The 144,179-nt window shown below is 34.2% G+C and overlaps 10 protein-coding genes, 1 long non-coding RNA gene and 1 other non-coding gene across 14 annotated transcripts in view; 10 read left to right on the top strand and 2 right to left on the bottom strand.

The window, feature by feature from the left end:
• The window catches only part of LOC133288586 (uncharacterized), a 3,171-nt gene extending 1,760 nt beyond the window's left edge, over nucleotides 1-1,411 (bottom strand). Inside the window, exons 1-2 of the mRNA XM_061486384.1 lie at nucleotides 737-1,411; nucleotides 542-644 (exon numbers count right to left, since the gene is read on the bottom strand). Coding sequence (XP_061342368.1) covers nucleotides 542-644; nucleotides 737-1,329 — 696 coding nt within the window. The 5' untranslated portion in view covers nucleotides 1,330-1,411. The remainder of the gene's footprint in view (nucleotides 1-541; nucleotides 645-736) is intronic.
• Nucleotides 1,412-10,383: 8,972 nt separating this feature from the next.
• Nucleotides 10,384-12,862, top strand: LOC133288583 (isoflavone reductase-like protein). Its single transcript, XM_061486381.1, has 6 exons — nucleotides 10,384-10,702; nucleotides 10,805-10,939; nucleotides 11,080-11,203; nucleotides 11,714-11,827; nucleotides 11,901-12,104; nucleotides 12,488-12,862. Exons 1-6 carry the CDS (start codon nucleotides 10,520-10,522, stop codon nucleotides 12,652-12,654), a joined length of 927 nt encoding a protein of 308 aa, XP_061342365.1. The 5' UTR covers nucleotides 10,384-10,519; the 3' UTR covers nucleotides 12,655-12,862.
• A 24,916-nt stretch (nucleotides 12,863-37,778) lies between these two features.
• LOC133288596 (isoflavone reductase-like protein) lies at nucleotides 37,779-39,708 on the top strand. Its single transcript, XM_061486398.1, has 5 exons — nucleotides 37,779-38,067; nucleotides 38,172-38,306; nucleotides 38,461-38,698; nucleotides 38,805-39,008; nucleotides 39,322-39,708. The coding sequence occupies exons 1-5, from the start codon at nucleotides 37,885-37,887 to the stop codon at nucleotides 39,486-39,488; spliced, it is 927 nt and encodes a 308-aa protein (XP_061342382.1). The 5' UTR covers nucleotides 37,779-37,884; the 3' UTR covers nucleotides 39,489-39,708.
• Nucleotides 39,709-57,009: 17,301 nt separating this feature from the next.
• LOC133288536 (isoflavone reductase) lies at nucleotides 57,010-58,777 on the top strand. The gene is made up of 5 exons (XM_061486317.1): nucleotides 57,010-57,289; nucleotides 57,417-57,551; nucleotides 57,752-57,989; nucleotides 58,088-58,291; nucleotides 58,413-58,777. Exons 1-5 carry the CDS (start codon nucleotides 57,074-57,076, stop codon nucleotides 58,574-58,576), a joined length of 957 nt encoding a protein of 318 aa, XP_061342301.1. The 5' UTR covers nucleotides 57,010-57,073; the 3' UTR covers nucleotides 58,577-58,777.
• An 8,014-nt stretch (nucleotides 58,778-66,791) lies between these two features.
• On the top strand, nucleotides 66,792-83,127 carry LOC133288595 (uncharacterized). 2 transcript variants are annotated; one of them, XR_009748379.1, is made up of 4 exons: nucleotides 66,816-66,873; nucleotides 67,763-67,850; nucleotides 82,209-82,296; nucleotides 82,705-83,127. It is a non-coding gene; the product is annotated as an uncharacterized LOC133288595 (long non-coding RNA). The 2 variants fall into 2 exon arrangements; XR_009748378.1 differs by lacking the exon at nucleotides 67,763-67,850 and having other exon boundaries at nucleotides 66,792-66,873.
• A 3,107-nt stretch (nucleotides 83,128-86,234) lies between these two features.
• Nucleotides 86,235-90,173, top strand: LOC133288537 (uncharacterized). Its single transcript, XM_061486318.1, has 9 exons — nucleotides 86,235-87,479; nucleotides 87,617-87,727; nucleotides 87,960-88,137; nucleotides 88,232-88,413; nucleotides 88,804-88,940; nucleotides 89,027-89,122; nucleotides 89,350-89,419; nucleotides 89,503-89,577; nucleotides 90,153-90,173. Exons 1-9 carry the CDS (start codon nucleotides 86,235-86,237, stop codon nucleotides 90,171-90,173), a joined length of 2,115 nt encoding a protein of 704 aa, XP_061342302.1.
• Nucleotides 90,174-93,293: 3,120 nt separating this feature from the next.
• LOC133288602 (soluble inorganic pyrophosphatase 1-like) lies at nucleotides 93,294-97,013 on the top strand. Its single transcript, XM_061486404.1, has 9 exons — nucleotides 93,294-93,436; nucleotides 93,790-93,921; nucleotides 94,157-94,185; nucleotides 94,405-94,470; nucleotides 95,121-95,228; nucleotides 95,328-95,393; nucleotides 95,945-96,065; nucleotides 96,495-96,576; nucleotides 96,724-97,013. Exons 2-9 carry the CDS (start codon nucleotides 93,795-93,797, stop codon nucleotides 96,764-96,766), a joined length of 642 nt encoding a protein of 213 aa, XP_061342388.1. The 5' UTR covers nucleotides 93,294-93,436; nucleotides 93,790-93,794; the 3' UTR covers nucleotides 96,767-97,013.
• A 3,012-nt stretch (nucleotides 97,014-100,025) lies between these two features.
• On the top strand, nucleotides 100,026-103,256 carry LOC133288559 (gamma carbonic anhydrase 1, mitochondrial-like). Of its 2 annotated transcripts, XM_061486341.1 has the most exons (6): nucleotides 100,026-100,267; nucleotides 100,512-100,655; nucleotides 100,946-100,969; nucleotides 101,949-102,080; nucleotides 102,172-102,323; nucleotides 102,578-103,256. In XM_061486341.1, the coding sequence occupies exons 1-6, from the start codon at nucleotides 100,153-100,155 to the stop codon at nucleotides 102,815-102,817; spliced, it is 807 nt and encodes a 268-aa protein (XP_061342325.1). In that variant the 5' UTR covers nucleotides 100,026-100,152; the 3' UTR covers nucleotides 102,818-103,256. The 2 variants fall into 2 exon arrangements, with proteins under 2 accessions (XP_061342325.1, XP_061342324.1); XM_061486340.1 differs by lacking the exon at nucleotides 100,946-100,969 and having other exon boundaries at nucleotides 101,955-102,080; nucleotides 102,578-103,253.
• Nucleotides 103,257-104,350: 1,094 nt separating this feature from the next.
• Nucleotides 104,351-104,422, bottom strand: TRNAE-UUC (transfer RNA glutamic acid (anticodon UUC)). The gene has a single exon. It is a non-coding gene; the product is annotated as a tRNA-Glu (tRNA).
• A 7,226-nt stretch (nucleotides 104,423-111,648) lies between these two features.
• LOC133288590 (auxilin-like protein 1) lies at nucleotides 111,649-119,592 on the top strand. The gene is made up of 8 exons (XM_061486389.1): nucleotides 111,649-112,025; nucleotides 112,688-116,045; nucleotides 116,121-116,193; nucleotides 116,302-116,396; nucleotides 116,479-116,544; nucleotides 116,635-116,724; nucleotides 117,281-117,457; nucleotides 119,557-119,592. The coding sequence occupies exons 1-8, from the start codon at nucleotides 111,649-111,651 to the stop codon at nucleotides 119,590-119,592; spliced, it is 4,272 nt and encodes a 1,423-aa protein (XP_061342373.1).
• An 8,180-nt stretch (nucleotides 119,593-127,772) lies between these two features.
• LOC133288598 (uncharacterized) lies at nucleotides 127,773-128,280 on the top strand. Its single transcript, XM_061486400.1, has one exon. The coding sequence runs from the start codon at nucleotides 127,858-127,860 to the stop codon at nucleotides 128,221-128,223; it is 366 nt and encodes a 121-aa protein (XP_061342384.1). The 5' UTR covers nucleotides 127,773-127,857; the 3' UTR covers nucleotides 128,224-128,280.
• A 5,904-nt stretch (nucleotides 128,281-134,184) lies between these two features.
• LOC133288578 (uncharacterized) lies at nucleotides 134,185-138,726 on the top strand. Its single transcript, XM_061486376.1, has 5 exons — nucleotides 134,185-134,489; nucleotides 134,620-134,674; nucleotides 135,229-135,939; nucleotides 136,211-136,645; nucleotides 137,856-138,726. Exons 3-5 carry the CDS (start codon nucleotides 135,231-135,233, stop codon nucleotides 138,032-138,034), a joined length of 1,323 nt encoding a protein of 440 aa, XP_061342360.1. The 5' UTR covers nucleotides 134,185-134,489; nucleotides 134,620-134,674; nucleotides 135,229-135,230; the 3' UTR covers nucleotides 138,035-138,726.
• Nucleotides 138,727-144,179: the final 5,453 nt, after the last annotated feature.

Here is a 144,179-nt window from a genome sequence, read left to right as displayed (position 1 = left end):
AATTGTTCTTGACCTATATAATCAGTCCCACAAACTCTATGAGATATAAACCTTATCTTGTAAAGAACCAATTCAACCCAAAAGTTTAAGTTGGGTGAGACAACATCAATGGTTTTATATATATCTAACACGCTTTCTCACAAGAGAGCCCATTGAGCAAATGGGAGGTGAGGATCATCGACCCCGGAACACCGAGGCTCTGTAAAGAACCAATTCAACGCAAAAGCTAAAGCTGTTAGGTGAAAGCTACATTAATGGTTTTATATATCTTAACATATCTAATAAAGAGTTTAAGTCCTATCTAAACCCTCTCTCTCTCTCATTTTCTCGGAAACCCTCTCTATAAAAGCCCCATAGCTACACACTTCTAAAATCCTAACCTCCTTTATTACCACTTACACGCCATATGGCGTCGGTGCTCGTATCCCATATTAATTAGATCCTGTTGGATCGAACACGATAGATACTCCAATTATACACTTGAGGGAGATGAAGAAGAGCAAATAAACAATATTCAGTCAGAATACTTCTAAATCAGAACCTGTGGATTAAAAGGTTCTCCCCCTCCCGAATCAACAATGCATCCTTTAATCTTCTCCATTAGCTCCTGACTACCCAGCATTCTGCCAAGAATGGAACCATAGCTAAAAAAAAAAAGTAAAAGCACTCAACAATATTAGCAACAAAACACGGCGAGGCATTGCGAAAGAGCATAATCATTAACCAATCGACATACATAAACCAACCCGTATTGCTGAAAGTGTGAAAAACCAAACACCGTTCTCTCCCATCATGTTCCTCGCCAGACACCCAGGAAATGAGGTTATCGGCGAACAGAGAGATTCGCCTCTCTAATATCCGCCCAAGGTCAAATCGAAGTAGTTCCTTCATATCAACGACGAACGTGACAGCATGAACGCCCCGCGAATTGTACCACTCCACGTACCTTTTGAGGTGCTTCGTCTTTGCTCCGAGCCACCCCAACAAAACCACCGTCGCAACGCGGCCTTTACCTCCGCAAAACCCCACCTTTGCGTTCTCCGAAACCGGGTTCCAACCGATCTCGCCACCTTGTGAATGAGAAAAAAAAGGGTTAAAATTATTGTGGGGGATCGAAAATTTGAGATTTTGGGAAGAGGTGAGAGAGGAGAAGAACCTGATGGGAACCGAATTCGGAGAAATGGGTGAATGCGAAGAGCGAGTGAGAGTGGAAGAGATAGGTATCCTGGGAGCGAGGCATTGGTGGGAAGGGAAAGGGCGCGTGGTGGTTTTGAGTAGTAGGTGGCGCCCCAAAATGGAAGGGTTGAAGATTCTAAGATGAGCTTCCATGGCAGAATACGATGATACACAAAACGGTCTTCACTTTTCAGATCCAATACACAAGGGTTTGTTTTCTTCGCCAAAAAGCAGAAGAATCTCAAAAGTCAAAAGCTATATTATCTCTGTAACTGCGCTTAATATAAAGCACTTTTAGTAAACCCGATCCGTCAGTGATCTTGTTGAGATACTGGGTTAATGATTATATGGATTCGCCGATTGACGTGGATATATATAAGTAGAAGAAGATTATATTTATAAATTTTTTGTTTATAAATTTTTATAAATTAAACTATTATTATTGGTCATATTTTAATTAAGAATATATGACTGCTCATATTTAATGTAATTTATAAAAAAAAATTATAAACAGATCATTCACATAAAAATATATATAAATATAATCATATAAAATTAGTTAATCAATGTTTACTAAATAAGTTCAAAAATTACCCAATCACATTTTTACAAGTTCGTAAAACACAAATAAATAAAAATGTACGTTATTATTATGTCAATTTAAATTTGTAACTCAGAATCCTACTAAACACACCTCTCAATGATATTTAAATTGTCAGATATTGTGAACTCCTATTTTTTAAATTCATCTATATTGAAATGACATATGTCACATTCTCTTAATTTACAGTTTCGTAAATTGCTTCAGTATTGAAAACTGAAATTTGAAGTCATTGTATAAGAGTATAATACTAGCAAATAAAATTATAATTTTTTTAAAAAAGAGTTCTATTGTATTTTCCGATAAGATGCAATAATTTTGGTTTTTAATTTTTTTTTATTTTTTATAAAAATGCATGAGTTATTATATAAAGTTCTTTATAAAATAACATGTTATTAAGATACATTATTAGGTCAAAGTAAAATTGATAAATACGAATTTAAAACAAAAAATAAAACTGAAAAATAAATATGTGAATTTTAAAAAGCTTATATATATTTATATCTTAAAAAATCTCATTTTGATAGCTTTTAACATTTATTTCTTTACTCATTATAATAAAAAGTTCTTTATTTTTTATTCATTATAACACAAAATTCTTTTTATAATAAAAACTTTCATAAAAATATGTTTGGCTAAACTATTGTTAAAAATAAGATTTCCCAAAAAGACATAAAATGTAAGTATTTTAGTAATTGTAGGTGGGTCCACAAGTTCTAAGGTAAAAATATGGCAAAACAACCCCTCTTATGTAATTAAAAAAAATCATTCATATTAGAGGAGCTTTTGAATATATATATATATATATATATATATATATATATATATATATATAAGTCATTTAATGTAAGGTGATGTTGATAAAGAATTTCCTCCTTAAACTTAGCCATAAGGAAGACAATACAAGGTGAAGTGTGATGACTAAAGTGCTATTCATTTGGTGAAAAATTCTACCTATCACTCATATTAATGTAAGACATCATTAGATTTAGGATATGTTAGAGGAAAAATAGCTTCAACTCGTAAAGGTGAATATAAACATGAATTGGTTAAACATGAGGACGAAGCAACATAGTGTCATCAAGGAAGTTTAAAAACTATTGCTATAGGAAGTCAATGATTGTAATAGGTTGTGTGTTCAATTCCCATCAATGTATAAAAAAAAAAACTATTGCTAAAGTTTTAAGCTAACGGACCCGACGCATTGAAGTTGAAAGAGGAGATTTGTTGAGATGAGTTCATCATTCAATGCTTGGTAGCTGAGCGTGCAAAACATTTATCGTTGCACAACTCAATGTGTGATCTAACACACCAATAAATACAACAATCCCATTAATTGCAATAGATTCTAGAAGGATGTAAAGAGTTTTATCTCATCTATATAATGAGATGAACGTCATTTATAAAAGGTTAAACACTTACAATGTATTCATCTATGATTGAAGCTTGGGAATATAGACGAACTTTGTATATCACCTTTGTTAGATGAAGATGGAGTGTGTACCTCTAATAATTACGGAGAATAACTGTTATAATTCCATTATTCATAGAGTAAAAGATTTTACCGATTTAAGTCCCATAGTTTTTACTCTTATGTATTAGGAAAGGTTTATCACATTAAAATTACTATGTATATTATTTGTTTATTTCCATCTTTCATTTTCTGTATTACGAACATTTTATGAGTCAAATTCTACCCGAAAACAAGATCCTTGTCTAATATTAACACAAGCTTAGGAGTTTTTTTTTATACAAGATTTACTCCTAGTTCTAGTAACATGCTCCGTTGTTTTTCATACACTGGATGCATTATCTCTCTTCTAGTCAGGGGCGGCGCCTCCTTTTGTAAGAACAGTGACTAAAGTGCCACTGTTTTTCATCTTATTTTTTTAAATGCCACATCAACAGTACAATTTACCAATCTGCCACGAGTGCAAGTTCGCCCAGCGAAGTAGCAAACTCTGTGTACTGATGTGTCACGTTCCTGGTGGACATGTAGTTCGCTTGTTATTTTATTGCATCACATGCAGAAGATGAATCAAAGACAAGCAAGAAGAAGCAATAAGGAGAAAGGGAAAGTCAAAAATTATATTCATCAGAAAAGTGAAGTGTACAACTAAGTCTATCTTCATTCACCCTTTATGGTGATGTTATGTCTGAGAGCAAAAGTAAAATAGAATAGTAACTAACTTGGTTACAACTCAACTATACAAACAGAATAGTAACTAACTCAGCTAAGGTTAATAAACCATGGTTAATAAATTGAATCAGAGTATTAATTTATTAACTATAATACTCCCCCTCAAGATGGAGAGTGAATGTCATGAATGCCCATCTTGGATAATAGTGGCAGTAATTTTGTTGATGGTAAAGCTTTAGTGAAAAGATCAGCAAGCTGAGAATGTGTCCTGATAGGAAGCAATTTGACTAAACCAGAGGACACATGATCTCTAACGAAATGACAATCAATCTCGATGTGCTTCGTACGCTCATGAAATGTGGGATTAGATGTTATGTGGACAGCAGCCTGATTATCACAAAATAGGAGGGCATGAGAAGTAAGCTTGCAACCAAAATCTAGCAGCAATTGCTTCAGCCAGCATACTTCTGCAGTGGTGGCAGCCATGGCACGGTACTCTGCCTCTGCAGACGACCTAGAAATGGTGGACTGCTTCTTTGTTTTCCAGGAGATCAAAGACTCACCCAGAAAAACACAGTAGCCAGTGACTGATTTGCGGGAATCAACACAAGTTCCCCAATCTGCATCACTGAATGCCTTGAGTTGAAGAGGAGAAGAAGATACCTTGGCCAGGTTTACCTTTTAAGTACTTGAGCAAATGATAGACAACCTGCAAGTGTGTGGTCCGAGGTTGAGATACAAACTGGCTGAGCTTATGGACAGCAAAAGTAATATCTGGCCTGGAAAGAGTGAGATATAAAAGTCTGCCCACTAAGCGACGGTACTGGAAAACATCCTCCAATGGTTCACCTTCAGTAGCATTTAATTGAATGCGTGGATCCATGGGGGTCTGAACCGGTTTACAAGCAAGGTATCCAGCATCTTCTAGGAGCTGCAATGTGTAATGACGTTGAGATAGACTAATTCCTTTCTAGGATCTAGCTAGTTCAAGGCCTAGGAAATATTTGAGAGTACCTAGATCCTTGAGCTTAAACTGAGTGTGAAGAAAAGATTTCAGGGCATCAATGGCATCAACAGAAGGACCAGTGATGATTATATCATCTACATATACTAACAAGGCAACAAAAGAGGAACCATGACCCTTAGTGAATAAGGAGTAATCAGACTTGGACTGAGTGAAACCTTGTTGTAAAAGGACTGTAGAGAACTTGTTGTACCACTGTCTTGATGCTTGACGTAGCCCATAGATGGCTTTGTGTAATCTGCATACAGGCTTAGTGCCAGGAGCAAATTTCTCCCCCTGAATGGAATAGCCAAGAGGTAGGTCCATGTACACCTCTTCAATTAATTCACCATTTAGAAATGCATTGTTGACATCTAATTGATGGAGATGCCAGTTTTGCATAGAAGCAATTGTAAGAAGAGTCTTAACAGTAGCAAGCTTGGTTACCGGTGAAAATGTATCAATGAAATCTATGCCTTCTCGTTGTGTAAAACCTTTGGCCACAAGACGAGCTTTATGTCTATCAAGTGAACCATCATCCTTGAGTTTCAGCTTGTAGATCCACTTACAGCTGATTGCCTTCTTGCCAGGTGGTAATGCAACTATAGACCATGTCTTGTTGGCTTGCATAGCATTCAGTTCAGCTTCCATAGCTGCACACCATTGAGGAAGCTTGACTGCTTGGTGATAAAAGTGAGGTTCATAGTGAGATGAAACATTCAAAATGAAATTATGGTAATGTGGATATAATTGGTTATATGAAATGACTGAGGACAGAGGATATAATGTCTCTGCTGCATCAGTGGTTGTGTGAGTTAAGAGACTGCAATGATAATCTTGAAGATATTGAGGAGCCCTAGATATCCGAGAAGATATGCGAGTAATTATAGGTGGAGTAGGATTATCAGCTGTGTTATGATGGAGCTGTGCAGGTTCTGTTGGAAATGGAACCTGCTCTTGAGAATCAAGATCCTTGCAAGGCAAAACCAAGTCAAGAAATAAATCAACCTGTGAAGAACCTTGAACAATACCTTGAAAAGGAAAAACTTCTTCATGAAAAACCACATCACGGGATGTGAACAACTGATGAGTGTTCAAATCATACAGGCTATAAGCTTTCATACCTGGTGGATATCCCAAGAAAACACAAGCTCTAGCTCTAGGCTGAAACTTAGTGCGATTAGCAGATAAAGTGGATGCAAATGCAAGACATCCAAAAACTCGTAGAGTAGAGTAATCAACAGGCCTGTCATATAAAAGCTCAAATGGAGATTTGAAGTTAATTACCGAAGAAACAGTACGATTAATGAGAAACACAGTCGTGGACACACATGCTGACCAGAAGCGTAAAGGAACTTTTGATTGAAAAAATATCGAAAACCAGAACAATCAGCAGTGGAGAAGGGTCCTCAGATGTCTAAATGAACAAGGTCAAAGGGATTTGCTGAAATATGTGCTTGAGAAATAAAAGGCAATTTTCGCTGTTTGGCTAATGGACAAATAAAGCATGGCCTTTTATTATTATTGAACTGTGAATCAGAACATTGAATTCTATCTTTCATGTGTACAAGACACCTATAAGATAAATGTCCTAATCTATGATGCCAAGTATGCACAGAAATAGTATTAACAGCAGTATCAAACAAATCAGTACTAACAGAGGTCCTAGTATATAGTACATACAACCCCTCCAACTTGCTACCCTTGCCAATCATCTTGTTGGACTTCTCCTCCTGGATAGCAAATGTATGAGCAGAGAAAGTAATTGTAAGTTGGGAGTCAGTGGATAATGCACTAACAGACATCAAATTGAACTTGAATTGAGGAACATATAGAACATCTCTGAGTACCAACTGTGAATTGAAACGAACATCACCAACCAAGTAAACTGGTATACTAGTGTGATTGAGTAATGTGACAGTGCAACCATGAACTGGCCGAAGAGATAAAAAATGATGAGCATGAGCAGAGATGTGTTTAGAAGCTCCTGAATCAACTATCCAAATATCTTTATCCGAAAATATTGGATTGGTGGAAATGGAAAAACAGGTACCTGTGTTGAAAGCAGTAGCAGGACCAGCAACTGCATCAGAGGTCTTGTTAATGAAGGCCATGTGATTGGAAAGCAAACTCAGGAGTTGACCACAACTATTTGAGTCAATGTTTTGAAGAACATTATTCAGCGGATGAAAGTTTTGTGTGTAATGTGCAGCATCAACATGAGAAGTATGTACTTCAGCCATATTGGAAGAGAATGATGATTTCTTCTGCCTAGGCTTGAAGCCTGGGGGATATCCATGGAGCTTATAACATTTATCCACAATATGTCCATGATATTGACAGTGGGTGCAGAAAGGGCGTTCCTTCTTGAAGCCTTTGTTCTGACCTTCAAGTTTGGCTGCAAAGGTCATTGTGTTGGTGGATTCAACACCAGAACCATGAGGTAAAATTTGACGTTGATGTTCTTCTTGCATCACCAACGAAAACACTTTGTTGATCGGAGGCAGAGGATCATTGAGAAGGATTTGACCTCGGATCTGAGCAAAGGAGTCATTCAATCCCATGAGGAAAGCCATTGTATATTCCATATGAAAATATTCCAGTAGTCGTTGAACACCACCACAGGTGCAAGAGCCACATGTACAGGAAGGGCGAAAGGTACTCAACTCTTCCCAGAGAGCCTTCAAACGAGTGAAATATGCTCCAACAGCCTGTTGTTCTTGACTCAGATTAGCCAAGTCTCGTCGAAGCATGAAGATCTTTGGTCCATTTCGTTGTTGAAAACGATCTTTAAGATCGTTCCAGATCTCCAAAGCCGAATCAGAAAAAAGGATACTAGCAGAAATTTCCTTGGAGACAGAGTTGAGAATCCAGGAAATTACCATATCATTGTTGCGAGTCCAAGATCTGAGAAGAGCAGGATTAGTTCCATCAGGTTTGAGAAGTGTACCATTCACAAACCCTAATTTGTTCTTCACAGATAGAGCTATGGTCATGGCGCGACTCCAGGATGAGTAGTTGTCTTCGGTGAGAGATTGAGAGACCAAAACCAGACCTGGACTATCTGAATGATGGAGAAAGTAAGGGCTGGGGGAATCATCAGCACCGTGAAACGCCATGGAAGACGAGGAACACTATCTGTAGATCTGGAAAAAAAAAATCACGATCTCTATATCGGAGGAGAGAGATCAGAGTGCGGAAATCATAATGCGAAAAAATGCTCTAGATACCATATTGCATCACATGCAGAAGATGAATCAAAGACAAGCAAGAAGAAGCAATAAGGAGAAAGGGAAAGTCAAAAATTCTATTCATCAGAAAAGTGAAGTGTACAACTAAGTCTATCGTCATTCACCCTTTATGGTGATGTTATGTCTGAGAGCAAAAGTAAAACAGAATAGTAACTAACTTGGTTACAACTCAACTATACAAACAGAATAGTAACTAACTCAGCTAAGGTTAATAAACCATGGTTAATAAATTGAATCAGAGTATTAATTTATTAACTATAATATATTTAATTCAATATTATTAATTATTGCATAATCAACAAATTATTAAATACAAAATTAAACAAAATTAATATAAAAATTATCTAACCTACATTTCAACCTATAAATAAATAATGCATTAAAACAATTTATTTAATACATTAATTAAACAATATGGCACTATTAATATTACTAATAATTGCATAATTAAAAAAATTAATTGATAAATTTAACAACATTAATATAAAAAATTTATAACCTAAATTTAAACCCTATAAATAATTTCAAACAATTCATATTATTAAATAAAGCATTATATTAAATAATAAACATAATAACATTAACATGCATATCCTAAGCCATTGTAATAAGGGTAAAACTAGTATCATGTAACATAATCTAAATAATTTTTCCTACTCAAACAAAAATGTATGTGGGTCCCATACATATAATAAAAACAAAAAATAAAAAATGATGGTACGAAAACCAACGGGTGAGTGGATAAAAAACTTTACATCATGTTACATAATATTAGATTTTCCCTTGTAATAATTGTGTCTTCTAACCTAATGTTTCATCATATATATAATAATTAACAACATTTAAATAACACTAAAAAATTGTAAAAAAAATTAACTAAATCATAAATTACTAACCTCAAATGTAGAGAGAGAAAGAAAAATTAGAAAGGGGGAAAGTGAGAGAAAGAAAAATGAGAGAGAGTGAGAGGGGGAGAGATTCAGGTGGGAGAAATGGGGGGAGGGGAGGGGGGTTTATATACGGTGGTGAAAAATAGCCGTTGCACCAAGTTTGCTGCCCACCCCAGCGAACTTGGTGCATGTCAGCCACGTGGCATGCTAGTCGTTACACGTAGTTCGCTGAAGTGGGAAGCAACCTTTGTTGTATGCAAGGCACGTGACTTGGCAGGTGGGAACGTGCAGGGCATTAATTGCTGCAGAGTTCGCTACTAATACAAGCGAACTATGTGTCCGCAGGAACGTGACACATCAGCACACAGAGTTCGCTACTTCGTTGGATGAACTTGCTCTCGTGACATATTGGTAAATTGCATTGTTGGCAGGCATTTAGGAAAATAAGATAACAAACAGTGGCACTTTGATCACTATTCCTTTTTTGTATATGGGGGTTTTCGGCGTGTTTGGCTTTGTTTTTGTGAGGAGTTAATCTGTTTTTTTTTTTTTTTTTGTATTTTACCGAGCTGACACCTTATTGTATTATCATGTACGACGAGGAGATACTTTGACAAGAAAAGTTATGTCAACCGGAACGAATTCTCTTAATATGATCATACCATGTAAAATGATTTTAATCATACAATCATTAAAAAAATAAGAGGAAAAAAATATAAAAATAAAAAATTACAAAATTATTAAAGTTGATTTATTCATTAATAATTAAGATCTTCTCGTATAAAATGATGTGATCACGTTAACTAATTATTTATTTCCCCCCAATAACACATATTTTAATGAAATGCTGATAAGATTTCATTATATCGAGTTATTAACATAAGTCTCTTTATAGAATTTTATGACCGCGCTGCTCACATTAATAGCCGTTAAAACATGCTCTCTTGTATACAACTGCAAAATAACCGTTGCAGAAGATAATTCCATTGACTGAGTTATCAAAAAATTTCAGTGGTACACGGGTTTCCGTTGATTTTGATAATAATAAGAAAACACATGCTGATACTTAAATAGTAATGGACTGATTAAAATTGTTATGACGTAATTTGTTAAAAAAAGAATTGAAGGGAGGTAACAGACAAAGTTCTTTGCGTGCACGGAATTAAGTCAAGACTTAAACAAGGAAAATAAAACACCTCAACGTTGAGTGGCACATTTTCAGTTGTGCCACATTCTCACATGTCAGGATCAGGGTAATAAAGTCGACGAATAATATTAATCTAGTATTAGACTATTGAATTTTGAATTTGGTTCGGAAAGTCAGGCTTATCTCAGAACGGGGGAACTGTCCTACAACTACCACAAGGGAAAATATCCTTTTGCTCTGCAAATTAAGCCACAAAATCAAACACTCACAGCTTGTTTTGATTAGAAAGTTGAAGTTTTGTTCTTAGGACCATGGCAGAGAAGAGCAAAATCCTAATACTTGGAGGCACAGGATACATTGGAAAATTCATAGTTGAGGCAAGCGCAAAAGCAGGACACCCAACGTTTGCCTTGGTTAGGGAGAGCACTGTTTCTCATACTGACAAATCAAAGCTTATTGAGAGCTTCAAGAACTCCGGAATCACCCTCTTTTACGTTTGTGTCTTTCAATCACTATTTTTTATTTTTACTTACAGAACTACTTCAGATTTCAAACCAACTATTCTGACATCTCTCTCTCTCTCTGATTCTCTGTAGGGTGATCTAACTGATTATGGAAGCCTTGTCAAGGCAATCAAGCAAGTTGATGTTGTGATATCTACTCTAGGTTTACAACAGATAGATGACCAATTGAAGCTCATAGCAGCAATAAAAGAAGCTGGAAACATCAAGGTGCATAAGCCTTCTTTTACATAATAATTAACTAACTCGTTGAAAACTGATCTTATTTTTTCCGCTTAGTTAAAATGGTTGAATGCTTGAAATAGCTATATATATATATATATATAAGGTGGTGTTTCTTGTGTCATCAGAGGTTCCTCCCATCTGAGTTTGGGATAGACGTGGACCGTCACAATGCAGTTGAGCCAGCTGCCAGCAGTTTAGAGAAAAAAGCGAAAATCCGAAGGGCAATTGAAGCTGAAGGAATTCCTTACACTTAGGGTGTGTTTGGTACAGGATAAATTTTTTGGTGACCGGGAATCATGATTAATGGAAATTCAGTAGGAATTGAGTTTACTTGGAATCTTACGAAAGATGTGTTTGGTTCACCAAAATATTACCGGGAATATTGGGTAAAAATTACTGATTCCATATTTGGTTTAGAACGAAATATGACTTGTAATATGAGGTTATTTTACAAAAATAACCCCAAACTATTTTTACTTTTGTAATTGATAGATTGGGTCTAGATTTTTATGTGTATTGGGGTATTTTTGTCTCAAAATTTATTGTTGTCCTTTCCCTTTACTTGGTATTCTGATTGGTATTCCGAATTACCATATTATTTTTGGTAATCTGAATAGTGACTTTTCTTTATAAATCAAATTACCGGTAATCCTTGGATATCCGGGAATCGTAATTTATTCCTTCTACCAAACGTGGTAATTACATTTATCAAAGAAGGATTACCGGTAATCCTCTCCAAAAACTTGAACGAAACACCCCCTTATGTATGTTCTAATGCCTTTGCTGGTTACTTCTTATCCACACTCGGACAGCAAAATGTTACGGCTCCACCCCGGGATAAGGTAGTTATTCTTGGAGATGGAAATGCCAAAGGTAATAGATACTAAGCAAGCAGTTATGTTATGTTGCCTCAAGTTGTGCTCTTGAATTAAACCTTTTATTTCAGGAGTTTATGTCACGGAGGAGGACATTGGGACTTATACCATCAAAGCAGTGGATGACCCAAGAACCTTGAACAAAATTCTGTACCTGAGACCCCCTGCCAATGTTTTGACCTTTAACGAGCTCGTCTCCTTGTGGGAGAATAAGATTAAGAGCACCCTTGAGAAAAGTTATGTTCCGGAGGATCAACTTCTAAAGAACATCCAGGGTTAGTATGAACATTCAATTGAGACTTTTCTGGCTACCTTCACAAATTCAACTTAGAAGAATCTTTAGTCCCTGTTAACACTCGACTAGTTTTTAGATGGATGAACTTGTTTGTCTTGGATTCCTTAAACAAAAAACGTGAGGATGAGTTCAATTCACTGATAGAATGCGTAGAACATACCCATCTTTTTTGTTTTTTTTGGTCCTCTGCAAAAACAACTTAATATACAACTAAAAGGTGGAAACCTAAAGTTTAAACTATTTGGTGATGTGCTCATGCAAGAGTTTGGACTTGCACTTGGTATTGGACAATGCACAAACTCCGCTTTTATTGATAGCAGATGTACTATTATTTATGTTTTGATTGTTTTTTCTTCTCTGCAGAGACTCCTTTCCCTGGGAACTTCATGTTGGCGTTATGCCACTCAATGCTGGTAAAGGGGGATTGTACAAACTTTGAGATTGACCCTTCTTTCGGTGTGGAGGCTTCTGAACTTTATCCTGAGGTGAAATACACCACCATCGACAACTCTTTGAATGCGTTTGTCTGAAATCTAAGGAATATGCATCGCTGCCAATATGTAAACTGTCAAAATATGTACTTGTTTTCTTATTAATTGTTGTAAATATTAGGTCTTTTATTATTATTAGTATTTGTTGTATTGGGCCAAGCCCATTAGGTCAAGAATTAGGGTTTTTGGTCTCTATAAATAGAGACCTCTTTGTATCATATTAATTCACAATTCAATAATATTTCAAATACCCTTTTCTTTCAAGTTGGTATCAGAGCTCTCGATCCAGAGGGCTCTGCTTCCGCGCCTACGAAACCTTTCTATTCTTTTTTACGTCTCTCGCTGCCATCAGCCGCCACCGGAAAATTTTTTCCGGGGACCTCTTGGACCGAGAAGACCATTGCTTCACTGTTCCTCTTTCTTTTTCTTGTCTATTACACAACCAGAAACAAACGTTCACAGAATCAACGTACAGAACCACCGTACAGAACCTGTTCATCGCGATTGGAACCTTTTTCCGGTGGATTCTTCACTCCGAACAGCCACAGAAACCATCGCACTCGCCGGACGACCTTCGCCTGAAAAACCCAGCACCATCGGAGGTCAGACGCGCCTCCACGCGCCGCCCTTGTCTCTGCGCGTGAATCCCACGCGCCGCCAGCTTCACCGGCGCGTGACAGCGCGTGATGGTGGTTCTCGGCCGCGGACCACCACGGTTCTGATCGTCTCTCCAAGCCGGTTCTGGATCTGTGCTCTCTACTTTGATCGGACATCGTTTGGTATTTTTTTTCAGAATTTCTTGGCTTCTTGGAGTTTGTTCTTTCACCAATTTCTTGCCTCCGACAAGATCTGACGTTGTTTGGTATTTGTTCCGGTCACTGTGTTACTGTTTCGGCCGCTGTGTTACTGTTCCGGTCAGATCTGACGTTGTTTAGTATTTGTTTGTGATTTTGTGGCTTCTTGGAGCTTTTCTTTGACCATTTGCTGTGCAGTATGACCTCTTCTCAAAGGAGTTCTTTTTCAAAATTTTATGATGGTACCTCTTCTAGACCTAAGAGAAATGATCGATGGTGTTCTTATTGTAAAAGAACATGTCATATAAAGGATTTATGCTTTCGCCTTTATGGAAAGCAAACTGTCTTAGAAAAGATGGCAAGGATGCGTGGTCAAGCGCATTTTACTTCTTCTGAAATAACCCCTGCTCCTAATGAGACCCAATCTGCATTTCGTCCAGATGAGTTGGAACGACTCCGAACCATTCTTGATTATCTGAGTAAGCCATCTGATACTAGTGCTTTGGCTATGACTGGTATGAGCTCCAAAACTCATTCTTTCATTTCTTCATGTAATGATTTTAAACATTCTTGGGTTGTTGATTCTGGTGCTACTGATCATATGGCTTGTTGTGCTGACTCCTTTATTTCTTATCATCCTACCATTGGAACTCATACAATATCCATAGCTGATGGCTCACATACATCAGTTGCGGGTTCTGGTGACATAAACTTACAGCAGTCCTTACATCTTAAGGATGTTCTTCATGTTCCTAAACTCTCCACGAATCTTCTTTCTATTCACAAAATTACAAAAGATTTGAATTGTACTGTAACCTTCTTCCCTACCCATTGTGTTTTTCAGGATCTCGCCACAGGGAAGACGATTGGTAGTGCTAAAGAGCAAGGTGGGCTGTACTATCTGGTGTCACAATCTCCCGCAAATAAAGTAATAGATCACACATTCATGTCTCATGGTCAATCAACTGCTGATTCTTTAATTTGGCTGCATCATAAGCGTTTGGGTCATCCTCCATTTAGTTTACTCAAATCTTTATTCCCGTCATTGTTTTTGTCTAAGTCTGTTGAGTCTTTTCATTGTGATGTTTGTGAATTTGCTAAGCATCATCGTGTGTCTTTTCCTTCTAGTATTACTAAGAGTGTTGAACCTTTTGATCTTATTCATTCTGATGTTTGGGGTCCTTCTAAGGTCCCTCATTCTTCTGGAAATAAATGGTTTGTTTCTTTTATTGATGATTACACTCGTGTCACTTGGGTTTACTTAATGCGTGAAAAGTCTGAGGTACCACAACTGTTCTTTCAATTTTATAAAATGATTGAGACTCAATTTTGTAAAAATATCAAAAGACTAAGGACAGATAATGGTACTGAATATGTCAATCACTCTTTTTCCCAATTTATACAAAATCAAGGTATGATTCATGAACTTACTTGTGTAGACACCCCTCAACAAAATGGGGTTGCTGAAAGAAAAAATCGTCACCTTCTTGAAGTTGCTCGTGCCTTACTGTTTCAAACACATGTACCCAAATGCTATTGGGGAGATGCCATTCTTACTGCAGCGTTCTTGATCAATCGTCTACCCACTCGGGTTCTCGATCATGTAAGTCATATTCACTCCATGACTTCTTTTTTTCCTTCTGTTCCAACTTTGCAAAGTCTTCCTCCTCGAGTGTTTGGGTGTGTTGTCTTTGTTCATATTCATAAACAGCATCGCAGTAAGTTGGATCCTAGGGCTCTTAAATGTGTCTTCCTTGGTTATGCTCCTGATAAGAAGGGCTACAAGTGCTATCACCCTGGAAGTCGGAAATTTTTTGTTTCTATGGATGTTATATTTCAGGAATCTGAGTCTTTTTTCCAAGGTCTTCATCTTTAGGGGGAGAATAATTCACCAGAAGACTCATCACCTTCCTTCTTTGAATCTTCAGTGTCTACTTCTTCACCTGTGTCAGTGTCTCTTCTTCTTGTTCCTGTTCCTAATGTGTCTATGTCTGATCCTCCTGTGACTGATCCTCCTATGACTGATACATCAAATACACCAGAGATACGGAAGATTGTAACACCTGAATTGGTATATCAAAGAAGGAAACAGCCCATATTGCCTCAACAGCAACCTCAATCGTCTGAACCACTGGTAAGTCCTGAATCTCATATTTCTGATCCTGATGTTAATACGTCTGATGACTTACCCATTACTACTGTTTCTGATGACTTACCCATTATTACTGCTTCAGATGATTTACCCATTGCTTTAAGAAAAGGAAAAAGATCTTGTTCCAAGAAAACTTGTTCTTCCTGTCCCTCTTGTACTCAATACCCTATCTCCCATTTTATTTCCTCTGCTAATCTTTCTGTGCAGCACAAAAGCTTTGTTTCAGCACTAGATTCTACTTCAATCCCAAAATCAGTACATGAAGCTTTGAAAGATGGGAATTGGGCTCAAGCCATGCAAGAGGAGATGAATGCGTTGGAGAAAAATAAAACATGAGAGGTTATTGATAGACCCAACGGAAAGAAAGCAGTAGGGTGCAGATGGGTTTATGCCCTGAAATATAATTCTGATGGCACTCTTGAGAGATACAAGGCTCGATTAGTCGCCAAAGGTTACACTCAAACCTATGGCATTGATTATGAAGAAACCTTTGCTCCAGTTGCAAAGATGAATACAGTGAGAATCTTGTTGTCCCTTGCTGCCCATTACATTTGGGATATAAATCAATTTGATGTGAAAAATGCTTTCCTCAATGGTGAGTTAGAAGAAGTCTACATGGAAATCCCGCCTGGTTTTGATTCTGTGAAGGGGAAAAATAAAGTTTGTCGATTAAAAAAGGCCTTGTATGGATTGAAACAGTCACCTCGTGCTTGGTTTGGAAGGTTTACTAAGGTTATGATGACCTTAGGATATAGACAGAGTCAAGGAGATCACACTCTTTTCTTCAAGCACTCCCAAAATGGGAAGCTTACTGTGCTCCTTGTATATGTTGATGATATTATTATCACAGGTGATGATTTTGTGGAGAGACAGATTCTGCAGACACGACTTGCCTCTGAGTTCGAAGTCAAAGACCTTGGGAAACTAAGATATTTCCTAGGGATAGAAGTAGCTCATTCAAGCAAAGGAATTTTTATCAGTCAGAGGAAATATGTTTTGGATCTTCTCAAAGAAGCAGGGAAGCTCGGGTGTAAACCCTCTAATACTCCTATTGAGCAGAATCACTAGATAGGCTTTGAAGAGGAGAGTCCTCCAGTTGATAAAGGACAATATCAACGGCTAGTTGGAAAATTGATATATTTGGCCCATACTAGGCCAGACCTAGCTTATGTTGTTAGTGTTGTCAGTCAGTTTATGCACGATCCAAAGGAGAAACACATGCAGGCAGTAGAGAGAATTCTTCAGTATCTTAAAGCTACTCCTGGTAAAGGATTGTTATTCCGACGTGATGGTAATCTCTCTTTAGAAGTCTACACTGATGCTGATTATGCTGGATCCGTGACTGACCGTCGTTCTACCACTGGTTATTGCATGTTTCTTTGCGGTAACTGGGTGACATGGAGAAGTAAGAAACAAGATGTGGTTGCCAGATCAAGTGCAGAAGCTGAATTTCGAGCTATGGCTCAAGGCATTTGTGAGTTACTGTGGCTGAAAATTGTACTTGATGATCTCAAAATAAAATGTGAGGGACCTATGAAGCTGCTATGTGATAATAAGTCCGCTATTTGTATAGCTCATTATCCAGTTCAACATGATCAGACTAAACATATTGAGGTCGACCGCCATTTCATCAAAGAGAAACTTGATAGCGGGTTGATTACCACTCCATACATTCTCACTGGGCGTCAATTAGCTGATCTATTGACAAAGGGACTTCCTTCAGATAGATTTCAAGAACTTACTAGCAAGCTGGGAATGATAAATATCTATTCCTCAGCTTGAGGGGGAGTGTTGTAAATATTAGGTCTTTTATTATTATTAGTATTTGTTGTATTGGGCCAAGCCCATTAGGTCAAGAATTAGGGTTTTTGATCTCTATAAATAGAGACCTCTTTGTATCATATTAATTCACAATTCAATAATATTTCAAATACCCTTTTCTTTCAAGTTTAATTCTGCACCATAGCAATGGTGTTTAAATACAGAAAAGATGATCCAAAATCAGATCAAAGATACAAAAGATCCTAACAAATTATACAGATTGTTTAAAATCAAAACTAACTCCTATTTTACAGGAGCTATCTACAACTACTAGTAAACAACAACCTTTCAAATAAGTTTAAAATTAAAACTTCTATTTTTAACACTCTCCCTCAAGTTGGTTCATGTATATTTATCATGCCCAACTTGTTGATTGCCTTCTCAAAGGACTTGCCAGAAACAACTTTGGTTAAAACATCAGCAATCTGATCTTCTGACTTTACAAATGGCAGTTGAATAATCTTGTGATCAAGTTTTTCTTTGATAAAGAGTCGATCTACTTCCATATGCTTAGTTCTATCATGTTGAATCGGATTATGAGCAATTTGCACAGCAGCTTTATTATCACAGTACAGTTTCATAGGCTCACAATATTTGATTCCAATGTCTTTCAGAACACTCTTAATCCAAAGTAGTTCACAAATACCATGAGACATACCTCTAAATTCTGCTTCTGCACTTGATCGAGCAACTTCCTTCTATTTTTTACTTTTCCAAGTCACTAAATTTCCTTCTACAAATGTGAAATACCCTGAGGTTGACTGTCGTGTAGTCTTGTCTCCAGCCCAATCTGAATTTGTGTATCCCTCAACTGATGGTTTCTTGTTTTTGGAGAATAAGAGACCATTACCAGGTGTGCCTTTTAAATATCTAAGAATCCTTTGCACTGCCTTCATGTGATCTTCACTTGGAGAGTGCATAAACCTGCTAACCACACTTACTGCATAGGAAATATCAGGTCTTGTATGAGCTAAATAAATTAATTTGCCAACTAACCTTTGGTATTTACCAATATCAGTAGGAGTCTGATCTAGATAAATGCCCAAAGTATAATTCATTTCAATTGGAGTTTCTACGGGCTTACATGCTAACATCCCAGTTTCAGCAAGTAAATCAAGAACATACTTCCTTTGTGACAAACAGATTCCTCGGTCAGATTTGGCAACTTCAATGCCAAGGAAGTATTTCAGCTCCCCCAGGTTCTTCATGTCAAATTCAGTGGATAAATGCTGCTCCAATGCTTTCATTTCACATTCATCATCACCTGTCACAACCATATCTTCCACATAGACTATTAAAATGGTTACTTTTCCTCCTCTATGTTTTATAAACAAAGTATGATCAGAGTTACTTTGCTTATAATCAAAAAAATTCATAGCCAGGGAGAATCTACCAAACCATGCCCTTGGAGATTGTTTCAACCCATATAGGGCCTTTTTTAATTTGCATACTTGGTTCTCTTGTCGCTGTTCAACTCCAGGTGGTATTTCCATATATACCTCTTCCTCTAAATCACCATTAAGGAAGGCATTCTTCACGTCATATTGCTTTAGGCTCTAATTTCTGTTGGAGCAATTGAGATTATAATTCTGACTGTATTAAGCTTTGCAATTGGTGCAAAGGTCTCTTGATAATCAATGTCATATCTTTGTGTGTATCCCTTAGCTACAAGTCTAGCCTTGTATATGTCCAGGCCTCCATCAGCCTTTAGTTTTAGTGTAAATATCCATTTGCATCCTATTGTTTTCTCCCCTTGTGGTAGTGTAACTAATTCCCAAGTTGAGTTCCTTTGAAGAGCCTTCATTTCTACATTCATGGCCTCCTTCCATCTCGGATCTGCAAGAGCATCCTGCACATTTGTTGGAATAACTACACTAGATAACTGATTAGTAGCTAAAGCATATGATTTAGAAAGTTTCTCTGTTGAAACATAATCTCCAATTGGGTATTTAATTTTAGCAGATGGATCAGGTTCATATAATTTTGGAGGAATGCCTTTAGTAATTCTTTGGGATTTTCTGATTTGTGGTTCATGTATAGGTGAGGTATTATTACCTGGAGTACAAGAAGACAGATTCAGAGAAGGCAGATTCGGAGAAGACAGATTCGGATTTACCTCCTCATTATGAACATATGATGGTAAATCAAGGACAGCCACCTCAGTAGGATCTGGTGTAGGTGTTAAGTCTGGTGTGGCAGTCTCAATACTCCTGATAATTGTATCTTGTGCAGTAGTATTCTGAAAATTGTTTTGTGTTGAGATATCCACCAATACTTCTTCTCCATAGTTATGACTATGACTCAACTCCCCCTGAAAAGAAGTAGTGGTTGCTCCCCCTGAGTAAAAAGGTTCGGTTTCCTGAAAAGAAACATTAAGAGATACATGCAACTTGCAGAGAACAGGATCATAGCAACAATACCCCTTTTGTAAATCAGAGTAACCAACAAAAATGCATTTAGAAGCACACGGATCAAGTTTATTTCTCAAATTTTTTGGAACATGAACAAATACCGTACAACCAAATATACGAGGCTCAAGATTAGAGACATGAGGAAGAGAGAAAAAAAGATTCAAGTTTTTGAAGAGGAGTTTGAAAATTAAGTGCACTAGATGGTGTACGGTTGATTAAGTAAGCAGCGGAGATAACTGCCTCTCCCCAAAAATATCTAGGAACATTCATGCCAAATAAAGATGCATGGACAACTTCTAATATATGTCGGTTTTTTCTCTCAGCAAGTCCATTTTGCTGAGGGGTATAAGCACAAGAAGTTTGGTGCTTGATACCATTGGAATTAAGAAAATTAACAAATTCAGACCCTAGATATTCCATACCATTATCCGATTGGAGCACTTGTATAGAGGACTGAAATTGTGTGTGGACCATATGTGAAAAATTTTTGAAGGCAGAAAAAACATCACTTTTGTGTTTTAAGAGAGAAATCCACATCATTCGAGTGCATTCATCAATGAACGTAACATAATAATACGATTTAGAAAGAGAGGGGACTTTGGCAGGTCCCCAAACATCCGAGTGAATAACTTGAAAAGGGGTGGCATTTTTATTAAAACTTGGAAAGTAAGGAACTCGATGACTCTTGGCCAACTTACAAACTGAACAATGAAAACTAGAAATTGAAACTAAAGCAAACAACTGAGGAAATTTTTTTTGCAAATAACTAAAAGACAAATGCCCTAATCTACGATGCCACAACCAGATAGTGTCAGATGCTTGGGAGACCGATAGAGAACAGCAGAGTTGAGTAGAAGATGCGGATGATCCATGTTTGCAGTCGAGAAAGTACAGATCACCATGCTTAACACCATAACCAAGAGTCCTGTTTTGGTGAATGTCCTGAAATTTACAGTAAGTGGGCCAAAAAATAATGAGGCAATTCAAGTCAAATGTAAGTTGAGTGACAGACAACAAATTGGAAGTTAAAGAAGGAACCACCAAAACAGATTTTAGAAACAACGTAGGGGTTAATTGAAGAGAACCCATCCCTGTGATACAAGCCCGTCCCCCATTTGCAGTGGAAATATACGATTCAGAACAAGGTTCAAAAATTTTCAACAGAGATGAATCAGAAACCATATGATTTGAAGCCCCAGTGTCAATTATCCAAGTAGAATTCGAACAATGGGCAGAAAATACAAAAGACTTACCCAAGATACCTGCGTGGGCTATATTTGCCTGAGGAGGACTGTTATCAACATCAGGTTGGGCAGTGAGACCCTTCGCAAGAGACTTCTTCCGAGGACGTTTGGTGAAATCCCACCACTCTGGATACCCAATTAATTCATAGCATCTTTGTTTAGAATGTCCTGATTCCCCACAATGAGAGCATGTAAATGAAGACCCCTTGCTGCTGAAGTTTTCCTTGCGAGGTTTGGAAGAAAAACGAGATTGAGAGACAAAGGCAGCAGCATCAGAATTCGGTTTTTGAGCACCCATGGTGTGGCGTTGATGGTAATCACGACGGACATAGGCATATGTACTTTCAAGGTCAAGTTTGGGGTCCTTCCGAAGAATTTCCCCACGCACTTGATCAAATTCTGAGTCCAGACCAACCAAGAAAATATGAACACGCAGTCGAGAGAAAGCAGAGTGATTAGAGATAATACCTTCAACAGTAGCAGAAGACGATTAGGAACAGTGATCAATCTCTTGAAATAGAGACAAGAGTTCGTTGAAATAGATGGAAAAGGGACGACCAGATTGCTTGGTAGAGAACGAACGTTGATTGAGATCAAACAAGCATGATTCGTCGGAGCCATCGTAGAACGTTCGAGCAGCCGCGTCCCAAATCTCCGATGCGGTGTCAAGCCGAATGAAACGTTGCATCAAACCAGGATTCATAGCATCAATCAACCAGCTCTTGACTCGTTTGTTATCGGTGAGCCAGGCGTCGTACGTTGGATCAGAGGGCGGTGGTTTCTTGGCGGCACCGGTGAGAAATCCGGATTTGTTTCGAGCTCCAATACGCATATCCATTAGCTGTGACCACAAAGGATAATTTGTATCATCAAGAATAACCGTGAGGGGAAGAGAGGAATGATCTTGGTTGATGACAATATTGGGTGACGGTGGGGGGTTCTGAGAAGAGGGTGGGTTTTGTTCAGAATCGGAGAGGGGTGGGGTTTCCATATTGGCAGATGAAGAAGAGGAAAAAAAAAAGGTTAAATTTTGGAGGTGGTGGGTGACGACGTCGTATAAGAAAATAGAAAAGGGATAAAAAAATTTGTTGGACTATGGGAGGAAATACGAAGACGTCGTACAAGGAAATAGAAAAGGAATTAAATTTGGGAAGCGGTGGGTGGGTATATGATGATGGAGAAAAAAAATCAAACCAGCTCTGGTGCCATGTCAAAATATGTACTTGCTTTCTTATTAATTCTGCACCATAGCAACGGTGTTTAAATACAGAAAAGATGATCCAAAATCAGATCAAAGATACAAAAGATCCTAACAAATTATACAGATTATTTAAAATCAAAACTAACTCCTATTTACAGGAGCTATCTACAACTACTAGTAAACAACAACCTTTCAAATAAGTTTAAAATTAAAACTCCTTTTTTTAACATAAACTGCTCCATCAAAGTCATCAAAACCAGAGCATCTTCAGTATGTAAACTGGTCGAGACTTTGTCTTGCAGTAATGAGACCATCCTTCCATTATTTACTCTGCACTGCTGCTCGCTTAGCTTTATATTTTTCGTTTAGAATCTCGCTTTGTGAATTGTGATACAGAAACCGAGCATGTCTTTGTAGTGCTACTTTTACTACTATTATTATTACTAGTTTTGTCAGCATGTCTTTATTTACACCCATTGAAGTAGAGACGGAGAAGTTTTCTACAGGTATATAGCAATGGGCCTGCCAGTTCTTCTATTCATGTTATAAAACTTCTGTCATGTCTATCGACCCGGAAAAATAAATAAATTAAAGACTGTGCTGGCTTCAAAGCTGTCGAGATATGGAAAAGAAAGGTTATTTCGAAGCTTACAAAAGTGAATGCCTTTAACAAGGGGTCAGTGTTTCTTCTCTTGAGATAATTTTATTTTGGGAAAATTGTGTATCCTTTTAAAGGGTACATACTTATATTCTTTTAAGAGAGATAAAGGAACAAACTTAGGAAAGAGAGAGTTGAGGAAAAAATTTATAATTTAAAATTCAAAACAACACACTATATTTATCTAAAAGGACAATCCTTTTAAATGACAAACAATAAACCCTTTTATTTTCTCTTGAGATATAAAAAAGTATCAACTTCATACAATTTTATATATGTATAAAAGGTAAAATTAAACATTAATTTCTTGCATTAGATCAGCAGCTTCTATTCCAAGGTGACTTATACGGATGTCAATTCAAGTTTGCTAAACTTGAGCCAGCCTAGTGCAGGTTGAGCCAAACGCAGGTTAGCCTATAACAAATCGAGTATAATTTAATGAACTAATTCAATTTTGTGCCTATAGTAGACTATTCGAGGTTGATATTTTTTATTTAGTTATATAATTAGAATCCAGAAATATCAATTTTGATTAGTTATTTAATTAATTTGTAATAAAAGATTTAAAATTACTTAAAATAGCTGAATTGAGCTTCTATGCCAACCGCATTTAAGTTAAGCATGTCATTTTCAGATATGGAAATAATCTCCTTTTAAAAATACAAAATTAAAGGTTAGGTACAATTAATTATCACCCTTGTCCTGACAAATTGGGTGATCTTATACTAAGAGATTTTCGCTTTTATCACACAACTCAAAATATTTTATTGAAATATTTACACCGTCCCATTACACTTCCTCAATTTAGACACCCATAGTGACTTGTTGATTAGTGTCTTGAGTTCCTACTTCCTACCACAAAGTATTCCAATAGAAATGTTTGCTCTAAAGAAATTGTATTTTATATTGGATCCGCATGTTGTTTATAAAAGGGAATTACCTCGTAATTTCACTTGGATTGAAAAGATTTCTTCCTCAAATCGCGAGATTGTGATTGTTAATTTAAAAAGATATAAAACTGTTCAAGAAATCTGACCCTTTAGGCGGATTGGGAAAGTAAAAAAATTATATAAATGACAAAGGATCATAGACTTTGAAGAGCTCTAACTCCTTCGTCACGATGCTTTCTTGGTAAAATTGTTGAGTAAAGGTATTGTCAAAAAGATATAATATAAAATTATTGGAAAAAAGAAGTATCATTTTAAATGACACAAGCTTGTGTCATTTTAGGTGATTTACACAAAGTATGGCCGGTCATACTTTGTGTAAATCTGAAAAGTTATTTTTCTTACTTTACACGTCAACGATGTGATTAGGGGGAGAGAAAAAAAATAACTTTTCAGATTTACATAAAGTATGATCGATCATATTTTGTGTAAGTCACTAAAAGGACACAACTTGTATCCTTTTAAATGACACACACTAAACTCAAAATTATTAATAGACCTTCAAATCCAATGAACTCTGTATGAAGAGCTTGTTAAAAAAAATATATATAATATTATTAATAAACCCTCCACTTAATAATTTAAACTTTTGGATATAATCGACACTTTATAATATATTGATTCTTGCATTGAAGTATAGGCTAAAGAGGGTTTAAGATCATAGATCATGGATCATGGATTAGCCGCTGATATATAATAGTATCAAGTGTAATACCCATATATATATATATATATATATGAGGTAGGATTCTTTGACATCAGTGTCAAATTTGAAATTTGACACCTCATATGAGATCCGTTATATAAAAAAAGATCAACGACTCTGGTTTGTAAGCATGTGACACTATTGATCTTTTTTGATCTAACAGCTCTCAGATTAGGTGTCAAATTTTAAATTTAACACTAGTGTTAAAGGATCTTGCCTCTCTTTCTCTCTCTCTCTCTCTCTCTCTCTATATATATATATATATATATATATATATATATATACATATATATATATATATATTGATACATAAAAAAAAGCTAAAAAGCATTAATAAAAAAGAATCAACCATCACTCCTAATTCGAGGAATGACATAGGAATCTGCAAGCAAAAGTAAGAGTAATTTAGGAGGAGGTTTTAAGAAGACAGAATCATCATCCATATCCAGGCGCGGTCTAACAGGAGGTTTGTCAGGTAATCGGCGCAGCAAATGGCCTCCCTCAGTGTATGAATAAAGTGGACTTCCCAGTTACGATTGATCAATTCTCGAATCCGAGTCACCAAAGATGACTCACGAGCTTTCTCACTATGCCTAGTGAGCAACGCGACAGTAGAGCTTGAGTCGCTTTCGATAATTAGTTTCCTGACACCCTTACTCCAAGCTAGCTGGATCCCTTTAAGAACACCCCACAATTATGCATTTCATGTTAAACAAGTACCAATTTTGTAAGAAAAATCACCTCTTCAGTTGCCACTTCAGTCTCGCAGCACCCTACCAGAAGCAGCGACCCCAGGATTACCCTTAGAAGCACCATCTATATTTAATTTAATAAATTCTTCCAGCGGAAGAAGCCAAATAATAGTACGTTGGACCGAAAGAGAAGTGTCTTGTACAAACACATCGCACACTTGATGCGTATTTTCAATCACAACGAGATATGAGTGGATAAAAGGAGGGGCTGGTTGGCCATGTGCAACTAAATTACACCACTGCTATATCATCCAGCAGCCAATAACAAAAAGAGTAGCCCATAGGATCGTACCTGTACTTTCCCCCTTACGACTGTAGTTTCATTGTAGCCACTCAGGTATATAAACCTCGAAGAAGGTTTTCCTTTCAGAAGGAGGCAAAATAGCAACACATATCTTTTTTATGATGGGACAGTCCCTAACAGTATACAGTAAGGTTTCTACCTGTTCATTGCAGATTGGGCTTCAATGATCCACATGGACCAGTAAGCACTCCATGCTTTGGTAGGCAATTTGTTATAAGCTAACTTCCATTGAAAAAATTCCGTGCGCTAAGGACCTTTCCAACCCCACATTTTTCTCTAGAACTCACATGGCAAGTGGGCATCATCTTCCATGGCCCCTAAAAGATATGTATAGCAGTTTTTTACCATGACCTCAGTCGTATTTTCATGTTTTCCAACTCTATGATCTGATCCATCCTCCAAACCAATTGGGAAGCAACTCCGGATTTGTTGTATAGTATTTTCAGGTAGCCAAGTCGATCCGCAGTAGCTCGACTTGCCAATTGTCATTATCATCCACATAATCATACACAAATTTGTGGGCTTCTTTTTCCGAAACCGGATTAATAACTCCGTTCAATCAAGGGTTGAAGTCCCGGTGCTCACTTATCCTTCCAGGAAAAAAAATGAAGTATCATCTCGAATCTCCCAAGTGACCTTGTTTTCCATAAACAGCCAAACCCGATAGAGAGTCAACCATTCCTGAGAACAACCAACCCTCTTAGTGAATGTAGAGACGTCAACCCCAATAAAATAATTTATTCTCTCTTTTCTCTCCCGTTTCTTAGTCAAAAAGGGGATATTATATTCTACAAATTTTGGCTTTTTGACCTATGTAATTCTAAATTATGAACGTTTGACCTATATAATTCTACAACAATACAATTGGCCAAAATGATGCATGGCAACGCGACACCTAAGGAACCGTTTTGAGAGACTGTATGTCAGAGATCAATTTACAAATTGTCACTCTTTCTAACGTGTTTGATTTGAGAAGAAGACGTCATGTACAAGACCGTTTTGATACAGGCTTTTAATATAACATTCAAAACTCATTTACCCCTAAACTCTAAACTTAATATTCACTTTAAAAAGATAACAATGTCACGAGGGTAATACGTAAAAGCTATACAATAAAACTATATAAATGAATCAAATATAGGAGAAAGCAAACTATAAAAAAGCCTGTATCAAAACGGTCCTGTACATGACGTCTTCTTCTAAAATCAAACACGTTAGAAAGAGCGACAATTTGTAAATTGGTCTCTGACATACCGTCTCTCAAAATGGTTCCTTAGGTGTCGTGTTGCCCTGCATCATTTTGGCCAATTGTATTGTTGTAGAATTATATAGGTCAAACATTCATAATTTTGAATTATATAGGTCAAAAAGCCACAAATTTTATACCTGCAACCTTCCCTTCCTTTCACTCTAACGAAAAGTCGAAAATCTTATCCTTCACTATAGTTACTGTTAGGAGAAGATCACCTTTGATCTTATACTTTAGCAACTAAGTCCTAGTTTTTAGCAAGAATAGTTTGTTATTATTCCATGTATAGTTTGTTTAACAGTATACTTTATTCTAGCTGATCCTCCTTGATTCTGTATAACCAACTTGTGTATATATTGGCTATCAGCCATTTCATTAAACATAACAACATATTCAAATCAGCCCCATTTCATTAAACATGTTCCCAAATTACAATGCAACCTCATATCAGTTGCTCAATTACTTGCTAATACAAATTGCATCATTTCTTTTACTCACAATGGCTGTGAATTGCAGGACCCCATAACGAGGATCAAGACTGGACTGGGTAGATTGCAAGCTGGTGTTTATGTGCATGACTCATCCAACAACAAATCCATCTCTACTGCATGTGCGGCTCACACTCAACAGAACGCAGATGTTTGGCACCGTCGATTGGGTCACCCTTCATTTCAGTTTTTAAGCTTTCTTCCTTTTGTTACAGTGAATAAAAATAAGGGTCATTCCCCTTCAATTTGTGACATTTGCCTACGCGCACAACAAACTCGTACTGTATTCCCTATTAGCATTAATAAAACTATTGCATGCTTTGATCTTATTCACTGTGATATCTGGGGTCCATATCAAACTACCTCTCTAACCGGTGCAAGATATTTTTTAACAATTGTGGATGATTATAGCAGAAACGTCTGGGTTTATTTAATGACCACCAAGTCTGAAACGTTCCAATACTTAACTCGATTTCTTCTCATGGTACCTATACCAGTTGGATGTTACGAATGCCTTTCTACACGGAGACCTTACCGAAGAAGTTTACATGCGCGTTCCACAAGGTTTCAATCATCACAAACCACATCAAGTATGTCGCTTACGTAAATCTCTCTACGGTTTGCGGCAGTCCCCTCGCAATTGGTTTGCTAAGTTGCGGTCTTCCATTGAATCATATGGCTTCATCCAATCCAAGGCAGATTACACCCTATTCACCTTACACAAAGATGGCCACTTTGTTGCTCTTCTCATCTACGTTGATGACATTATTCTAACGGGCGATAATGATGCCTTATGCACCGATGTCAAGGTCTTTCTCCAGTCATGCTTTCACATCAAGGATTTGGGGATTCTTAAATATTTTCTTGGCATCGAAATAGCTCACGGTCCATCAGGTCTTTTTCTGAGCCAACGAAAGTACGCTCTCGACATATTGGAAGACGCTGGTCTCCTTGCGTGCAAACCATGTGCCTTCCCTCTCGAAACAAATCATAAGCTTGCAGTTACAGAAAGTCCTCCATTCTCGGATCCCGCACGTTACAGAAGACTCATAGGATGTTTGGTTTACTTGACAATTACTAGATCTGAGTTAAGTTACTCCGTCCATGTTCTTTCCCAGTTCATGCAGAATCCTACTATTGCTCAATATGATGCTGTCATCCGCGTTTTAAGGTACATCAAAACTGATCCTGGCCAAGGTTTACTCCTTCGATCCGACAATGATCTCCTCCTTCGTGGATATTCTGATTCAGATTGGGCTAGCTGTACACTCACCCGTCGATCAGTTACTGGTTATTTTATCATGTTGGGTACTTCTCCTATCTCTTGGAAAACAAAGAAGCAACCCACAGTGTCTCGCTCCTCCGCTGAAGCTGAGTATCGTTCAATGGCAGCAGCTACAGCTGAGTTGTTATGGATCAAATCGTTTCTGGACTCGCTTGATGTTCCACATTCACACCCTATGCAGTTGCACTGTGATAACCAATCTGCCATGCAAATAGCTGCTAATCCAGTTTTCCACGAACGTACCAAACATATAGAGATTGATTGTCATTTTGTACGCGATCATGTTCTCAGCAATACAATCACTACTACCTACGTTCGTACAGATCAGCAACTCGCAGACATATTTACCAAACCGCTTGGCATGAAGCAATTCAGTTTTCTTCGCAGCAAGTTGGGCATTTCGTCACTTCATGCTCCAACTTGAGGGGGCGTGTTAGGAGAAGATCACCTTTGATCTTATCCTTTAGCAACTAAGTCCTAGTTTTTAGCAAGAATAGTTTGTTATTATTCCATGTATAGTTTGTTTAACAGTATACTTTATTCTAGCTGATCCTCCTTGATTCTGTATAACCAACTTGTGTATATATTGGCTATCAGCCATTTCATTAAACATAACAACATATTCAAATCCTCTTAGTTTTCTATAGTTACCATCTCTTTGCACTTTGAGAAGAAAATCTCCAAGACAACATCTTGCCCTCTCCCTCATCTCATATTTTGGTCACCACTTCCCAATCTTCTAATTCCTATGAGCTAAACACAAGACCCACACATTATTCTACTTCCTCGTTATTGTTACATGAAAAGTTCTGCTCGAAATTGCTGCAGAGGAAGAGAATCACGAGTTGGAAGGGGGAAAAGAAGATCAAGGTTGGTGAAGACAACCTCACCAAGTGAGTGTAAAGGAAGGACAAAGCTATGATTTGAATCTTCAACTGGTAAGTACCTAGTTAGAGACACTCCTTCTTTTGTCCCTGGAAAACTCAGTTATTGATGACATTCATAGTGTGTTGAATGGCTAGGTCTGTGGTCTATTTGCTACTTGATAGATTGTAATGTATGATTCTAATTTTTTTTTCTTTCATGTATATGGGTTGTCAGGCCTAGGGATCAAATAGCAAGATTTTCTTTTTATATACTGCAAAACTATTTTTCAGATAAAACAGGACATGCATGGATAGGTTAGAATCACTATGTGACAAGAAAGATTAAAATTTTGGTAATAATCAGTGGCGGAGCCACGTTGTACGTGGGTGTGGTCTCGGTCCGGGCTAAATTTTAACAAATTATATTTATCGTCTATAATTATATAATTAATTATAATTTGGCCCAATCTAAAATTGTAATTTGCCCGAGTTAAAACTTGTAATTTGGCCCTATCAAAAAATTAAAATATATTTGGTAAGAGATTTGGGTAAGGTGTATTAAGTTATGTGTTCCATTTCCATTTATATAAAATAATTAAATTATAGGAAAAACTTCAAAAAAAATCCCTATAACTTTCTTCATAATCATTAACTTCTTTTCCAAAATTTTAAATCATTTACTCCCATGACTTAAAGTCAGGCGAGTAAGTGATAAAAAAATCTAAATAAGGACATAAATGATTGAAAAAATTTGTGAGAGGGTAAGTGATAATTAAGGAAACTAATAGGAATTTTTTGAAGTTTTTCCCAAAATATATTCAATAAAATTTAAAAATATTTAATAAAATTATAATTCTTGTTTATGCTTCTTGCTCAAGTGTTTTGTATTTAATATAATTTAAATATATTATGATATGAACTAACTAAAATTAAGAAAAATAAATACATCTATAATTTTTTGGCCCGGGCTCCGGTTGGAGCTGGCTCCGCCACTAGTAATAATGATTTTTTTTTTTTTTTTTTTTGCATAAAAGAATGCATTTTGTCACCAGGTATTCATATATTCTTCGATGGATATCCAGATATTTGGGCTCAAGTATCCAGATACATGCAGTCTTGTATCCGGAAACCTGGGATGAGATATCCGGATATCAAGGTCCAGATATATGGATATCCTTTGACAGAAGTCCAATTTTTCCCATTTAATTTATATAAGGTAAATGCATGATGATTATATTACTGCTAGCATATGAATAATTGATAGCCTACAACATATTGTATATACATGTGTTCATTATAAAAGAATGACTGGTACACTTGTTTTTTTGTTATTGATTGTACCTCATGATATAGGAGTAGTTTAGTTGACACCCGTACACTGTATTTGAGCTCAAATTACAAACAGGTTAACTAGTGCAACAGAATGCACATACAACAGCTTAGATTTGAAGGCGCAAGGCCATACAGTAGCGTTAGCTTGAGTTCGTAAGACCATACAATAGTATTCTCGATTTCAAGTGGATCCCCTCATTGATATATTTTATGTACATTTTGAATAATGAGAATGTTATGAATTATGTTCGTATCTTTTGCTGACTAACCCTTCTTACAGGTAATTCTTTAAATTCCAAATACCACCTAGGTATTTGGTTGATTTTACTTGGTCTAGAATATGGAATTGTCTCCCTTAGTACTTATTGAGATTCACATCTCATCCATTTTATAAAGTTTATTTCAAGTAAAAAGGATCAAGATAGTGGAGCTGAAAATGTTTGAGTGTACTACCACGGATGCTATTTTATCAATGTTGTGTGATAACCTTGAATTGTATAAGTGTGTTGGATGGTGTAAAAACCATGTATTTAAATTTTAAGATTGTTGGATAGCTCCAAACTTCTTAATTTTATGACATTTAATCTTGTGACAGTAAATGATAGTGATTTGTCTCTTTGGTGCACCAAGTTAATGTAGTGTGTCACTCTTATACGGGGTGTTACATCAAGGACTAAAATACAAACAACAATAGATGAAAGGCTATAGTAAAGAACAAAAACAAAAACTATGATGACTTCCTCGGTATATATTCAAGGGTAATTTAAGATTTGGTACCTTTCATTTATAGGCCTTTCCGAATCACAAGTCATAGCAGATGGAAGGGACTGGTTATTGCGGATACTGCTAGGCTGAGCCTGTATCTTCTGTTTAGGTCAGCTATTTGGGCTATACACCGCTTTCTATAGTTGAAAACAGACAAATAGGGAAAGAACCAATTATTTTTTATTTTACTTTTCTCATAAGTTTAGCCAACATAATTTTATAAAAGTTCTTATTATAAAAGAGTTTTTTTTATAATAAAAAAAATAAAATTTAAAATCTCCCAAGAGAAACATTTTTTAAAATGTATGTCAGCTTCTTTGAATCCTGGTAATTATTTTTCAATTATATTTTTATTCTAAACTTTTATTTATAAATTTATCATTTACTCTTATAATTTACCTTAATAACATATTCTTTCATCTCAATTCCTTCAAAGCCCTAACAATAATTTTATACAATTATCAAACAGTTTTTAGCTTTATTTTTTAAACTCTTTTATTTAGCTTTAATTTAATAGTAACTTTTAGCTTAAAAAAATGTCTCAAATAGGATCTTTAGTTGGAAATATAGATTGACAAAATACCAAGATTTAGGTCACGGTATCAGTTGGAAGGATTTGACTATTTTAATGGAGAGGCTATAATTTAGAAAGTAAGATCTAACATTATAATTATTGATTTATAAATAAATATAAGGGGAGAGGTTATATTTATTACTGAAAATTTTTACAACTCTTACTACTAAATTGATCACCTTTGATTTTCGTCAATCTAACAGTTATAATTTATTGAGAATTAATAATTAATTAATAAGTATATCAGATAAATTATAACTTTCAGATTGACAGAAATGAACGACGATTATTTTAGTAGTAACTAGTAAGAGTTATAAAACATTTCAGCGGTAAGTATAACCGCCCTCTAAAGATAATATATTTTTAGAATTTGTTTTTGGATACCAACCCTAATTACCTCTTTGAGACGAGTAAACTCCCTCAAACATCCTCACAAGCTTCGGCTCTTTGAGCCGATTATGAGACAAATCACAAGTGCGGATCCTACGGGACGAGTCAGTGGTTAAGATGATTATTATAATTTTATTATATATATATATATATATATATATATATATATATATATATATATATATATATAGGAGCAGGATATTCTTACACTGGTATAAGAGTTAGAAGTCTTACCCTCAATCTTGAGCATTGATCCACTTGAATCCAATGGCTCACATTATTAAAAAATTAGAGCCCTTCGATATAATTGGAATCAACGGTCAAGATTAAGAGTGTAATTTACACTGGTGTAAAATGATCCTAACCCATATATATATATATATATATATATATATATATATATATATATATATATATACATGTCTGTATTTTATCATAATCTTAATTATTAATTTTTTAATCAACAATTATAACTCGACATTTATATTCTATACTAATGCTATCTCTTTATAAGAGTCAAATTCTCCCTCGAAGCCAGATCCTTTTCTAATATTGACACTTTAGGAGTTTGTTTTCTGTACTCGGTTTTCTCCTTATTACAGCAAACAACGCACACAGTTGTCCCATACACTATACTTTTGATGCTATGGGCGTTTCCCGTTGTTTGTGACGAATTAGCCTTCTTTTTCTTTCGTATTTTACCAAATGAGCAGACACCTTCTTCCTACTGTATTATCATGTATGGAGAGCATATACTTCAAACTTCAAAGAAGAAAAGTTATGTGCATATTAAAACATTCACAATTTTAATAGCATTGCTCTTCAAATTTCATTTTATGGCCTATTAACTTCACTTTCTTTTGTATACTTCGCTTGTTAGAGAAATAAAAAGATAAAAAATAATTAATATATCATCACCCAAAGGCCAAAGCCTTAAGGTTTTTTTGTTGAATTAATTCTTTTCACGAGCATGTGCAATCAGTTCGATTCTCACTATCCTCCACTTTTAGATAGAATTAAAAAGCACAAGGTAAATCAAACAATGGCCAATAAAGGTGGGAACAGTTTGCTAAGGGTTTGGTCCATACCCCACAAGAGCATGGGTTCAAGCCCCGCTGGCCGATGTGAGGACTTTGTTGATGGGTGATATGTAATGCCTCTTGAAAATTCTCAAAAAGATCGAAGGGATCTTCCCTGACCCTAGTGAGATACTGGTGTGTGTTTAATCTCACTTAACCTTTTATCTACAAAAAAAAAGTGGACTTGTATCATATTCACGCATACAAAATATACAAAATAATTAATATATCATCATCCAAAGCCTTAAGATTTTGGGTTGAATTGATTCTTATCATTAAACTTTTGGGTTAAATTGATTATTTACATCCCTTTTCACATTCATTTTATACAACTTCAAAATTGTTAGAAAAATGATATTAAGATAATTATGAGAGGATAATTTGTGTTAGAGAAATTGCTTTAACAACACATGTAATTTCATAAAATTCACACAATAAATTAAAATATGCAATTACACATAATTAAGTTTACGGTACGAAAATATATAAATGCTATAAGAAAAATCTAAACTTAATGTTAGACACTATGTACTTAAGACAATTTTGTCTTTTCTATGTGCACAAGATTCATTGACGATTATCTCACATGATAAAAAATATTATCTCTATTATTGTGGTTACACTTCCAATTTAAATAACCTTATCAAACTCAGCCTATGTCTAATCAATTATACTAAAGAAAAAGAATGCAAATGTAAAAAATGCTCAAAATCCAATAGGGGAAAAAACTCTAGTATTTAAAAATTTTGATTTTCTATTTACTTTAAAAAAAATATAAAGTCATGATTTAATAACACCAATATATCTGGTCGGGGGTGAAACGAAATATCTTTCCATATCAAACTTCTTATAAAAAATAATAAATTTAAAAATTAATTACAACAAAATTAACCTTTACAGAAGATAACTCAATTGGCTGACATTATTAAGATATCAAAAATTTCCATTTGTGTATAAGTTTACGTTCATTTTGATAATACAAAGAAAAATACTGATACTTATATACTAATGGATTAATTATGTGACGTAATTTACTAGCATGATTTATGAATTATGATATAGTGATTGAACTTTGTTTTTTAAGGGAAATAATAGAAGAAGGTTTTTGCGGGGACCAAATCAAAGTCAAGAACCGCAACTTGAGCCACTTTCGTATAATTAAAAAATTACTTCACAAATATTTAATATTTTAAAATGATCGTATCGTAGATAATTAATTTTAATTTTACTTATAAATCAGTTCCCACTTCGTCAAACATTACCTACTGAAGAGTAAAAGTATATTGATTTTTAAATATTTTATCAAAACTGAGACGACTTAAACAACCGCGACGCGAGCTACTTTCATAAGCTATTTTAAATAATAGATTTAATGTTTGTCATTTTAAATGATATAAGTTATGTCATTTTAAATGATATAAGTTATGTCATTTTAAAAGAAAAATAGACATAGAAAATGAAAATCATGGAAGAAAAAGTAATTGCTTTTTTTAATCTAAATTTTAAATAAAAATATATTATTTTGTGTCTATTTCTCTTTTAAAATAACATAATTTTATATTATTTAAAATGATAAATACTTTTTCATTAAATAATGAAAAAAATGTTTGTCTTTTTAAATGACACAACTTACATCTTTTTATTCTCACAAAGAAGTGGGACCCACACCTTTATTTTTTTTGTCCACTCTCTTTCCTCCTTTATCTATCTCTTTCCTTCACTTAAAATGACATAACTTTACTTCCATTAAAATGATACACACTTTATCCTTAAATAATATAGGAAAAAACTAAAGAAGGCAAGAATGTATCGGGACATGTGGGTGGGAGGTGGGATCAAAGACGCTTTCCATTATAAATTAAATATTGTAGCATCTAAAATAAAATTATATATATGCACGGCCCAATCAATGATTTTAACTTTTAATTCATCAAGTTGATGATAAAATATGCATACATTGCTGGGGATATTATAAACTTATCACGCAACAACCTTTAGAGACGGGCCAACCAAGGAGGACAACGGGTAGGTGGGTGAAACGATCTTTGTAATGCAAAGTAAAGAATAAATATATTCTGTTTTAACATAAATTTCAAAATTAATTAACAGTCTAATATTATTAGTCTCGTAAGGGGTACGCAACCCCGGTCTTGCATTGAGGTGTTGCCAGATTATCACATAATTATTATCAATATTAATTATTTAAATATTAATTATTTTTCTCTTTTCGTGGGAAGAATTCATTTGAATATCAATAATACAGTGAGTCTCATAGTGGTAGGTCTCGTGTAGGATGATGCAAGACTTTCACGAGATTATTATCAATAATAACGATTTGAATATTAATTTTTTATTTTTCTCTTCTATAAATAATACATTCAATATTATTTTAAAAATTAATATTAAAATTGTTTATTAAAATAATAATTAACACCATAGAAAAGAAAAGAAAATCAATCATCAAAATGTCATTATTAATAATAAAATTAAAGTTTCTAATTTTATAAGGATTTTGAAAGATAAATAAAGAATCAAAGTTTGGGTCTTAAATCTTAAAGTTGGTATTAACTCATATTTATTAAAACTCATCAAAAAGTACTTCATTTTATCTATAATTAAATCCTGTGTTGTCAATTAATTTTGATAATATTAAACGAAACCATTGGGGTCTGCCAACATAATTAAGTAAGAGTCACTCAGCGAATCCATGGATCAAATTTAGATAATTAATTTTTAATTTAAATTCTAAATCTAATCTTATTTCCTTAAATTAATACTTCCTAAAGAAAAAAAATATTTAAATTTTTCAAATATTTTATGAAAATTAAGAAGATAAAATGAAAAGGATAAACTTAAACCCAATATTAATTATTGATTCAACTTGTATTTAATAACTCATATTATTAATAAATTAGATCTGCATGTTAGATATATAACGTTAGTCAATGATTGAAATAAGATGTGAGATTCAATATGCTTACATAAGTTGATCCTCCAATCCAAAATATAATGATGCATAGTTTTTTTTAGTTGGTATTTTTTTTTATAAGTGTATCATTCATATTAATTTTATCAACATACAAATAATATATAGCGGAAGATTTCCTCTAATTACACTTTACAATACAGTATAGAATACGCACATTCATAGCTCTAGTGCATGTTTGAAATATTTTATTTTTAACTTATCTTCTCCTTTTAAGTAGAAGTTATATCAAACTCATATTACACTATGTACTTCCCGAAGTACATAATGTAGCCTAATGTACTTCTAGGAGTACATAGTGTAGTTTGTAAATAAAAAGTTTGTAAATATAATCTATCTCATATATATATAGGAAAAAACGTTTGTTCTTTTAAAGTATATAATTATGTGTTATTTTAAATCATAACCGTTGATTTCCGTCAATCAACGGTTAAGATTTATTGGGTCAAACTTATTAATTAGTAATTCGTAATAAAATTCAATAATTCCTAACCGTTGATTGACAAAGTTATATCCTCTAAAAGGACAAACATTATTCCCATAAATATATATACATATATGGACTTATCGTTTCTCAAGTTGTTTGAGACAATGTTATCTCCGGCTACTAAATCATAACTGTACATAGATGGATCAATGGTGATAAAGGAAAATAGAGAAAAAGAAAATCATAATCATTCAAAGGTGAATCAATTAATATAAGGAAATAAATAAACAAAACGACGTAGTTTTAGGATGGCCGGAGATAAATTTATCTCAAGCAACTTGAGAAATATTTTTCCACATATATATGTGGAAAAATATTTCTCAAGTTGCTTGAGACAATGTTATCTCCTGCCACCTCAAAACTACGTCGTTTTGTTTATTTATTTTCTTATATTAATTGATTTACCTTTGAATAGTTATGATTCTCTTTTTCTCTCTCTTTTTTTATCATCATTGATCTATCTTTGTACGGTTATGATTTAGTAGCCGGAGATAACATTGTCTCAAACAGCTTGAGAAATAATAAGCCATGTATGTATGTATAAGCCAACCAATTGAAGGAATTCACATGTCACGATCAAAGTAGTTAAAAGTAATCACTTGTATTAATATAGTATTGATCATAGACTATTGACTTCGATTCGGAAATTTAGGCTCATCTCGGGACGGGAATTGTCCTACAAATACCAGCAAACTTATCCCTTTAATCTGCACACGCACAAAATCAAAAACTCACTGCTTGTTTTGATTTCAACTTTGAAATTTTATTCATTGAATCCATGGCAGAGAAGAGCAAAATCCTAGTCCTCGGAGGCACAGGATACATTGGAAAATTCTTAGTCGAGGCAAGCGCAAAAGCAGGACACCCAACCTTTGCCTTGGTCAGGGAGAGCACTGTTTCTCATCCTGACAAATCAAAGCTTATCGAGAGCTTCAAGAGCTCCGGAGTTACCTTGCTTTATGTATGTCTCTTTCAATCACTATTATTTTATTTTATTTTTTTTAAAATAACTACTTCAGATTTCAGATAAACTATTATGACATCTTTATCTCTTTGATTCTGTAGGGTGATCTAACTGATCATGCAAGCCTTGTCAAGGCAATCAAGCAAGTTGATGTTGTGATCTCTACTCTAGGTGGAGCTCAGATACATGACCAATTGAAGCTCATAGCAGCAATAAAAGAAGCTGGAAACGTCAAGGTGCATAAGCCTTCTTTTACAAAAATAATTTAACTTATTGAAAACTGATATTCTTTTCAGCTGAGTTAAAATAGTTGAATACTTGAATTAGCTATACATATATATATATATATATATATATATATATAAAAAGTGGTGTTTCTTCTGTCATCAGAGGTTCCTCCCATCTGAGTTTGGGTTTGACGTTGACCGTCACCATGCTGTTGAGCCAGTGGCCAGCTTTTTTGGGGTAAAAGCGATGATCCGAAGGGCAATTGAAGCTGAAGGAATTCCTTACACTTACATATGTTCTAATGCTTTTGCCGGTTACTTCTTACCCACACTTGGACAGCAAAATGTCACTGCTCCTCCCCGGGATAAGGTTGTCATTCTTGGAGATGGAAATGTCAAAGGTAACATCCTAGCAAATCTTTTTTACAAACGGTTTTTCTACAAGTACTAAATAATGTACATGCAATTGAATTGCCTCAAGTTTAACGTTTAAAACCGTTGTTTCAGTTATTTATGTCAAGGAGGAGGATATTGGGACTTATACCCTCAAAGCAGTGGAGGACCCAAGAACCTTGAACAAAATTCTGTACCTGAGACCCCCCGGTAATATTTTGACCTTCAACGAGCTTGTCTCCTTGTGGGAGAACAAGATCAAGAGCACCCTTGAGAAAATTTATGTTCCAGAGGAACAACTTCTTAAGAGCATCCAGGGTAAGTATGAACACTCAATTTAGACTTTGCTACTCTCACAAATTCAACTTGTTTATATATGGATCTTGTTTGTCTTTAATTTTTTTAAACCGACAAGGTGAGGATTAGTTCAATTCACTGATAGAAGGGCTTAAAATATACCATCTTTTAAAAGATGGATGCCTAAAAGCATAAACTATTTGGGGATGTGCTCACTCAAGATTCTTTTGGACTCGGAATTGGACAATGCACAAACTCATCTTACTTGAAAAAAATTGAACTAATATACAGATGCACTGTTGTTTATGTTGTGATTGTGTTTTCTTCTCTGCAGAGACTCCTTTCCCTGGGAACTTGATGATGGCTTTAGGCCACTCAATGATGGTAAAGGGGGATTGTACAAACTATGAGATTGACCCTTCTGTCGGGTTGGAAGGTTCTGAACTTTATCCTGAGGTCAAACACATCACCGTCGACAACTATTTGAATGCGTTTGTCTGAAATCTAGGGAATGTGTTATTGCCAATATGTAAATGGCTCCACCCCCAAGTCAATAAAACCAGAGCATCTTGAGTTTAATTGGTCGAGAGTTTGTACTTTGTCTTTCCGTTGTACTTACGTGCTTGAGTTGTTGTCAAGACTATCCTTCCATTTTTTACTTTTCTTAGCTTTATGTTGTTCGAAAGTTCTTCTAATATTGAAGTTTTATCACAATTTGTTTTATCACTCTGTTTCTGTGGGCAATATTCATATTTCGCTTTGTTAGAGCAAACGGCGAGCATGCTTTTACTTGTTTCCTGCCATGAGTTTCGTGGCAAGTCAACATTTTGTCATCTTTAATTTAAATATCAGCATTTCACTAATTTATTTATATATTAATGGTCATAAATTTAAATCTCACAAATTAAATTTCTTTCATGAGCATGAAACATGAAATTCTTAAATAAATTCAATTTTAGTTAATAGGAAACTATGGGATTGTCGGAGGATAATATAAAAAATAAAATAAAATAAAAATCCAATTTAACTCTTTTCTATATGCTTGATATGGACTTGATTTTTCTCTAAAATTCTGACGTGAGTCGACCCAACCAATAATTTCCCTACCTTATTTCTCAAATTAAACTAGTAAAGGACTTATGCCTTGCACATATATTACCACAATTTTGACTGGTTAATTATTGTATGTCAAACTAGTAAAAATATTTATGATATTTTTCAATCATTTTAATAATATTTCATCATTAAAGTTGATTTAGTAGTGATTTTTTTTATTTTTTTTAAAAACTTTTTAAATTGGTCATTTTAATTTAAATAATTTTTCGCTAGAAATTTGTCATATGAATATCTTTTGGAGGACAAAAATAAATTTAAAAGTTATATATGACTTTGTTCCACATACCTTGTTTATATATAGGAAAAAGTGTTTATGAAGTCATATGAGATAAATGTTGTTTCATGGCATTCAAGACGATATTTTTAGAGTTTAGGAAAAAAAAATCAATGATATTTTAGGAATTTTTTTCCCTTTTCACAATACAATTTTTTTTTCAAAATATTGTAAATTATTTTTCTATCTTAAATTATGTAGAAAATAATTAATATTAGAAACACTAAATTCATTTATATAATAATATTATATTCTTAAAATTCAGAAAAAAATATGAAAAAAGATAACAACTAAATCTTATGTTATTGTTAACGAAGAGATAAGATTTTTTATTTTTTTTGAAAAATAAGGTGAAAGATAAATTTATTGACCACTTAATTGTAAAAGCTTTAAATACAATATTAATGATTAATTTTCTGGAAAAAAAAAAGTAGATATTTTATGAAAAATTATGTTATCAATTAAGCGAAGACTCTTAAAATAAAAATATGTTTAATAGTTGGGTATGACTCATACTTCGTATCTGTATGATGACTTTTATCTATGGGATGCAAAGAAAATCAACAGGAATTTTGGTGTTGTTATAAGTCTTTTATTTATGGGATGCAAAGAAAATCAACAGGAATTTTGGTACTGTTATAAGTGGTAGACTTATTTTTTCTCCTTTTTAGTAATTTGGATATAAACTCATTAATAACTATTAATGTTGCTTAGAGTTTTTAAGCATATTTATATTTATAATAATGCTCGATGTATCTAACATTAGATAAATCGAAATAAATGTCCTTTTTTTTTTTTTCTCTCTTTTCTATTTACGATTTCTGTGTGTGATTGTTTGTTCTCAGCACATATCAAGTCTCTCATCCATGAGCCATGAGCCATGAGCCATCTGTCTCTTTGTAACTTTTATTTCACGAGCCTCGCAACTTTTTTTTTAAGGGACAAATGAATGGTCTTATTTGTCAAAAGTATTTTTGATAAATAAAATATGGGAAAAAAGTTTTCGATGTTACTTTAGATAAATTTATCTAATGTTCATCGAAACGACGTCGTTTTGGGGTTGAAAATTAAAAAATTAGAGTGATAAAGACTATTATAACTCTGAAATAAATTAAAATTACAAAAATAGCATGATTTCCGTCCCAAAACGACGTCGTTTTGATGAACATTAGATAAAGTTATCTAAAGTAACATCAGAAAAAACAAACCCATAAAATATTAAATTATAAAAAAAATAAGAATATTCGTGATTATTAACATAAATTTTAAAAAATTATCTTATTTTATAAATTTATTTAATTTTAAGATTAACAAGTTTGAGTTTGGTCCAATTTCACAACTACAATAAAGAAGCTGTGAGAGGAATGTTTGGTGGACGAGACTTTAGTAAAATCTAGAAAGGAATAATTCCTCAAACGTTGGCGCTGGCCACCTTGATCACCGGCGAGGTCACTGCTGCCATGTCCCTTGTTCTGTGTGTTTGCGAATTGTGAATGAGTGAGTTGTCTGGGAACATGGGCGAGGGCGGCTGCTGCATATATAAATAGAGAACGTAAATATTATATTATTTGGAGTATGGTATCTATCCAGTGCAAACAAATTCATATTAACAAATTGGATTCAACGTGGGGGATTACGAAATTTGTCGGCTGGAGCAATGGACGCTCGTGCCGTGGTGTTACATTGTGGTGACATCATGATAAAGACAAACAACTAAAATTTTAGGTTAACGTCTTGAATTTTAGTGTTTTGTAAATTAGATTTATAAATCTTATCATAACGATGGATTTAAGTATTGATCAGAACCATTTACATCTGGTCTGATGATGTGATCTTCTTCTATACAAATGTCTCTCAAAAGATCTTGTGCAACTTTGAGTTGAAGCAACTTCAACCCATTAGTCTTTAATGAAACAAGATAAGAGGTGTACTTGCAAGACACTTTGACGCTCAAGTCAGATTTGGTTCAAACAGGTTTATTCATATAGAAGAAGATGACCAGCTTGCAAGTGGCGAGGCGGTCAAACTTTCTAATTGGTTGTTGTGGGTGACTGAGATAAGCTTGTTGCAAAGAATTGTTTGGCGGTGAAGTTTGCTCTAGCTCGTTGCTTATGTTTAGAGCAAGAGTTGCGAGATGCATAGGTCCGCGAGATGATTTGTCTGTTTTGTCACTTGGAAAGATTTATTTCACTGCGCTTTTATTTTGCACTATGGCCTGTATTTTGCCGGTGCTTTGGAAGTTTCACAACAATACTTGTATCATGCACCTTACATATACATTTCATAACTCATATATTTGAGTGCCTTGATATTTTGCATACTTTTTATTTTGATGTCGCATTTTTTATTTTGATGTCGCAATGGTTTTGATGCTGCTTTGCGAGATGTCTTGAAGTCTTCTGGATGTGATGTCGTTTTGATGCGGCTTGTTGTGTTTGGATGTTGCTTAGAGCGAAATGACTGGAAGTTTTTTGGGATCTTGTCATTCTGAATTTTGACGTCGCATATTTGATGTCTCTTGACTTGTACTTGGCGTCATCTTCAAACTTGAGTTTTTAACCTTTTAGGAGTCTAACTCAAGTACTAGTATAAAGGTTCAGGTGCCTACATACCAGATTTCTTTCAGACCTAAGCTTAAGAGCGTTAGGCTTTTGTAGTAGGTTCATACTTAAGCTTAAGAGCTTTAGGTACTCTTTGTTGGTAAAAACCTAAGCTTAAGAGCTTTAGGTAGTCTTTGTTGGTTCAAACCTAAGCTTATGTATCTAACTTGTTCTCTGAAACATGCAACTTTCATGGATCTCAATGAATAATGTCATATCATTTAGATGATAAGTTCAATAAGATTAGTTCAAATCAATTCAATATAATAACTTTGCAGATATCAACTATAAAACTTTCTAAGTTTATCTGTGTTCCAAGCGAGATTCATGTCTTCGCCTTTCATCATTCATGGATCCCTGCAATCTCTTATGGATTTCACATCAGAGATATTTAAGATAATTCAAGATAAGTCATATATAAGTTAGATAAAACATAGAAAGTTTATCCGCATTCCCAGTGAGATTAATATCTTCAATGTTCATCAATCATTGATCCCTACAGGCGAGATTCATGTCTTTCCCTTTCATCATTCATGGGTCCCTACAACTTTCATGAATTTTCATAGCAGAGACACAAGATAAAATAAGTCTGATCAAAAGAAGTATGATCGTAAGATAATATACATTACAATTTTTCTCACGTGGTCATCCTGCAAGTTATATAATCTTGTAAGAAGTATGCTTGTAACACCCGTATGCACCTGGTGTATTAAACATACATATGGTAATAGCGCAACTCAATAAATGCGGAAGCTAACTTTTTATTTCCAATTATGAAACATATTATATTAACCAAGTGGATTTACTTATTCTTTTTCAAAATAATGTATGTATGTAAATTGCAATATAAACTACACTGAATAACCTCATAATATAATTACGTATCAAGCCACGGAACTACAACTCGTAGACCGGACAATATCTGATACAATATGCAACTCAAGTCTGGAATGAACATATCTTATACCAATGTGGCATGGACAACCCTCATGCTCACCAAATAAATCACATATCTAAAACAAGTCTCAAACCATAAAGCCATATAACAATAATAAAGCATAATCATATCCAGATATGACAGTAAAGCAGCATGCATAATATTAGCTCAACTCCGACCTCCTGCCGCCAGAGGTCTCAATCTCAGAGGTACCTGTACCTAAAAATGTCCCCCACACGGGGTGAGATCTCTAAAAAAAATCTCAGTAAGACAAGGGGTCCTCAAGGACTCCTCCACCCCAAGCTCACTTACAAGTATATATACAAGTTCAAAACATTAACTGCGATGCACGTTCATGTTAGGGCAATATAGCTATGACAGTATATTCAAATGCTCAAATACTCATGTACTACAGTTCATATCTCATGTGATGTATGCAAATGCGGCTACCTTGGCCACGGAACAAGATAGGATTTACACACGTCTGCGACCTATCTAAACATAAGGGTCGCAGCCTTATGCCTTACACACCAGGGTCGCAGCCTAATCGTGTAAGTAATCAACATCACATCCATACATTACATTAACAGGCATATCCACATATCTCAGGCATATATATCAATGCATACATCATTTTCATAAAAGCATACCATGCATATAAACCCCCCTCCCATGGAGGTCGGTGGAACAAGCAACAGATCAATCCGAGGACCAGAAACTCACCTGACAAGCTAGTATTACTAACTAGAAGTCCACACAAGTCCACAGGTCTCCAAACAGCACATTCACAGTCTGTTTATACCAGAAATATAATTAATATTCACAGTCTAGAAGTTCATTGCATTAGGACAATGTTTCCTTTTTCGTTTAATGACAATAGGCTTCTCTCAAAGCCATAAGCCTTCAATCTAGGTGGTTCTGACTTATAAGTTAACGTGTTACAGAGGTTCATATTGACCAATCAAGGGTCCAGAAACCCCATCTATGCTTCTATTTGAACAACACAGCTTGCAATATGAAATTTTCAGAATATCCGGATATTTCACGGGGACATATCCGAATATTCATATCCGAATATCACAAACCCTATATCCGGATATCATATTCGGATATTTCGCGACAGAATGCAGTTCTTGCATTTCGTGAAGATATCCTTCTAAGACTCCATTTTTTTATGTTACCAGACGTTCAAATATGCGTATTTGAACCCATTTAGGCCAGTGTTCAAGTTAGTTACTTAATCACTTCACGTATCATGCCAATACTTGATCTTTTACAAGAAAACTCAAGAACAAAGGTAAGAAAATATCCCAAAGGCTCAAAATAGAGGAAAAGAATGATCTTGGAGCTTCCTTCTCAACTCTATGATTCTGACCTCACAAGACAACGAAATTGGTTCACAAGTTTGGTCTTTTTCTTCACAAAATGGCTCCTTAAAGCTACAAATGACAAGTAAATGGCTCCCACAACACCCAACCAAAGTGGACAACCCCCTACTCAGAGCACACAACAACTCACACTCTCAAGAACTGATTTTTCTCCCACACCAAAGTTGCTCTCAAGTGTCTACAAGGTTAGAGATTAAGAATCCATAGGAAATGTGGTGCCTTGAGGGATTTTCATGCAAGGAGGGCTATGGGATAAGGTGGCAACCAAGACACCCAAAGAGCTCTACGTAAACAATTCAGAAAACTGTCCTAGATTATTGTGCACAAGGCTATTTATATGTGCACGTAATTAATCCATCAGTATTAGTTCTAATAGCTTCCGCTAATCATTTTGCTACCAAACTTTATATTCTGAACCTAGTCATTTTTCTAGGAATTATCATATTTTTATTATAATTTTCGCAGCACTTCTTCGATATGCATTTTATACGTAGCCGGTATTAGTTTTGACATCAACGCTCATTATTCTTACTCCAAACTTGATATTCTGGTACTAGGTATTTTTCTAGAAATATTCATATACTTATTATGATTTTTTGGATACTTCATCGGTACACATTTATACCGCGAAGTAGAACCGGTATCCGCGCTATTCATGCGAAAAGAGACTTTAAGCATTATTCGGCTTTCTAAATAATTGTATTATCATAATTATTCCTAATCTTTATCAAATCCATGCTCCGGCATCGATAATCTTGTTTAATTAATTATTTAGCGGTGCAGATTCTTACAATGATCAAAGTTGTGATTCAACCAGTCATGATAACTTCTGTCAATATGCTATCTTGTTACTTTCACAATGTAAAATTCACAGAGAGATTCAATACATGATAGCCTATCATGCATTATTTCATGTTTGTCATAATTCATCCCATGTCAGAGAAGTAGGATGATTCGCAAAGATAATTCATATGCCTACGATATGTTCAGACTAGACTTTGTCAAGTTCAAAACGATCATTCCATATACATCTATATGATGTTTTTTATGGTAGGCCTCATTTTCATGCGACACTTACTAATATTGTGTCTAAGGAGATTCATAATCACTCTTTATGTCAATCCAATTTTGGGGTTGATTTATAATGGGATAGCTAATTTCTATAGTTTTTCTATACACCCTTTCAAATTATATCTTGTTTCACTGATGATCAAATTTCATTCTTGCGAGGTACTTTGGTTCTTCCATTTCGGGTACCTTGGCAATAAATCAACTAATGCATTATAATTGGTCATAATAACATTCATCTAGTTGGTCACGTTGCCTTAGAGAACTATAAACCTTAATGCAACTTTTGTGCCATATTGTCTTCTCAAACCTAAAAATATTCATCTCGTAAATTCCTTCAATATATTGCTGCATATAGGGCCTTCAAGCTCTATATCAAATATTATAACATTAAGTCTTTTAAGAGCCAAAGATTATCGCTTTCTAAGATGGTCTGTCAGCACATGGCATCAATAAAATTATACTTTTAATAAAGTATCTAATTTCCTATAGACATTCCATGTTTGCATGCGAGATCGATAATTTGCTAATGAGTGTTGTCCAACCCAAACCTAAAATTTTGAATCATTTATGGCATGGTCTAATTACCTATAAATAGAGGATTTCAACATAGATTAAGTAGCTTTTTTATAATTCTGATTGGATAATCCTAATTTGGGGATAGAGAAGCGTGTCTTTCATGCTTTGGAGCATCGGGAGCAGGTGGAATTTACGAATGCGCTGGGAAAAATTCAATAAGCTATCATACCAATGGAGTTTGGTGATTCTTTATTGCTTTCATGTGCTTTTGAAATCGCTAAGCTAGGCTAGATTTCTATGTAGTTAGGGAAAGATGAAACCCAATTGAGTTTATATGTTTATGAATTAAATTGTCTCTGAATTTCTTCCTTTCTATAATTGAATGAATTTGTCTGTATTAATGCTTTTTATGAGTTTGCTCCTCATAGATTGATTTAGGGGAATTGTATGACTAAAAATGTTGGTGCATGAACCCCGATTTAACAAATTCATCATAATCCTTGTGATATAGGGATAAACATAGGGTAATTGTGCAATCTTGTGATTCTTGATTTTAATGCATGTTTTCTTGAGGAATAATCGGGGAACTAATATTTTTTCAAGACTGCATAAAATTATGATAACAAGGGATTGCGCTCTAATAAATTTAGAAAGAATTGATTGACAATATATTAAGGACGAGTTCTTAACTTTTTAATTCATAACATATAGAAGAGATTGAGAGAAATCGAAACTCTGACTACACTTGTCTCAATTGTCAAAAACCAACCTTTTCTTAAATTCTTGTTGTTAAATTCTGAAATTCGTATGTTCTTAATCAATTTAGTTTTAATTTAATATTATTCGTAATTGTTTGTTCAAATGAATCTTGAGTAGTAAACTAGTGCTTGAATTTCGATTCTCGTGAAAACGATCTCGTACTCACGTACACTTTATTACTTCTACGTTCGATATACTTGCTGAAGTCGTAATAGTTATATTGACAAACTTTTTTTTTATAAACTACATTGTGTCTTACCGGCAAGATATAGTGTATTTTGTAAGAGTTTGTAAATAAAAAGTAACATTTTTCAAATTCATATGATTTTTTAAAATCTTATGAATCCGTATTGTACTTTCAAATCTTAAAATTTCTATTAAAGTCTTTTAAAATTCAATCCTATAAAATCTTGATTGTAAAAAAATCTTTTAAAAAAGTCTTTAAAGTCATTACAATTCTAGATAGTCTCTTAAAATCTATAAAAAAAAATTATCTTTTAAAATTCTAATCCAATACACCCACCTTAATGATATAGAAACACTGACCAAAATGTCACTGTTCACCAAGTCTTTTACCTAAATGCAACGCGCACAGTGTTATTTCCCAATCTGCCACGGGGGCAAGTTCGCTACCCGGTGTAGCAAACTCGATTTGCTGACGTGTCACATTTATAGTGGATAACAAGTACCAAGTTAAAAAAAAAAGTATGAAGTTCGCTCCCCCGTGTAGCGAACTTGGTGTCCACTAAAAACGGGGCATGTCAGCAAACCGAGTTCGCTACACCGGGTAGCGAACTTGCCCCCGTGGCATATTGAGAAATAACACTGTTCGCGTGGCATTTAGGTAAAAAACTTGGTGAACAGTGACATTTTTGTCACTGTTCCAATGATATACATTGTGATGACGATAATATAAGTGGTGAATTTGAAACATCATAACATTAAAATATACGGGTTTGCATTTATCATTTAACATGACACAAAAAAGTTTCCTACACACACAACATTTTGTGGGGCCCGCACTTTAAAAAAAAAAACTAAGGCACGCAAAACAAATCTCTATAACATTACACAATCACTTTTCCTACAACATAACTCTTATAAAACCCTAAAATATATATGTTGTAATCACAAGAGATGAAACTAAACATTTTTTTTTTCAAAGACTATTTATTTTCTTTTGTTTGTGACAAAAGCCTGCTTTATTTTAGAAAAAAATAATTTTTTTTGGTTAGGAATATATATTACTTTCATTTCTTGTAACTAGAAAATTGTTCTTTTATCCACTGGGACTAGCATAGTGGTGTGGGTGTGTGTAATAGTGTGTGTGAGTGTGTGTGTGTCTGTATTCGATTCCTGTAAGCTCCAAAAAAAGAAAATTATTCTTTTTATTTTTCCAATATATATTGATGGGTGTAGCTAGAGATATAAATACATTAAATTGGGTTAGATCATACTTAAACTTAAAAAGATCAAATTTATATAAAATATTTTAAATTTGGTCTCGTTTGTTAGCATGATAAATGCCAAATTATGAGAATTACTATCAAATTTATAATACCTACTACAGTTTCAATTGTAATTAATGAATCGTGGATTGCTTGAAAAATTAGAATACGAGAATAATAGAAATAATTCGTATGATGATCCAATTTTATTTTATTTTTAAACATCCTATGATGATCTATATCTACAAATTTTAATATTCAACTTAAAATATCATAAACCACCGCAAAAAAAAAAAAACTTATCTTACAATACTAAGGATGTGTGTGACAATCATTTTGTTTCTTAGCACTGTTTCTGAAAAGAAACAATTCTTTTTTATTTTTGTGTCTTGGAACAATTTATGAGAAAAAAAAATGTGTTTGATAACATGTTATATTTTTATTCTAAAATAAGAATTGTGTTTGATAACACAACGAGTAATATAATAAAAAATAATTCCTATTAAGCATAATTTTTTTTTGGATCATCACTTTTCTTTTCATATGGTGTGGTAGTGGTAGCCTTGGTCGTGGCAGCGACGATGGCATGACTATGATAGTGATGGTGGAGGTGACAACAGTATTGGTGGCAATGGTCGTCTCAGATACCCCGACATGCAACTTTTTGGAAAAAATGTGTGTCCGACACGTGTCCGACACGAACACGCTATGACACGTTTCGACACGCGGTCAACATTTTGGGGCATGCGGTCAACTCTCCGACACGTTTTTCCGACACGCAGCTAACTCTTTCCGACACGCGGTCAATGTTCCGACACGCATACGAGACGTTCCGACACGCGTCTGACACGTTTTTTTTTTTACTCTTAATTTTATTTTACTAACTAAACATAAAAATAATAATTTATAAGTCAATTTTTTTCTGTTATGAAATTTGACATTAAAATTAGCAAGATATGAAAAATTATTTTTATTTATATGAAATTTGAATATTTGATTGGTTATATGACTTATTATGGACTGTTATATGTATCAAATATAAATTATATTAAATAATATTTTTAATATTATTTAATATCAAGACGTGTCCCAACGTGTCAAAATATGACATTTTTTAAAATTAACGTGTCGGCGTGTCATGTCGTGTCCCGTGTCAGTGCATCATAGATGGTCGTGACATGGTGGTGGTGGTGATGATGGTAGTTGCAATGACATGATAGTGGTGGTGGTGGTGGTGATGACAGTGGCTGCGGCGATGGTGGTGGCGGTGGTGGTAGTGATGACGGCATTGGCTGCGACGATGATAGTAGTGATTGATGACGGTGGTGGTAGTGACGACGATAGTGGAGGGATTGTGATAGTAATAATGGTGGCGATGGTGGTGGTGTGGTGATGGTAGTACTGGTGGTGTGTTGGTAGCGATAATGATGGTGGTGCTAGTGATGATAGTGGCAGAGATAATGGTAGTGGTTGGTGGCAGTAATAGTAGTGGTGAAGAGTAATTAAGAGAGACAAATGTTTCTCATTTTATATCCAGAAACAAAAAAATAGAAATTATTTGATTTTTTTTATTCTCTAACACAAAAATTAAATCAGTTCATCTCAAAAATAAAAAAATAAATCAATTTTACTGAATGAATTTTTTATCTATTTCTACCCAAAACAAATATTAAACAAAAAAATTCTGAAAAAATTGTCATGAATACTTTCAAAAGCTTCATTCTAACACTGTGAGGCCATATTTAGTAAAATAAGTCTATGGGCTTTTTTACCATTATAGCCTTTTTTTAATAATTAATTACCAAATTGACCCTATTTATAAACTATTTCAAAAATTTAACCTCTCCAGAAAACATAACACCAATCTGCCCATGTTTGACCGTTGACCATGAAGCCTACCCGGGTACACCCCTACCTACCCGGGTAAATTTTAAAAATTTTTACCTACCCGGGTACACCCCTCCTTACCCGGGTATATTTCTTGAATCTGGAAAATGTTTGAATTATTTACCCGGGTAGAGATGGGTGTACCCGGGTAAATAATCATAACTCAAGCTTTTCTCTTCTTGCTTTTCTTCTTTGTTTCTGGTTTCTTTTTCAAACCCTGCAGAGTCATTTTAAGAATGGCCAATTTCTGAGCATCTGAGACAACCCTCTCCAACATCTTCCTCTTGCCATCTTCAGTTGTCTCTTTTACAGTTTTCCACAACTCAAGCTTGTCAACGCCCAATTCCTTCACCTCTAATTCTGAACATTTTTTTGAATTGTCTGACTGGTGACATGTAATAGCATCCTTTGTTGGAGCAGAACCTTGATTATTTGCTTCACTAATCTCAGGCATATGATCCAGTGGAATATCTTTCATCAATAACCTGTTTTCAGATTTTGTTCTCCATGCGTTAGTCCTTCAATTTAGAGATTTTCATTTGCTGTTCACACAAAGAGGATGGACGCACACAACCAGTTTATGATTATTTACCCGGGTACACCCCTCCCTACCCGGGTAAATAATTCAAACATTTTCCAGATTCAAGAAATATACCCGGGTAGGGAGGGGTGTACCCGGGTAGGTAAAAAAATTTAAAATTTACCCGGGTAGGTAGGGGTGTACCCGGGTAGGCTTCATGGTCAACGGTCAAACATGGGCAGATTGGTGTTATGTTTTCTGGAGAGGTTAAATTTTTGAAATAATTTATAAATAGGGTCAATTTGGTAATTAATTATTAAAAAAAGGCTATAGTAGTCAAAAACCCTAAGTCTATGGCACATTTATGAAGTAAATTTATTTTTTCCAGTCTAATAATTTGTCAGACCTAATTGTCCTTGCTAGGTATAGTTTTGAGTGAATGCACGTGTTAGCTTGAATGAATTATTAGCGACAAAAGCTAGTCTAGTATACTTTCAAAATTGGCTGTTGGCCTTAAACAAAACGACGAAAGCACGCCAATTTTGACGTAGTCAAAGAGATGTGGGCAAGCAAAGCACGTTCATCAACAAAGTCGGCAAGTCGCAGTTAAGAATGGCCGCACACTCTGCATCAATTTAACAGAATGTATTTTGTTTTTTAAGTGTGAGATTGATTTCTTTAAATTAAAAATAATATAGTGAATTATTTAATTTTTTTTTATCAAAACACACGACACATATAAATTACAAAATATAAGCTGTAGAATTTATTATTAAGAGAATTATATTATCCGACAACTAAATCTTAATAAATTTTACCTAGTTTATCCTTGCTGTGTATCATTGTATTCGGGAGATATATTATAAGAGGAAAATGTGTATAATTTTAAAAGATGTAAAATTATGTCATTATAAGTGAAAGAAAGAGATAGATAAAGAAGAAGAGAGAGTGGACAAAAAAATATAAAGGTATGAGTCCCATCTCTTCTTTATGAGAGTGAAAAAATATAAACTGTGTCATTTAAAAGGACAAACATTTTTTCTATAATATAATCTGAGCAAATAGAAACTTCCATTTGAATGTCTACCTTTGGTATTCTTTTCTTTCTTTCTTTTTTTTAATAAGAAGGTTGAAAAGTAGTTCAAGGTGACAGTGCTCTAATTTAAGATTTGAGTTAACTCTGCTCTTATTACATATATGAGATGTATTTATCTCATATAGAGATAAATTAGTGGGATCAATTATTTAAAAAAAAAAAGTGAATCCCACTATTTTATTTTTGTTATATGAGATGATTATTTTCTTACATATATTACTTAAATTTTTTGTTTTCAAAATAATTATAATAAAAAATTATTAAAATAGTATTTTAAAAATAGAAAATACTGTTTTTTTTCAAAATTAGTCTGATTCAAACATGCTTTTAATAATAAAAATGTAATGACAGTTGAGCAAAACGACATCAATTTAGTTTTATACAATCAAAAATTTAAAATGGCTTAATGAAATAATGACGTGTTCAAACATTCGGCTAGTCCAAGTTCAATCGTGGACTAAATATACTAATATGTCACTTACCTAAAGGACCATGGAGCCAGGAGAAAACGTCTACATGAAATAAAACCATGGGTCTTTATTTTATCATGTTACATGATGTCATGCAACACTAAAAGACAAAAAATAAAAATAATAAAAAAATATGATAAGACACTTTGTTCAATAATTTGGTTTTGTCTTATCTTAACATAACCAAATTATTTTTCCTACAACATAACTCTTATTTATCCCTAAAACTATTCAACATACTTAGAATTTATATTTTTCGTCTTCCATTGTATTTGGAATGAGAAGAATAATTGTAAAAAATTTTCTACGAAATTCCCACCGAATGGCCGTTGATGATGAACTGGAATGTTAGCACTCCCACTCCAGAGTCTAACCGCGGTGTGTATATATCAATTCTCGATATAAAAATAATTTAATTTTTTTTGTAAGTAATATATCAATTCTCGTTATAAAAATAATATTTAAATTAATTTGTATATGCTTAAAAAAATATAAAATATAAAATATAAAATAAAAATATAAGATTTTATTTTATTTCCCTTAATTAAAGGAAATCAATCAATTAATATAAATAAATAAATAAATAAAACGACGTAATTTTGGAGTGGTCGGAGATAAATTATCTCAAGCTGCTTGAGATAATTTTATCTCCGGCTACTAAATCATAACCGTACAAAGATGGATCAATTGTGATAAAAGAAAAGAGAGAAAAAGAGAATCACACCATTCAGAGGTGAATCAATTAATATAAGGAAATAAATAAACAAAACGACGTAGTTTTGGAATGGCCGGAGATAAACTTATCTCAAGTTACCAGAGAAATATTTTTTCCTATATATATATATATATGGGAAAAATATTTCTCCGGCAGCTTGAGACAAGTTTATCTCCGGCAACCCCAAAACTACGTCGTTTTATTTTATTTTTTTCTTATATTAATTGATTCACCTTTGAACGATTATGATTTTCTTTTTCTCTCTCTTCTTTTATCACCATTAATTCATCTTTGTGCGGTTATGATTTAGTGGTCGGAGATAACGTTATCTCAAGCAGCTTGAGAAACGATAAGCCCTATATATATATATATATATATATATATATATAGGCAAAATGATTCCTGCAGCCTACAGCTAGCCAGGATCCGCGTCCGGATCCTAGGATACGGCACCGGATCCTTGTTTTTTGATTTTTTTTTTTTTTTAAACGTCGTGGGGCAGGCAAAATGATTCCTGCAGCCTACAGCTAGCCAGGATCCGCGTCCGGATCCTAGGATACGGCACTGGATCCTTGTTTTTTGTTTTTTTTTTAAACGCCGTGGGCCCCACTTTTCTGTGTCAGCTTTAGAGAGTGTTATCTACGGCGGCTGCAGAAATGATAAGCCCATATATATATATATATATATATATATATATATATATATATATATAGAGAGAGAGAGAGAGAGAGAGAGAGAAAGAATGTTATACTTACAACCTTTTCTTTTTACAACCTCTTACAATCATATCTTAACACCGTTGATTTTCGTCAATCAGCAGTTATCATTTATTGTGAATTAATAATTAATTAATGAATTTAATTTGCGAAAATAATAACCGTTGATTGGCAGAAATCAATGGTGTTAAGATGTGGTTGTAAGAGATTGTAAAAAAAAGGTTGTAAGTATAATCTTCCTCATATATATATATATATATATATATATATATATATATATATATATATATATATATATAGATAAATAGATAGATAGGCTTATTATTTTTCAAGTTGTTTGAGATAACTTATCTCTAGCTACTAAATCATAATTGTATAAAGATAGATTAATGGTGATAAAGAAAAAGAGAGAAAAATAAAATCATAATCATTCAAAGGTAAATTAATTAATATAAGAAAATAAATAAACAAAACAACGTAATTTTTGAGTGGACTGAGATAAATATATATCAAGCTGTTTGAAAAATATTTTTCCCAAAATATATATGGTAAAATCATTTCTGCAGCCGTTTTACGTACAACAACGACAAATGTATGGTTATGATTCCCCGCATTTAATGCTTTCTAATATATATATGACAAGTATTTGATTGTTGCACATGCAGCAGTTAAAAAAATATAAATTCCAATATATATATATATATATATATATATATGGCGGGTCCTACCTTTACAAATTAGTTTGAATGTGTTTTGAAGGTTTATTTTTATTTTATTTTTTAATTTCTCAATCGGTTTATTAATTAATCTATTAGTTTTGTTGAGTTGGACAGGATTATATATAAATATGACCAATTTTTTTCTATCAAATCTAAATCTTTAATCCAAATAATATTTAAAATTCGAAGTCATTTAAATTTAAATTATGGTGTTAACTATGGTCCATAAATTTTCCCAGAACATATATTTTGAAACTGAAAGCTACTCAAAGCCATTTATTGCGTGCATATATTTTACCAGAACATATATTTTGAAAATAAATTCAATTATATTCTCTATTTCTAAAATAAATTAAACAAGGTTCATTAAATAAACTAAAAAATAAGAAGCATAAATAAATAAAAATGCATGCTATTACTATATCAATTTAAATTGTAACTCCAAATCCCCATAAACATACATCTCAATGACATTGAACTCATATTTTCAAATTCAACTACATTAAAAATGACATATGTCACATTCTCTTAATTTATTATTCCGCAAATTGCAAAAAAAAATTAAAATGAGTTCTATATTTTTTTTGACAAGATGAAACAATTTTAGTTTTTCTTTTTTAAAAAAAAATGCATGACCCGACCGAGTCACTAGGTCACCGATTTTGTCCAGGTTTTGATTGAATTTGACCGAGTCGATGCATGATCGGTCCAATACTTGACCCGAACCGGTTTGATGACCGGTTCGCCGAGTTCCGGGTCGACTCGGCCAGATCGGGCCAGATTTTATAATATGTCTTATTTTTAAATAATAAGACATACAAAAATAAATAATGAAGAAAAAGAGCATTTTACTTTTAACTTATTACGTGTTTAGTATGCACCTAGTATGTCTTATTTTTATTTTATTTTTCTTTTGAAAATAAAAATTTAGTCAAACATATTTTTATAAAAGCTGGTATTATAAAAGAGTATTTTTTTTATAATGAGAAAAATATTAAAAATTAAAAATTTCTAAAAGAAGTTTTTTCTTAAAGATATATGTCAGTTTTTTGGAGTCTTCATATTTATTTTACAGTTTTATCTTTATTATAAACTCATATTTATAAATCTTACTCTTTATGCTAATAATCATCATAATAAAAAAATATTTTATCTTTTTTTCTTCAAAACTACCGTAACAACTTTATGTAATCACTAAACAGTTTTTAATTTATTTATTTTTAACTTTAACTTAAAAAACTTAAATTAAACTATTTATACCACCAAATGTAAGTTCTTTCAGTAACCTTACACATAATATGATAAAGTTTTATGAATGTCATGTCATATATTTCAAAAAGGTACGAGATTTATTTTATTTTTGTATTTTTTTCCAGTGAAACTCACTAATTGTTTATGTTTATGGCATAACACTTCTTGTATCAGGTAATATAATATGATACTCATAAAACCCTGAATAATACAAAATCGGTTTAATAAGGTAGTGGGAGGGACTAATAAAATAAGGAATCTCCAGATCGGCTTTGATTTAGACTTAGAGCGCAGCCGGTGGCTGAACGGAACCGTATACCTGTTTAATATTTACAACAAAGTCTAACCGGTTCAATAAAGTAGTGGGTGTGGGACCACAAGACTGGTTTTGGTCTATACTTGAGAGCGTAGCCGGTCGCAGAACGGAATGCATGTTTAATATTTGGACTAAAAAAAATAAGTTGGTGGCCATCCATGGAACCTTATAAGTACCAAGCAACATAGTATTACTCTGCACCACAGTCTCACTGCCTGTTTGATTACGTACCAAAAAAACAAGAAGGAAAAAACACACACTGCTTGTTTTGACTAGAGTTATCTTCCATGGCAGAGAAAAGCAAAATCCTTATCCTCGGACCAACTGGAGCCATTGGAAGACACATAGTCTGGGCTAGTGTTAAAGAAGGAAATCCCACTTATGCCTTGGTCAGGAAAACCACTGGCCCCGTTAACAAGCCAAAGCTCATCACAGCCGCTAATCCTGAAGACAAGGAACAGCTCGTTGAGAGCTTCAAGAATTCCGGTGTTATTCTCGTCCAAGTATGTGCTCTGAACAACAATCTGATCAATTTTGGAACTATAATTTCCAACTTATTAATTGTTCTGATGTTATCTATATGCTTTTTGCTCTCTCTCTCTCTCTCTCTCTATGTCTTTGATTTCTCAGGGTGATATAAATGATCATGAAAGTCTTCTTAAGGCAATCAAGCAAGTTGATGTTGTAATCTGCGCTGCTGGTAGACTATTAATAGATGACCAGGTGAAAATCATTGAAGCAATCAAAGAAGCTGGAAATGTCAAGGTTTGTAACATAGGTTCCTTTTACTGAATGAATAAGGCTACTTTAAATGAACTTTTCTGCTGAATTGTGATACTAACTAAAATTGCTTAATGCTTTCTAGATTGACATAAAATTTTATACCCCAATAATTCATTCAATGGTTGGACTTGGAGTAGTTATAGTTATATCAAGTGACGATTCTTAATTTCTTATGTCAACAGAGATTCTTCCCATCTGAATTTGGGCTCGATGTGGACCGTCACGATGCAGTTGAGCCAGTTAGACAGGTTTTCGAGGACAAAGCAAGAATCCGAAGATTAATTGAAGCTGCTGGAGTTCCATACACTTATCTCTGTTGCCATGCCTTCACTGGTTACTTCTTACGTAACTTGGCACAGGTAGATGCCACTGTTCCTCCTCGGGATAAGGTAGCCATTCTAGGAGATGGAAATGTCAAAGGTAACACCTTAGTCACGAACAGTTTTTGCACAATTAATAAATAAAAGGCGTTCAGTTTCAGTTGCCTCAAAGGTTTAAATGTGATTTACTTGCTTCAGGAGCCTATGTTACTGAGGCTGATGTGGGAACTTATACCATAAAAGCAGCGAACGACCCTAGAACATTGAACAAAGCCGTGCATATAAGACTCCCTGCCAATTATCTGACAGCAAATGAGGTCGTCTCTTTATGGGAGAAAAAGATTGGGAAGAACCTTGAGAAAACTTATGTTCCAGAGGAACAAATTCTTAAGAACATCCAGGGTCAGTAACAAAAATCATTTTAAGACTTCAGAATTTCAACTTTATAGAATAGGATATGAGTATCATGTTACATCAACTTTGTGAAATTAATTAACAATCAATTAATTTATGGTATCTGCAGAGTCTTCTTTCCCACAAAACTACCTGTGGGCTTTGTACCACTCACAGCAGATAAGGGGAGATGCAGTTTATGAAATTGACCCTGCAAAAGACGTTGAGGCTTCTGATCTTTACCCTGAAGTGAAATACACCACTGCTGACGAATTCTTGGATCAGTTTGTCTGAATTTTAATATCTGAGGAATGCGTTTTTGTCACACAGCAACATGCTCAATAAAACCAGTGCCTTTTTTTTCCTTATTATTGTTAATTGGCCCTACAGGCTTTGTAGTTTGTACCACTTCTTTTTGCTTGTTACTTGTGCTTGTGCTGTCCTCAATAATCCCTCCACATTACTGTAATCTTCTACCAAAAATAATAATATCGTAATCTGTGCTGCTGTTTGCATATCCATGTTTGTTTTCAAATTTCATTGTCACTGCTCATTTTCTACTTTATGATGGTGAAAGGTCAGTTTAAAAAGTTATTCAAAGCAGACCCCAGAATGGACTAACGTTGTGTGACCGATTGAGTATACGGACAATTATCTAATTCTAGCAGACAATTATCTTACGTATATGGGATTCGATTATTACTAAGCAGGGTTTTGAAGTTGAGAGCTTTAATCTTTTAAATGAGTCCGTCCAAACTCGACTCTTAGTAGATAAGGTCTAAACTCTAAAGTGATGCATAAATATCAAAAGTGTCCAGTAATAATAATAATAAACAACTATTTAAAATATACATGACATGCACATGGACGTTACCAACCTTGGTGTCAACTGTCGAGTCATTTTCAACAATTGTGTGCTTAATTTAATAAAATTGAACCGTTATGACGAAGTGCCAAATTTCCGAATGGTGTGAATGGCAATATATAATAGGAATGGGGCTGCCAGCAGGCATCTGCACGAGATTTCAATTATTTAGGCATTCATCATACAAATAAAAATAAAATATTAGGCATTCAGCGAATTGCGTCGAATGTTTTAGTTCTGTACGAAATTACATTGCATAGGCCAAAGCCCAAAACGCAAAATTGAGCTCACTTCAGATTCAGACTAAGACTACTCTGCGCTCAGGCCTGGCCCAATATGTTTTAGGTTTGTATTTTCCCAGCCCAATTTATTTTCTCATATGGCATATGATTTATCAATATAAATATGTCCAAAAACACAGAGTACAAAATATCTACATATATCTTTATGTACAGTAAGTGTCATAGTAAGTAATACCACACTATAGTTATATAAAATCTCAGATCATCCTTAAAAAACCATCAATGGTTTAGTTTATAACATCACCCTTTCCTTAAAACACTTTTTTTTTTTTATATTAGTAAGAATTGAATATATAACGTAACACAAACTAATCAAACTTTTCGTCATTAGATGAATCCTAGTGACTTAACACACTATTATGCTAGGTTTTTCCTAAAACACTTTGCGCCCTTTACTTCTCGCTTTCATGGAGCAACCATAATCACTACGTCGTCCCAATTATTCATCTTCTTTGCTTTGAAATATCTCATCTTGCATTCCCATTCATCCCTTATTCCAACAACTGTATCCAAATAAATTCTCCCGAATTTGTCTTAGCTGTGTATCACTGTACTCGGGCTAAAAAGGGTTCAAACAGAAACTTCCGTCTTTGATTGTCTACCCTTCACTTTTTAAAAAAATAAATAGAAGAATGTTGAATAGTAGTAGAAGGTTATGTTGCTTTTATTTCAACGTTTGAGTTAACTCTATACTCTATATACAAGGCTTTTTTGGAACACCTGATAAAGAAGACAAGATAGGATAACTTATCATATCCTACTTTTATTTCTTGTTTGATGGGTGAATAAGATATGATTAGCTTATCATGTTATCTCATTTTATCCAATACAATACATGATTTCTTATCCTATTGAGGGAACTGGGTTAGGATTCAACAGGATAGGATAACAATATACCCCACGCTACTCAATATATCCCACGCTACCCAATATATTTGTATTTATTGCATTATATTTTCTTTTTTTCCTATTTCTTTCTCCTTTTACATAATCTTATCAGATTGCTAGTTAGGTGCTCATCAAACACAAGACATGATATGAAAAATTTGTTGTGTCATGTTAAATGACAAATGCAAACCCCATACAATAATTAATTTATTTTTCGATTAAATAATTATAATAAAAAAATTATTGAAGGACATTTGATGTGATGACATATTATTAATAATAAGAATGTCATGACATTTGAGCAAACGACATCAATTTATTTTTATACTGAGAAAAAACTTAAAATGACTTAATAAAATAGTAATGAACACCAACATTTAGCTAGTCCAAGTTCAACTTTGGACGATGAAGCCAGAACACATAAAATAAAGGGGAATATTAATCTTATGTTACATGAGAGTATTATCTCATGCTATAGAGAGAGTTTAAGTGGGGTCCACCATTAAAAAGTAAAAAAGAAAAAGAAAAAAGAAGGGGTGCGATTTTCGATGTGAGAGAAAATGAGATAACTACCTCATGTAAAATGAGAGTAGTATTTCCCTAAAATAAAATCATTCAACTTAATTCACTTGTATTTCGTATTCTTTGTCTTCGATTCTATTTGGAATGAATAATGATGAATAGTAGTAACTAGTAAATTTTTTAAACGAAATTGTCTATGAATGAATGATAGCCGTTGATGATGCACTGGGTTGTTAGCACCCGGTCTCCTGTGGGTGCATTTGTGTTGCAGTCTCATTATTCGTAGAAAATTCCTGAAATCTGTTTCGAACCATATAGCGCTTTTCTCTTCTTTCTCTTCTTGTTTTCTTTTTCTTTTTTATACTTTACCATATAACGCTTTCATTTGGAATGTAAATTGATTTATATAATTTATTTTTAAATTCATTTTTATATCCATACCATCAAAGGGAAAAGATAAACTAAAGCTCACTATTAGTTATTTATCTTATTGTATATAACGATTTTAATTTATTAATAAATAAATAAAAATAAAATCAATAGTTAAAATTGACTGCAAAATTTATTATTTTTATATGGTGTAAATTCATCATTACCTTTTTGAAAATTTATGACTGCATTGTAATAAAAAAAATTATCACTACATATACATTGCATAATTTTCTACTGAAATTGTGTTTATCAATACAATTTATCAATAGAAAAAAGGAAATGTTATAGTTACTATTTTTTTTAGGGAAAAGTTCATCAATGTCTCTATGGTTTCTTTCAGAATCACATATGTTCCTGTGGTTTTTTTATCACATATGCTCATGTGCTTTGTAAAACATAAAAAACCATAGAGGCTGTTATGGACCCGTATAATGGGCCCATTAAGTAACAAGTCCAACAAGGGGCAATCCAAGATATGGATTGATGTTAATCAAGGATACTAATCTTAATGTGACAGCATAGCTATCAGGGCTGGACTCTCACCGTAGGAACCAAAGGCCCATCCACACTACCTACAGGTAACCTCTATAAATACAAAGGCAAACCCTAAAGGTACAAACATTCTCTCTCTTATTGTTATGCTGTCACTATGCACACACACCCCCCATTGGCTAACGCCGTTATAGTATTCTGTGCACAGTGATCTCCTTGACTCAAGGGTATCTCCCTCATAGATACCTTGGAGAGGGCACGAGATCCAACATTAACGTACTAGCCTAATTGGGCTAGGCATCTCTGTCTCAAGGACAGAACAGAGGCATATGTGATAAAAACTATACCCTTTTACAAACCAAAGGGGAATATATGATAAAAAAAAATCACAGGGACATAAATGATTCTGAAGCAAATCACAGGGGTATTGGTAAAGTTTTTTTTTTTTTTTATTACTTGTTACTACTAAATCTTAACCGTTGATTTTTTACAATCTAACGATTATAATATATTGGATCACACTTATTAATTAATTATTAATTCTAATAAATTATAATCGTTAGATTGCAGAAATCAACTGTTAAGATTTGATATTAACAAGTAGTAAAAAAAAATATAGTAACTATAACCTCTCCCTAAAAAATTTATATATTAATCCAATTTCTAAATTTTTCAAAAGATTATTGTTAAATCTGAAAGTTTGAATTCAAGAGTTTAAATTTGAAATTCTATTGTATCTTAGATAAAGTTTGAAAAGTCTTTATGAGTTGTTTTAGCCTTCTAGGAATGCTTTAAGGAATCTGTTTCCTAGCAAATAGGTCGTTAGGTTGTTATGTCTTTGTATATAAATATACCTCAGTTGAGGAATAATTACCGTGAATGAAAATCGTCATATTACTTGTACGAAAGTTTTGACATAGTATCGAGTATGTTATGATCCTGGGACGTCCTCATTTGTATCCCACATTGTTTTTTTCACTTCTTTTTCCACAACTTTATCTTTCGTAACCCTATTTTTCCTTTTCCCCCATGGATAACCCTAACCCTAACTCTTCCTCATGTCACCAACCTTGAACCCCAAGTCTTTGGCTACGCCACTTATGTTCATCTTCCCAAGCCTCTTCGGTCCAAGTTTGATCCTTGTGTAAAAAAAGTGTATCTTTGTTGGCTATTCTAATTCTCAAAAGGGGTATCCGTGTTTTGATCCTATATCTCATAAAATTCCATAAATCTGGACAATACTACTCAGAGGGAGACTTAGTTTATTCTTCCTTGGGGGAGCATGTCCTACATCAGTTTGGAGAAACGAAAATCTCTTTTTGACCAGATTACCCCTATTGCACCTTTCACTCCTTCAATGTCTGCTCATAGCTCATTTTCTAGTCTCACAGGTACTTTTCCTTTTCTTAGAACATCAGGTCTAACTTACATACTTGAGGTCTCACCTTTGGACATCCCTAAAAGGCACATTGAATAGGTCAATGACATACAAACTGATTTATCAATACCTATTGTATCTCAAAATCCCCCACACGAGTCAAAAGATCTCTTCGTCCAACTAAGGGCATGCCTAAACATTTATATGAATCAAATCCTAAAGTAAAAACCAAATACCTGATTAGCAGCTATGTATCTACTCAAAACCTATATGAATCATGTGCTCTAAGTGCTAATCAATTATCTAGTGTATGTATTCCGAATAGAGTGTAGAAAGCATTGGATGATCCGAAGTGAAAAGCTACCATGAATGTAAAAACGAAGCACTCCAAAGCAGCAACACCTGGGAACTAGTTTCTTCACCAAATGACAAGACAACAATTAGCTGCAAATGAGTGTTCAATGTGAAACTAAGGGATGATGAGAGTATTGACATATTTAACGCAAGATTGGTGGCTAAAGGTTATCCTCAGAAATATGGTATAGATTATCAAGAGACATTTTCTCCTGTTGCCAAACTTAATACAATCCAGATTCTGATTTCCTTGGCAGCAAATAGAGATTGGTCATTAAAGTAATCTGATGTCAAAAATACTTTTTGGAATTGAGATTTGGAAGAGAAGCTATATATGGATGTGCCACCCTGAGTAAAGATTTCATCTTCAAAGGAAAATGTAGTTTGCAAGTTAAAAAAAGCTCTGTATAGTCTTAAACAGACACCAAGGGCATGGTTGGGAGGTTTAATCTAGCAATGAAGAAATTTGGGTATACACTGAGTAATGCATATCACATTTTATTCTTTAAACATATGGAAGGAAAAATAACCAATCTCATAGTCTATATAGATGATATGGTCTTCACTAGAGATGATGCACGCGAGATGAGGTCACTTGAACAACACATATCCATTGAGTTTGAAATGAAAGGTCTGGGCCAGCTGAAATATTTCTTGAGAATCGAGGTTGCAAGGTCTAAACAATGGATTGTGTTACCTCAAATAAAGTACATTTTGGATCTGCTATCTGATACTAAAATGTTAGCCTGCAAACTGGCTAATACACCAATTTCATGAACCACAAGCTCGGCATCTTTCCGAATCAGATTGGAACAGATGTTAGCAGACACCATAGACTAGTGGGGAGAGTTATTTATCTATCGCATACAAGACCTGATATTGCTTATGCAGTAGGAGTGGTGAGCATATTTATGCATTCTCTTAATGAAATCATATGAAAGCTGTCATTAGAATTCTGAGATACTTAAAAGGGTCACCTGACAGAGGTCTTCTATTTTCTAAAAATGAGCATAGAAGGATACACTGACTCTGATTAAGCTGGAGACCAAACCACAAGACAACCCACTTCTGGGTATCTCATGTTTGTTGATGGAAATCTACTCACATAGAGGAGCAAAAAGCAGAATGTGGTGGCCATATCAAGTGCTGAAGCTAAGTTTAGAGGTATGACACATGGCATTTGTGAACTGTTATGGATTAAAAATGTCCTAAGAGACCTAAAGTTAGGAAATTTTCAGCTTATGAATCTCTATTGTGATAGTATTGAGATTGCACATAATCCGGTTCAACTTGATATAACCAAATATGTTGAAGTGGATAGACATTTCATAAAAGAGAAGCTGGATTTATAAATTATTAATACTCCCTATATCAAATCAGAAGATCAGCTGACAGATGGTTTAACCAAAGCAATTTATGGAAAGGCACTTGGGGATATAATTTGGAAGTTAGGCATGTTAGATATACATGCACCAACTTGAAGGGAAGTGTTAAATCTAAAAGTCTGAATTCGAAAGTTTAAATTTGAAATTCTGTTGCATATTAGATAAAGTCAGGAAAGTCTTTTGAGTTGTTTTAGGAATGCTTTAAGGAATTTGTTTCATAGCAAATATGGGTGTTAAATGAACCAGGGGCCTCTGACTCGGCTCGTGAATGCCTGAACTTACATGTCTAAAATTAATTGTTGGCACTAGGCTTGAACTTGTATAAAAGTTCGTTTAATAAAAAGGCTCTAGGCTCAAATTCAAAAGCTCAGCGTTAGAGCTTCTCAGACTTGCCTATTATATTATTTTTTACTTTTATTTTATATTTGTTACACTACTTGTAATAGCCTTTTATTTCTCCTCAATCCATTTCACCTTATTTTATTGGTTAAACAGACTTTTTGAATGATTTTGTTCTATATTATGATGTTTGGATATACATTGAATTTTTGAATATTTATGGAATTACTGGTGTTGTTGATTGTATATTCAGTTTGGATAAATTTTTGTCATTTTATTTTTTATAAACATGTTAAACCAGACTTTTATTTTTTATAAATAAGTCCGACCACAAGCAGATAATTATATTTACAACAGGTAGCATGATTGGTCAGACTGACACATTTAAACACATGCTTAATTTTTTAAGATCAAAGTTTGGCTCTGCTCGTTAACACCCCTACTAGCAAATAGGTTGTTATGTTGTTACGTCTTTGTATATAAATATATCTCAGTTGAGAAAGAATTACCATGAATGAAAAGTGCCATATTTTTTACAATTATATTAAGAGAATTAAATTAATTTTATTTTATTTTCAAATGTTGTTTGCTTTATAGCTAGGAACTCACATAAACTTAATTAGATTAAAGTAAATTTAATTTTTTATCTTAATTATTTGAATTATTTTTAGTGTTATTAATTTGTCCATTTAATCTATTATAATTCCGGCTAATAAAATAAAATCTTAAAATAATTATATTATTTTAAGCATGTATGAAAATAATTCAAATATTATTTTTAAGAGGAAGATATACTTAAATTGGTGCAAATTTCGTGTTCCTCACGAGTAGTTAATTTCACTTACATTTCTTGATTATAATTTATTAATAATGTGAGTCTTTTTACTTATATCTTTCAATTCCAATTTATTAATTACAGATATAAATAAAAACAGTTGATAGTAATTATAAGTTAATCCTCCCTCAATTTTCAATCATAGTTGTAAAACTATTAACATCAATAAGAATTAATACAAAAATATAAAATATAACTTTATTTTCAAATTTTCGATGTATATTTTTACCTAAACCAATTCGTAATAGTACGGGTTTCCACGAGAAGTTATTCCACTTACCAAAAGTTAATTTTCTTACAATATTTTTTCGCATATATTTTTGTTTTTTAGTAATACGCATATTTTATTTTTTTATCATGATATTAAATTTGTTGTCAATACATATTTTTTTTCTATAAGTCTAAACTTCTAAAAATTTTAAGCAATGGACGGAATAGAATATTTTATAGGGTTGGTTAGTATTTTGTTTTTTTAAAAAGACACCTTTTTATTAAAAAATATGTTTGAAATTTTTTATAATAATTTTATAATTAAAAAAAATGAATTTTTATTAGTAAAAAATAATAATTCATCAAAACATTAAAAAAATTATATTGTAAATATATTGTTTTAAAAATTTATTTTCTTTATTTTATTTTGTTTATAGTTTTTCTTATCATTTATTTGGTGGATAGAATTGTCATTTCAAAAGATAAATTTCAATAAGTAGGGTTCAATACTAACGGTCTTCTTTGCGAGTTGAGAGAGAGACGCCGCCGCCGGTAACCCTAGCCTCCTCTTCCATTTTCCTAATCTCAGGTAAATCCTCATTTTCTTCGTTCTTTTTTATGTTGTTCTTTCAAAAATCTTCATAGAAGCGTTAATACGCCACTGAAGTATCTGATTTCTTTGTTGCTTATTAGCATGTGCTTTGATTTGCCCTTTTACTTTTTCCGTAAATTCTGTTTTATTTTCTAATTGGGTGCCTGTCACTGTGATTGTTTTCTAAGTCGCATTGTTTAAATTTATGTGGTTGTGGTGATCACGTCGATATCGCTCCTTGTTCGGTATATATCATTATAAAAAATAGGGATATCGATGAAATTTTAAGAGTTGCGGATGAAATTCAGGATGATGATCCTAATGTCTCTAGAATATGTATGTTCTTCACTACGTGCATCATTTTCCTTATGTATTTTTCTTAATTTAGTTGATTTTCATTCCAACATTTTTTTTTGGTGATACGTAGGGTGGGTTATTTGACGTTGAAACTATTGTTAACTTACTGGACGTATATATCAGCTAAACGAGAAAAAAGAGGAGGGAAATAAAAAAAATTACCTTCTTTCTTGGTTGATTCAATATAAATTTTTTTGAAATTGAAAATAAATTCAAACTAGGCTTTTTTTGGGGGGGAAACTAAGATTTTCCTTGACATTAAGGATTTGGTTTGCTTGTGTTTAAGGGGACACACTTAAAGAATAAAGATGCAAGCATTTCTGTCCATTCCAATAAACCACACCAACATACTGCATAAACTGTATTCCGCCAAAACATATATCTTTGTCGTGTTTACCAAAATGACTGAACACCTAAACCTTCATAATAACTCTTAGAAATTTGTCAGCTCTTATAAGTCCTTTTAATTCAACCATTTTTGTTTGAGAATGCCAATATATACTTTAATTTGATCATTTAAAATTTCTAGTTACCTATTCATATTCTCAAAATTTGGACCCTAAAGTGAAGGCAGAGGAGTTTTACAATTCAAGATTGGTTTGATGTCTGTCATTAAGGTATGCTTTTATAGTGTGGTTATATAAGATAAGAAGTTCTACTTGGAATACTTGGGTCGTGCATACTGGTATTTTTTATCTGTCTGTGACTGTGTGGTGCTTGATTGGCATGTTAAAATTTTGCTGCATGGTCTCTCAAGGCTGACTTTGATAAATTTATGTCATGTAGCTTCTTTTCTTATTGCAGGATTGGTATTCAATTTATTGCACGAACTTTGCCTCACAGTCATTTTATTAAATAGTTCACGGGCTGCTGTTTAATGCAGTGTTGTCATGATCTTTAGATCAAACAGCCTTCATTTTTTTTCTCTCTAGCTCTTTTTTTTGTTTTTAAATTTTTCTGACCAATCCTGCAATAAGATGACATAAATTTATAAGCAACTAGAGGCAACATGTATAAGCAATTAGAGGCAACATGTATAAGGCAACTAGAAGCTACATGACATAAATTTATATACCAATCCTGCAATACTGCCTTCTTTTTGTGATTACCAACTAGAGGCATATAAAAAATCCTGAAAAAAATAAAATAAAACTTAAAAGCAACCAGGAACAACATGTATGTCCAAAGAGAAGAACAACAAAGAGAAGCCATAAACATTATTACATTCCATAACAAGTTTAGGGAACACCTTTATTGATGTGAGCATTTTTTTCGGATCATGCACACACCAAAGGACTGCATAAATTTACTGGTATTTTTCACAATTGTGATTCTCTGTTACCTTACTTATTAATTTGATCTTGTATTATTATTGAAAGTTGTTTGATGCGTTGGTGTTCTTGTCAATTACCTTACTCGCATAGAGTTTCAATTACACACTGTGTTTTAATGTTTAAAATTCTAGTTGTTTAATTACATTTTATCACTTCTTGAAAAAGACTACTAGACACCTCTCTCTCACTGACACATACACTTTGTTTCCTAAAATTTGAAGGGACTATGCAGAAAATATTTGTTAAGTCCCTTGAGAATTTACTTAAACTGGTGTAACTACTTATGCATTCAGCATGTTTGGAGCAGGTACTAATACCATCCTTAGTTTGTTTGAAAATCGATTGATTTTTTGTGATCTATGATTGCTGTCTGTTAGAGATATACACCATGAGTGCTTTAGCAATTAGCACACTATTGGTTGCAGCAGTTAGTTCAGTCGAGTTTGTTTGTAACAGAAGAATAGAAAATTCTGATTCACCCAAAATACACTATTTCTCAATTCTCACCGTAATGGACATGTTGCTTCCCTAATAGTTGGGTTGTGTTCATTGGTTGCAATTGTGGGATGGAATCCCCAGACACATCAACTCTTAGACTCGAGAAGTGTGGTAGTCATCGGTGAACTGTACAACATAAAGAAAGCCATGTGATGTGATTCATCTCCTCCTGTAGTGGTAGTCATCGGTGACAAATTTCTAACCCCAACCTTTCCAAAAATTACTCCAATACGTGTTTATTTGAAAGAGGTAGAATTTATGACACAAACCCTTCAAATACTCTGACGAACTCATCAACCAAACACTATCTACTGATTCTGTGAAGAAAGCTGGCAATGAGTCTTTCAAGAATTGAAGAAATAGGGATGCAGCACAAGTTGGATGAAATGAATACGTAAAACACCTGAAGGGATCATGTTTTCTAAGCAATAGGTGTGTTGTAACCTTTTATTCTTTAAATATTGAAACCCTTATTGCAAGCTTTATTCATGGTTCTGATAAATAATGTCGTCGAACCCCATACCACGCACCTATTATTCATCAAACCGCTTCTCGACTTGTATCATCGCATATCAGCTACAATAATAAACACACATGAAAATCGACCCATTTCTCATCGATCGAGACACCGCCTTACGTTGCACCACTATATAGGTAATAGGAGTTTGCAATTCCCCCTCTGTTACTACAAGTTTCATAGCCCGAATATTATTAGTCGGTCCACGAGTTAAACCCGATTGGGAGTATATAATCCCAACCTTCCTAAAAATTACTCCAAAACTTGTTGATTTGAAAGCGGCGGATTCTTTGCCACCAACCCTTCAAATACTCCGATGAACTAATCCACCAAACACGATCTACTGATTCTTTGAAGAAAGCTGGCAGTGAGGGTTTCATGAATTGAAGAAATATGGTTGCAACATAACTTGGATGCAATGAAAAGGTAAAGTGCCTGAAGGGATCATGTTTTCTCAGTGGGTTGAAGGAATAAGTGTGTTGCAAACCTTTTTCTTCAAACATTGAAACCCTTATTGCAAGCTTTTATTCACAGTACGGGTATATAATGATGTTGAACCTCATTGAGTAGTGAACATACATGAATTAATCCAACAATTTCCCATCGATCGAGACACTGCATTAACGTGCACATCTATATAGGTATTGGGTGTTTACAATTTCTCCTATGTTACTACAAGTTTCATATCCCGAATATTATTAGTCGGTCCATGACTTAAACTCGATTGCGTATGTCTAACCTTAACCTTTCCAAAATTTACTGCAATACCAGTCGTTTGAAAGCGGTGGAATCTGTGCCCCCAACCCTTCAAATAGTCCGACGAGCTCATTAACCAAACACTATCTACTGATTCTGTAAAGAAAGCTGGCATTGAGGGTTTCATGAATTGAAGCAATAGGGTTGCAACATAACTTGGATGCAATGAAAAGGTAAAGTGCCTGAAGGGATCATGTTTTCTCAGTGGGTTGAAGGAATAAGTGTGTTGCAAACCTTTTTCTTCAAACATTGGAACCCTTATTGCAAGCTTTTATTCACAGTACGGGTATATAATGACGTTGAACCTCATTGAGTAGTGAACATACATGAATTAATCCAATAATTTCCCATCGATCGAGACACTGCATTAACGTGCACATCTATATAGGTATTGGGTGTTTACAATTTCTCCTCTGTTACTGCAAGTGTCATATCCCGAATATTATTAGTCGGTCCATGACTTAAATTCGATTGCGTATGTCTAACCCTAACCTTTCCATTGATTCTGTAAAGAAAGCTGGCATTGAGGGTTTCATGAATTGAAGCAATAGGGTTGCAACATAACTTGGATGCAATGAAAAGGTAAAGTGCCTGAAGGGATCATGTTTTCTCAGTGGGTTGAAGGAATAAGTGTGTTGCAAACCTTTTTCTTCAAACATTAGAACCCTTATTGCAAGCTTTTATTCACAGTACGAGTATATAATGACGTTGAACTTCATTGAGTAGTGAACATACATGAATTAATCCAACAATTTCCCATCGATCGAGACACTGCATTAACGTGCACATCTATATAGGTATTGGGTGTTTACAATTTCTCCTCTGTTACTACAAGTGTCATATCCCGAATATTATTAGCCGGTTCATGACTTAAACTCGATTGCGTATGTCTAACCATAACCTTTCCAAAATTTACTGCAATACTTGTCGTTGGAAAGCGGTGGAATCTGTGCCCCCACCCTTCAAATAGTCCGACGAGCTCATTAACCAAACACTATCTACAGATTCTGTAAAGAAAACTAGCATTGAGGGTTTCAAGAATTGAAGCAATACGGGTGCAACACAACATGAATGCAATGAATATGTAAAGCTCCTGTTGGTATCATGTTTTCTAAGTGGGTTGAAGCAATAGGTGTGTTGTAACCCTTTTTTCTTCAAATATTGAAACACTTCTTGCAAGCTTTATTCACAGTTCTGGTAAATAATGATGTCGAACCCTATATCACGCGCCTATTATTCGTCGAACCGCTTCTTGACTTGTATCATCGCATATCACCTGCAATAATGAACACACATGAATTAATCGACCCATTTCTCATCGATCGAGACACCGCCTAACGTTGCACCACTATATAGGTATTAGGAGTTTACTATTCCCCCTCTGTTACTACAAGTTTCATAGCCCAAATATTATTAGCTGGTCCACGAGTTAAACCCGATTGCGAATATGTAATCCCAACCTTCCCAAAAATTACTCCAAAACTGTTTCATTTGAAAGCGGTGCAATCTTTGCCACCAACCCTTCAAATAATTCGACGAACTAATCCACCAAACACGGTCTACTAATTCTGTGAATAAAGCTGGCAGTGAGGGTTTCATGAATTGAAGCAATAGGGTTGCAACGTAACTTGGATACAATGAAAAGGTGAAGTGCCTGAAGGGATCATGTTTTCTAAGTGGGTTGAAGGAATAGGTGTGTTGCAACCCTTTTTCTTCAAACATTGAAACCCTTATTGCAAGCTTTTATTCACAGTATAGATATATAATGACGTTGAACTTCATGCAATAGTGAACATACATGAATTAATCCAATCATTTCCCATCGATCGAGACACCGCATTAACGTGCACCGCTATATAGGTACTGGGAGTTTACAATTTCCCATCTGTTACTAGAAGTTTAATATCCCGAATATTATTAGTTGGTCCATGAATTAAACTTGATTGCGAAACTCTAACGCTAATCTTCCCAAAAATTACTCCAATACTTGTTCATTTGAAAGCGGTGGAATCTGTGACACAAACCATTCAAATACTCTGACAAACTCATCAACCAAGCACTATCTACTGATTCTTTGAAGAAAGCTGGCAATGAGTGTTTCAAGAATTGAAGAAATAGGGATGCAACACAACTTGGATGGAATGAATACGTAAAGCACCTGAAGGGATCATGTTTTCTCAGTGTGTTGAATTAATAGGTGTGTTGTAACCCATTTTTCTTCAAATATTGAAACCCTTATTGCAAGCTTTATTCACGATTTTGGTACTTAGTGACGTCGAACCCCGTACCACGCACGTATTATTCATCGAATCGCTTCTTGACTTGTATCATCGCATATCACCTGTAATAATAAACACACATGAATTAATTGACCCATTACTCATCGATCGATACACCGCCTTACATTGCACCACTATATAGGTATTAGGAGTTTGCAATTCCCCCTCTGTTACTACAAGTTTCATAGCCCAAATATTATTAGCCGGTCCACGAGTTAAACCCGATTGCGAATATATAATCCCAACCTTCCCAAAAATTACTCCAAAACTTGTTTATTTGAAACTGGTGGAATCTTTGCCACCAACCTTTCAAATACTCCGACAAACTAATCAACCAAACACGATCTACTGATTCTGTGAAGAAAGATGGTAGTGAGGGTTTCATGAATTGAAGCAATAGGGTTGCAACATAACTTGGATGCAATGAAAAGGTAAAGTTCCTGAAGGGATCATGTTTTCTGAGTGGGTTGAAGGAATAGTTGTGTTGCAACATTTTTTCTTCAAACATTGAAACCCTTATTGCATACTTTTATTCACTGTATCGGTATATAATGACGTTGAACCTCATGCAATAGTGAACATACATGAATTAATCCAACCATTTCCCATCGATCGAGACATCACATTAATGTGCACTGCTATATAGGTATTAGGAGTTTACAATTTCCCCTCTATTATTACAAGCGTCATATCTCGAATATTAATAGTCGATCCATGAATTAAACTCGATTGCGAATCTCTAACCCTAACTTTCCCAAAAATTACTCCAATACTTGTTCATTTGGAAGCGGTGGAATTTGTGCCCCCAACCCTTCAAATACTCCGAGGAGCTCATCAACCAAACACTATCTACTGATTCTGGAAAGAAAGCTGGCAATGAGGGAAATTTCAAGAATTGAAGCAATACGGGTGCAACACAACATGGATGCAATGAATACGTAAAGCTCCTGTGGGTAATCATGTTTTCTAAGTGGGTTGAAGCAATATGTGTGTTGTAACCCTTTTTACTTCAAATATTGAAACCCTTATTGCAAGCTTTATTCACGGTTCTGGTTAATAACGACGTCGAACCCCGTACCACGCGCCTATTATTCGTCGAACTGCTTCTCGACTTGTATCATCGCATATACTTGCAATAATGAAAACGCATAATCGACTCATTTCTCATCCATCGTGACACCACTTTACGTTGCATCACTATATGGGTATTAGGAGTTTGCAATTCCCCCGATGTTACTATAAGTTTCATAGCCTGAATATTATTAGCTGGTCCATTAAACCCGATTGCGAATATGTAATCCCAACCTTCCCAAAAATTACTTCAAAACTTGTTCATTCTATTGAAAGCGGAGGAATCTTTGCCACAAACCCTTCAAATAATTCGACGAACTAATCACCCAAACACGATCTACTAATTCTGTGAATAAAGCTGGCAGTGAGGGTTTCATGAATTGAAGCAATAGGGTTGCAACATAACTTGGATGCAATGAAAAGGTGAAGTGCCTGAAGGGATCATGTTTTCTGAGTGGGTTGAAGGAATAGGTGTGTTGCAACCCTTTTTCTTCAAACATTGAAACCCTTATTGCAAGCTTTTATTCACAGTATCAGTATATAATGACGTTGAACCTCCTGCAATAGTGAACATACATGAATTAATCCAACCTTTTTCCATAGGTACTGGGAGTTTGCAATTTCCCCTCTGTTACTACAAGTGTCATATCCCGAATATTATTAGTAGGTCTTAATGTCTAACCCTAACATTTCCAAAAATTACTCCAGTACTTGTTCATTTGAAAGCAGTGGAGTCTGTGTCCCTAACCCTTCAAATTCTTCGACGAGCTCATACTAAACACTATCTACTGATTCTGTAAAGAAAGATGGCAATGAGGGTTTCAAGAATTGAAGCATTACGGGTTCAACACAACTTGGGTGCAATGAATACGTAAAGTGCCTGTGGGTAATCATGTTTTCTCAGTGGGTTGAATTAATAGGTGTGTTGTAACCCATTTTTCTTCAAATATTGAAACCCTTATTGCAAGCTTTATTCACGGTTCTGGTAAATAGTGACGTCGAACCCGGACCATGCGCCTATTATTCGTCGAACCTCTTCTCGACTCATATCATGGCATATCACCTGCAATAATGAACGCACATGAATTAATCGACCCATTTCTCATCGATCGAGACACCGCCTTACGTTGCATCACTATATGGGTATTAGGAGTTTGCAATTCCCATCTGTTACTACAAGTTTCATAGCCCGAATATTATTAGCTGGTTCACAAGTTAAACCCGCTTGCGAATATGTAATCCCATCCTTCCCAAAATTTTCTCCAAAACTTGTTCATTTGAAAGCGGTGGAATCTTTTCCACCAACCCTTCAAATAATACGATGAACTAATCAACCAAACACGATCTACTGATTCTGTGAAGAAAGCTGGTAGTGAGGGTTTCATGAATTGAAGTAATAGGGTTGCAATATAATTTGGATGCAATGAAAATGTAAAGTGCCTGGAGGGATCATGTTTTCTCAGTGGGTTGAAGGAATAGGTGTGTTGCAACCTTTTTTCTTCAAACATTGAATCCCTTATTGCAAGCTTTTAATCACAGTACCGGTATATAATGATGCTGAAACACATGCAGTAGTGAACATACATGAATTAATCCAACAATTTCCCATCGATCGAGACACCGCATTAACGTGCATCGTTATATAGGTACTGGGAGTTTACAATTTTCCCTCTCTTACTACAAGTGTCATATCCCGACTATTATTAATCGTTTCATGAATTAAACTCGATTGCGAGTCTCTAACCCTAACTTTTCCAAAAATTACTCCAATACTTGTTCACTTGAAAGCGGTGGAATCTAAGCCCCTAACCTTCAAATACTCCGACGAGCTCATCGTCCAAACACTATCCATTGATTCTGTAAAGAAAGCTGGCTATGAGGGTTTCATGAATTGAAGCAATACGGGTGCAACACAACATTGATGCAATGAATACGTAAAGCTCCTGTGGGTAATCATGTTTTCAAAGTGGGTTGAAGCAATTGGTGTGTTGTAACCCTTTTTCTTCAAATATTGAAACCCTTAGTGCAAGTTTTATTCACGGTTTTGGTTATAGTGACGTCGAACCCCATACCACGCGCCTATTATTCGTCGAACCGCTTCTCGACTTGTACCATCACATATCACTTGCAATAATGAACACATGAATTAATTGACTCATTTCTCGTCGATCGAGACACCGCATTACGTTGCCACCAACCCTTCAAATAATCCGAAGAACTAATCAACCAAACACGATCTACTGATTCTGTGAAGAAAGCTAGCAGTTAGGGTTTCATGAATTGAAGCAATAAGGTTGCAACATAATTTGGATGCAATGAAAACGTAAAGTGCCTGAAGGGATCATGTTTTCTCAGTGGGTTGAAGGAATAAGTGTGTTGCAACCCTTTTTCTTCAAACATTGAAACCCTTATTACATGCTTTTATTCAGAGTATCAATATATAATGATTTTGAACTTCACGCAATAGTGAACATATGTGAATTATTCCAACCATTTCTGATTGATCGAGACACCGCATTGCTGTGCAACGCTATATAGATATTGGGAGTTTACAATTTCCCCTTTGTTACTACAAGTGTCATATCCCGAATATTATTAATCGGTCCAGGAATTAAACTCGATTGCGAATCTCTAACCCTAACCTTCCCAAAAATTACTCCAATACTTGTTCATTTGAAAGCGATGGAATCTGTGCGACCTTCAAATACTCCGACGAGCTCATCATCCAAACACTATCTACTGATTCTGTAAAAAAAGCTGGCTATGAGGGTTTCAAGAATTGAAGCAATACGGGTGCAACACAACATGGATGCAATAAATACATAAAGCGCCTGTGGTAATCATGTTTTCTAAGTGGGTTAAAGTAATAAGTGTGTTGTAACCCTTTTTTCTTCAAATATTGAAACCCTTATTGCAAGCTTTATTCACGTTTCTGGTTAATAGTGATGTAGAACCCCATGCCAGGCGCCTATTATTCGTCGAACTGCTTCTCGACTTGTACCATCAAATATCACATGCAATAATGAACACACATGAATTAATCGAAACATTTCTCATCGATCGAGACATCGCCTTACGTTGCGTCACTATAGGTATTAGGAGTTTGCGATTCCCCTTCTTTTTCTACAAGTTTCATAGGCCAAATATTATTAGACGATACATGAGTTAAACCCGATTGCAAATATGTATTCCCACCCTTCCTAAAAATTACTTAAAAACTTTTTCATTTGAAAACGGTGGAATCTTTGGCACAACCCCTTCAAATACTCTGACGAACTAATCAACCAAACATGATCTACTGATTTTGTGAAGAAAGCTGGCAGTAAGGGTTTCATGAATTGAAGCAATAGGGTGTCAACATAACTTGGATGCAATGAAAATGTAAAGTGCCTGAAGGGATCTTGTTTTCTCAGTGGGTTGGGTTGAAGGAATAAGTGTGTTGCAACCCTTTTTCTTCAAACATTAAAACCCTTATTGCAAGCTTTTAGTCATAGTATCGGTATATAATGTTGATGAACCTCATGCAATAATGAACGTACATGAATTAATCCAACCATTTTCGATTGATGGAGACATGTGCATTAACGTGCACCGCATTGGGAGTTCACAATAATGAACACACATGAATTAATTGACCCATTTCTCATCGATCGAGACACCGCCTTATGTTGCACCATTATATAGGTATTAGGAGTTTTCAATTCCCCCTCTGTTACTACAAGTTTCATAGCCCAAATATTATTAGTCGGTCCATGAGTTAAACCCGATTGCGAATATGTAATCCCAACCTTCTCAAAAATTACTCCAAAACTGTTTCATTTGAAAGCGGTGGAATCTTTGCTATCAACTTTTCAAATACTCCGACGAACTAATCAACCAAACACGATGTATCGATTCTGTGAAAAAAGCTGGTGGTGAGGGTTTCATGAATTGAAGCAATAATGTTGCAGCATAACTTGGATGCAATGAAAATGTAAAGTGATTGTAGGGATCATGTTTTCTCAGTGGGTTGGAGGAATAGGTGTGTTGCAACCCTTTTTCTTCAAACATTGAAACCATTATTGCAAGCTTTTATTCATAGTACCGGTATATAATGATGTTTAACCTTATGCAACAGTGAACATACATGAATTGATCCAACCATTTCCCATTGATCGAGGTACCGCATTAACATGCACCGCTATATAGGTATCGCATTAATATGCACCGCTTCTCGACTTGTATCATCGTATATCGCCTGCAATAATGAACACATGAATAATCAACCCATTTCTCATCGATCGAAACACCGCCTTACGTTGCACCACTATATAGGTATTAGGAGTTTGCAATTTCCCCTTTGTTACTAAAAGTGTTATAGCTCGAATATTATTAGTCGGTCCACGACTTAAACTCGATTACGAATCTCTAATCCCAACCTACCCATAGATTATTCCAATACTTGTTCATTTGAAGATGGGAAAATCTGTACCACTAGTTCCACATCTTTCAAATACTCCGACAAACTCATCAACGAAATACTATATATTGATTCTATGAATAAAGCTGGCAATGACGGTTTCAAGAATTGAATCAATAGGGGTGCAACATAAATTGGATTCCATGAACACGTAAAGCACCTGAAGAGATCATGTTTTCTCAGTGGGTTGATGTAATAAGTGTGCTACAACCTTTTTTTATTCAAACATTGAAACCCTTTATTGCAAGCTTTATTCAAAGTACTGGTGTATAATGTCGAACCCCATACCACACGCCTATTATTAAATGAATCATTTCTCGACTGGTATAATCGCATACCTCATGCAATAGTAAACATACATGAATTAAATATAGATATTGGAAGTGTGCAGTTCCCCCTATGTTACGAAAAATGTCATAGCCCAAATATTATTAGTCGGTCCATGAGTTAAACCCGATTGCGAATCTCTAACTGCAACCTTCACCAAAATTTCTCCCATAATTGTTCATTTGATAGCGGTGGAATCTGTGCCACCAACGCTTCGAACAATCCGATGAACTTAGAAACCAAACACTATCTAATGAATTTGTGAAGAAAGCCGACACTGAGGGTTTGAAAAATTGAAGCAATATGGGTGCAACACAGCTTGGATGCAATGAATACGTAAAGCGCTTGAAGTAATAATTGTTTTCTAAATGGGTTGACTCATTTCCCATCGATTGAGACACCGTCTTACGCTCTATGAATAAAGCTGGCAATGATGGTTTCAAGAATTGAATCAACAGGGGTGCAATACAACTTGGATGTAAGTATACGTAAAGCGCCTTAAGGGATCATGTTTTCTCAGTGGGTTTAAACAATAGGTGTGTTGCAACCTCATTTTCTTCAAATATTGAAACCCTTATTGCAAGCTTTATTCATAGTACTAGTAAATAATGTCGTCAAACCACATACAACGTGCCTATTATTAATCGAACCACTTCTCGACTTGTATAATCGCATACCTTCTGCAATAAGGAATATAAGTGAGTGTGTCCAATTCGATTTAGATTAATTACGATTTAAAATGATTTCTGAATCTCAAATGTCTCACGGAAAAATAGTTATTCAAAAGATATATAAAATGCACATGACATTATCGACCTGCAATGTCAATTTTATTAGATGAATCCAAATTATTTATCTAATAAAATTAAACATTTTCTCGTTAAGAATAGTCTAATGATATGAATAACAATATATAATAAGGATGGGTTGCCGATTGGCATGTGAATAAGATTTCAATTATTTGGCATTCAGCGAAGTTACGCCAAATGGCATTCCTGGCCTTTAAGAAAATTTCTTTGCATCCGCGAAAAGGCTTAAAGGCAAAGTTGGAGTACTGGGCCACTTGAAACAACTTAGTATCTCTTCGATTTCAGACTGAAACTACTTTGCGCTCAGGCCTGCCCCAATATGATGTGGGTTAGTATTTTCCAAGTCCATTCATTTTTTGGTATGAAAACTCTCATCTTGCAATCTGATTTATCTCTTATTATTTGAGCTTGTTGCAGTGTTGTAAGCCATTCAGCGACGTTTGGTATGTGGATAAATTTAAGATTCCTGAAAAACTGACATTGAAAATTTTATTTGCCCACATTTGGTACAAGAGAGTGAAAATTTTCTTGGGATTCTTACTTTCTCAGGATTTTAAATTGTAAACAAAATTCCCAACTAACATTACCACCCCACGTGGTATTTTGAAAATCCCACACGATGGGAAAATCATGACTAATTTTTCATGACAAAAACTTATTTCTCACAATTTTCATTGTTATTTTCGTCACATCAACATTTCGCAGATGAAAATTCAGCTTTTTAGGGCTGCAAGTTCAACTCGGTCCAGTTACAACTCAAAGAACAAAAATTAAACGAAAAAAAGAGAGTGCGAGAGATAGAGTTGACAATATGGGTTGAACCCGACGGTCAATATGCCTATTCGCCAAAACGAGGCGGTTGGTTATATATCTAAACCCACCAACCCACCCGAACCCGCTTAGCTATTGGTCAAAACGGGTTGGAGGTGGGTTGTGGCAAGTTGGCCCGTGGGTAATTTTTTTTTACTATTAGGTAGTATTTTTTTGTCACTAAGCTTTTATGATATTCATTTTTTTATCTTAGTTATAATGAGCTCAACTGGTAAATCTTAGTTAAGGATTTAAATGTCATAATTAGATTTAGTACGTGATCTCTAGTGTTTTGACTGTAATCATGACAAGGTCATGAACAGTGACTTCTGCTGGGTATTCTGCACTGCTGTGTAGCAATTGGTAGAGCTCGAAAATGAGCATAATGATGTTAGAGACCTAATTTGGCAATTTTGATGCCAAATATGAGTTTGGAAAAGAGAATTGTGTAGTCTGACACTTTTTGAGAAAATCTCGTAAAACGTGTTTCTGCCGAATATTTTGTACCGCCGTTTAGGCATCCGGTAGAGTCCCGAAATCTTAAGTTTTACAGTATAGTCCAATATATGTCATACAAGTCATTTTTAGGCCAAAAGTTAGTAATTCATAGTGCATATTTTCGGAAAGTGTCTGAATTCATCTGTGAATAGCTTAAAATATTCCTTATGAAATATAAGTGAATGTAAATACACTCAGAAAAATAAATTACATCCGTAGCTTTAAGTGAATACCTGGTAAAGTTAAATGAATTTAATTGAGAAGAAAACATCCGTTAAATGACCATATGTCTTATAAGAGCAAGTGGCTTAAGTGAAACACTATTCCCTCACCTCCTTTCTCTTCTCTCTCCTCTTGGCTGACCCCCTTCCTCTCCATTAGAGTTAGGTTTTCATGTTTCTTCCCTTCTTGATTTCTCTATCCTCACTCAACCAATTACAAAAGTGCATTACACGATTTTAATATTAGAACACCTTAGGAATCCATTCCAGTACTTGGTTTGGGCTGAAATTGAGAGTGTGAAGAGTTTCTCCCCTTTCCATTTTCGTGGCACTATTCATAAGGTCAAGAAAGTGGGGTTTTTGATGAGCCAAGCTTGGTGGATGATCTTTGGGCCTTGGATTGTTGATTAGAGGTAAGAACACTTGGTTTGGGCTTCTTTCCTATACATGTTCGACCCTAAGGGGGAAATAGGAGTTTGAAATGCAAATTAAATTTGGACATATGTGTAGGCTTTGGGAGAGTGTAGGAGTTAAATGATTGAAGAATTCCTTGGTTGTGAAAATGCCACTTTGAGGCCTATGTGCTTTAACTGTGGAACCTTGGGAAATCATGAATAATGAATCTTGGATTAGATGTGTATGATAAGCTTGAATTTGATGGACTAAAGCATTGGAATCATGAAATTGGCATAGTTTCCTTTATGTGCCTCTTAGCCATTTATAAAGGAAGTATGTTTTAAGAGTGATTGTTTGTGCTAGCGAGCACTTATACGGTCTAAGGACTATATGATTAGATGTTTAAACTTTTGGTTGGGTTAGATAAAAAGAAAAATCAATAAATTTCTTCTTTGGGCCTTATATGTGAATATGGCCATTTTCAAAGGAGGTAGGGGCTAGGATTTACTATTTTGCAAAGCGAGCACACTTTTATGCATGGAATAATGTTCTAAGGTGTATGAACCTTCGCTTTGGTGAAAGACAAAAGAAAATAAGGTAGCTCCTTTGTATGGCCTTAAAATGAGTTTTGGCTATTTTCAAAGGAAGTATACGTTCGGAGATACTATTTCGCAAAGTGAGAACACTTTTATATATAGGTGTTTAAACTTGGGTTTAGGCACTAGATAAAGAGAAATCTTATAACTCCTTTGTAAGGGGCACTCTGCTTTAAATTGAGAAAAATAGGCTTTAAGGTGCTAAGAGGAGTAATGAGTATTCTGAAGGCCTTTCAAGACTATCCTAAGACTAGGTAAATGTGTGGAATTATGTGGGGATCTGTTGAACAAAGAACCACCCACCAATGGTCTAATATGGTTATGTTAAAAGAAAATTGGTGTGTCTGGTTAATTACTTTGCTTTGAATCATTTTATTGATATTTGTGTAAATTTCCTATTCTAGGTGCGCCTACGAGTTTTGTTGAGGATCCTACATCAGAGGAGGCTAGGTAACTCATATTTCAAGTAGGCCATTTATACAGTTTCGAGAGGTAAGCTCTATGTTTAAGGGATTCGCTTCTACTTTGTGTTCTGCAATAGTGTATGAACTATAGTCGGGTTGTATGATATGTATGAGATATATGATATAGATGCATTCATATAGAGCTATATGATGATGTGATATGACATGTTTTATGTGATATGTATGATGATTCTTGGCCATTGAATCAGTGTGCATCAACTTCATGTATGGGAGAGACCCTTGGGAATAACGGTGTACACCAATGAAATATGAGATATTCCATGTAGAGAGAGATTATTGGGAATAAGTATGTCGATTTTCACTTGGAGAGAGGTCCTTGGGGAATGACTACGTACTTCAGAGATGTTATATGAGATATGTTCAGTACAGTATGATATATGATGTTTTCTATGTTATGTATCTGACTGTCATGCAGAAAGTGGGCCCAGGGTATGAAGAGTTCTCTATAAACTTGGAGCTTACTAGAGATTCGTCTCTCACCTCGTCTGGGGATATGATTTCAAATACGCAGTTAGCTGATGAGCCCTCACGAGACAAGGACCCTACCCGTGGCTAGGGGTGCTAGCATGAGGATATGGAGTTTTGGGTAGCGGAGGCTACTATTTATTATAGATGTTATTTTTAGAGAGCATGTACTGTTGTATTTGTGCTCTATTTATTTGGGGATCATGATGTCTGATCCAGAGTTATGTATATGGCCTGTATATGTGATGTTTAATGCATGTACATTTTAGTATTAAGGCATTATTATGAGATGAGATATATTCTGATGTGTGATTATTGTATGCTGTTAGATTTAGAGGCACAGAACCTTGTATGCATGCGCCCATGGATGAGTTTTATAGTCATATGTTATATATATCTGATATATTATGATGCATGTGCTTATTAGGACATTATGAGAGTGTGATTATATCCCCGTTCATCCAAGAAACAAATGGAGCTCTATTCGATTTGAGACGCTTTCTGGAATGACACGTGGTCATATCCTGATGGTATATGATCTTTGACTATGGTCATTGATGATAAATGTATTAGAGAATGAAAGAAAAGAAAGAAAGTATGTATGTGTTGCAATATATCATGGGAATTAAAAGGAAAGAAAAAAAGTTAGTTTGTACTTCAGCTAATCGAGTTAAAAGATTAAGTAAAATTTTTGCTGATGCATGTTTAAATATCATGTAAATGTTAATTGAACCGAATTGAGATGGGGATGTTACATTAGTACTCTCTTAGAAAAAATAAAAAGAAATTTTTTAATTATAACAAGAGTTATTCATATATAGAGTCAAAAGTAAATTCATAAAAAATGTCTAAAAGAATATTAACTTATATTTAGACTTGAGATTGGAAAAAAAAAAACTAATGAGAATGTGAAATGAAAATATGTTATGTCATAAAATTAATAATTTTTTATTTTATATTTTAGACGGGTTGACCTGTCAACAAACATCAAAACGGGATGGGTTGATGTTTTTAACCTACCATCAAATGGCAGGTCAACTTGAGGTCAACTTGTTCCGCCCCATTTGTTAGGTCCAAATTTGGATTGCTCCTCCTCAGAAAAAAGATATTTATTTGGGCAAAATTGGTAAATGCATATACGCCTATTATAGGGGGAAGGATGCATAGGCTCTAAAAATTCATTAAAAATCAATCCTTCCATGAAATCCAATGAAACTTGGAGGAGATGTTGGATATATTTAAGTATGGATGCATGAGAAAACCAATTCAAAAGTCGATGCTTGGGTAGGATTTTACATTTTTTCGGATTTTCTCAATTTTTTGCTTTTTAAAAATGAATATTAAATTCGTTCCACGGAGAAAAATTATGAAACTTCGGGAACACTAAGATATGGTTTTTAAAAGCATGCATGCAAAAAATCAGACCCAAATTTGATTTTTAGGTCCAAATTTGGACTGCTTCCTCTGAGAAAAAAGATATCTACTTGTGCAAAACTGGCAAATGCATATACGCCTATTATAGGGGGAAGGATGCATAGGCTCTAAAAATTCATTAAAAATCAATCCTTCCATGAAATCCAATGAAACTTGGAGGGGATGTTGGATATATTTAAGTATGGATGCCTGAGAAAAACATATCAAAATTCGATGTCTGGATAGGATTTTCTATTTTTTCGAATTTTCTCAATTTTTGCCTCTTTAAATTAGACCCACGGAGAAAAATTATGAAACTTTGGGAAAACTAAGATATGGTTTTTCCAAGCATGAGTGCAAAAAAATTAGACCCAAATTCGATTTCTAGGACCAAATTTGGACTGCTTCCTCCTCAGAAAAAAGATATCTACTTGTGCAAAACTGGCAAATGCATATAAACCTATTGTAGGGGGAAGGAGGCATAAGTTCTAAAAATTCATAAAAAATCAATCCTTCCATGAAATCAAGCCTACCAAATAGCTTTTGAGTCACATTTCTGGAAAATTTATTTTCTCATATTTTTGGTAATTGTGATTTTCAGACACAATTTTTTTTTGTCCCCTTATGTCATGCTATTGTCTCGAGAGTGTAAAAGTAATATATGGAAATTTGGACAAAGTTGTTTTTGTCGAGAATTGAGTGAAACTGTCTACTATGTTGCTTTTGTCTTGTTTTTATATTTGATATAATAATTAATTGGATTTAGCTAGCTAGCCGAATTCGTTTGTTAAGTTCACCGTGGTTTCTAACTGTTTTTGTTATAAAATCCTTAGTGATGCTTTTGTCGAGATAGGAAGCAACTTAACGTGATCACGGTGCAATGTATTTAAATTATTAACTTTTCTCAAACAACCAACCATTTCTTTCTTGTCAATGCAATACAATCAGAAAGAATGCAAGCTGACTTAGAGAATATTTAGAGAATTTCTGATAAAATAACATTGCTATAAACATAGTGTAGATTTTCTGTCGCGCTATATTATCTACAAGACATAGTATAGATTTTAATAATGATCTTAACTTATACGATATTATCAGATAAGACAGTATATAATGATATTGTGCTTATGCTTTATGAACAAAAGAACAAAAATTCAAGCGCTTTCTTTGGGCAAACTGTTTGTATTCGACGAAATAACTTGACAGATATATTATAGTAAATGACTTGACACTGCACTTCTGTATTCTTGAAGCTGAATTTACATAGTTTAGTTCTCATGCAAACTTTTGTGCTTCCCGTACCATGCGAGTAAATTTCTTAGAAGATTAGGCAGTTTGTGAAAAGAGAAATGTTATTCATTCGCCGTATCACTGCGTCATACACAAACATTTCCATTTTGAAGAGAGAGTACTTTCCAACACATTCTTTCTTTTCTTCCCGCTGTATGAGTAATGGGAAAAATGCATCGTCTACAACTGCATGGAAGGCAGAATTGTTTATGAGCAAGAAAACAAAGTTGGAAAAAAAACATAACTAATCTAATATAAGCTAGGGGCGAATTTTACTAAGCTCATTTGTAGAAGGCTTTTTTGTCAGTACAGAACGTTGATAACCAAGTTGGGTAAATTTCGTCAACGAGACAAGATGACTCGAAATTCCTCTATGATCCGCAGTGTCCCGAAGCCAAAGGACAAAATAACATATATTCATGCAGAAATGTGAATGGGCTAAATGTACATATTTTTCATCACCCAACATAGTTGTTGTCATAATCGTCACCCATGCGTCTCTTTTCGAAACCATCGTGCTGCCATTCCCAATTCTTCTTATTTTTTATTATTATTTTTTTTTTTGGTGGATACCCTTTTGGGGCATTGTTACAAACTCGTCCTTTTCTCTTATATCATTACAAACTGAGGAGATGCCACCCTACTCTTTCGGTTTCTAAAGTCATAACTCAAACACCATTTTCATTAATTCGTTGATTCTGCTGTTGCTGCTTGAGCGCTGTAAGTCTCGAAAACACTATCTCAATCTTGGGCAGCAAAGGTTAACCTTATTCATGAATGGAGCAGTCACCACCTCAGACTCCTAATTCCATATTCTCAATCAAGAAGGGACGGAGTGGTTATGAACCATCAGACACAGAGACAGAGTGGCAGGATACTCCCCGGCATGAACGAGGCAGAAAGAACATGACTTTGGGTCCTGAAGAAACAAAAGCTCTGACTCTAATGAACAAAAACCATATGGTATTACACAGGAGGCACAATTCAAGGTTTGGAAATGAAGTCTCATCACTTTCAATAGGCCAATCAAGAAAAAGACACCACAGCAAGTCACCCTATAAGCTACGCATAGCAGTTGATGATGATGCTTCATCATCACCCATAACAGGTCTGAGAAATATCAGTCCTTTGCCAAGACCTGAACTTGGAAGAACTGTGTCTCCTTATAGCAGAAAGCATGAGCAAAGAACACCCTCTAGAGAGAACAGACAAGCTTGTTCAGGGCTTCTTGAAGTGGATAAATTAACTGAGAAGCCAAACTACAGGAGATCAGTGACTGCTCCAAGATTGAGGGAGCAACAAAGCAATCATGGGAAAACATTGCAAAATGGGGGAAGGACCAAAGACATGGTTCCGAAACAAAGGGAAGCTTCTACTTTCAAAGCACCTTCAGTGGGAGAAATCAATGAAATGATAGCCCAGATGAAACTATCTACAAATCCCAACGATGATTCTTCATCACTGTTAGAAAGTACAGATTCCATTCAAGCAGGTGATCTTTTCTTTTCTCGTGAATGCAATGCCTTGCAAGGGAAGGTTTCTTCGTTCCCAAAATCCCTTCAGCAACATGAGTATTTTAGCCCAAGGACCATGGTCACCACGATCAATCCCGTGAGAACCGCCTCCGAAAGCAGAGGAAATGGTGACCTTAACAATGTCTTGTCTCGATCGAGTATGGGCACAAGTTATGCTGCTACAAGCAGAAAGGGAAGTGGAACTGGGAAGTCAAGTGGCACCAGTAGTGTGATAAGTGATGCTAGTGGAAAGACAACTGCAAGCATGCTGAAATTCACATCTAATAGAAAAAAGAACCAGAAAGATGCATGGTTTGCTTGTATGAGAACAGGAACCTGTAAGACTACAAGAAAATCGCCCGAGCGTCGACCAATTGATGAATCTTCCTTCATTGAGAGGGCATCAGTAGTGGAAAGCCTCCCACAATTCTGGGCAGATAAACATAAACCTGCTTCACTTAATGGCTTCATTTGCAACAAACAAGAAGCTCAACTTCTCAAGGAAATAGTAAGTTTCCAAATACTCATATGGTTTTCTCAAATTTAAGGCAAATTTGTTCAGTTCCTTTTTTTAGTCCAAACATCCTAGTCTTCATGTTATTACTTGTATATATAATCTCTGACTCAGGTTACTTTGTTTTTCAGAGTTCTCAGGGCTCTTGTCCTCATATTTTGCTCAAAGGACCCTCTGGTTCCGGGAAAAGAGAACTAGCAATGGCTCTTCTTCGAGAAATATATGGTGATGCGTGTTATCATGTATGTTTCTTCCCATACCATATTTTTCCTTCTCAGTGTGTTCTGTATTCCTACGCTGACCTTATTAGACCCTTTCGCAGCTGTTCCATGATTTAAGACATTTCCCTATTCAGGTAGAGATTCCTAAACTTTCTTGCCTATGTATAGGTTTTGGTATATGATAAGTAAAAAACTGGTTTTGATTATTATTTAAAAAAGTTGCTGGAGCTCATAGTATTCGCTACATTGACAGGACCAAAGACCTCTGAAAGTATCTGTCCCAATAACGTCCAGTTCTCATCACATGGAGCTCAATGTAAATTTGGAACCAAATGCTAAATATGCTTTAATGGGATTAATCAAAGAAATTAGCCATATATATGCTATTACCCCCGAAGTCAGCAATATTAATTTCAAGTCAGATTATAAAGGTGAGTTGTCTAAATGCATGTTTAACTTCTTAAACAAAGCTGTCCTTTAATGTGAACTTACCTAGCTAACGTGGCTGTGTTCTCTTGATTTCAGTAATTATTCTTCATGAGGTTGACAAAGCAGTAGAGAACATCCAGTTCATGATCAAGTGGATTATAGACCGCTATTCAGATATATGCAAACTAGTACTTTGCTGTGAAGATGATGCAAGCATTCTTGAGCCCGTGAAAAACCGTGTCAAAGTTATCGAAGTTGATGCTCCTCAAACTCACGAAGTAAGCATAAAAAATTTTAGAAAAAGAAAAAGTAAGCATCAGTATTCGTTTAGTGTACACACTCACACACATATTGTGGTCATGGTATTGACTGTTATATGATATAGATATACACTATATTTTCTCTTCTAAGTATCATTTGCTACAAAAATCGTTGAAACTAAATTTTTATTGTCGCTGTGTTCTACAACATTTCAGATTATGGAATTTATTTCCAATTTTATACTATTTTATTTTCTAAAAGAAATTGTTTTGTTGTCATAAATTCCCATTTTGGAAGGATCAAAATTTCCTTCCATTAATATCAAACCATCTCATAAATTCCAAGAAGAAATTAACTTACTATAAAAAAATAAATTTATTAACTCACATGAGCCTTCAACTTTCCAGATTATTGAGGTTCTTATTCAGATAGCAAAGAAAGAGGAAATTGATCTATCTATGAATTTTGCTATGAAAATTGCTACAAAATCTAAGCAGAACCTAAGGAAAGCAATCATGGCTCTTGAAGCATGCAAAGCACACAAGTAAGAACTCCTAACAGGAAAAATATGTATTTTAACATTTCCAGATAATTGTATATAAAGACTAACTGGGGCACTATGATGGGTAGCTATCCATTTTCAGAAGAACAACCAATCCCGGTTGGATGGGAGGAGATCATAATAGAAATTGCTGCTGAGATCCTAGCTGATCCATCATATTCACGGCAAGAATTTTCTCTTTCCATCTTATTTTCTATGTTTTGTAAGAGGATGAGAAGCTAAAAACATCATGTTATCTAGGTTCTAAAACTAATATGCTTTACTGCTATTCTTTTTAAGACTGGCTTATTCGAAGGTTTAAACAATAAGTTGCTGCTATTGGTAACTTGAAAAATGTCAATCAGATTATGTTTCAAGTTTTTATTTTTAATTTTCTTATGGTTTTTAACAGCCTGCTCTCTGTACGGGGGAAATTTCAAATGCTTCTCCTGGATTTTGTCCACCCCAAATTGATTCTCCAGGTATTGAATCAGTGCCTGTGTCAGAAGAATCCATAAAATATTTTATTCAATTTACCAGAATACTATTTTGTTCAAACATGTAGAAACTCGTGGAACAGTTCCTAAAAAGAATTGATGCCAGCTTAAAAAGGGAGCTCTACTATTGGCATGCTTATTATGTGAGTTTCTCCTTCCATATTTCTGTCTGTCTTAAGTGCATTCCTATCATGCCATATCTATGCTCCTTCCCCCTATTCCCCTTTAATTCTAGACAACCTATCCTACCCCATATTTTATGCGTATGTTTTCTAGTTATTTCGTAACCAAAGGCTATATAATTAACAGGACAGAAGACTGCCACCAGGAACAACAGCTTTATTAAAATTAGAAGGTAAGTCATAACAACCCCATAATCGCTCTTAACCATATATGACATTGACACAAGAAATTGCAGCATGACTCGTATAGATTGACTAGCAAAAATAAGGATAAGTCTCCTTTAAAATAAGAAAGCCTGTAAAATGCACAAGTGAGGGTGTATCCATCCTTGAATTAAAGTGGGTTAAGTTCACTAAATCAATGGTGAATGCACCCTCACTCATGTACTTTTGAGGCTTTCTGATTTTAGGGAAGTTTTCTTCCAAAAATTATATGATTAAGGAAAACAGCTAGGGAACTTTATCTTACGCATGATTTCCCTCAATAAGACTGGCTGTTTTGGATATAATATTGACTAATACGCTCTTCTCTGCAGAATTTGTGGCCAAATTCATGAGCATATGCAGAAAAGGCTCTGGCAGTCGACAATATGTGTAGGTCAACATGGATGTGACTATGGGATGAATCCTTACTATTTAAAATTGTCAGTATCATATATGAGCAGCACCAATTAATGTTCTGCTGAAATAAGAACGTAATTCATATCCCCTATCAAAAGGAAAATATTTTAGTAGAAATCAGAAAGAAGAGTACTGAAATCATTTGTTGCTTCTTATACTGTGAACAGTAATCCACATTTTAAGCAACCCGGATACCACACTATACAGAGTAATTATCCTAACGCTAAATAATTAGCTACTTGTATAGGTAAGATATGCAAGTTACATCAGGCGTGTACATTTGTAAAATGCATGCACAAAATATTTGATATGTTATATGGAAGTTCTTGCTTCAGTAAAAAGGATTGGCAAGCATGCAAAAAAATCAAATTTTCCAATTAGAAATGGAAATGCACCCGTACAGAATGGATTCAGAATCTAAACTCACTCGATTCAGAAATCCGAAACTTTCCATTTTCCTTGGACATATAACGGTATCTGCCATTTGATTTTTTATACAGGTGAAATCTAACAAATGCCACTATACCAACAACTCTCGGATAAAAGCCTAGTTTTTATATCTGAATTCTTATTACAGTACCTTTTGGTCCTTTGCTAAGATAAATGGGGAACATATTACAAATTGCAATTGCAGCAAGAGGGACACCTAAAATCCCAAATAGCAAGAAGAAACAAAAAAGAGAACATACCTGCTTCCGAATATCAAATGGATTACTTGAACTTCATCACGCGCGTTCAGTGTAAATAGAGACTAGAAGTAGAAGCTAATTTCAGTTTGCATTCATCATTTTCCTCTTTTAAATTTGTCTAGTTAATTCAAATTTCACAATATTATACCTGAAAACACAAATAAAAATAAAAACTTAGTTACAAATAGTTAAAGCATTAAGTGTGTATAATTTTACATCACATTACTAATAATAAAGTTCAGGTAAAAAAAATAAAAAATCAACCAACAGTGCCGGAGCCAGAAATATTAGAAAGCCCGGGCCAAATATCAGTCAATCATGAAGGAAGCTAAGGCCAAAGCAAGCACCTTGGAGAAAGCCCAACCATTTTACATAACCAACCATTTAAAAAACAAGCCAACACCAAGGCCCTACCTAGAGATAAGGTGGCTCCGCCACTGTCAGCCAAGCAACTCATTACAATTGTTAAAAGAATAGGTGTTGTTAGGGTATTTGGAACACCGACCAAATGCCACGGGAGAAATTCGTTATCCGGCGAACGATTTGATGATGTGTCACATTTCTAGTGGATAACGAGTACCAAGTTAAAAAAAAAAAGGATGGAGTTCGCTAACCCGTGTAGCGAACTCCATCCTTTTTTTTTTAACTGAGTACTTGGTGTCCACTAGAAATGTGACACGTCAGCAAACCAAGTTCGCTGCCCCTGTGGCAGATTGAGAAATAACACTGTTCGCATGACATTTAGATAAAAAACTTGATGAAAAGTGGCATTTTGGTCACTGTTCCAGGGTATTTCACCTAAAGTGAAATACAGTTAAATTGATGAATTGGGATAAAATACAGTTAAAACGATAAAATATGGTATTGGTGTTCGCGGTCTGGATTGGATCAGTTTTGAAACAAAAATTATCCAATCCAATTTATTCGGTTTGATTTTTTTTTTAAATCTGATATAATCCAATTTTATTCGGTTTGGATTGTATGGTTTTTGATTTTTCAAAAAGTCTAAAATTCCAGCCATATAAATCACTAGCTATATCAAAATAAAGTCTGACAAATTACCGAAAAATTCAAGTCTTGAAAGACAAGTATTAAAACTCATGAAGAGTTAAAATAGATTAATAAACGATAAAAAATTAAAAAAGATAATTTGCTATCAATAACATCTAAGATTTCAAGTCTACAGAATAATAAGATTCCAACTCACCATCTTTCAAAAATAATAAATACATAATAATCAGTTTGGATTGATTGATGAACATCCTTAAACCATGAAGTGAAGTTAAAGTGTATTTAACCTAAATTGATTAGAATAATTTTTTATATTTGTATTGTTTAGCTTAATAATATTTGATCCGCGCCTTTGTTTAACAGACTCTAAAATAGTTAACTCATTTCTATCAAGTTCGATTTTATCTAGACAGTATGAGATAGATATCTCATGTTATAGATCCACCTTAGTGAACCCATATCTATTAAAAAATAAAATATTACACAAAAATTGAAAATGTCACTAGGAGGAGAGAATAATTTTCCTACAATATAAGAAATATTTTTCTTTTCTATTAGGGTTTCGATAGACCTATTAAAAAAAACAAAAAAAAATGCTACACAAAAATCGAAAGTTCACTGATAAAAGAGAATAATTCTCCCATAATATCAAAAAATATTTTTCCTTTCTATTAGGGTTTCAATTTTCTCATAACAAGTATATGAGGGACCCATATTTATTTAAAAAAGAAAGAAATAAATAACATGCGTACAATTCTCACTATCTCCAAATCTTTTAAAATCGAGTATAAAAAATACATTTTAAAAAGCAGTAAACGAACGCACCAAAAAAATGGATCAATTTATGCATGCAGTCACACACCCACGGATATGCATATTGATCTATTATGCATGACAGATGCTGAAGAAGAATGTTATTTATATTTATGGAGAATGTTTATCTCCTTTTATATAAAAGAACACTTTATTCACACACACACAATAACCTGAATAAAGTAGGGTTAGTAATTTAAAAAATAAAATAAAAATACAACAAAATCATGGCACAAAAATCGAACTATGTGCATAAATGAGTTCTTATCATATGTCAAAGGAAAAAAGTATTTCTCTATATTTATTTATTTAATTATTTTCTTTTTTATATCTACTTTTTTTCATTTTTAACACACCCATATTTTGATTATATCATTTTATTTCACCTATAGATGGACGACGAAACGCATCCGTGTCACATCACAGGTGTTTATATGTATTTCCAAATTTTCCATTGAGAGTCACTGGCTGACAGGTGGCATTGTCCGAATCCGAATATTCCGTTTACCTATAAGTCTCTCCCATCTCCATCCAGAACCGTCTGATGGTACCGCTTTAATCAAACGACTCACATTCACTAAACGACTGGCAGCTGAGCTGAGTGATACCCGTGTTGTTCTTAACGTGCTAGTGTGCTACTCAACCTCAACTCACTCACTCACTCACTCTGTTTCGGTGCCTTTCTGGTAAGTCCTTTCTTATCTTGAAGCGCCTTAACCCTTACGATTCTTAGATGATGATTGATATCACGATTCCACTATTTTTTCTGTTTTCCTTTCCCTGAGGTTTCTTTTGTCTCTCAAATTTGTTCTTAATTCTTCAACGACTACTTCTAATTAAGTCTTATTTTGATGTTACTATTATATACCTTACACAGACTGATTCATAGTTCTTTTTCCGAATTAATCTTTAAAACTGAAGTGGATTCTTCTGTCTGTTTGTTTTAATTCCAATAAATCATGTTGATTTAGACTGATATTTATAGCATCTTCTTTTGTGTGTCTGATTTTTATGCTTTTGTTGGTATTATCTGGGAAAGTCAATATGGCTAACCATGAAGAATCAAGTGCATGGAATTCGGGTTTACCTCATCCTAAACTCAATGAAAGAATACTTTCTTCGCTGTCACGGAGAACTATTGCTGCTCACCCTTGGCATGACTTAGAGATTGGTACAGTAAATTTACCCATTTTTGCTTCAGTTTTAATTATAATGAATTTATGCTTTAAAAAATAAACCTATTTTGTTTGTTTTCTCCTCAGAATGTAAAAAAAAAAAAAAAAAATTATTGTGCTTCAAGTGTATCTGATTAGTTTCAACAAAACCTCTTTCCATTGAGATCTAATACTAATAAGAAGTAAGGATGTAGCAGTATTTGGCTGAAAAACATGTTTTTATACATGCAGGGCCAGGAGCTCCGTCAGTTTTCAACTGTGTAAGTTTTTACTCTTTTATAACGTGCATTCCACAAACCTTAGAAAAAAAAACCTTGTTAGAAGGTTTCTTACAACATCATAGCCACCTGAGTTTTGGAGCTTGAATTAATTTTTTTCTGGCAATCCATCGAATATTAAACTTTGTACTTGTGGTGAAGGCAGCTAAGAAAGTGTTTTAGCTTTAACAAGGATATGATGCAAATGGAATTCCATGGCAGGTGGTTGAAATTAGCAAAGGCAGTAAGGTTAAGTATGAGCTGGACAAGGCAACTGGACTTATAAAGGTGTGCTTCCCATTTTTTTACTTAGATTCACCTTCTTACTTTCCATATGCTTGATACATTCGCAAAATATGAAGGACTTTCTTTTAAGGGGATATTATTCTCATTTATCATCTCTACACATATATTGTGAATTTTCTCAACTTCGAAGCTGAAATTTCTTCAAACTCCCGTGCGTTCTTAATAAAAATTTCCCAAATTTTGAGGGATCAATTGCCTTTGCAAACACCATGTCTTAACATGTCTAGGTTTTTAGGAGCCAGCTCGTTTATGTTTAATGTAGGGCTGCAAAGGAGGAATTTGTATTTATGGACGGGTAGAATCACACATGATAAGTGGTAACTCAATCCTTGCAATGCATTTCAGATGATGTGGATTGTTGTAATTGTTCTAGCTTTTAACTGTTGGTGTTGTTTGCATTTGCAATCATACGCTTTTAACAGTAGCATCCTTGAAATTTTTTATTGTGGTTGTGGTAGATTATGATTGTTATTGGGCTATAGGATTTAATTTAATCATTTGCCGCCTTCCTATACATAAATCATGTTATCGTTTTTTTTGTTTTGGTATTAAAAAAAAAAAATCATCGTTTCTAGCTGTGAATCTTTGTCTGTCCGTACCAAAGCATAACTTGCATGTGATGAATAACCTAGGTTGATCGTGTTCTATACTCATCAGTTGTCTACCCACACAACTACGGTTTTATCCCAAGAACCATTTGTGAAGACAGTGATCCTATGGACGTTCTCGTTCTGATGCAGGTACAAATGCTTAAAATTTCTTGTTCATGATATTTAACGTGAATATCTGTTTTCAAACAAAATTTCAACTGTATTAAAATTGAAACGTGTTTTGAGAAGGAGCCTGTGCTACCTGGTTCCTTCCTTCGTGCTCGTGCTATTGGACTAATGCCCATGATTGACCAGGTAAAAGATGCTTCCTCCTTCCTTGCTTATTTTTTAATTTTGTTTGGGAAAATGAAAAAGAACCATGTGAAGGAAAATAAAAATTTGGCTACCCTGTAAGCCTTTTTAATTATTTAGATGCTTATTGTTTGCTTCTGTACTAGTGAATTGAAGTACATCGAGTCTGAGTGGCTGTCCTATTATTGAAATGATGCAAACATTGCCTTACCTTGTATTTGATATGACATGGTGAAAATTATCACCATTAACCTTTCAAACCCTAGTGCAATTTTAACAAGAGTGTTATGATCGAAATGAGAGTTCATTTCGTTGGAGCAATGAAATAAAATTGGGTACAAGGGCAATTGTTAAATCTATGCCACAACGCCATTAGAGGGATCACATTAAAATATGTATAATATACATCGGAGATTACCCTGATCTTAATGTAACTTTAGCTCCCTTTATATTTCATTTGGCTTTCAACACTGTACTATTTAAATAATTTTGTCTCCAATAAAAACTGACATTTGGAGGGAAATTATAAATATTTATAATGAATTCTGGTGCAGGGCGAGAAGGATGACAAGATCATAGCAGTTTGTGCTGATGATCCCGAGTTCCGTCATTACAAGGACATCAAGGAGATTCCTCCACATCGGCTAGCTGAAATCAGAAGATTCTTTGAGGATTGTATCCTGTTATTTGCATTTAGTACATACACATATGCATGTCACTATGTGAGTACATATATAGTGACAATTGTACCCTTTGATGGTTAGTTTTCCTCGTGTCAAAGTTAAATCTCCCCTATGTTTCTATGACCTGTAAAATACTTCCATGACCACATTGTTAGAGAATAATATAAACCAATGAAAAGGCATTCACCAACACCTTAAGGTTTTGGGTTGAAGTGGTTCTTTATATAGTATCAAAGCTTCAGTGACCACGAGGTCACGAGTTCGATTCTCACCGCCCTCCATTTTCTAGTGGAAGTAAATAAGTACAAGGTCTCTTGCGTGAGGGGATGCATTAGAGAATAATATAAACCATCTTGGGTTGAAGTGGTTCTTTACACACATCCCTTGATTTGCTGCATATATCCTTAGCTTGCCACACTAGACAAGAAGAATGAGAACAAAAAAGTTGATGTTGAAGACTTCCTACCAGCTGAATCTGCCATTGAGGCAATCAAGTATTCCATGTAAGCTATTTTCCTTTACCGTGATCTCCTTGTTCAAAATTTGTGTCTAGTTTTGGAGTCTTGGCAATAATCTTGAATGATTTAACTTTTTCCCTGGTAATCGAATGATTATTTTTTTTTTTTTTACATGGATGTTTCCTTTTGCAGGGATCTGTATGCTGCTTACATAGTTGAGAGCTTAAGGCAGTGACTTCAGAAACTGAATTGCCACTTGCAGTTAACTCTAAAGTATTATGTAGAGGTGAATGAAACTCCATAAACATTCTGATTAAGTGTCTGTGTTGTGGCATTTGTACTGCTCGACCTCTGGCACAACAGTCTAAACGTTCTGATTTGAGTTTGCGGTTGTACTGCCGCTGAATAATGAGCTCATTTCTAATATTGAAGCCCTTATTCCTAAAAGCCTGAAACTGGAATTTTCGGGTATTACTGAATCTTATTACCTGCAATATCCCGACACGTTATTTTTTTTAAATTTGCGTGTCACACTTCGACACGTTCTGACGCGCGTCCGACACACGATCAATATTTTGGGACACGTGGTCAACTCTTTGACACGCTCTGACATGTTTTTTTGACACACAGTTAATTTTTTTTGACACGTGGTCAACGCTCCGACACGTTTTTTTTTAAGTCTTAATTTATTTTATTAATTAAAAATAAAAAATATTTATAAATTAATTTTTTTGTTATGAAATTTGACATGAAAAATTAACAAAGTATGAAAAATTTAAATATTTGATTGGTTATATGATTTGTTATAGAATGTTATATGTATTAAATATAAATTATATTATATATATTAAAAATATTATTTAATATCAAAACGTGTCTCAACGTATCAAAATATGTGATTTTTTAGAATTAACATGTTGACGTGTCGTGTTCCGTGTCAATCTCTATTACCTCCTGGTAGGTAGCACGTGAAAGAATTTACTATTTAGCAAATTCTGCTTTAATTTAAAACTCAAGCTTGATTCTAATAAATATTCTATTTTTTTAAGATTTAAATAATATCAAAATATTAAATTATATAACAGTAAAGCATTCTTAATTGAATTTATGATAATTTAATTTTATAAAACACTATAGCTTAATTTAATACATTAGTGGCTTGGAATCGTTTAATTTTTATATAAAAATATCTTTTCAAGCCATAGCTTTTTTAGATTACTTTTTTTTTTTGGTAACATTAGATTACTTTAATTATAAACATGTTTGAGTATAAAATAAATTAATTTAACAATTACACAAACACTCCCTCATAGATTTACCAATGATCCTGTTTAATTGTGGAATTAGGTTCAACTTTTTTTATAAAAAAATTAGAGTTAGGTTATGTTAAAGACCATTACTACTACTGCAAGATGAATTAAATGCAAACGTAAATAACCTTGAAATTATATGATGAAAAAAAATATAGTAAGCTCTCATATTTTGAATACTTGTCACACTATATCCCTTAAATTTAGTGGCCTAGCTAAAATGGGCCTTACGTGTTAGTATGAATATTAAGAATTATGAACATTTAAAATATAATGATATTTCAGCATATCTTATCATGAATTTTGATGTATATCCTAAAAGTTATTTTTTAATAAATTTATCTTTACCAGTATACCATATTAAAAAAATTACAGTTAGCAATTTATCTAAATAATTTTACTTATAATACTTAAAAATTCTAACAATTTTATATTAAACAAACTAAATTCTAAATATCAATAAACTTAAACCATGAAAGCAATAATTAAAAGAAATAAAGACATACAAAGAGAATAACAATTAGAGATTTCTAAATATCAATACATAAAATAAATTTTGTATTAATATGCTACCTCGAGAAAGAAAAAAAAAGTAATAAAAGACAAACGCAAGGGACAATAATTACATAATGAAAAAAAAATCACACCTGCCTTTAAGTAAAAATAGATATCCCATGTTCGAAAATCTTTGGATAAGAAGGGGGCAAAATAATGATTATTTATGGTTAAATAAGAAAAAATAAGGCTAAGTTAAGGAGAAAAATGGAGAAGGACTTCAGTCTTGCTGCATGATAGATTTTGTTATATTGAAAAATTGAAAAAAAAATCATTTGAATATTAATATATTAGGTTTAAACAGGGTAAAATTACACTAAAGATTTTTAATAATATTTTTTACATTTTTTTATTTCAAAAAATGAAGGGGAACTAGTAGCATGTCGGCTTTTTGACCTATGTAGTTTAAATTTATAAAACTTTGACCTGAATAAGCTTATGGTCAAACTATTGCTCGGAGTAATGCATTAGGACGCAGCGTGTCGGTTGTCGGAATAGGACGCGGTAGAGTAGCTATCGTTTTAGAAAACGTTCCAACATGTGCCGTTTCTGTCTTGCACATAACGCGTTACACAGAATCATGTTTCTTGTGGTGTCAAACATCCTCATAGTAGACGTGTAGTACTTCGCGAAAAATGTTACGGAAGCTAACGTGTTCAGAGACGGTCACATCTTGCACAACACTGCAATGAAGTGACACAACACTGCAAAGGAGTCACGCGTTCTATATTTACGTTAGCGGGTGTGGTGTGGTGTAGTACCACTGAACGCGTCATAACAGGTAACGTTTCTGCGGCTTGTGTCACTTCATTGCAGTGTTGTGCAAGACGTGACAGGTTATTCTCTGAATTATTTACCTTCCCAATGTTTTTGACAGGTTATTCTCTGAATATTTTATCTTCCTCAATATTTTCTGTGAAGCACAACACATCTGATGCAAGGATGTTTTACTCACAAGAAACATTAGTCAATATGCCGCGTAATGTGCAAGACATAAACGTCACCTGTTGGGATGTTTTCTAAAACGATAGATAGTATACCACATCTTCTTCCGGCAACTGACACACCGAGTCCTCATGCATTAGTCCGGGCAATAGTTTGATCATAAACTTATTCCGGTCAAAGTTTTATAAATTTAAACTAAATAGGTCAAAAAGCCTAGCATGTCTCTTCACCTCTTCTTATATTTATCACTTTTAAAATAAAATACTACATTTTTTTTTAATAATTGGAAGAAAATATGCATGAAGGAGGTAAATCTAATTTCTAAATATAGAGAAATGATATTTTATTTTTTATTTTTTAGTTTGAGAGATCATTATAATTTTATAACATTAAAGTATAAGCCAACATGAAGGTTATTTATTTAGGGAAGGATTTAACTTATAACAGTGTAACTTTAAAAAGTCTTTCACATTTCTTTAAACATTAATTTTATTTAAGTTTAAAAAATTAATACTGTTAGATGCTGCAAGCAGAATAAATATTGATTAATAAAAATTAACAAAGGGTGTTGTAAGTGTTAAAGAGTTTTTACTGTTAGAACTCGTAAGTATCAATGAAAATGTTTTCCAAAATTTAGCGCTATAACTGAAAGCGGAAAAAAAAAAAAAAAAAAAAAAGGAAAAGAAAGAATAGGTAGGAAATTGAGTAAGGAGGAGTGGCGAGAGTGAGTGATTCCATTTCCATTCCACCAGAGAAGAGAAGAGAAGAGAAAGGAGGTAGTAGCACCTACCACTACCACTGTCACTATCTAATGGGAAGTTTTGGCAAAGCATTCTACACCGTCGGATTCTGGATCCGCGAGACCGGCCAAGCCCTTGATCGCCTTGGCTCTCGTCTCCAAGGCAACTACTTGTTCCAAGAACAACGTACGTTCGGTTCTCTCCATCACTTTCCAATCCCATGTTTCAACCCTAGCTACATCTACCATTGCATTTCTTTTCTTTTCTTTTATTATTATTATGCAATCTGCGTCCGGTTCGATCGAGTCACTTAAGCAATTCATCAATTTAGCTTGCTGTTGCATAGTTAGGGTTTGAAAGACCATCATCATATTCATCGATTTATTTTATTTTATTTTATTTTAATTTGGGCGTTTCAATTCATTTTCAGTGTCTCGGCATCGACCTCTAATGAATTTATTTGATAAAGCTCCAATCATTCACAAGGATGCATTTGTGGCCCCAAGTGCCTCCATCATTGGTGATGTTTATGTTGGCCAATCTTCCTCCGTTTGGTATGGATGTGTTCTCAGAGGTAAACTCTACCACCATCACTGCTTTTCTATGTATGTTAGCTACACTACCTCAAATTCTAACTTATTCTTTTACTCTTGACTACCTACTGTTTTATCTATATGATTTGCATTGAATTAAAATCCACCAATATTTGATTCTACTTTCTGCATTTTATACATATGGTTTGGCAACATACATGATTGGACAATCATATACAACTTCGTATGATAAGTTTTCTTTGTAGTTTCATTGAAATGGAAAATTGGAATGTACGCTTGAGTAGCTAAGAGCCTAAGACAAAAATTTCAGATTTCTTTCCTCTCTTAACTTCAATTAATTGCTGCATTGAACATATTGTAAATGCATATACCTACCGTGCTTGGATAATATCCTTTACAGCTACCTAATCCCTCTCGGAGAGGTTACAGAAATGGGACTTGTGGTGCAGGGATGGGCAATGCCAAACTTGACCTAGGGTGTTCTTTGTCGATCTGAGATTAGGCAGGTGAACACTAGGAAGGTGAAGGTTCTGAAATGAAAATCTACTTCACACTTGTTGGGTACAACAAAAATGTGGGAACAATTTTGACTTTTAAGTGAAATGAAACTCATTCACTTCGGGACTGTAATTTTTGGCCTCTCCTCCCATTTCTTGAGAACGAGCTGAAAATGATTTTCCATCCATTTGCATACATTTGCCAAGCACAAAGTACTGAAAATCAAAACCTTCCATCCCACTTCATTTTCACACCACTTCCTATTTCCCATCTTTACCTTCCCTTCTAAGCATAGTCATACATCATAATGGTCACAGATCCACCCACACAGGCACACTATCAATATTTTTCTGAAATATGGTTCTAAAGGGTATGGCTGAGGAGAATGGGGTAAATTGTTTGCGTTAAAAGGAATGTTAAACCGATGAATAAGGCTTTCTTAAATGTGTTTTTACCTGTAAAAGGTATTAACTCTGGTATAACTGCCTTCATGACATACTTGTCTTAAATAGTGGATTTAGAAATTCATTGCTTATATTTCCTTAATGTGCTTTCTCTTCGGGTAACACAGGAAGGCCCTATTTTTGTTACTTATTTCCTTCATTTTTATTGCTTCAACTCTTTGCATTCAGTTGGAATTTAAGGACAACTGTCATGCCTATCTTTTACTACGCTGCACTCATAATCATAATATATGCATATTGCATGCTCCCTATATCATGGGGTTGAGTACTAATATTTTGCACCCCCTCATCTTTTTGATATTTGTGCTTTTCCTGCTGTTGTCTGTTTTTTTACTAAATGATATTCTTTGTGTGAAGGTGATGTTAACAGCATTAGTATTGGATCTGGAACTAATATACAAGACAATTCTCTTGTACATGTTTCTAAGTCTAAAATTAGTGGAAAGGTTTTACCAACTATCATTGGAGATAATGTCACTGTAGGTGAGTGAAGGTGATATTTGATCATGTTGTGAATGAGTTAAGCATGATTTTTGTGTGAACTTTATCTAAGGTTTTGACACCATGATGTTAGGTCACAGTGCTGTGTTACAAGGATGTACTGTTGAGGATGAGGCATTTATTGGCATGGGTGCAACCTTGCTTGATGGTGTATATGTTGAGAAACATGCCATGGTTGCTGCTGGAGCCCTTGTTAGACAGAATACCAGGATCCCCTATGGAGAGGTTTGTATGAGCCTTCTGTTTTCCTTCAGAGAGAATGGGAATGTGCTCTGTTCAGCTCTCTCTCTCTTGAAATTAAATAAAGTTTTAGATCTAATGATTTCCTACAGTTATCGATGGAAGTTGATATAGAGCATTCATCCCTATCGGACCTAAATTAAAATGAATGTTTCAAGAGGTTTTCAGCTTATTTAAATCACCCCTGGGATTATCATGTGCATCTTTGATTTGAACCGAATGACTGCTTCTAATTGCAGGTTTGGGGAGGTAATCCAGCAAGGTTTTTGAGGAAGCTCACGGAAGATGAAATGACCTTCTTCTCACAATCTGCCTTAAATTATTCCAATTTGGCTGAGGCTCATGCTGTTGAAAATGGGAAAAGACTAGATGAGACTGAATTTGTAAAAGTTCTTGGCAAGAAGTTTGCTCGTCCTGACAAGGAAAATGGTGCAGCGTTAGGTGTGGTTCGGGAAATGCCCCCGGAGCTTCCTTCCTGATAATGTTTTGCTAGAAAAAGTTCCTAAGGCTTAAATTGTTTTCTTTTTCTGAGTATCGTTTATGTGCGATTTTCTGGAGAATGGCTGCTTTTGTTTCCAATAAGTTTGGGGGTTCACACTGTTATCTCAAATATCAAAACATTCTAGGCATATGGCTTTGCTCATCTCTGCTCAATTAGAAACTTTACTTTTGTTTCTTGCTAATGACTATAGTGGACAAATTGGTAATACTTCAGTCATCCAGGGGCATATCTACAATTCTACAGCACTGTAGTTGGGCATGTATTTTAAAATAAAGAACATCAATTCAGATTCGCTAGTTGAACCTGTATTTTCATGGATCGTAACAATACGGATGCGTCTTGAATATATGCTATTGTTGCTCCATGACTATTTCCCCAAGACCTGAATATATAACATATTGTCGCTGCTCAAGCATTGGGCGGTATTGTATTTGCATAAATGATGTCAATGCATCTACTAGTCGATAATGATGTTTTGTTTTTGTTATCCTGCTTTTTTTCTTCTTTTTGTCCACAAGATTGTACTGTTCACAGTTTAGTTTAGTTTAGTATGGCTGCGTGGGAAAGAAATGTCAAATATGTGATAAGAGGTTTTAAAGGCTATAGTGCAATGGTTAGTGAATAAATGTAATTATTACAAGGTGGCAAGCCTCTTGAGCGTTATTATTGATGGTCATCTTTTCAACGATTAGTCATTCCCCTTAAACTAATGGCCTTCTCTGAATAGCGTTTAAGTTATTTTAGAACAGGATGGAGCAATTATTTAGCATAATAATTTCCGTTTAGAAGTGTGCTAAATTTTATACATCTAAAAATTTTCTAGTGCGAGTGAAATGCAGTTGTTTTTTTTTTTTTTTTTTTTTTTTTTTTTTTTTGTGTGTGCTTGATTGATGGAAGAAATAAACGTTCTTATAAAATTAATGAAGTTTGCACCTCAAAAAGATATTAATAAAGTTTATAATCATGATTTATTCTTTTAAATTTTGCTGCTTTAAAATAAGGGGTGAATTTTAAATAGAAAAAAAAACAAAAGTATAACTATTGACTGAAAAATTAATGGTTGATATGTGATAAAATATATGCAGATATATAACAAATTAAGAAATTTCTATTTTAATTTTAATTTTCTAATAAAAACTTAAAATTAGAGGATTCAAATCCAAACATATATAACAAGGAAAAAATATTTGTCATTTTAAAGTACGGTCATTTAAGTTAAAATTGTTATTTTTTATTTAAATTATAAATTTTAAAAAAAAATTCACTTTCTCCCGCATGATTTTCATTGCGTATCTTTTTCTCTCAACTAAAATAACTCAATTTATATATCCTTTAAAAAGACTAACACCAAACCCATATAACAAATTATTAAAAAAAATTAAAATATTTCTAATCAACACTTATAATTAGAGGAGCCAAATCCTACTTTTTAAAATATTTTTTTCTGTCTAATGGATTTATTTTCTCAAATGAGTTTTGTATTGAAAAAGCACGGTGTAATAAAAAAGAATTCCATTGCCGGGAATCGAACCCGGGTCTCCTGGGTGAAAGCCAGATATCCTAACCGCTGGACGACAATGGAATTGTTGACAGCTTTCACATTAAAATAATATATAATATAATACTCAGGCCTACCTTCCAAAATGCAGTCACTTTTCCTGTGTCGAACAAAATAAATTCAATACTTTTAACTTTCCTTAATTATATTTCATTAGTTTAATTGATAAGTGCAATAATATTGTACAAAACAAGACCACGAGTCTTCTTATCCTAGTTAATCATATTCATAACTAAGTCTAGAAAATGTTCCCCATCTTATGAAAAATAAAAATAAAAATTGTTCCCGTGAAATTATAAATATAATTTTTTGGGTGGAAAACAATATATGACTCACATAGCAGGGGCTCTGGCGCTTATTAAATATGGCAGCAGCGAACATCGAAGTTTCAAACTCAGGAGGCCAAGATCACCCTTCAAAGTTTAAACTGCCAACCAAACATGTGATTTTTTGGTTCATAGTTGACACTGTGTGGCATAGGGCTCAACCAAATTTTTTTAGAAAAATGCATTTGATGAATTATTTTAGAGAATAGCAAAACTATGAATCGAGGAATTATTTCTGACCTTTTTTTTTGGTATAAAATTTATAACTAAATAATATATTTTCTTGTAAGAAAATTCAATTATAATATTTTGAATATTATTTTACGGATGCTCAATTCTATCAATAAGTGATTAGTTTCTGTAAAAATGAGTCTTAAATTACAGTAATTGGTCACTCATCAAGCTGAAATTGGGGCACGAGACAGATTAAGAGCCTGTTTGGATCCTCTTATTTTTAAGCTAGAAGCTACTTATAAGTTAAAGCTAAAAAAAAGAACTTAAAAAAATAAGCTAAAAACTGTTTGGAAATTACATAAAAGTTTTAACTTAAAAATTACTTAAAATAACATATTTCAAGAAAATTATCTCTTTCTATCTTTATCACTCTTCATTTTTTAAAAAAGCACACAATTCAAGAAAAACAGATAAGAGCTTAAAAAAAAGCTCCTCCTAGAAGCTTTTAGTTTTCAGCTTTTTTCTTCATTATAAAAAAAAGAGTTTTTTGTTATAAGAGCTTTTCACAAAACCTGTTTGGCCTAGCTTATGCTTATAAGTAGCTTGTAGCTTAAAAAAGAGAGGATCCAAACAGGCACTAAAGGTCCTTGCAATGCTGGCATGCATAAGAGTACTGACAGACTCAGGAAATTTTTTTTATTTCCGCACATTTAGTAGTGAGGATTTGAGGGCAGTGATTCCAATTTTTTTTTTTTAAGACAGTTTAAATTAATGCTTTATATATAAGGTTATGAACTCGCTCGTAATCTAGTTGCTTTTATAAGAAGTTGCAGGCAATAGTTTGACTAATCATTCTCCCGCTAAATCTTATCAATCTTCCAAAACAAATATTAGAATATACTTCAGTACATTCATACATCATCATTCTATTTTATAATGTGAATAAAAAAGTCAACACTACCTGTACAGAAGGCAAGCGAAATTACAATGAAGGCCTCGTCTCTAGAGATTAACTTATTTAGGAATGTCAGACCTGTAATCAATCCTCTCTTTTTAGAAAAATGAAAAATGAAACAAAGGATGAAAAGAGCATGAGAATGGGTACGTGACAGACACGGGAGGAAGAATAAGTTTTCTCTCTAATCAATTTGCGGTTCTACGTTGTTTTAATCATCTTTGTATGTTGTACGTTGCTAACTAATATAAAAGTATATACTCTTTTTGGTTCCTATTAAAAAATTTGGTCTCCACTTTAGTCTCTTACAAAAAAAAAATTAGTGACCTGGTTCCTATGAAATCCAAAGTGGACATATTTTAGTCCTTTTGAGCAATTAATGTGGGTCTTTTTTGAATTTGTGAAGGATCACGACTTTAACTAAATTAATCCACTTTGAATTTCTTAAGAACTTCAAACCTAATTTTTTTTATAAGGGACTAAAGTGGGGACCGTATTTTTTGTTAAGGACTTAAAAAAGTATTTACTTCTAATATAAATAATGAATCAAGAGACAAATAAGAACCTGCAACAAAAAAAAAAACTAAAATCTTATGTCCGCACTTGCGAACATGTGCGCCCAGCTGGATCCGCCTCTGCATAAGAGTATAAGTGTATACTGAATATATTGTATGAGCTGCTAAGGGATTGATTAATTTTTGCATTATGAAACAAACAAATTGATGATTAGTATTAAGTGCAAGGATCATGACCATGACCTTTGCTACACGGGACTGAATAAGTGAATATAAAGTGGCGGACACAAGGGTCCCATTAGCCCCATTTTTTTTGTATTGGTAACTGGCATGAGGCTTGTACAAGGGTCTATCTTCTTTGGTTTATTGATTTCAAATCTTCTCGACGGTACTAGCAACAAAGATAATCATTTGGCTGAAAATGACAGAATCACCCATGAAGCAAAAAGATCATTGGAATGAATGGGCTGGGCATCAATGCAACCATTTGAATCTTTCCTTTTTCTTTTTACACACTGGATATCAGCATAGCATATCTGACTGAACCTGTCAAGCAGCACAATAATAAAAAAACAAAAAAAAAAAAAATTTAAAGCGGGAGATGTTGGTTATATATTGTTAATAAAGTCTAAATAATATATTCACAAATATATATATTATATTATATAAGATAATTTTATTTTATATACACATAAAAATAAATAGGATCCTCTTTTTTTTTTTTTTTTTTTAGTGAATTTTATTCATTTTTTTGTATTGGATAATATAAAATTATCTAATGTAATATCAGAAACATATTTTCCAAATTTAATATATGAGAATATGATTATTTAGGTTCAGCTTTAGCTTTTGAAAAAATTCTCATAAAAAAACGTTTTTAAGAGGCTCATCCAAACAAACTTATGGAGCCCAATTGTTTACATATTAATTCTAGAGTCTTCCCTAAATTGAAAGTAACACCATTGAATATTAAATTGATGTGGAGATGATATAATACTTCAATCACATGTACACTCTTCTCTCCTGCACCCGTAACCCAACAAAATTGTGACAAAAAGAATGAGAGTTGTATATAATAAGGGGTTGTTTTTCTCATTTAACATCAGAGAAAAATAATCTCCTACACACACATATGAAAGAGAGAGGAGAGAGAATAAAAGAGAAAGAGAAAGAGAAAATTTAAAATGGATCTCACATCCAATTTGTATCTAATGCATGAGATGATTATCTCATATAAAATGAGATAATTATTTCCAATATAATAATGGGAAAACATTTTCTCATGTTGTATAAGAATTCAATTCTTATGTTGTGACATTTGCATACAAAATTTTTCTTTTCTTTTTTTTCTTTTTAATAAATATGGGGCCCACCATTAGTTGAGTCACAACATGAGAATTTAATTCTCATGCAACATGAGAAAATCAAACCCATATAATAATAGGGTGTTATTAATCTTATGCTAAAGGAGATAAGTTATCTCATGTCATAGAGATAAATATATAGGTCCCACTACCTAAAAAAAAACTGCACATTTATCAAAAGGTGTGTAAAAAAGAAAACTAATGTTATATAAGATGAGAATAATTTTCTCCATAATAATAAAATAACTTACATAGGGCGGATGGTGGGCTATATGGGGACAAATGCCAAAGTGACCGAAATGTTATGCTTCAATGCTCTTTAGCTAAATAAAAGACGATGTTGGGTTGCTAAATTGCGTTCATATTCACAGAATCCCAGGACTGGTTTTGTTCTTTTGAGTGTTCTGTTCCGGTCATTGCCTTTTACCCGCCCGCATACACAAAATAAAAATTGTTATGGTGTATTTTATATTGATAGATATCTACTTTACTTTATTAAAAAATTTCCTCCATCTTTCTATTCTATTTCTAATACTTACTGTTTTTATAGTTGGAGGATTTTTAATATAATTATATCTAACTATAAACTACAATATTAAGTAACGAACTTTCAACTTAACAGGAAAAAAAATCGTTAGATTAATTATATGTATGTACAGAGGCGGATCTAAGTATTAGAGAAGGGGGCAAGTGCCCACCCTTAAAATATGATGTAAAAATACGAAAATACCTTTTTCTTAAAATTCAAATTTTTTCAATTTAATTTTAGGGTAGGATATTGTAACAATCAATTAAGATTACTTCCAATATTACTATCAATCAATTTCACCGTTATATCAATTATGTTGATCTAACGGTTATATTTATTTCCATCTTTGTATGATTATGATTTTTCATATTTAATACAAAGATAAAAATAAATATAATCTTTGATCAACATAATCGATCTAACGGTAAAATTGATTGGTAGTAACATTGGTAGTAACCCTAGTTGGTTGTTACGATATCCTACCCCTTTAATTTCCCTCATTTTATTTTATTTTCCTGTGAGTTTTTTTTTTCTCCTCCACCTTCATTATCCAAACCTAACAGCACAAAGCTCTATTACAGACACATCGTTTGCATCGACATACTGATTAATCTCCTCTCAAATCTCAATCTCCGTTATTGGAAGTTGAAACATTTGCTTCTTCCTCTATCATTGATCCAGTTGAGTCGCAATCTGTCCAGATCTAGATTTAAACTAGACCCAGCCAGCAGGCAGCTGCTTGCAAGTAACCTTCAAGACCAGACTCAGATCTATATGTACTTGAACTTATTGAGTGAGTGCCCACCCTTTATTAATTTTCTGGATCCGCCATTGTGTATGTACAAATAGGAGGCATAGTAAACAAGTATAATATATTTGCATCTAAATATAATAGTGACACTTAAAACACTTATTTGCTTTATTCTATGTTCAAGATAATTGATGTGACAATTGTTATTAGAACCCTCTCAAGATGAAAGGCTCTAGCAAGAGGGAAAGGTGTTAGGTGTGCACGCATGTCGATTCCGTTACACTGTCTAACTACCACCTTCAGCTGCTGCCAAACGCCCTCTACCATTTCATTACGCTTGTTACTTGTCCAATCTCACTGAAAAGAGAAGTTGTTGTTTTCCTCCTCCCCATTTCACGATCAATTTTTAGGTGTCAATTACCAATAAAATTATCATTTTCCTTTACTAATGTTCAAAAGATGTTGTTTTTGATTTTAGGTCTCAATCGATCAATAATGTTAAATGGTTGCAGTGCCTCACATCCTTGTACTGCCTTGGTTAACACCATTAGGGATTTTCTCAATTGTTTTCCGGTGACACATTATCGAGTCGCAAATTGGTTGGCGTATTATGCGCATGTTACTTTGCCTCTTAGCTCCAAATCAAAAATGAAAATAATAAATAAAGACGTAATCAATGTTTATATCCTATATTTGAGCCATCTATTCAAGATATCACACAAGTTGCCACCGACCAACCAAAATTGACTGGTCAGTTTATATGTCATAAATCTACAAAGTATTATATGTGGGGTTGGGTTCTATTATATGGATTCGAATTATTTTGAAAAGATTGTGAATTAAAGTGCTTTATTCAATATGATCATGGTGTTATTTTAACCATAGGCGAGTTTTTGGCACTATTAACAGCTTTCACGAGTGTCAAGAACTTGATGAAAACAAAACGAATAAAACATCTCGGATTACAACGCGCTTTGCTGTCTGTTATGATGTGACTATGATTCCTTTGCAGAAAGCTACGTAATTCAATTAATAATGCGTAACAACTATGAACGAACGCAATATGTGAACTACAATACTCAAACCATCTATGATATTAGGAAAGTTTTTTAACTAAACCCCATTTTGGTTTGAGATTTTCAACACCCTTATTTTTTGAGCTAGTTTTTATAGTAACGAAATCAAAATTCCTTACATTACTCTTATCCCATTATATAACACTAAAGTTTGTTGTAACCGAATTGACAACAACTATTACAAGCAAAAAATTAACACAAGGTCCTAAAATATTAGGAAAAAATAAAGAAATTAAAATAAAGAGACTACTATAACACTAATTGTGTTGATGCCATTTCCGTCACAGTTTGCTCCATATTAATACAAGACAAAGCTAACATTAAGTTTTTTTTTTAAAGTGTTTAATTTTAGGGAAAAAAGTTTATTTTTTTAAATGACACAGCTTATATTCTTTCACTCTCACAAAGAAGTGGATCTACATTTTTTTTTTTTGTCAACTATCTCTCCTCTTTTATCTATCTCTTTTTTTCTCTTAAAATGACACAACTTTACATCCTTTAAAATGACACACACTTTTTCCTTAATTTAAATATACTGTAACAACCAACGTTCATATTTTATATCATTAAAGTTTCTGGTACAGATTTATTTCCAATCTAATGAATTCAAAATTATCGTAGACATCAATGAAATGTATGGTAAATTGGAGAATTTGACCCCAGAAAGCGTAAAAAGTCCATAAAACAAATCCAACTCCTACTATAACACAGTACAAGTGCGTGTCACCTTTGTCTGCATGCTTCAAAATAAAATGGCCATGGCTCTCTCGTGGTTTTGTTTGTAGCAAACATAGGTCCCCCAATATTCCAACGCAGCCCACATCAAAAAACACGTTACATTCACCTTCTCTCGTTAACGTTACCAACTGCTCCCTTTCCCGCGCCCTCACCGCTTACCCGTCATTCCTCGTGGGATGGAAAGCAAAATTTATTATAAAAAACAAATTATTCCTTTTTATATGTAAAAAAAACTACAAAACTACAAATATTTTTGTAAAATGATTTATTAATGAAAAGTAATATAGTTGTTTTGTAAATTTTTTAACTTTTCATCATTTTAATCATCATTAATTATTTATCATTCGTAAAAATATTTTTAAAAAAGTATTAATAACATTGTATAATATTTTATTTTAATATAAATTTTATTATTACAAAAATTCTATTGAACTCGCTAAATAATTTTAATATACTCGCTATTAAAAAGATTAACATAAAATTTCATTAAATGTTAAAATATATGTTACTTATGTTACTATTTTACTAAAGTTTTGATACGAAATACTATTGCTGATTCAAAATAATACAACATGCCATCACTTTCATTTCTCCTATCTCGGTAAAACATCAGCCAATTATATAAGCACTTTTTCGTCATTTCATTATTTGCCTTTTTTTTTCTTTTCATTTTCAAATTTCTATTTTCTCTTTCGTCACCTCGTCCTGTGTTCCCGAAACAGTCTCTGCACTGATACTGAAGCAGAAACAGAGAAGAGAGAGAGAGAGAGAGAGAGAACAGAGTGAAGAAGAAACCCTAGAGCTTGAGGAGGCTACATTTTGATGGAAAGCGTGGCGCATTCTCGGCAACGAAACAAGGTTGCGGTTACGCTTTCCAACAAGATCAGCAACAATGGGGGCTTCGCCGGTAAGAGTCTATACGACGACGTCTATGGAGGTCCACCGAAGTTCGGCGTCTCCAGCCTCTCGCCTCGTTTCGAAGACTACAGCGAGATTTTTGGAAGCTTCCACACCGCACGCGCCTCTTCTATTCCGTTGCTGGATCTTCCGGTGGTCCATGAGACCGAGGTCTTCTTCGATCCCCGAAGCGACGCTTTCAACTATACCGAAGTTTTCGGTGCTCTAGATTTTGCGGTTCCGTACGATAATTTGTTTAACCAAACCGGTGGTTTGGACGGTGTCTCCTTCGAAGAAGCCTGGTATGAATGCTTATGCTATCTTTGTTTAAGTTACCTACCTTTCTTCGTATGTTTAGTTGAAAAGCGTGATCCGTTCTTACATTGTGTTTTATTTTCTTTTAGGCATAACGTAGTGTACTGGAAATTGAGGTGCTTGTTATTTTTGACGTTTGTCTTGCTTGAGGAAGTTGGAATTTGGAACTGGTTGGCCGTGATCGTTATAACTTATATGTGGTTAAGGGTGGGGCGTTATTGTGATTCAATTCAATGAACTATTGAGCTTAGAAAATTAATTGTTTTGTCCTGGAAATTTGGCTGCTTTGTGTTTTAGGGCTTTAATCTTTGCTCTTTTTCGTTTTCTACTAAAACAGAACCGGGATTTGGGAGTTTAAGTATTGTAGATTAACTATTGAACTCTTTGGAGTTTCATTTATGCTATATGGACTCCTAGTATCTGCAAATGCACGTGTTATGCTCTGAAGTGTTTTCATGCATATTGTAAATAAAAAAAGCTTAATTGCATGAAATCTTTTTTCTTTTTTTTTATTGCTTTCATTGTACCTTAAAGACTTAAAAATTTGCACAGACTGTATTCTGTCGTTCCTCTTTTACATGATTTATTTTAATTTAATGAGATTTAAGCATGATTGTGCAATATAATCATAATCTTTCATCTTCTACAGGACTTCAGCAGAAACTGATTCATTCTCTGGAGAGTCAGATCATTCTGCTAATAATAAAAGCATGTCAAATGGAGATCTTTTCCATTCTGTTGATGGTAATACAGAGTTCAGCATTTCGTATCATAAGGTCAATGGTACAAGCAATGAACATATGTCAAAGGGGAAAACTCAAATGAGTCAGCTACATGCTGTTCATGCTTTCAGTCTAGTATGTGATGAAACCACACAATTACATACAACTGATCCATTCTTTCAGGTCGCTGATGATATTGATCTTGATATGGAATTTAGTGCAGACAAGGTGAAGGGAAACTACCTGAGGAAAACAATGCCACATCTGCGTAATTTTTCCTCAGGGGAAAATACTTTTGGCAGTGATGTAAATCTCCACAATGGATGCAGCAAAAATTACTCTCGTTCCAGTGAGACGTTCTTAACTGTGTCTGACATCAGCCTCAGAAGTATGCCATCTCAAGTTCCTCCCCCCTCTCGTCCACCTCCTGTCCTAGATCCAAAAAAGGGGGATAACTATAAATTTCATTCAAACAGTAGGCTGGTTGCTTCCAAAGAGACACCAGGTGTCAGTTCACCGCCTTTCTTTGATGTAGAGGTTGATAATAATTCATCTGTGGCAGCTTCTGCTGATGCTATGAAAGAAGCTATGCATAGAGCTGAAGCAAAACTTAAGAGTGCCAAAGAATTAAAAGAGAGAAAAAAGGGGGTTCATGAAAGCCTTGTAAAATCAAGTTATGATGTAAAAAACAATGAAGCAAAGATGAGTAAAGATATGACTAGATTAAATAGTTTGAATGACGAGACAATGCAGGAAAATTATGATAGAAGGCATTCCAAAACGAAAAATTCTGTACCAGATGAAATGCAGAAAGCTAGGGAAGCCTCCACTGAAGCTCTGGAAGTATTAGAAGGGAAAAGAATTTTGAACATGGTTGAGGAAAATAACACGGAATCCAGTTCATCTCAAGAATTGGATAGAAGTAGTGGAGTTGGGACATGGAAAGAAGAATCTGAATTTTTTGAATTAGTGGGAACAGAAGAATCTGGAATGGTAATTCAGCCCACAAAGCAGACTAAGATTTTGGTGCAAGATATCAGAACCCAAGAACGTGGCTGGAAGGAAAGAGAAGCATCCAATATGCAGGAAAAGTATAAAAAAGTAGAAGCAATTGAAGAAAATTATCTGGGGGAGGAATATGAGAAAAAATCTAAAGCAGCAAAAGAGGCTTATGAACACAATGAAAACATTATGAGGTCTGAAGCATCTAATGAGAAATGGAGACAAAGGGAACATGTGAAGGAAAAAGTGGCAGAAATATTTGAGCCAGAAGAGAATGAGAAGAATATGAGAATGGTCCACCAGCATGGGAAAACAGAAAAGAAAATTACTGAAGCTGACCAATCAGGAAGGTTAGACGATGTGTCTGAGATGGTTCACGAGGAGCAAAAACAAGTGGAGATCCGGAAACCCAAAGAGGTTGATAGACAAACACCAAATGAAGTTCAGTTGGGCATGAGGCTTAATGAAAATGAGAAGAAACTAAAAGATGTTGAAAAGCAACAGCAGAGTGTGAAAAGGCACAAGCATTCTGCAAAAATGAAAGAAAATGGAAAAACACAGAGAGAAGATTTTGCTATAGGGCAAGATGAGAATCAGAAAAAACTGAAAGATTCTATGGAGCTGGAAGATATTGATGAAAGATCAGATGAGGCTTTTAAGCCGGACAGCACAGAAGAAAAAGAGGTTTGCAGAAGAGAAAATGAGATGAGATTAAAACTAGCTAAACAGATTCCAATCGTGAAGGGACTGAAAGAGGCTCGTGAAAGAGTAGAAGCTGAGACCAGCCTCAAAGGTTTTTCTAAAAATGAAGAAAGTGGTGAGGGCCTAAAACGTGCTTTTGGGTGGGGTGAGAATGACAAGCAACTTAAAGAAGACTTTGAACTGGAAGTAAATGAGATAAGACTAAAAGAGGCTTTTGAGCAGAGGGAAATACACGAGAGGAAAAACAATGCATATGAAAGAGATCAAAATAGAAAGAAATTTAAAGAGGTTTGTGATGAGTATGGAGAAGAAAATAGACTTCAAGAAGCAGGTGACAACAAAGATATTCAAAAAGTTTTGAATCAAGCTCCAGAGAAAGAATGGAATGATGGAACGTTGAATGAGGCTCAAAAGAAAAAAGAAAATGAGAGCACATCAAACCAAACTTCTGACGAGGAAGGAATTGTAACTGTATCAATTGAGAATAGTCACCCAGAGCAATCTGAGAATATGGACAAAGGTGTTGGTAGAATGGAAAAAGATAAGGGACTGGACAAAGCTTTGGATGAAATGGAGGGGAAGGAAGAAGGGGAAAATATGAAGCTTGCTAAAGCAACTGATGAGACATGGGAAATAGAGGCTGATGAAAATCTTACTGCAGCTCAGTCAGCCTCCATTCATGAAGAAAATATTGGAAAACTGGAGGTATCTCAAGAATCTATTGCTGACCAAGAAGTTGGGAAGTCAAGAACTGAATGCAAAGTTGGAGAAAAGAAATTGGAAGAGATAGCAGTGGAAAATCATCTGGCTAATGAAAAAACCAGAGCACCTCAAATGACACCAGGAGACACAGAGCATTCAGGGACCCAATCAGGAAAGGTGGATGACACTGTGACAGAGGCTGATTACAGAAGGAGCACAGAAGCAGCTGAACCTGCCACGGTACAGGAAGCTGTAAATGTGCAGAATACTGCTCAGTGGATTCATATTGGTCAATCCACAGAAAGAAAAGAAAAGAGTCTTAACAAAACTCCCACAACTGTAGTGAAAGATGCTGAAAGTATGAGAAGAGAAACAGAGACAGAAAAAGATTGTCTTAGAAAGATAGAAGAGGAGGATAGAGAAAGAGAAAGAGAAAGAGAAAAAGACAGAATGGCTGTTGACAAAGCAATGTTAGAGGCTGAGAGGGAGAGGGAAAGAGAAAAGGATAGGATGGCTGTTGATAGAGTAACTTTTGAGGCTCGTGATAGGGCATATGCTGAAGCTTGTGAGAGAGCAGAACGGACTGCATTTGAAAGAGCAACTGTAGAAGCTCGAGAAAGAGCACTGGCTGTGGCCAGGGAAAGACTTGAGAAAGCGTGTGCTGAGGCTAGGGATAAGTCATACGTTGATAAAGCAACTATAGAGACCAGATTGAAAGCAGAACGTGCTGCTGTAGAAAGAGCAACTGCAGGGGCTCAAGAGCGTGCCATGGAAAAATTGAAGGCTGAGAGGGCTATATTTGAGTCCAGAGAACGGTTAGAGAGATCTGTATCTGACCAGTTTGATGTTTGTTTCAGAAATGGTGGAAGACAAAACTCTGTGAGTATCTGTTTGAATCTGCTATTGATAAATTGCTACATTGCCCAATAAAATTCTAATATAATTAAATGGCAGGATATGCTGGATAGACAATTTCAGAGCTTTAGCTCTTCAGCAGGTTCGAGATATCCATATTCACTCTATGGTGGTATGTGAAATGCAACACCCCTGAATTGGTTTAGTATAAAATCTCATTCGACATTTTACTACATCAAACTGTATATAAGCTTAACTAGATATTGAATTTTGCTTGAAGCTGCTTCTTTTTCTGAGAGATCAGAAAGAGAAGGTGAATCAGCTCAGAGGTGTAGAGCTAGACTGGAGAGGCATCGCCGAACAGCTGAGCGTGCAGTAAGATCTCCAGTCTCTTGATATCTCACATATAAAATGTCCACATACAATAACACAATCATAAGTTTTCTGGAAATTTCAGGCAAAAGCTTTAGCAGAAAAGAACATGCGTGACCTTCTAGCTCAGAAGGAGCAAGCTGAGAGAAATGTAAGCATACATCCAAATAGTTTTTCTCTAAGGCTTCTGAATTATTTTTTCTCTGTTTCATTAATTACTTGACTCTGGTGCTGATTGCAGAGACTAGCGGAGACTCTGGATGCTGAAGTAAGGAGGTGGTCAAGTGGAAAAGAAGGAAACTTGCGTGCATTACTTTCTACCTTGCAATATGTAAGTTAAAATATTCTAAACTAACTTGGCATATGCTGCTTCTTTCTCCCCCAACCCCCAACTTCTCTTTAATTAGGACGGTGCAAAATAACCAATCTGAACCGGACCAAAAGAACCGGTTTGCAACCGTTTCAGAACTAGTTTGCATATCCGAAATGGTTCAAAACCGGTTATAAATCATGAACTGGTTTCGAAACATGAACCATTCCAAACCGGTTTGGGAAAAATAAAACAGTTCGGTTCTTTGAACCGAACCGGTTTAAACCAATTCGGTTTGGTATAGGGAAAAAAAATTGGTTCGGGTCGAATCATGCCCACCCCTATCATTAACACATAATACACACGGTAGGGTGTCGCATGTCTGGAGCTCCAGCAGACAAGTCTCAAACAGATTAGATTGTATCTATTGGTTTGCTTGATCACAATGCTCTTAACTTCTATTTGAGACCTTCGAGTTATGATGTGCAACTATCCTGAATATTCTAGACTTATTGTTTGGAATTGTATTGAGTAAGCTCTGTCTATGGTTCCTTTTCCAACTTTTCTACCTTGTCAGATCCTTGGGCCTGATTCTGGGTGGCAGCCAATCCCATTGACGGAGGTCATTACTTCTGCTGCTGTAAAAAAAGCCTACAGGAAGGCCACCCTGTGTGTCCATCCTGACAAATTACAGCAACGTGGAGCAAGTATTCCACACAAATACATATGTGAAAAGGTCTTCGATCTTTTGAAGGTAAGGCATACCATCTTTCACTGTGTTGGTTTATTTATTCATTTATTATTTTGTTGCAAAAGTTATCCTATATCTAGTGAGGGGATAAGGAGAAACGTGGAAAGGGGTGCTTGGTTGACCAGGCGGAAAACTGGAAGGTAAAAAGTTTGGAATGAAAGCCACTTTACACTTGGTACAACAAAAACATGAGAAGGCGAAAAATAAAACTATTTGATTTCACTTTTGGTTTAAAATGATTTGCAAATCTGATGCTCTATTTTTCACCTACTCAACCAAGCATACCCAAAGTGAGGGCATTGTCAATAAACAGCGATTGAAAAGGGGATCAAGTGCTTTCCAAGAAGTTAGGTGCCACTAGACTATTAAGGGTATTGGCAGGTTGGCGTGTTTATTTGGAGCACGTCAGTGATTATCATTTTTCCAGAGTCTTAGCTTTTGCCTTTTGTGCTTGGGAAGTTGGCTTATATCACTAGAAATGTAATAACACTATAACACTATGGTAAAGTGTTTATTATTTTAAAGGACAAAACATCATGTCTTTGATGATAAGATAATGGGGTAAAACTTCTTACTTTATCAAAAATGTACAGAGCAAAGGCAAATTAACTACTCCAATTAGGAGGTACAGGCTTCTAATTACAATTCGAACGATAAAGCAAAACAAGTTGTAGTTTGCAACAATGAATAAAAATACAGAAAGGGTGGTAATAGATCTAAGAAACAAAGAAAGGGAAAAACATAGAACAAATGCGAGAAAGGAAAATAGAGCTTCTTCCTTGGGTAGGCTGGGATGTGCAAAATAACCAAAAAACTGAACCAAATCATGAACCAAACTGAACTGCACTTAAAATAACTGGTTTTTAAAAATCAGTTCATGAACCGAACCGGTTTTTAAAGAACCAGTTCATGAACCGAACCGGTTTTTAGAACCAATTTAAGAACCGAACCAGTTTTTAGAACCAATTTAAGAACTGAACCGTTTCCGAATTGAACCGAGAACCGAACCAAATTGATTTTTATAACTTTATTTTTTATTTTTTTATTTTTTTTCTTTTCAAAATAGGATCGACCCGAACCGATTCCGAACTGAATCGAACCGTTTCTAGCCGAACCGAACCACTTCCGAACCGAACCGAACCATTTTCAAACCGAACCATTTAAATCAATTCGGTTTGGTTTTTCAAAAAATTCGGTTCGGTTCGACCTATGCACATCCCTAGGTAGGCTTTTCAAACCAAACACACAGCAAAAGAAATGGTTTTGAGTCTCTGAGCAGAGATAGGGAGAGCCTAATCAGCAAGGCTCATACTTGGAAAGAGAGACGGTGGTAAGTAGAAAGAGAGGCTAAGCAGAAAGGAGAGTGGGGGGAGGGAAGGTGGTTGGGGCGGCACTGAATGTGGGGCAGTGGCAATGGATGCTGTTGGAAAAGGGAAAGAAATGGGTAGGGAAGGGTTTTTTTTTTAAGCGAAAAACTATTGTTTCACTTGGAAGTACATAATGTTTTGTCTTTTAACTTGACAAATACTGTTTCCTAAATTTTTTTTTTTTTTTGGTGAATGACTTTTTCCTAAATTTATTTATGAGCGTTTATGTAACCTAGTAAGCTTTTTGTGATAGTTAGTCATTGACATATACAACCTCACTTCATTTGATAAGATGATGTAACGAAATCATTCATGAGCCTTAACCTCACAGTTGAAGCTTTTTTCGTACACTTTTTTTTTTTTGTATATAGAAGTTTGGATTATGAAAAGCATGCGCGTGTAATGCCAGAGAAAACTATGCACTTTTGTTTTTGGTACATAAAAGTTTGAATTAGGGGAAAACATGCCTCCCTGCAAAGCTAGAGAAAACCATAAACCTTATTGAGTATTTAAAGTGAGATTACATATCACTCTACCAGAGAGGAAAAATTGAGAATCGAACCGATGCCACGGCTAGTATGGGCAGAAGATTCGAACCGCTGTGCGAATCCTCATTGGTTTTTATACACTTCTTTATTGACATGTATAATCTCAAGTCATTTAATGACAAAGCTTTGTACGATAATACATTATCTATTTCTTTCATTGTGGCTTAATTTATTTTATTTTAATCAGGAAGCTTGGAACAAATTCAATTCAGAAGAGCGATAGCATGCCCAGTAGCTCAGGTCTGTGTTTTTCTCCCTCATCTCTTGCAAGCGTCTGTAGAAGCTTTCACCTCAGTCGGATAGTTTCGTTCCCATGGCATGCAGAGTCCCCCCTGTCCGAAACCTTGGTAATTATTTTGTCGTAGTACATGTTCTGTAATAATAGTCTCTTAAATATATGTATGTATGAAGAAAATTTCAGCCTAAATACGGTTCCGCAGGAAAATAAGAAATTCAGAAGTAAATACATTTAAAGTATACGAGGCTTAGAGTGGCTTTTATATGACCTGAATTGAGAATTTTTTTTTTTTTTTTTTTTATATATAAGTGAAAATTGAACACATCACCTAATACAATTTATTCAAATCTCTCACCATCAGACCAATTCTAATGGCTTACCTGAATTGGGAATTTTGTTATAACATTGTAATCAATTTTAAGTACGGAAGCACCATGAAACTGAAGAAAATTGACAAGATGCTGCCGTAGCCATTATTTAACAAGACAATTTGGTGATCATGCATTAACCTATTTGACCATTTTTTTAGTTGTGCAACATCGGCTGCCGTTCATGTTATATAACGATCATATACGAAGAATAACATCAAGATTTAATTGGTTTTATTTAGATGTTATTGATCCACTTAATGAATATGATCCCCCGGTATGTCACAGCATAATCGAAGTTTGTCTTTACTGAGATTGGGGATAAACGACCCAAAAACAAATAGAGTTGCCGATGGATAGTAAGTATACTAACAGGTCCGGGAGATTCATTTTCTATCATATGATGCAAATAACATAGAACCTCTTTGCAGCGGAATAAGCATGACTTTAGTACTTTACTGCATTCTCCATCTACCTACTCCCCCATCACGCTCATCCGGACCAAAACAAGGAAAGCAATACAAAAAAACATTTGGGTGCATGTTTAGTTGTTTTACCTCGCCCGAGAGCGCAAAACGAGTCCATGATCTGATGATCAAGATGGGTACAGTCTCAGGCAGTGCTCAAAATTGTTCTAATGGACATATATTGCAATAGCATTGTGATCCACTACGGTTTTAATAAAAGGAAAATTCATTCTAGATGAATCTGAAGGGCTTCGAAAAGATGCAATACAAGGAGTTAAATAACTATCAAGTTGGACCGTTTTACTTTTGAATTATTTTAGGTGTCATCTTCCTCGTGAAACACTGATGTTTCCTATGATTGATGCACATGGCTATTTGAGGCCATGGGCATGGATACAGACAGCTATTGAACTGTTTCAGGAAACGGAGGATGCAAATAAGGTATTGCCAAATTCTGACTTTCTTGGGAGGGTTGCTGTGAGCTAGTCGAGAACACTATGCTTCATAGATATCTTTGTAAACTAGAGGAAGAATTATTATGGTCTTCGTTTCATGATATACTGAGCAAGGTACTGCAATACTAGGCTTCTAAAGGAGGACCTTTCGTCTTTGTTAAGGCTAAATTTGAGTTTATCTTGGATATCAAATTGATGGCAGAGCAGCAACGGTTGGCTTATTTATCTAAACCCTTTTTGTGGAAGGTGTCAGGTGTGGATCAAATCCCTAGCAGTTGGAAGTTGGGAACTTCGTCAAAGCTCAACCTAGTAAACTTTTGAGCGATTTTCATCACAAAACAACCTAGTAAAAACAAACCAACAAGATTATAATATAATCCATCTCAAAAACAACAGATTTTTTGAGAACTTTTGGAAGTTTAAAAAATGATTTTTCAAGCTATGGTCACAATTTTTCTTGGCACAAAAAGGTATGGTTTTTATGTTAAAAATAATAGAGTAAATATCATTTTTGGTCCCTAGCAATATCCACGAAGCCCCTTTTGGTTCCTAGAAATAAAAAAGGGACATCGTGGTCCCTAAATTTTACAAATTAGGCCCATGTTAGTCCTTCTGTTAGTGGGGCTCTAACGTCGTTACTAACGTCTCTGACGTGTACCGTTAAATTGCTGAGTCACCATAAAGGAATCCACCTGGATAAAAAATGACGTCATTTGGTACCTTACCTTTTTTTTTCTTTTTTATCCTTCTTCTTCTCTCCAATATAGGTCCCCACCACCAGCACCCATGTTCATAACAATTCACTTGGTTTACCATTCTCCGCCGCCATCATTACTGCCTCCATGTAAAACTCCACCCTCTGCCTCTCCATCATTATGTTAAGTTGGATGACTGCAAGATCTCACCCTCACTTCGAGTAGTCTGAGACAGCTGAACCTTTACTGTTTGTGCTGCTGAGATCATTTCCATAATTACTCAATACTTTGAATTTAACCCTGCCAAATCGAATGATATATCTGTTACAGTTAAACTTTCACCAATATCATATCAACTGTAACACTCACTCAACTATCCAACTGGATCTTAAATTATGTCTATACAAGGTAATGGATCACATTTACAGAGAATGTTTTTTTCACAGCCTCAAGTTTAAGCTTAAGACCACAGAGGAAGTACTCGTCAACATTTTAGGAAGAAATAAATTAGCAATAAAGACATCAAAACATGGTAATGGTCTAATGGAACTATGTAAATATTAAAATTGAGAAACCAAAGGTGGGAAAGGACAAGGCTGAACTTGGATGATTAGCTGAGGTGGATTGCATTATTGGAACTATGTAAATATTAACATTTTTCCCCACTTTTTTCGTTGCTATCTTTTTGGTTATTAGAACAACTATGCTGGGGTCTACATTGCATTATTGAAAGTATGGGTCTACCAATTTAAGGACATCGTATTACAGTCTCTCAGTACGTGAGCTTGTGTCTCAGCCTCCGTCCTACAGTTTCCACAGAGTGGATCATCTTGAGACCACCTAAATGTGTGACCATTAAAACCATGTAATTTTCTTCTCTTTGCTCATATCGTTAATACCGGAACGAGAAGTTCTGAATAAGGGGATCCTTTAAAAAATAGCATCTTATAGTAACATTTATTTAGTCATATTTCTCCTACAAAGAAGTGTTGATTTTAGGGGACCAGCACCCATGCTAAGTGAATTGTATTTTTCTAAATAAACTTTGAGAGCTTGGTTTTATAAATCAACTTTGAACTGCATCTGAATCCATTTACCAACGTTATAATATGGGCTTTAAGCTTTAATTTGGGCGCTGAAACTAGGTCCAATGTTGTGTGGAAGCCTTGGATGTGATTAGTAAATAGAAGAGAGTGAGAGAGTTGAAAATGAAGAAGGAAAGAAGGTGGGTGTGGTCACTCCAGTGGCATTCATGGTATGTCCCAATGGACACCTTTTTCTCTTTCTATTGGTTTCCATAACAATCACAATGTTAGATCCTCCAATGCTATTATTGCAAATACTAAACCACCTTCTCTTATCTCTTAATAAACACAACACTTTAGTGTTAATATTTGTATTTGCATCATCTCATCTCCTTCCCCTCACACTCACGCATTAGCTAGCAGCTAACTACCAAATTTACGGTACCATTACCATCTTTTTTCATTTACATTCTAATGCTCTGTTTTATAAAATATTCCATTGTATTATTCATCTCTATCTTCTAGCACCCTCTTCCTTGTGCTTTTACCATGATGGTGAGGCTAATCCAGTTGCTTTGCTTCTCTCCTCGGCCATGATGTTGAGGCATCTTTGGTTCTCTTCTTTTGCTGACAGACTTGAGACTGCTGTGAATCGTGTCATTTCAGAGTGCAAGTACATGACAAAAGATTTTGGGGGAGACAACACTACCTAGGAGATTGTTGACGTTGTCATTGCCAACCTCGACTAAATGGGTGTTAATTTACCATTTTTAAGTCTTGTTGACCAGCCTTCATTTACCATGGTGGTGGTGAACTGTAATGAATATTGGTGGTGTTGGTGGGGACCTATATTGGAGAGAAGAAAAAAAAGAGAGTAAGGTACCAAACGACGTCGTTTTTTATCCAGGTGGATTCCTTTATTGTGACTCAGTAATTTAACGGTACACGTCAGAGACGTTAGTAACGGCGTTAGAGCCCCACTAACAGAAGGACTAACGTGAGCCTAATTTGTAAAATTTAGGGACCACGATGTCCCTTTTTATTGCTAGGGACCAAAAAGGGTTTCATGGATATTGCCAGGGACCAAAAATGGTATTTACTCAAAATAATATAAAACCCTCAAACCAATACATTCATGAACAAGATAAATTTAAAGAAAGATTGAAACTTTCATGATATGAACTCTATATTTCATAACAATACATTCATGAACAAAATTCCTTTGCTATAGGAAACGATTTCAAACAATTTTTGTATCAATAGAAAACTAAAAACTCAGAAAGCCCCAAAACAATTTAATAAATACTCATAAATTCAGGTTTTAATGTATCGATTGAAAATAATTTGAGAAAATTTTCTAAACTTTCATGTAATAAAACCCAAATATTTAGATTCAATTTTTTTTTAGAATACTCAATGAAAACATATGTATGATATCTAGTTAAAAAACTCTCATCATGTAGAACAAAAACCCTAAGGTTTCCAATATCAATTGCAAAAATTTCAAATGAAATTTTATCATGAACTTTAGGTTTTATATGTAAATTTAGAATTATAAATAAATAAAAATTGAGTCTTATAATAATATATGCATAGCTCTGATACCAAATGAAGAAAATGATTTTTAACTCATTGGTCAAACCCAAGAGCATGACGAGAAAATGCTAATGCATGGAGGACTAGAATAATTTTAGATATGTGGAGAGTTGTTGCTAATATATTATGTTTTATTGATTGAGAAAATTATATTCGGTTTTACTTTTTTTTATTAATATCATTGCATTTCTTTGTTATTTTTTTTATTGACTCTTGTAATTTTGAATGCGTGCTAAAAATTCATATGATTTTTTAAAATCTTATAAATCCATATTGTCCTTTCAAATTTTATAAATTCTATTAAAATCTTTTAAAATTCAATCTTATGAAATCTTGATTGTAAAAAATATCTTTTAAAAAAGTGTCCAATTCTAAATAGTCTTTTAAAATCTATAAAAAAATTATCTCATCAAAATTCTAATTCAATACATCCCCTAAGTCAACCTGGAAATTGTTTGCATATAATGTCTATGCGTGTCGTCATTGGCTGTTTCTCATTGTTTTATATAATTACAGCTACTTCGAGAGATAAAATATATTTACTTACAAAAATTTATTTGACATGTCTTATTTTTAGTTTATCTTTTTATTAAAATCAGTTTAACTAAACATATTTTTATAAAAATTCTTATTATAAAAAGAATTTTTTTATAATGAAGAAAAAAAAAACTAAAAGCTCCCAAAATAAACTTTTTTAAGATGCATGTCAACTTTTTAGAGTCCTCATATTTATTTTATAGTTTTACCCTTATTCTAAATTTATATTTTATAAATTTTATCTTTTTCCTAATAATTCATCCTAATAATAAATTATTTTATCTTCTCTTTTTCAAAACCTTTAGAATTTATATAATTACGAAACAACTTTTAATTTTATTTTTTAAACTCATTTTTTTATCTTTAACTTACAAATAACTTTTAAGTTAAGAAAGTTGACCAAGCGGCTCAAATACTTGCATAAAATTATATTTATACATTCTTTGTAGTCCTATTATTATTTTTTCTAAATCGTCTGGATTATGCTCATGTTCCACACAAATATCTTTCTTTTTTTATATATACCAGACGTATCACCCACTAATAAAATAAAATAACCTGAAGTGTTAAATGCACTTTGCTTCTCTGATTCATTAATCTCATTGAATATTTTTACCACAATTTATATAGCTAAGCTGTTACACTCTGATTTAACATAATATATTGCAATTTCCCATATTTTATTTGATAATATATTAAGACCCATATTTAAAGCTTTCATCATGAAGATAGGTTTCTTTAAAAAAGAATTTTAGTCAACAAAGGCTATCTTGTGCTTTAGCCATGTTACTTTTGCAACTTTTATGCAAAAGTCATCTCAAGGCACCTATTTAAGAATTAACATGACCTTCAAGGATAGCTCAGTTGGCAATTGAAAATGATCGGAGGAAGTTGAATTACTCCGAGAACAAAATGATCGGAGGAAATTGAATGAGGATACCCTTCAGGTTATACAAAAAAAAAAAAAAGAATCAATAGGGAGATTTTGCTACCTTACTTACCACTTGCTGGTCATCCCTCCACTATACATATAAATACATCTTCTATATATATATATATATATATATATATATATATATATAAGGTTGTCTATAGCTATCTCTTTTTCACTAAGTACGACCGGTCGTACTTAGTTATAACAATAAAACTGCTCTTTTTTTCTCTTTCCTCAGCATTGTCGGCTGACGTGGCGGAGAGAGAAAATGCATTTTTAATGTACGACCGGTCGTACTTAGTGAAAAAAGGGTAGCCGTAGACAACCTTATCTAAAGTGGCTGCGGAAATGTTTTCCTATATATATATATATTCTTACACCGGTGTAAGAGTTAGAAGTTTTACAAATTTTTTTTATAAATTATACTAAGTATGACCGGTTATACACTCTTGATTGGAGTATGACCGATCATACTTAGTGTAGTTTGTAAACAAAAAATTTGTAAATATAGTTTCCCCTATATATATATATATATATATATATATATATATATATATATATATATATGGGAAAAATGTTTCCGCAGTTAATGCAGATAATTTATCTGCATTTATTCTCAAAACGACGTCGTTTTGGTATTGAAATCTTAAAAAATTATAAATATAAAGACTATTATAACCCTAAAATAAATGAAAATTACAAAAATACCATGATTTCTGCCCCAAAACGATGACGTATTAGGCTTACTGCAGATAACTTATCTGCAGTAACTGCAGAAAAAGCGAACCCTATATATATATATATCTTCTTCTATATGAATAAATTTACTCACACAAAGTCTTGTTTGAGTGTCGGAGTATATACACCCTTCCATTGTTCCAATGAAAACTCATGGGTTAAAGTTACATCAAATCACATGTAGAGTATGGTCAGCCTAGGTAATTCTGGTTCTAATCATTATTAAGATTGAATCTTATTAAATTTAAATCAATTGGGGGAAGTAATTGACCCATATTAAATTTAATAATCATATAAACTTAATATTTTAACAATGAAAAGTGACAAAAATAAATATTGGAAGCAACATATTAAAAAATTTAGAAAGCACCTAACAAAAAAAAATGTCCACAAATTATTTTTCAATCAATCCTTTTGTGATTTTTTAAAGGTTTCACTCAACAAAGAGGTTCATGTATAAAACACCGGAAAATTGTTTATCCTTTTAAATGACACAATTTATATCATTTCACGCTTACAAAGAGGTGAGATCCACACCTTTATTTTTTTGTTAACTCTCTCTACTCCTTTATCTATTTCTTTCTCTCTCTTAAAATGATACAACTTTTTTACTTTAAAATGACACACATTTTACCTATAAAACACGAAAACCTTACATTACAGTCAAGAATATGTACCCTACCCGTGCCTGAAGTGGTTAGGAGGATTGTGGAGCTAACCCTAAGTCGTAGGGATGAATTTATTTTTCAATTTTTGAAGTCTTAAACGCTCATCATAATTTTTCATAGTCAGACAAAACAATTGAGAAATAAAACATCATGTTTAAAATAAACCGGTATTAATTGTTTAGAATTTACTCAAGGTTGAATTTAGAAGCATATACGATGTCTAGGTCATGAATTTTTATATTAATTCTCAGTCATACGGTACTTGTCTACGCTTTGCAGAATTGCAGCAATTTGGTTGAATATTTCAATGTTTCATGAGCAAGCAAAGAATTTAAGAAGGCTATGCAGTTAAGAGGCACCTTGACTGAAGAAATCAAGATTAGTATACAAAAGAAAATTAAATTGTCATATTCTCAAATTATTTTTTAAATTTCTCTTGGGTCCTGGATATTCACAACTTTCATTTGATTATGGTTGGAATTCTGTTGGGACGGCATAAAAAGTCAAGAGGAATTGCATCACTGATTTTGTTTTCAAACCAGAGACGTAAAACATTAAGAGCAAGCATTAAATTAAAGAACACAAAAGAAGAAACTGCTAGCAAACCAAACCTGACTTTTATAGATGAATAAAAAAAAGTCCTCTATTATGGTAAGTGCCACAAGTTATCTCATCTTCAACTCCCACCAACCATTTTCCTTTCACATCTACACATTGCTAATTCTATCTCAATCAAAATCTTGTCTTTCACACAACAGGATCCAGCCATGTTTAGATCCACAAGCACTCGGAGAGGCCCTGCAAAGTATGAGAAATTAGATAAAGAATCAGCTGCCAATGGGAATTCAAATGAAGAGTTCAAGAGGAGCACAAGTTTTCCTTCTCAGTCATCCAGTTCATCAAAAAAAATGGCTCTGGGTTCAACCTTTGGAGACATCAATCTACAGAGAAACCCCACAAAGAAGGCCGATAATAATCCTAAGGAGAAGAGTCACCCACTCTTTAGCTTCTTCGATCTTCGCAGGAAGAAGAAAACAACAGCTAAGCCTGAATTCGCTAGGTATCTTGAGTACTTGAAGGAAGGAGGCATGTGGGATTCGAATTCCAATGAACCTGTAATCTATTATAAGTGATAGTTTGCTTAGGTTTCTGAGTTCAAATGTTGGTACTTCCTGTAAGAACTAGAGTTTGACTCCATGTCAAAACCACCTTAAGAAGATGTAGAGCAAAATATATGTGATTTTGTTGTTGATCATTAATGTGAATCAATTGCGGACATGCATGTTCATCTATTGATTCCAAATGGTTTTGTGATATGAATTTCTTAATAGAATGGTGATATGAATTTATGTTCGAATGCTCTGCCTCTATAATCACCATTTTGCTACTTGGAGAAGTTTTAAAACCATATCATTCTCGAAGCAGCAAAATAAACGATGAGTTTAGTTCTTAATTGTCTGATTCGACTTGTTAACAGAATGTCAAGATTTTTTTTTTAAATTCTCTGTTGTTTTGTGACATTAGTTTTTAAAGATGCTGACAGTCTTAACGCGGTCTCAGTAACATTGCAAGTACCCTTCAGAGATGTCTATTTTCTCCTCAGCCAAGCTGGGAAAGATAGAGACACAAACGGAACTTATGGATGAGTCTCATGCACTTCACTCCAATACTATGCAAAATATCTATTACCACTTTAAGCTATTTTTGTTCTCATTTTTCCCAAGTTGACACTTGTGATAATAACATTACATGTTGCAAAAGTTAGATTCTACTACAGGGGCTGACATATGGACAAGATACGAAGGCACAAACACCAAATTGATACAATTTTTTTTAAATAACAATAGATCCTAAGACAAAGATATTTTGGCAAAAAAAAAGTGACATTTGAATAAACGTCTTATTTTAAATGTTGTTATATATATATATATATATATATATATATATATATATATATATATATATATATATATATATAGAGGTAGGATCCTTTGACACCGGTGTCAAATTTGAAGTTTGACACCTCATCTGAGAGTCCTTGGATCGAAAAAGATCAACGATTCTGATTTGTGAGCATATGACAGCATTGATCTTTTTTTATCTAACGGCTCTCAGATGAGATGTCAAAATTATATATATATATATATATATATATATATATATATATATATATATATGAAGTATGTTAAAGCAGATATTAGTCTCATGGTGTATATAATGCCTAAAAAAGAGGGGGGGAACACACATACCCACTAAAAAAATCCTTTTATTTTATATTTCCTCATTATTTATTTTGTCCTTTCTATATGCAATACAGTTTTTTATCTTTTGTGAATTGCGTTATAATATATCCTTATTAAAATTATACTTACAACTTATTTTCATTTATAATCATATTTTAATCGTTAATTTTTGCCAATTAACCGTTATTATTTATTGCGAACTAATAATTAATTAATGAATTTGATTTGCGAAAATAATAACCGTTAATTGACAGAAATCAACGGTTAAAACATAGTCATAAAAAATTATAAATGAAAATAGGTTGTAAATATAAACTTCATTGTCCATATTAAGCCAAACCCGTCCAATTAACTTGTTTGTTTGTCAAAATAGGTGAGTTAACTAAAAAAATATGACCTATTTAAACCAATTCATATTTAGCCCTAGTTGATTTAAGTTGCGGCTTAAACCATCAAATGCTAAGCTTAACCTATCAGTCTATTTTATCTTTTAGTAAAAAGACCATTTTTTTTAATGAAATACAGATTGTATTTGTTGAGATATATAGTTATAAGGTCTTGGGCACTCCCACCTTTTGAGCTAGCTTTTGGGGTGGTGTATCCCAATGTTCTTTACATGGTATCAAAGTCGTTCGATCCTCGCTGCCCCCCACTTTCTTTCAAGTGGAATTTCTTTGTTCGCACAGGTAGGTGAGCCTGTGCATTGTCCACACTTCAAGCCCAGTGGACTCTCGTGTGAGGGAGCGTGTTGAGATATATAGTTATAAGGCCTTGGACACTCTCACCCTATGAGCTAGCTTTTGGGGTGGTGTATCCTAAGGTTCTTTAGGGTATTCTTGATTTTGATTTGTTTGGCGCACACTTTTTGGATCACAACTTTGATATGTTTGTCAGATTTTTTATAGGAAAAAACATCTATCCTTTTAAAGGATATAAGTCTATATCATTTTAGATCCTAACCGTTGATTTCCGTCCATTAACGGTTATAATTTATTGGGTCAAACTTAATGACCAAATTTATAATTAATTAATTAATAATTTTGATCCAATAAATTATAACCGTTGATGGACGAAAATCAACTGTAACACCCCAAATTTCTAACAATTTATAAAACAATCTTATAATAAATAAATTGTCAAAATTCATTTTTTTCACAATTATAATAATAGAAATATTGCGGAAGCTAATCAAAATCTAATTTGGGGAATGTTACCGCCGCACCTGTACAATGAACAGGTGCAAGGCTAAATTTATTACATTAAAATAAAACCAAAGACTAAAGTTTAAATAAGGGAAATATGTCTTATGCATTTATTTAAATCTCATAAATTTCTAAACTTAGAAACTAGCTTGAAATACCCGAGTCGTGATCCTCACTGTCCACAGCTAGCCCCATCCTTTGCAACATGCTTCACTGAAAATCTGCTCCCCCGCAGCCGCAGGATCATTGCAGTCAAACAAACACAAAAGTCAGCAAAGCTGGTAATCCTAATCAAAATACAATTAATGTGAGTAATAACAAATTAAATCAAATATCAAATAGTGTTCAAATCAATTCCACATTAATCAAATCAAATATCAATATAATAATCAAAATTCCATTATATAATATTTATCTTTATTAAGTTCATTTAATGTATTTGGTAATTATCAACTAATATATTTAGCACAACATTAGTCATAATATGATAATATTCACAACTCAATGACATTCTTCATAATCAAATTAAATAACAAATTTCATTATTAATAATGTTTAAGTTCATTATATTTAGTGGGAAGAGAACCATGGTAGACCCGGGAAACCCTGCCAGTCTACCCCGTGACCCGGGAAAAAACCACTGTTACCAGCCACGTATAATCAAAATTGGCCATAATCAATTCACATCTTCCTAGTGTGTACACCTCTTCCCAAAGTTGCTACTAGTATCCCGGGAAACCCTGCCAGACACCACTTTGGAAAGAACGGATATAATCTTTTTCACATCAGTTTCACATCGGAGGCATAAAGCCCAAAAGTTGTGTTCATCACCTTGGGAGGTACCATCCCAAAGCTATCCTCCCACCATTAATTTATTACAAACACACACAATCAGGAAAGATTCAATCATAATTATTTATTCTTTAAGTATTATCATATCTAAATGAGTTACTCAAGGGCATTATAATTTTCCAAAGTATCATAATTCAAACAACTATTATCATAAATTCTCGAATTTATATAACAATTCAAATCTTCAACATCTATCATAGTAAAATCCAAATCTGATCATCATAATAACTTTCCAATTTATTCAAGGATATGATAATTCAAATCTTCAACAGTCATCACAGTAAAATCCAAATCTGATCATTATCATAACTTTCCAATTTATTCAAGGATATGATAATTCAAATCTTCAACATTCATCACAGTAAAATCCAAATCCGATCCTCATCATAACTTTCCAATTTATTCAAGGATATAATAATTCAAATCTTCAACATTCATCATAGAAAAATCTAAATCCAATCATAGTCATTCAAATAATCCCATCACATCAATTATCATAGTTATTAATAATATAAATATTTAAATTCAATCATTAAAACACATATTTGGAAAGTTTTTCTTAAAGAGTAGTATAATTCCATAATTTTCATAATTATTCAATAAGATCCATATATTGCACATGAATTAAAAGTTTATATCATATATTGCACATAATCATAATTTCTGAAATAATAAAAATTTTCCAAAAATATTCTAATTATCATATGTAGTAATTTAAATTTTAAAAAAAAACAAATACCTATATATATAGAAATGTTCATACCAAACTATTAAGAACATCTACGGATTACATATAAGGATTATGCCCAAATTTCATATAATAGAGATAACCTAAACACCTAAGGATTCAGATTACATCCAAGTTTTATATAAAAGAAATAACCTACGAATAGGATTACATATACCGAAATTCATATCAATATAATCTATGACTCTCTAGGGATAAGGATTACTATTAATAAACTTCAAACAAAATTATAACCTAAGGATTAGGATTACACATATCAAACATATAACTACCTAAAGATTAGGATTACGCACAATAAAAATTTCATACACAACGAATCTACAACCACCTAGAGATTAGGATTACCTGGTCTCCGCGCTAACTTCTAGAAGAAAAGAGTAATTTGGGGTAGAGAACCGGTTGATAAAAAAAAATATAAAGATTGAAAATAATTAAAATAAGCTTTTTTGGAGTGAGAAGAGAGAGAGTAGTAGAGGAGAGTGAATTGGTTTGGTTAAGCTAGGTCTCTATTTATAGTTGAAGTTTATGGCTTATACATTACTGACTCAATGCTGACTCATCATATCTAAACAATATATGTTTGTTGACTCATGATATCTAAACAATTTATGTTTATTGACTCATCATATCTAAACAATATATGTTTGTTGACTCATCATATCTAAACAATTTATGTTTGTTGACTCATCATATCTAAACAATTTACTAATCAATCATTACTAATCAAACATAAATACATAAATCATCAATCAATTAATAAATCAAGTAATCATAATTTATCATCTAATATATATATATATATATATATATATTATCACATAAATCAAATAATATTACTATTATTATCTTACCTCTTATTATTTTAACTATTATTAACTCATTAATTAAAAATATTAAATACCAATATTATTAATTACAAAAATACTAAATATCATTATTATCCAAAAATATTTATTATTATTATTATTTTATTAAAAGAAAATATAGGGTATTACGTCAACGGTTAGGATCTAAAATGATATAAGCTTATATCCTTTAAATGACAGATGTTATTTCCTTTTTTATATCGTAGGCCGTAATCAAATATATTTATTTTATTTTTTTTATAAAAATAGGGTAAGTTATTATTTATTTGGGGTACAATATAAAATCTATTTAATTAAGTATCTGTTAAATTGGATTTGGATATATGTAATATTGATTAGTGTGGATAAACCTAACTCATAGGCCCATGATCATAAGGGGATTAGAATTAATAAGTTTGGACAGCCTCTGCATTCACAATGTCTTGGTAAACCTTCACTCCACAACTTGTTCTATCGAAAGTTATCAATTGCAGAGAAAGATTGTGATCATTTAACTTTTACAAAAATACCAGAGCAAACACTACACTTGAGATATCAAGAATTATGTCATGAACAAGTAAGCCTAAACTCTCTTGGTGTTCTAATTTCATATAATACCATTTTTCTTTTTATGATTTCTTACAATGTTTACTTGAATTCCCGCGGTTTATGCTGGAAATTGAAATGCAATTTTTTACGTATCTTACTGACCTCTCGTTTCTGGCATTCAAGATTTCAAATTAAAAAAAAAAATAAAAAAAAGAAAGAAAGAAAGAAAAGAAAACGACATGTCTTAAGGAGACACCGCCCTTTGTTATTTTTTCTTCCTCATAAAGCCGAATCTGAATCCAAGGAGCTTCATGCAAGATATTTACTCATATTCATTAAACGTCGTCGTATGGTCCCGAGACTGAACAAGCAAAAGTCAATAAAAAAAAACCATTTCCAAAGCCCGTTCTTACATCTTGGTGCTCATTTTGGTTGGACTCAGACATAGCGAGGCAACTCCGTTAACTAGAATGGGCTGGGCCAGGGAGGGTCCACCGAAGAAGGAACCCAAAAAGAGAATAAAGTAAGCTAACAATAGATGAATAGAGAGCGAAAGAGCGACGGACCCCAAATCAATTCCAGAAAGATAGAGAAAATTCCAACACTCAAAAAAACTCAAAACACCGAGAGGCGGTCATTCATTGCAAATAACACCAAATAAAAAATAAAAAATAAATAAATAATTAAAAGAAAAAAAAACACATACGCAGTTACGCACACAACACAAAGAAATTGTCGATTTTGATTCTTGGGGAAGAGGTTAGGTAGTGTGTTGTTAAATATAAATCACACCGTTTGGGAAAACAAAACAAGAGTGGCCAACGTTAACTTTAAAGAAACATCCGTAAAAAATATGCAGCTTCGTACTTCTCCGCTTCCCGCCGCTCCTCCTTCTTTGTTCTCGTTTTAGCTTTCTCTCTTTTAACTTTCACCTCTCACTTTCTTCTTCTTTCAACCAAGGTAATTTTCTTTTCTCTCGCGTTTCCGGACATTTCTTTTATATTGATGGTTTCGTCAACATTTTATTTTTCACTAGTCTCGATTTCGTTTTCTGTTTTGATTTTGAATTCTGTTTCTCGGACTTGTTTAGGTATCCTGTGCAATTCGTTTGGGTTACTTGCCAGACAGTTTCTGTTTTATTATTAGTGAGTATTATTTCCGATTTTATTTTTATTTTTTTCGAAATTTCTATTCCTTTGTGTTAGTTTTCCGTTTTGCTGTCAGGGGGAAATCATTACGTAAATATTCTGGTGTTGTATGCTATGTTTTTAATATGTTGAAGGAAGGAGGGACGAAATTTTGTTTTAGGAATCTTTCTCCAACAACAAAGGAAAAGAAAAAGAAAAAGAAAAAATAAGTATTTTTCCTACCTCTGGGAACCAAGCATTAAATTGGATTATTTGGGGGATTTTGCATGTTGCAATTTTTTTTCCTCGCTTGAATATGAATTTTTCTACATATGGTGGTGGTTTTGGTGGAACAGAACAATCCCCCCTTGCCTCTCTCTTATTTTCTCTCCTTCTCTCCATAAGAACAAAACAGAAATAAAATTGATCAATTTATGTTAGATTTAATCATGAATTAACAGTAGCTCGTTGCATTAGGGATATGGATAGATTGCTAATAAGTGCACTTGATTGGGTAACTTTTTTTTTATGTATAAAGTATTAATGCTTACGTACCTTTATGATTTTTGCAGCCATGCCTACTTTTACCGCCATAGCATTGGATAGGTTGTTAGAGACTGGAGCTTCCAAGCCAGTTGTTGATAAATCCGTTCCAGCTTCAATGCCTGTCCCGAATTCACAGAAGCTGGACAGGAGTACTAGTGCCCCAAACACAAAAAATAAGGTTCCTCGTCCTCAATTAAAACCGGCACTTTATACCACTCCTGAGGTGAAGCCAATTCCAGACTTGCCTTCGCCTTCTTCATTCCCTCCTTCACCGTACATCATCAACCACAAACGACGTGGTCCACGCCTCCTTAAGAGTTCTTCCGAGGCCAGTGTACTGTCCAAGCAGAATGCTCATGATGATGACGAGGTTAATAATCAGAGCTTAGACACTGTGGTTGCAAGTTCAGCTGGTGACCTACAGGTCACTTTTAAGAAAACTGAACTTGTTGAAGAGAAGCATGTGAATGGTGTCGATGGCGGTGAACTTGATAGCAGCGATGATGGTGACCTCCGGAATGGACACAGGGAAACTGGAAGTAGTAGCTTTCCAAATGTTTTAAATAGGGAAAAGGTACCAGCATTGGATTCGCCAAGAGAGAGAGAGATTGAAGACTTCTTTGATCCACAAGATTCAATGAGTTTCACTAGTAACACAGATGGGGAAGAGAATGCAGGGACAGAACTGTCTGTGAAATTCAGCACTTCTGGCGGGGAGTTTTATGATGCTTGGGAAGGTAAATTGGGTTAGCTATACTGCGTATTATTTCTGTTGCAGTGGATCGGGAATGCACATGGACGTGCATATGCCATGTTTATTTTTTTCCAATTTTTCCTCAATCATAGGATATCCTCATATCCTTATTTTTCCATGGATAATCAATCTTATTGCATATTTTTTGTACTGATCAGATAGGGGAGGAAGAGGGAATCATTACTTCTGTAATGAAGTGTCTTTGAAATATTTCATGTCATAGATTAGCTTACTTGGCTCTTTTCTTCTTGCAGAACTATCTTCTGATAGTGCAACTCAAAATTCTACGTACGATGTTGAAGCTGAATTACGTGAAATGAGGCTGAGTCTATTGATGGAGATAGAGAAGCGGAAGCAAACTGAAGAATCCCTTAACAACGTGAGAAGACAATGGGAGAGTATTAGGCAAGGGTTATATCTTGCAGGAATTGTTTTGCCTGCCGATCTTACTGCTGTTGCTGAAGGTGAGCAGCTGAATTCTGATCCCGTGGAAGATCTATGTCAACAAATTGATGTTGTTAGGTTCATATCAAATGCCATTGGGAGAGGAACTGCCCGGGCTGAGGTGGAGATGGAGATGGAAGCTCAACTAGAGTCAAAAAACTTTGAGATTGCTCGACTCTTGGAACGTCTCCACTATTATGAGACCATGAATAGGGAGATGTCTCAGAGGAACCAGGAAGCAGTAGGTGAGACTAATGTCATATCCTTTGTCTGTATTATTTTTTTCTACCTTTAATTAGATATACCTATTTAGCTAGTGGTGATTTGATTTGTCATTTTATTTTTCTCATGACACAAATATCCTGATATGCATCTAATTGACGCAATTATGCATGTTTTAGACAGATGTGGATGAACACAAGGGTATGTGTTGAGTATGTAGTATCTGGTCATGAATTGTGACTGTAGCATGTTTGTTTTATTTACTGTTCAAACTTTTATGTCCAGGGTGGGGACATGATTTTTTTTCTTAGGTTGCTTCATTCTGGGGATAGGTAAGATTTTGTAAGTAATGAATGGTGATTGGTGGTTTAAAATTATGTATAGCTGCCCCCCTCGACCCTAACACAAAAAGAAACATAAATAAATAAAAGGATTGGAACAAGAGGGGAAAAAATTTGTTTTTGAGATGATTGATTAAGTGTTGAGATAATATGAGCTCATAGTTTAAGGTTTGTATGGAGTGTTATTGTCATAAATTATAATAGACAAAATCACAAATATATATCTTGATATCTTCCATCATTAATCCTTATTGTTTAGTTGTGCTAGATTTCTACTTGGAAGAACTACACATGATGCTTGACCTGTGTTATTATTGCAAGGTGTACACTGAAATTATGGTGCTGAACTGCTTGGTTCTTTATACAAATTCTTCATATTTTTGAAGTTTCTTTCAAGCTTTAACTTGTATTTGGTTTCTTTGAATGCCTTTTGAATATTAGTTGCATAAAATCATTTATCTAAAAAAATTAGGTGCATGAAATCATCTCTATAAAAAAACTAGGTTCATGGAATAACAGAATTTTAGGAGTGATGGTTGTATACTTGGTAGATTGGCGCAAAGCTAATCCTGCCTTGATGTGATGTCTTTTGGGAGGTATTATTTGTTATTGGTGTTTGTTACATTAAGAGGAAAAACCTCAGCTGCTATAGTTGGGGAGCCATGCATTGATTAAAACTACTTTTATTCTAGTGGGTCTGTTGTCCAAGGATAGTAGATTTTTTCCTAATGGCTATGTGATGAGCCGTAGTCTGCAACTTCCTTCAGTGACTACATGCTATTGTGTTTGCACAAGAGCACAGAAGCATACTGTCCTATTTACATACATGTCCATTTTATTTAGCTTGCATAATTTGTTAATCTTATTTGTGTTATTTGCTTTCTTTGTCTAGAGACGGCACGGCGTGAGAGGCAAAGAAGGACTAGGAGACAGAGATGGATTTGGGGCTCTGTTACAACTGTGATTGCACTTAGTACTGCAGCAATAGCATGGTCTTATCTCCCAATGGGTGAAGGATCATCCTGTGCAGATCATGATCTGGTTCCTGACCATGATGATGCAGCCAAGTAATTACCCCATCATCACTAATTGCAATGCCGTGTTATGGTAGAAGAGGAAAATAATATTTATGCATGCCACTGTGCGGTCAACTTATCTCTTTATCAGTTGCAGTTTTCCGGCATCCTGAGTATGTGCATAATTTATATATATATATATATATATATATATATATATATATATATATAAGAATTTGTGCCTTTCACTGGAAATCGTGGTAAGTAGTTTGGTGAAGTTTTTTGATCTGTCTTGTCGAGAAAATATTCTATGGCTTCTTCATATGCCATCCGTGCCAGCAGTGTCACTTGGAAACTCTGAGGAGACGTGCATATATGCTTCATGCTTGGCCATCTGATACATCTGGCACGGTGCCTATATAATAGATTCTGTAAGTCCGTTCCTTTGAGCATTCTCAGACAGCAAAAGCGGATTTGATTGGCCTCTGGATGCTTGTTTGCTGAACTTATTAAGGGGAAGCTTGTTGAGCAATGATGAATGGCCTAATAGAATTCTGGTGTGTTAGTGCTGTGTCTCTATTGGTTGTTCGTTGGAGTACTAACGTAGAATACAAATTATAGGAATTGGCTAACACCACAGATATAATTATGTCATAAACACATTACGATAGCGTTTGAGAATAAAGCATTTCTGATTGTAATAACCCTACAAAACTATTGGTTTTGCTGTGGTAGTTAATTGTTTAATGTAGGTTTTGGATTTTCCAGAATCATGCGCTGGAAAAAGGTTGCTTATTCATCTTTTTTATGATAGGTAAATGAGAAATTTAATTTTTTAATCATTTGCCATTTGTTCAATGGTGCTTGATTTTTGTTGTTTTCCATAACCAAACTCTGGATGAACCGTGATAATTTGACAGTAGTTAGTTAAATTACTGTTAAGCTCTTAATAGTTCTATTAGATTTTTAAGCAGGTTTTCATGGTTCTAAATATTTTTTACTAAAGAACCTGGAAGCAGTAAACTTTATTCATTTTAGTTGATGTGGCGCATGTGGACAGTGGATTACAATTTTTTTGTGGAAGCAGTCATGTGTAGTGTCTGCAAGAGGCTTCTAAAACACTTTTTTGAACTTGCGAGTAATGAGGATTAGTTTATTTGTCACCACGTAGGCGAATACGTGATTTGGGCTTTCTATAATGAATGAAAACAGAGCTCCAAGATACCACCAAGGTTTGATGTTGGCGCTGTGAGAGTTATTGCAAAGGATAGGGGTTAAATAACTGGAAGGAGTATTGGTGTGTGATGTGAGTCTCGTTTGGATTCTTGGTTTCGTATTTACCGTGTGATTTTGGCTGTAGAGAAACGCTTTTTTGGGGGGCAATTAGTTCTTTATTTGTTAATTTGGTGCATGGAAACAGTATCCTGAGGCTAGATTGATTGTATTCATGGGCACGCGACAGTTGTAGAACTAAAGGTTTATGGATAGCTAGAGATGTTAGGCGAGCTATTGAGGGAATGGTGATTACTGATTAGTCAATGGTTTCATGAAGAAGCATGCATTTTATATAAGTTCATAAAAAAATTCTTAAGACTTTAAATAATAGCATTGCAATAGTTCAAGAAATTTTTTTTTTTTGTTAAATTGCAGTAGAAACTAATAATCTTACCGTAGCCAAACTACTGCAGGAAGCAAAGGCTTTGAAAATTTGAAACTATGTCTGAGATCGATAACTAAACGAGCAATATAAACTTAATCCATAAAAAGGGAAATTGGCCTTGCAGGCCATTTGGGGGTTGATTCACGTGATTGTTTATTTAGAGTAATAATAGTTATTTTTTGGTTACAAGGACTGAACTTATAATCTGATGTCAATTATGCAAATTTCCCACTATTAAACCAATTCTAATGGCTTACTCAGAGGGAGCCACGTATCATCTGGGTGTGATTTTCGTCCGGGTTAAATTTTAACAAGTTGTACTTATTATATATAATTATATAATTAATTATAATTTAGCTCGGGCTATAATTTGTAATTTGGCCCTATCTAAAACTTAAAGTATTTTTGATAAAAGATTTGGATAAGTTATATTAAATTATGTGTTCAATTTTCATTTATATAAAATATATATATATATATATTTTTAATAAAATTGTAACTCTTCTTAGTGTTGACTCAGCTACTCTGTATTTAATATAATTTAAATATATTATGATATGAACTAATTAAAATTAAAAAAAATAAATATACATATACTTTTTTGGTTCGAGCTCAAATTAGAGTCCGGTTCACCAGTGGGCTTACTAATAGTAGTTATCAGTCCAGCATACTAGGACCAAGTTTTTGGTGGATAAAATGAGGTGTATTTGTAAGGAACTCCTATGCTTAAAGTAAGTATTTGTTTAAGCATGTATTAAGTCAAGGTGAGAGATCAACTTGGAAGTAGGCTCGTGAAGATGTCGCGCCTTTTACCCATTTTTTTTTTTTATCAAAATGATTAAAACTTACATATTTTTTAAAATAATAGTGTGAGATGCATACAAGTAATGTACACATTTAAGTTGTATATGAGAGAGATGTGCAACTCAGGCAACATGATGTGCATTATAAGTCGTGCTTATTCTCATATGTAATTTGAAGCTTGTCATTGTGACATGCATAAGCACACACACAAGTTATATAATTTTCCATGAATGACTTTAACAAGCATATATGTCCATGTGCATTTTAATGCATTATTTTGATAAAATATTTAAATTTTAAATTAATTCAATAAAAGCTTTCTCGTGATCTCACAATTGAATGTCTGAGTTTTTGGTGACAACGTACAGGATTTCTTATTGACTGATAGCATATGTGTTTGAGATGGGGATATATATCTACGGTGCCAGGGTTGAGTACTTTATACGTAACTATGTTGAGTACTTTTTACATAGGGAAAATCACATATATTGTCAATGTAGAAGTGATTTTCTTATGTCACTGACTCATCAGTATTTTTTATTTATTTTTTAAAATAAACATATAGGGTCTCACCATGTTTTTGTATCAGCAGGAGAAGACAACATTTTTTCAATAACAGCAGAGATATAAAGCCTTTTTACATAATTGTGTCATTAGCTAGTTTCTTGATTATAATGTGCTGCTCATGTCTTCTTCTTGAAGAGAAAATCTTCAATATACGGAGATCAACGAATTTGGTGGTCCCTAAAAGAAAAAAAAAAATTGGACTTAAAGAGAAATATAAAAAAAAATGGGTAAAATGAGAAGAAAAAAATATCCTTTTTATTAAAAGGACCATTAAGTTTGATGATCATGATGCATTGGAGTTTTCCTCCTTCTTGAAATGTCAGGATAATGTGACAAAGTGATTCATGGAGTGTTTAAGGCGCTTTAGATTGCTACATGGCTTCATGGATTCGAGAGGATTAAGAGAAACGGATTTGGACTTTTATGAATTGGCCTTACAATATTGGGCTAAATGTCCCCCCGGTCCAGAACAATTGTGGATCATTGTTTAAAATAAAGTTTAGGTTGGATGAGCAATACAACATGCATGAAGTGGACTTGTGGAAAGCTCATACCTTCGCAATTATTTCTTACCATTTAAAAGTTAAAACTAGCCTGATTAAATGGAACAGAATTTCCATTTAAAAAAAATACAACGAATAACTTGGAAATAACTCCTGTCGTGGTGAAGCTTCATCTATCAGAGAAAATAGGTAATAAATTGCCCCATAGAGAGACATACATGCAGTAATGATATAAACATGTTTCAACTTTGATGTCAAAATGGTTTCAAATGAATAGATAGGATCATACAATGAGCCGGGGGGTTGCCTTATTCAGCTTTCAGCTTTCAATAGGGCAGGATTGCTTATCTTTCACGATGGCGATATATTCCATTGGTTGCGCACGTTAAAAAACCGTAGGATATTTCCAAGTTTTCTTTTTCATATAGTTTATATACGTACTGCCAATATCAACATCTATTGATAGTTTAACACACTTATTTTATGGTATATCAAAATACTAGTAAGCATTAGTATAAAATATCTTTACATGAAATATACATACTAATTAATTTTAATAAATATAAATATACATTTATTTATTATTAATTATATTTAATAATTTTATTTAAAAATACTACCCCAAATACATAGTATAATTTTTTGCTTTTTTTGTTTTTTTGGAGATAAGCTCTTCGTGCTTTTACATTTTTAATTTTTAATGTTTTGTTAAAAGAAAGGCTATTGGTGTGTTCGAGGAGGGAAAGCATTTTATTGGTTTGCGGGGAGAGGCAGTTAAGGGGAAGAGATAGTGTCGTAAAGTGTGTTGGATCTGCTGATTTAATTGCACCAATCGTGGAGAAATTCTTCAGAAACACTCATTCCACTTCAACGAAACGTGGCTCTGTTCACTCACTCACGCGTCGCCTTATCCCCACCACTGCTTATTTTTCATAAACCATTTACCGAATTACCGTGATTACTGCATCTAAATAATACCATTTATATTAGGCATTGAATTCTGTTCCCACAACATCTCTCAATAATTCAACAAATAAATAAGTACAGCTCGTAATAATGGTTCTATTTATTTACATAATTGTTAATGACATATTTTTTTAATACTCGTGTTAATTTTATTAATACATGTAAATTTTGTTGAGATATATAGTCTCACATTGGTTGAAGAGCAACTAATGTGGGAGTTTATAAGACCTTGGACACTCCCACCCTTCAAGCTAGCTTTTGGGGTGGTGTATCCCAAGGTTCTTTACATGGTATCAGAGCTTGAGGTTCGATTCTCACCGTCCCCACTTTAAAAGTGTACAAAAAAGGTAAACCAAAGATTGAGCCTGTTGCATAATCTACGCTTCAAGCCAAGAGAGCTCTTGCGTGGGGGGCGTGTTGAGATATATAATCCCACATTTATAATGACCCTAAATGGTAAATCTTAATTAGAGATTTAATTTAAGGATTTAAATGCCATAATTAGATTCAGTGAGTGATTCCGAGTATTTTGACTGTAATCATGACTATGTTATGAACAGTGCGTTCTGTCGGATAATTTACAGTTTTGTGAATTAACCGGTAGATCTTAAAAGAGCAAAATAATTTTAGAGACATAATTTGATAATTCTGACGACAAAAATGAGTTCAGAATGAAAAATTGTATAGTCTGGCACTTTCCGTGAAAATCTCGTGAATAGTGTTTCTACCGGGTATTTTGTACTGCTGTTTAAGCAACCGGTAGAGTCCAGAAATAAATAATTGATGAAATAAGAATAAGAAAATCCAATATATGCCAAGCAAGTCAATATAGGCCCAAGAAAATGATAAGTTTATAAGTTTTAAGTTTCATAAGTAAATGAAGTACAATTAGTGATTCACAGTGCATTTCGTCAAAAATGGTGCAAAAATCATACTGTGAATTATGAATATTGTTTTGTAAGAATTAAAAAGTAATGTAAATGATTTTAGAAAAATAAAAATATGTCAGTAGCTTTAAGTTGGTTCCGGGTCAATTCAAGTAAAAATACGCGATAGAAAAACATCCGATAAAGCCACAAGTATTTATAAAACATAAGTGGCTTACAAAAATCACTATTCACATCTAAAAAAACTGCTCTCTTCTCTCTCTTCTGCCCGAGGATCAGCCATGGGAAGGGATAGGGTTTGCTTTGTTTCATTTCTTTATTTCTCCATAAATCCTACACTAAATCATTGACCCATTATACCAATTCCATAGGAAATCACCTAAGGAAGCCATTCCACCCCTCCATTTGAGCTGATTTCGTTTGTGGAGGGAGATATTCATCACCCCATTTTCGTGCACTATTCATCCAAGGTGGAAAAAGTGAGTTTTTGATGGAGCTTGGCTTGGAGGTTGCTTTCTAGGCTTTGGGAAGTTGATTAGTGGTAAGAAACCTTTGTTTCCATGATGTTATTTTGATGGTTTGTGTCATAGAAATTGTGAGCATGTGTTGGTGTGAAATAAATTAGTTTAAAATTTGAATTGATGATGGATTGATGATGTGTTGGATATAGGAATGTGGAATAAGCATATGAACATGTATAAAAATTGGAAAAAAAAATCCCATGGTGACATACCCTAGATTTCGGCCTTGATAGGGTAATTAGGGGTGATGCACAAAGATTTATTGTATGTATTGGGAAGATTTAATGTGCTT

This window comes from Gastrolobium bilobum, unplaced genomic scaffold (genome assembly GCF_033153095.1).
Source record: "Gastrolobium bilobum isolate Gb01-03AN ecotype WA unplaced genomic scaffold, APGP_CSIRO_Gbil_v1 utg728, whole genome shotgun sequence".
NCBI lineage: Eukaryota > Viridiplantae > Streptophyta > Magnoliopsida > Fabales > Fabaceae > Gastrolobium > Gastrolobium bilobum.
Note: the sequence above shows the minus strand (reverse complement) of the source record. Positions and strands in the feature narration are given on the sequence as shown.

Coding starts and splice junctions, on each gene's coding strand:
- LOC133288590 (XM_061486389.1), top strand. CDS start 111,649: ATGGAAAGCGTGGCGCATTCTCGGCAACGAAACAAGGTTGCGGTTACG. Junction 116,046..116,120: donor ATGGTGGAAGACAAAACTCT/GTGAGTATCTGT, acceptor ATTAAATGGCAG/GATATGCTGGATAGACAATT. Junction 117,458..119,556: donor AGGTCTTCGATCTTTTGAAG/GTAAGGCATACC, acceptor TATTTTAATCAG/GAAGCTTGGAACAAATTCAA.
- LOC133288578 (XM_061486376.1), top strand. CDS start 135,231: ATGCCTACTTTTACCGCCATAGCATTGGATAGGTTGTTAGAGACTGGA. Junction 135,940..136,210: donor GTTTTATGATGCTTGGGAAG/GTAAATTGGGTT, acceptor TTCTTCTTGCAG/AACTATCTTCTGATAGTGCA. Junction 136,646..137,855: donor GAGGAACCAGGAAGCAGTAG/GTGAGACTAATG, acceptor TTCTTTGTCTAG/AGACGGCACGGCGTGAGAGG.
- LOC133288596 (XM_061486398.1), top strand. CDS start 37,885: ATGGCAGAGAAGAGCAAAATCCTAGTCCTCGGAGGCACAGGATACATT. Junction 38,068..38,171: donor CCGGAGTTACCTTGCTTTAT/GTATGTCTCTTT, acceptor TTGATTCTGTAG/GGTGATCTAACTGATCATGC. Junction 38,699..38,804: donor TGGAGATGGAAATGTCAAAG/GTAACATCCTAG, acceptor CCGTTGTTTCAG/TTATTTATGTCAAGGAGGAG.
- LOC133288602 (XM_061486404.1), top strand. CDS start 93,795: ATGGCTAACCATGAAGAATCAAGTGCATGGAATTCGGGTTTACCTCAT. Junction 93,922..94,156: donor TTGGCATGACTTAGAGATTG/GTACAGTAAATT, acceptor TTATACATGCAG/GGCCAGGAGCTCCGTCAGTT. Junction 95,229..95,327: donor ACGTTCTCGTTCTGATGCAG/GTACAAATGCTT, acceptor TGTTTTGAGAAG/GAGCCTGTGCTACCTGGTTC.
- LOC133288598 (XM_061486400.1), top strand. CDS start 127,858: ATGTTTAGATCCACAAGCACTCGGAGAGGCCCTGCAAAGTATGAGAAA.
- LOC133288536 (XM_061486317.1), top strand. CDS start 57,074: ATGGCAGAGAAAAGCAAAATCCTTATCCTCGGACCAACTGGAGCCATT. Junction 57,290..57,416: donor CCGGTGTTATTCTCGTCCAA/GTATGTGCTCTG, acceptor TTGATTTCTCAG/GGTGATATAAATGATCATGA. Junction 58,292..58,412: donor AATTCTTAAGAACATCCAGG/GTCAGTAACAAA, acceptor TGGTATCTGCAG/AGTCTTCTTTCCCACAAAAC.
- LOC133288559 (XM_061486341.1), top strand. CDS start 100,153: ATGGGAAGTTTTGGCAAAGCATTCTACACCGTCGGATTCTGGATCCGC. Junction 100,268..100,511: donor CTACTTGTTCCAAGAACAAC/GTACGTTCGGTT, acceptor ATTCATTTTCAG/TGTCTCGGCATCGACCTCTA. Junction 102,324..102,577: donor CCAGGATCCCCTATGGAGAG/GTTTGTATGAGC, acceptor TTCTAATTGCAG/GTTTGGGGAGGTAATCCAGC.
- LOC133288537 (XM_061486318.1), top strand. CDS start 86,235: ATGGAGCAGTCACCACCTCAGACTCCTAATTCCATATTCTCAATCAAG. Junction 88,138..88,231: donor TTTCAAGTCAGATTATAAAG/GTGAGTTGTCTA, acceptor TCTTGATTTCAG/TAATTATTCTTCATGAGGTT. Junction 88,414..88,803: donor ATGCTCCTCAAACTCACGAA/GTAAGCATAAAA, acceptor TCAACTTTCCAG/ATTATTGAGGTTCTTATTCA.
- LOC133288583 (XM_061486381.1), top strand. CDS start 10,520: ATGGCAGAGAAGAGCAAAATCCTAATACTTGGAGGCACAGGATACATT. Junction 10,703..10,804: donor CCGGAATCACCCTCTTTTAC/GTTTGTGTCTTT, acceptor GATTCTCTGTAG/GGTGATCTAACTGATTATGG. Junction 11,204..11,713: donor AGCTGAAGGAATTCCTTACA/CTTAGGGTGTGT, acceptor ACGAAACACCCC/CTTATGTATGTTCTAATGCC.